The 144,179-nt window shown below is 49.5% G+C and overlaps 1 protein-coding gene across 1 annotated transcript; it reads left to right on the forward strand.

The window, feature by feature from the left end:
* The first annotated feature begins 28,103 nt into the window (after positions 1-28,103).
* LOC139262247 (intelectin-2-like) lies at positions 28,104-91,212 on the forward strand. The gene is made up of 8 exons (XM_070877391.1): positions 28,104-28,119; positions 50,422-50,528; positions 56,287-56,412; positions 61,314-61,561; positions 65,927-66,085; positions 72,477-72,597; positions 90,620-90,723; positions 91,054-91,212. The coding sequence occupies exons 2-8, from the start codon at positions 50,459-50,461 to the stop codon at positions 91,204-91,206; spliced, it is 981 nt and encodes a 326-aa protein (XP_070733492.1). The 5' UTR covers positions 28,104-28,119; positions 50,422-50,458; the 3' UTR covers positions 91,207-91,212.
* The last annotated feature ends 52,967 nt before the right edge of the window (positions 91,213-144,179 follow it).

Below are 144,179 nucleotides of genomic sequence, written 5' to 3' on the forward strand. Positions count from 1 at the left end.
AAAATCTCGGCTGACACTCCAGTGCAGTACTGAGGGAGAGCTGCGCTGTTGGAGGTGTCATCTTTTGGATGAGATGTTAAACCGAGGCCCTATCTGCTCTCTCAAGGCCAACATAAAGTATCCCATGACACTATTTCGAAGAAGAGCTGGGGAGTTATCCCCGGTGTTGTAGCCAATATTTATCCCTTAAAAAAAATATATTATCTGGTCGTTATATTGTTGTTTGTGGGAGCTTGCTGTGAGTAAATTGGCTGCAAGTTTTCCTGCATTGCAACAGTGTTTACACTTCGAAAGTACTTAATTGGCTGCAAAGTTCTTTAGGATATCCTGAGGACATGACAGGCACTATCTAAATGCAAATCTTTCTTTCTTTTACAAGTAGGCAGAGCATGTCCTTATACACTTTGTTTATTTTACTAATTCAATCCCACTTAAGGATTTTAAGCATTTGTGGCCAATCCAAGATGAACAATTCTGTTACATGGATGCTTTCTAAGTTGTCATACAACTGAACATGCATGTGTCGATAACTATAACTGCCAGTGTAAATTAGTTTGCTGATCGACAGGTCTCCAATTAGGTGCCACACTTCTCATTTTTGCAAGTGTCTGGGTCACAGCCTGGACAGTGCGGCTCTAATATCTGTTATATTTGCAGACTGTAGATATACTCTCTGTGTAGTCACTCTATAGTCGCATAAGATGGAGATTTGTTTAGCTGATGTTCTATCAATAATGTTTACAGTGTCTGTCACAGGTGGGACAGATAGTCGCTGAGGGAAAGGGTGGGTGGGACTGCTTTGCCGCACGCTCTTTCCGCTGCTTGCGCTTGGTTTCTGCATGCTCTCGGCGATGAGACTCGAGGTGCTCAGCGCTCTCCCGGGTGCACTTCCTCCACTGAGGGCGGTCTTTGGCCAGTGACTCCCAGGTGTCAGTGGGGATGTTGCTTTTTTTCAGGGAGACTTTGAGGGTGTCCTTGTAATGTTTCCGCTGCCCACCTGGGGCTCGTTTGCCGTGAAGGAGTTCCGAGTAGAGCGCTTGCTTTGGGAGTCTCATGTCTGGCATGCGAACTATGTGGCCTGCCCAGCGGAACTGATCAAGTGTGGTCAGTGCTTCGAAGCTGGGGATGTTGGCCTTATTATAACCAGTGAATGTAACTATTTAATCACTTCACTTGAGATCAACAGCGGCACTGAGATCCACGGCAGCCCCACACTGCAAAAACCTGATGACTAATCAGTAATACTCACTGAATCCAGGAATTCAGCAACAAAAGGAAAACCTGATGGCAGTGGGCATTTATCCGGAAGCAACTGCATATCTGCCAAAATGTCTCCCTGAGGATTCTCTTTATTCAGCAAGGAGCTGACACACAGGTAACAGCCAGATTTCTGACTAAAGCCCTTTGCAAAGTTTGCGGAGGACATGTCTGCAGTTGCAGTGATCAGTTGATATTCCTTCGGACAGATGTTCTGGTTCGAGGTCCATCCTACCCCGGCTAGAGGGTAGCAGCTTCGATCATTGGTGTCGGGTGCAGCCATCTGCAACAGGACACAAGATTAATCTTATCTGTCAACCAACGCTTTATCAACTCCGTCCTTGCGCTAAGATCTGAAGGACTTCCCTCGGACGATTCTTGGCTCTCGTATTGGACGGTACAGCCACCTAAGAACTCATGTTAAGCGTGGAAGGAAGTCTTCCTCGATTCCGAGGGTCTGCCTATGATGATAATGATTTAAGCCGGGACTTGAATCATGCAAGACCATCAGCAGGCCGCGGCCATTAGAGGGAGCAACATGCGGCGACATACCACTTCAGGGAGCAGCGCGTGCTGCTGCAGGAGGGCGACGGCTGACTGCAGTGCGGGCAGGTACAACAGGAGGGGCAAAGGAGCGGCAAGAGTTCGTAGAAGGATGTGAGGTTGGGGACAGCATCAAACAACAAATAAGGAATGTGTGCAATAAAGGTATAGCAGTAATCATTGGTAACTTCAATCTACATATTGATTGGGCTAACCAAACTGGTAGCAATGCGGTGGAGGAGGATTTCCTGGGGTGTATAGGGATGGATTTTGAGACCAATATGTCGAGGAACCAACCAGAGAGCTGGCCATCCTAGACTGGGTGATGTGTAATGAGAAAGGACTAATTCGCAATCTTGTTGTGCGAGGCCCCTTGGGGAAGAGTGACAATATGGTAGAATTCTTTATTAAGATGGAGAGTGACAAAGTGTAAGGGGTTTTCTCAGGGAATGTTGTTGTGCCTTGGGTGTCCCACTCATAGAAACATAGAAAATAGGTGCAGGAGTAGGCCATTCAGCCCTTCTAGCCTGCACCGCCATTCAATGAGTTCATGGCTGAACATGCAACTTCAGCACCCCCATCCTGCTTTCTCACCATACCCCTTGATTCCCCGAGTAGTAAGGACTTCATCTAACTCCCTTTTGAATATATTTAGTGAATTGGCCTCAACTACTTTCTGTGGTAGAGAATTCCACAGGTTCACCACTCTCTGGGTGAAGAAGTTTCTCCTCATCTCGGTCCTAAATGGCTTTCCCCTTATCCTTAGACTGTGACCCCTGGTTCTGGACTTCCCCAACATTGGGAACATTCTTCCTGCATCTAACCTGTCTAAGCCCGTCAGAATTTTAAACGTTTCTATGAGGTCCCCTCTCATTCTTCTGAACTCCAGTGAATACAAGCCCAGTTGATCCAGTCTTTCTTGATAGGTCAGTCCCGCCATCCCGGGAATCAGTCTGGTGAATCTTCGCTGCACTCCCTCAATAGCAAGAATGTCCTTCCTCAAGTTAGGAGACCAAAACTGTACACTATACTCCAGGTGTGGCCTCACCAAGGCCCTGTACAACTGTAGCAACACCTCCCTGCCCCTGTACTCAAATCCCCTCGCTATGAAGGCCAACATGCCATTTGCTTTCTTAACCGCCTGCTGTACCTGCATGCCAACCTTCAATGACTGATGTACCATGACACCCAGGTCTCGTTGCACCTCCCCTTTTCCTAATCTGTCACCATTCAGATAATAGTCTGTCTCTCTGTTTTTACCACCAAAGTGGATAACCTCACATTTATCCACATTATACTTCATCTGCCATGCATTTGCCCACTCACCTAACCTATCCAAGTCACTCTGCAGCCTCATAGCATCCTCCTCGCAGCTCATACTGCCACCCAACTTGGTGTCATCCGCAAATTTGGAGATACTACATTTAATCCCCTCGTCGAAATCATTAATGTACAATGTAAACAGCTGGGGCCCCAGCACAGAACCTTGTGGTACCCCACTAGTCACTGCCTGCCATTCTGAAAAGTACCCATTTACTCCTACTCTTTGCTTCCTGTCTGACAACCAGTTCTCAATCCACATCAGCACACTACCCCCAATCCCATGTGCTTTAACTTTGCACATTAATCTCTTGTGTGGGACCTTGTCGAAAGCCTTCTGAATGTTCAAATATACCACATCAACTGGTTCTCCTTTGTCCACTTTACTGGAAACATCCTCAAAAAATTCCAGAAGATTTGTCAAGCATGATTTCCCTTTCACAAATCCATGCTGACTTGGACCTATCATGTCACCTCTTTCCAAATGCGCTGCTATGACATCCTTAATAATTGATTCCATCATTTTACCCACTACTGAGGTCAGGCTGACCGGTCTATAATTCCCTGTTTTCTCTCTCGCTCCTTTTTTAAAAAGTGGGTTTACATTGGCTATCCTCCACTCCATAGGAACTGATCCAGAATCAATGGAATGTTGGAAAATGACTGTCAATGCATCCGCTATTTCCAAGGCCACCTCCTTAAGTACTCTGGGATGCAGTCCATCAGGCCCTGGGGATTTATCGGCCTTCAATCCCATCAATTTCCCCAACACAATTTCCCGACTAATAGAGATTTCCCTCAGTTCCTCCTCCTTATTAGACCCTCTGACCCCTTTTATATCCGGAAGGTTGTTTGTGTCCTCCTTAGTGAATACCGAACCAAAGTACTTGTTCAATTGGTCTGCCATTTCTTTGTTCCCCGTTATGACTTCCCCTGATTCTGACTGCAGGGGACCTACGTTTGTCTTTACTAACCTTTTTCTCTTTACATACATATAGAAACTTTTGCAATCCGCCTTAATGTTCCCTGCAAGCTTCTTCTCGTACTCCATTTTCCCTGACCTAATCAAACCCTTTGTCCTCCTCTGCTGAGTTCTAAATTTCTCCCAGTCCCCGGGTTCGCTGCTATTTCTGACCAATTTGTATGCCACTTCCTTGGCTTTAATACTATCCCTGATTTCCCTAGATAGCCACGGTTGAGCCACCTTCCCTTTTTTATTTTTACGCCAGACAGGGCTCTCTGGGCTTCTGCCCTCACAGCTTATGCCTGGCCTGTGAGGTACCCTGAATGCTGCAAGAGCACCCCTGGAGAGACTGTGTCCACAGCTTATGAAGGGGGTTTTGAGACTCGTGCATCCCCACAGCTTATGCCTAGCCTGTGAGGCACCTGTGAGTGTCAAACACTCCTAACCCCTTCTTCCCTAGCCTGTGACACACAGTTGACGTTTTTGAGGCGCTCCTAGCTTCCCTTACACTGTTCTGACATAAGACTCACGATCAGGAGATATAATACAATAGAACTGAGACAAGGTGATTCCAAGAGGAACTTTAGGCTTCCAATTTATTTGACAAGGTGTATCTCAACAAACAGCAATACACCAACAAAACAATCCCCCTAAAACCCACTAAGCGGACACAACGAAAATCTTTACACAAGTTTAGCAGTACAATGCCCAACCTCCTACCTTTCCTGGCCTAACTGAGTTGGGAGTTCCGGGGATCAGAGGTTATACTCACTACTGTGCCTTCTCGTGGTTTGTTTCTTCTATCTTCGGTGTCTTCGGACACTGGTTTACCTTCAGTGTTGAGAATCTTGCTGGTTGTGGTTGTTGGATGACGAGGGCAGGGAAATTCACCCCCCCTCCTACGTCAGAAACCCTTTTTTTATAGCCAGTTTATCCAGTTCGCCTCTCCTGCTGAAGTCGATTCTTCTCATTGGTGGACTTTGTGATTTTGAAAAATACAGCAGTTTTAGATTATTGCGGGTTTTTTCCACTGATGTTAACCTACTCAAGGTTTGAGTGGGTGTTGATTGCGTTGGCTTCCTGTAGCCATTGTATCGGCCCTTGGGTTGTTTTGGGTTCCCTGGTTTCGAAACGTCTGCATAATTATCCTTCAATTCAGTTTTCCTAACCTACTTAAGGTTTGAGTAGGTGTTAATTGGATTGGCCTCCTGTAGCCATTTCCTTCCATAGTGTAAACATGGGGAAGACAATAGTCCGATAATGGCTGTGAGTCAGTCCCAGTTTTCGAGCAAGTGCTCTCCCATTGGCTTGAAAGCCCCATGCTTCGGGCTGACTCTGTCTCACCATTGGTCCCCCCCCGGTGTCCTCCCCCATCCAATCACTGCTCTGCCAAGGTCAAACTGTTATCGGTTTCAATTCACAGCACAGACTGATCCCACAGCCCTTTTCCTTCTGGGTAAAATGAGGGGTTTTTCGTCCTCCCCTACATAATCCCCCATCTGACACAGTCAGACACCACTCGAGTGTGTCAAAGTTCAGGGTGGTGAGAAAACCCTAGGTCTTCCAAATTGCCCAACTTTCCCCAGTTTAACTCGAAACTGATCCCGTCGATATATATCGTAATTCCTTTTAACGCGGTACAAAACACAGAAATCCAACAGGTTACAATATATGACAGCAACATACATATATGTACTTAATGTTACAGCAGTAATTGTACATTGAGTCTCATTTCAGTCTCAACCATAAAACAAAGAAACCTGCCCTGCAAACTCCCCAGGAGACATGTATGAAAACGCAGTCATCCCTGGAAATAACAAAACCGCCTATGTGTCGCGGTCAAGCTTTGTTTACACACCTTGAGTGTTTAGCAACGGCTCTCCTGGCTGTGTAGTAGCCTGAGGAACTGCGTTCTTTTTCTTTTTCTCCTGAGCTTACAGCTTGTAACTAGCAGATAAGCTACAATCAGGAGTTGGCCAATTACTAAAGCATGCGATCCCACCCGGATCCATGCAGGTATGTCTGCCCCTATTCCCAAATCCCACCATGCTGGGTGTTTAATCTGGGCAATTTCCCTGCTAGAATTTCAGTTTTCTGCTCCATGGTGTATAAATGTTTTTGAGACAAATCCACTGCCTGGAGGAGGGCTGTAAGTTTCTCAGGTAGTGGGGCAATGGGATAGCCAAACTGGGCGACATATTGTTGTAGATGGCTGAGGCTGTTTTGTACCGTGAGGTGAATCGTGGAAGGTTCAGGGATGGATGTGATTCTGGTGTGTGCCACTTGAACCTCTGCCCTGGGTTTAAAGCAAAAGCTGCTGTACGGTATTGGACACCACCTTCCCGGTCCGTGTTCATACTGTTGGGCACTTGTGGTGACACAATATGTCCCACCGCTTACATATGCTACCTGTGGAGGCATGTGGTTAGGGGCCATTACCCCCATTGTGCAATTGATGGGCTCTGCCCCAGCAGTGCTGAACCCGCATTGTGGCCTTGCAAAAGAGTTCAAGTGCTGGGGGCACAGGATGACCTGTGCTCCCCTGCTCCGACAACCCGAGAGGTCTGTATCTATCACAGTATGCTCCCACATTGTGACATAAGGTGGGACCTCTTGGAATCGAACATGCACCCCTCCACGAATGACTCCCACATTCTCCACTCGGTACAGGGGTGCTAGTCGTGGGGACGCCCCCATCACGGGCATCCTGACCACTACACCCATGATGGTATGGTTTGACTTTCCACAGTCCACCGGTACTGGGTAGGCTTCCAACACCACATGAAGTTGGCAAGGACTCAAAACATTATCATAAGGGTGCAGTGCTGCTAAGTGCTGGTTGCTGATCCAGGAGGGGACCTGTCCCTGTCTCAGATCCTTGAGGTTACTTCGTCCCTCTCCCAGCAACCAGGACCCATAGAGCACGCACACCTCATTTTGGGCGGCTTGATCGGAGGCGTTTCTATCCTCCCAAATCAAGGCGTTTCCAGCCCTGGCCTGCACCTCCAATTGAGAGATAATCTCCTTTAAGTGAACTGTCATTGCCAGCTCTTCGTGGAGCACGGATCCCACTACGGTATTCTCGTCCCCCAGGGTTTTGCGCAGCTGATTCTTTAACCCATTTATCTGGAGGGCCAGCTGCATGTTATCCAAATTGTTTATGGCGGACGCCCCGGTGTTAAATGTCATTTAAAGTGCCACGCCTCTGCCTGCCCGGTTCGGCCCTATCCCACAGTTTATACAAGTCTGTCACTTTGACATCCCCGAAGTCCAGTTCATAGAACTTCCGGAACATCTCCGTCAGCAGAGCCTGGTATAACAGCTCGGTTTCCCGGGGACACCATGTAGGTAGGCGGACTTCTGTCAGATTTAGCACCACTGATGCCACTGCGTAGTGTACCCCCTGATAAAGTAGTTTCTCGGTAGGGACCAACACTAAACCATTCACCGGCCCCCTGGTTGTTGTCGGGCACTCGTGTGGGATGGTGGGCTTGGCCGTGGGTGGGGGTTTTCTTTCCCGAACTATAAGTTCGGTGGTGTTTACTGGTACCCAGGGATTGGGGGTCACACATGCCTCCCCGCTGCGATCCCATACCACCCCATCCCCGACATCCTGCCACCACCTATAAAAAGCAATGGAGACCCCCTCTGAACACACGCGAGTGGATCCCCACATACACAAATAAATTCCTTGGTCATACGCCCACCATTTCTCCCAGCACACCGTGACCCCGCCAGATGACCCACTGATGGTTCGGTAGTTATCATTATCCAGACGTTCCCAGTCCGAGTGTCGGTCTCCCACGTCCCTCTTGAGCTTTCTGAGCCACCACCACCGTCCCAGATGTATGTCCCCTTGGCAAGTTCGGCATAACTTCCTGCCTTCTGTCACTCTCACTCTGGAAGTGGCCACAGTGATCTCCGGGCAGGAGATGGAGGCCTCTCCGTAGGTAAAGTCCTTATGGTTGGAGTACTTGGTGGAGTTCGATCCCAACCACCCAGGCCATTTCCCCTAGTGGGAGTAGGTGACCCGGCCATCCGCCGCCGGAGTCCCTTCTCCTGTGGTCACTGTCGGCGCTCTGCCCCAGGAGCATCCGAAAACTAGGGAGTCCTCGGTGTCCCCTTGGTGCCCGGTGCAGGTCCTTAGCGATATCAGCATCACTAATGTCCAGTAGGGAGGTGTTGACATCTGAAAGGCAAGAAGAACATGGCCTTGCCTTGAGAGACCTCTCCAGGCTCAGCCCACTTAACATGTTCCAAACACAAAAAATGCTGTACCCAATCGTCACTGCCTTACCTAAACACATATGCACACAACACAAAGTAACAAAACAGGAAGGGAAAATATATACACCGCCACCCATCCCCGGGTGGCCAGGCTATATCCTGTCACTGTACAGGCGTCGTCGACCACTCGGCTGACCGTACCCTGGGAACCAGGATGCCCTCCGCTGAGGGGTTCGTATAGTCCCCCTTAATGAGTCTTGTGCTGCCCTCCAAGGCCCTCCCGAGCCCCGGATAATCGGTGGGAGACCCTTGCTAGCGCAACAGAGCACCCTCCCTGTTGTCTTTCGCCTTATCGGTCTGGGGCGGGAAGCTAAGTAAACAGGGGACCACAGCGCCCTGGGCTGTGGCACTCTGTGACTCCTCCTTACTGTCGGTGCAGAGTCCCACATTATGGGCTGCAATGCTATCTCGCCACCTCTTGGGCTAGCCCCAGCTGATCCACCATGGGAGGTTCAGCTTCCCCTTGAACCTTGCTAATGGTAGAGCCTTTCTCCCTATTTCTGTTAGTGGGCTGGGAACCTCTACTCAGTGGTGGGATAGCCTTACAGGAGCAGTGAACCAGCCCTGGCTGTAGAGCTTCGGGGCCCGCTGCCTCCTCCGGAGCCTCCAAATCCACCGGGGCCTGTTCTTCCCCCAGTGCCTGATTCCCTTCCCTCGCTCGTCCCCTCTGTTTTTTACCTCTTTTGGGGTCAAACAATTTACACTGATTAATGTGATACCACTTCACCCGGCGAGGCAATTGAACCGCATAGACCATAGGGCTAGCCTTGACGACTATGCTGTATGCTCCCATATACAGTGGTTCAAATACCCCGACCCGGGCGAAGCTTCTCACCATTATCTGGTCGCCCACCTCCCAATCATGGTGACTGCGGGGTTCCAGCAGCAGCCGATTGGCACGGTGCTGTTTACCCATGTTGTTGGCCGCCTGCCAGTGAATCTGTTGAAGCTGTTCAAACAGATTCCTGATGAAGCGGTCCCGGTTCACCTCTCAAAGCTGCCCTTCGGTGAGAACCGGCGCCAACACATGCACTGGGGTCCTCATGATCCGGCCCGTCATCAGCTCATGGGGTGAGTACCCTGTGCTCTTTGACTGACTGGCCCAGATTCCCATGAGGACCAACGGTAAGACCTCCACCCACTTGTTAGGTGAATCTCCTGTCTCCTTGCACAGCCTTTCCTTTAGGGTCCGGTTCAGGCGTTCTACGGAGCCTGAGGACTGAGGGTTGTAAGCGACATGCCATTTGGCTCTTATCCCCAGCACCTTTAGGGTAGCCTGCATCACCTGGCCGGTGAAGTGGCTTCCCCGGTCGGACCCCACGATTTGAGGTAGACCCCACCGAGAGAACACCTCCCTCACCAGGATTTTTGCAGTCCCCAACGCGATAGCTGTTCAGCAAGGGAAGGCTTCCACCCACTTCGAAAACACATCCACCAGGACGAGGCAGTATTTATAACCTCCCTGGGCGGCCGGTAGGGGTCCGATGTAGTCGGTCTGGATTGACTGCCATGGTCCCTCTACCCGCCTGACGTGTCCCATAGACACCTTTCTTTTCTGAGGGTCTGGGTTGTTTGCAGCGCAAACCAGACAGCCCACACAGAAGTTGCGGACGTCTTCCCGGAGGTCTGGCCACCACCCTGCCTTTTCTACCCGTTGCCAGGTAGATTCCGGCCCAGGGTGTCCCGCACCTGGACCCTCATGGGCCAGCTGAAGGAATTCCCTCCGGTGTTGTGGTGGCACGACCCATTTGTCCCCTTTAAACAACATGCCTTCCCGCACAGCAATATCTGCAGCACTGTATGGGCCCTCCGCCTTTTCCTCCTTTTTGGTAGCAGCCAAGGCAGCCTTCAGGATCGGATCCTGCATCTGGACTACTTTACGGTCCGGAGCCGGAGCCGCCCCTACGCTCCCTTGTGTCCCTGGCTTGCTTCTTGCTGCTGCTATCCTGCCTGTCTCGTATGGGTCCCATGGGCGACCTGTACGAGCACCTTCCCTTGCCAGCAGGTCTGCCTGCTGGTTACCTTCCCCCCGTGGCTCAGTTTTGGAGTGGGCCTTTACCTTATGGATATATACATCCCCGGTTTCTCCCACTGCAGCCACGATCTTTTCTAGCAGGGGTTTGGTCACAAGGGGCTTCCCATCCGCAGAGGTGTACCCCCGGCGTGACCAAATCGCCAGATACTCTGTACACGAATTGCAAGTGAACATGCTGTCCGAGCAAATCGTGTATGGGGTAGGGAATTCCTCGGGGTGTGTGACCACATACATCACAGCCGAGAGTTCCGCCTGCTGGGCGCTCAGGGTGCATGGGAGTTTAAGAGCCAAGGTAATTCCTGCCTTGGGATTCCAAACTCCGCAGCCCATGAGACTTGTACCCGCAGACACTGAACTGGAGCCATCAACGTAGATCTCGCGGCCTGTGGAGTGTATCCCTGCCCGAAATCCAAAGTTGATGTCCCATACCCCCTCCACAGAGCATCTATGCGGCTGCCCTGGATAGATTAAATTTGCTGCGAGCCTGGGCTCGCAGAGGCCCTTGACCTTTAAAGTCATTTGGGAGAGGAGGAGAGTCCAGCGAGTTATTCTAGCACTGCTCACTATCCCGTCCTTAATCCTCCCGTCCAATAGCATCTGCGTCGGGGTATGATGGGTGAGGAGTGTAATGGGGGATATTCCGGTAAAGATCTGAGCTCTCTTTACTGCCCAGTGGGTGGCAAGCAAGTGCCTCTCACAATTGGAGTATCCCTTTTCTACCTCCGTGAGGACCCTGGAGGAGTACACCACTGGTCTCAGCTGACCGTTTTGCTCCTGGAGCAACACTGCACTTAAGCTGTCGCCACTGGCTGCCACCTCCAGGAAGAATTCCCCCCCCATCAATTGCCCCTCGGACTGGTGTTACCTGCAGGTCTCTCTTAAGACGGACAAATGCTGCCTCACAGCCCTCGCCCCATTTTCACTCGACCCCCTTATGTAGGAGTCTGAGCAGAGGGGCGGCAGTGGTTGCATAGTCCTCGATGAAGTCCCTACAGTAGCCAGTGATTCCCAGGAAAGACCTTATCCCCGACACATCCCTAGGGACAGGGAGTTCCTGCACTGCCTTTCTTCTAGCCTCATCAATGGCCCTTTCTCCTGCCCTTATCGTCAGGCCCAGGAATATTACCTCTCCTAGACCTATCTGCGCTTTCTTGGGGTTAACTTTAAAACCCCCTTCCTTCAGTAAGACCAGCAGTTCGGCCAGCAGTGGACCGTTTTCCTCACTGCTGTCTGTGAACAACAACAGGTCGTCCACATACTGAACCAGCTGGTGTGGCTGGCTGAAGCCTTTTAAGCAGTTCGCCATGCATTGGTGAAAGATGCTGGGACTATTATGAAAGCCCTGTGGGAGGCAGCTCCATGTATACTGCTGTTTCCGGAAGGTGAAGGCAAACTTGTACTGGTCTTCCCTCCGTACAGGGATAGACCAGAACCCGTTGGATATGTCCAACACTGTGAACGTGGTTGCGGATGCAGGGATTTCCCCTATCAGATCCGCAACCGCCGCTACTGTGGGAGCACAAGCTGGGATGTTTTTATTGAGCACCCTATAATCCACCGTAGTCCTCCAAGAATTATCCAGTTTCCTAACCGGGAGTTGACATGGGTGGCTATGGGTCTCAAAACACCCTGCTCGACAAGCGAGCTTAAAGCTGTCTCCAAGTCTGCTTCTGCCTCTCGGGGAAAGCCATACTGCTTTTGCGGGCGGGACATGGGATCCCCATCTATTCTAACCTCCACTCCTGTGACTCTTCCACAATCGTGTTTATGGGTGGCAAATGCTGCAAGATTTGCTTGCACATAGGCCCCGGTACTCGGCCGGGGTGTTACCAACCAGAACCTCCTGGTCGTAACCCCCTTTTGGCTTCATTGTACACAGAGTCCCTTTTCCCTGTTTCTTATCAATAACCATGACTTCTCCCTCTGCTCCCGTGCCCACTGTGCCCCATAGACAATGATTCCTCAAGTCTATTAGGATCTGACGAGTGATGATGAAATCAGCCCCCAAGATGCCTTTTCCCACCTGCTCCCAGTTCATCAGGACGCACTGCCATTGTGTTTGGAGTGCTCCGAAATGAACTGCGAGCGGGACTGAGAAAAACCCAGCCTTCTCATTACCTGTGAACACAACTAGTTGATACGGCACCCCGTTTGATAGAGGTGAGGTTGCGGGGTCCTCCAAATGGACTATCGTGCTGGAAGCACCAGTATCCAAAAGGTAAGTACCCAATACACCCTCAACCTCCATCTTGACTCAGGGTCGTCCCCAGGGGTCGTATTCTAGTGGACACAGGTATGCAGGCTGGGTCTGGGCTAGTCACGGCCTCTGTACTGGCAGGGTTGCTGGTGCTTCCCTGCCTGTTGCCGTGGCTACCTTCCCAGTCCCCTCCAGCGCTGTCCTCACTGCAGCTACTATCTCGTCAAGAGATGGTGAGGAGCTCCCTCCACTTCCCCCACTCTGGGCGGCTCCTAAAGAACTTCTCCCCCCATATCTCTTTACTGTGCTCCTGCAATCACTTTTAAAATGCCCCGCTTTCCCGCACCCGTAGCACACTCCCTCCTTATCAATCGAGCGGCCACTTTCCTGGTGCCATTCCCTTTTGGGAATCGAGTTGGGTTTTACTTCATTTACCCGACCTTTGGAGGTTTTCTCCTCCTCCCCTCCTCCATTCCGTTGGACCAGTGCCAATTGCCTGACCACTGCTTCCTCGGTGATGTTGGGGTTCCGGGAATCGAACCACAGTTCTGCCCTGGCCTTGAGCAGGGGCAAGCAGTTTGCCACCAGCATCCTCAACCAGTGGCCAGTCTGTACCGCGGAAAGATTTGCCCGGTCGAGGAGCTCCCCACAGGCTGCGTGGTATACCACCCACAGCCTGTCCGCAAATGCCTGCGGGGTTTCCCCTGCGAGCTGCCTTGTCCTTTCGACCCGTTCGAAAGGACTGCCATCATCGAAGCCCATAGCCTCAAGGACGGCCCTCTGGACCTCAGTAAATGTACGCTGTCCCCTCCGGCATTCTGCCGGTAGGGCCTGGTACAATTTGCTGTCCAGAGAGAAGAGCAGCAGCTTGGCTGTCTCTTCCTCGTCGCATCCATTAATTTCCCCTGCCTGCATCACCTCCATGAAGTGGATAGATGGGTCCCCACTGCGAGTGAGTTTGGCCAAATGGGCCACCATGGCCCTGAGCAATTGAACTCCGTGGGGAATAATAAAGTCGCTCTCCAGCACTCCCTGACCTTGGCCACCTCCCTGTGGCGGACCGTACTTGCGCTGCCTGACCGGGTACATCCGCCCTTGTTCAGGATCTTTCTGCGCTGGTCCCTCCACCTCCGGCTGTCCCACCATACCCGGTGCAGCAGACAGTACCTGGTCGCCTGATCCAACCTTTAACTGACCCTCGGCTGGAGCCTCACATCCCTGCTGCCGAGCGGGACACATTGGTCCTGCCCCCAGCCCTGGGTATGCTACTACCTGCGTGCCCCGCTCCTCCTGGTATTCCACCGGACAAACCACCGGTGCCTCAGGAGGTGGTCGGGCGTCTCTTGCCTTTGGATTCTCCTCTACCCCCAATACTCTCCTTTGTCCCCTGTGGACCCTCCGGGTCCTATCAGGGTGACCATCCCCTTTGCCTGGGATAGAGCATGGGTGAGAGTTTTAATCCTCTCCTGGCAGGGACCGTGATCTGCAAACTCACTGCTACTGGCCACTTTATAGGCTGCCTGTACATCTTTTAATTTATTCTCTCGTTCCCAAATTTTCTGGGTGTACCGAGAGTTCTGTTCCCGGAGGGACCCCTCACTACCCTTGGCCTCAGTGACCTGACACTGAAGATAGTCCCGGCTATTTCGGAAGGTCTCCTCCAACTGCCGGTTCCTTTGCTGCTCCTCAGCTAATTTGGCCAGCAGGTTGTCCCCAACCGCAGCCCGGATAGCAGAGAGCTCCTCTGATTTCTGAAGACTCTGTTCCAAGTCCTTCACCCGCTGGTCGAGCTTTCGGACTTGGCGGGTGAGGCAGATAAGCCAGATGGCCTTTTCCACCCTGTGGTTGTGGTCCTTCCCTGCTGTCCACTGAGCAGCAGCATCTACTGGGCGCTCTGCCCGAGTGAGGGCTTGTACCCAAGGTTTGGTGAGGTTCACCTTGCCAAAAATGTATGAGGAAATTCTCTCCTCCATTTTAGTTTCCTCTCTTATCACCTCATCTGTTATATTAACATCTCCTGTTTGCTTATGTCCCTTCGTGGGCGCCATGTTCTGTAAGGGGTTTTCAGGGAGTGTTGTTGTGCCTTGGGTGTCTCTCTCTGGGCTTCTGCCCTCACAGCTTATGCCTGGCCTGTGAGGTACCCTGAGTGCTGCAAGAGCACCCCTGGAGAGACTGTGTCCACAGCTTATGAAGGGGGTTTTGAGACTCCCTTATGCCTAGCCTGTGAGGCACCTGTAAGTGTCAAGCACTCCTAACCCCTTCTTCCCTAGCCTGTGACACACAGTTGAGCGTTTTCGAGGTGCTCCTAGCTTCCCTTACACTGTTCTGACATAAGACTCACGATCAGGAGATGTAATACAATAGAAATGAGACAAGGTGATTCCAAGAGGAACTTTCGGCTTCCAATTTATTTGACAAGGTGTATCTCTACAAACAGCAATACAGCAACAAAACAATCCCCCTAAAACCCACTAAACAGACACAACGAAAATCTTTACACAAGTTTAGCAGTACAATGCCCAACCTCCCACCTTTCCTGGCCGAACTGAGTTGGGAGTTCCGGGGACCAGAGGTTATACTCACTACTGTGCCTTCTGCAGTCTGGTGGTTTGTTTCTTCTATCTTCGGTGTCTTCGGACACTGGTTTACCTTCAGTGTCGAGAATCTTGCTGGTTGTGGTTGTTGGATGACGAGGGCAGGGAAAATCACCCCCCCGCCCACGTCAGAAACCCTTTTTTTATAGCCAGATTATCCAGTCCGCCTCTCCTGCTGAAGTCGATTCTTCTCATTGGTGGACTTTGTGATTTTGAAAAATGCAGCAGTTTTAGATTATTGCGGGTTCTTTCCACTGATGTTAACCGACTCAAGGTTTGAGTGGGTGTTGATTGCATTGGCTTCCTGTAGCCATTGTAGAGGCCCTTGGGTTGTTTTGGGTTCTCTGATTTCGAAATGTCTGCATAATTATCCTTCAATTCAGTTTTCCTAACATAGAAACATAGAAACATAGAAAATAGATGCAGGAGCAGGCCATTCAGCCCTTCTAGCCTGCACCGCCATTCAATGAGTTCATGGCTGAACATGAAACTTCAGTACCCCCTTCCTGCTTTCTCGCCATAACCCTTGATCCCCCGAGTAGTAAGGACTTCATCTAACTCCCTTTTGAATATATTTAGTGAATTGGCCTCAACTACTCTCTGTGGTAGAGAATTCCACAGGTTCACCACTCTCTGGGTGAAGAAGTTTCTCCTCATCTCGGTCCTAAATGGCTTACCCCTTATCCTCAGACTGTGACCCCTGGTTCTGGACTTCCCCAACATTGGGAACATTCTTCCTGCATCTAACCTGCCTAAACCCGTCAGAATTTTAAACGTTTCCATGAGGTCCCCTCTCATTCTTCTGAACTACAGTGAATACAAGCCCAGTTGATCCAGTCTTTCTTGATAGGTCAGTCCCGCCATCCCGGGAATCAGTCTGGTGAATCTTCGCTGCACTCCCTCAATAGCAAGAATGTCCTTCCTCAAGTTAGGAGACCAAAACTGTACACAATACTCCAGGTGTGGCCTCACCAAGGCCCTGTACAACTGTAGCAACACCTCCCTGCCCCTGTATTCAAATCCCCTCGCTATGAAGGCCAACATTCCATTTGCTTTCTTAACCGCCTGCTGTACCTGCATGCTAACCTTCAATGACTGATGTACCATGACACCCAGGTCTCGTTGCACCTTCCCTTTTCCTAATCTGTCACCATTCAGATAATAGTCTGTCTCTCTGTTTTTACCACCAAAGTGGATAACCTCACATTTATCCACATTATACTTCATCTGCCATGCATTTGCCCACTCACCTAACCTATCCAAGTCAATCTGCAGCCTAATAGCATCCTCCTCGCAGCTCACACTGCCACCCAACTTAGTGTCATCCGCATATTTGGAGATACTGCATTTAATCCCCTCGTCTAAATCATTAATGTACAATGTAAACAGCTGGGGCCCCAGCACAGAACCTTGCGGCACCCCACTAGTCACTGCCTGCCATTCTGAAAAGTACCCGTTTACTCCTACTCTTTGCTTCCTGTCTGACAACCAGTTCTCAATCCACGTCAGCACACTACCCCCAATCCCATGTGCTTTAACTTTGCACATTAATCTCTTGTGTGGAACCTTGTCGAAAGCCTTCTGAACGTCCAAATATACCACATCAACTGGTTCTCCTTTGTCCACTTTACTGGAAACATCCTCAAAAAATTCCAGAAGATTTGTCAAGCATGATTTCCCTTTCACAAATCCATGCTGACTTGGACCTATCATGTCACCATTTTCCAGAAGCACTGCTATGATATCCTTAATAATTGATTCCATCATTTTACCCACTACTGAGGTCAGGCTGACCGATCTATAATTCCCTGTTTTCTCTCTCCCTCCTTTTTTTAAAAGTGGGGTTACATTGGCTACCCTCCACTCCATAGGAACTGATCCAGAGTCAATGGAATGTTGGAAAATGACTGTCAATGCATCCGCTATTTCCAAGGCCACCTCCTTAAGTACTCTGGGATGCAGTCCATCAGGCCCTGGGGATTTATCGGCCTTCAATTCCATCAATTTCCCCAACACAATTTCCCGACTAATAAAGATTTCCCTCAGTTCCCCCTCCTTACTAGACCCTCTGACCCCTTTTATATCCGAAAGGTTGTTTGTATCCTCCTTAGTGAATACCGAACCAAAGTACTTGTTCAATTGGTCTGCCATTTCTTTGTTCCCCATTATGACTTCCCCTGATTCTGACTGCAGGGGACCTACGTTTGTCTTTACTAACCTTTTTCTCTTTACATACCTATAGAAACTTTTGCAATCCGCCTTAATGTTCCCTGCAAGCTTCTTCTCGTACTCCATTTTCCCTGCCCTAATCAAACCCTTTGTCCTCCTCTGCTGAGTTCTAAATTTCTCCCAGTCCCCAGGTTCGCTGCTATTTCTGGCCAATTTGTATGCCACTTCCTTGGCTTTAATACTATCCCTGATTTCCCAAGATAGCCACGGTTGAGCCACCTTCCCTTTTTTATTTTTACGATAGACAGGAATGTACAATTTTTGTCATTCATCCATGCGGACTCTAAATGTCTACCATTGCCCATCCACAGTCAACCCCCTAAGTATCATTCACCAATCTATCCTAGCCAATTCACGCTTCATACCTTCAAAGTTACCCTTCTTTAAGTTCTGGACCATGGTCTCTGAATTTACTGTTTCATTCTCCATCCTAATGCAGAATTCCACCATATTATGGTCACTCTTCCCCAAGGGGCCTCGCACAATGAGATTGCTAATTAATCTTCTCTCATTACACAACACCCAGTCGAAGATGGCCTCCCCCCTAGTTTGTTCCTCAACATATTGGTCTAGAAAACCATCCCTTATGCACTCCAGGAAATCCTCCTCCACCGTATTGCTTCCAGTTTGGCTAGCCCAATCTATGTGCATATTAAAGTCACCCATTATAACTGCTACACCTTTATTGCATGCACCCCTAATTTCCTGTTTGATGCCCTCCCCAACATCCCTATTACTGTTTGGAGGTCTGTACACAATTCCTACTAACGTTTTTTGCCCTTTGGTGTTCTGCAGCTCTACCCATATAGATTCCACATCATCCAAGCTAATGTCTTTCCTAACTATTGCATTAATCTCCTCTTTAACCAGCAATGCTACCCCACCTCCTTTTCCTTTTATTCTATCCTTCCTGAATGTTGAATACCCCTGAATGTTGAGTTCCCAGCCCTGATCATCCTGGAGCCACGTCTCCGTAATCCCAATCACATCATATTTGTTAACATCTATTTGCACAATTAATTCATCCACCTTATTGTGGATACTCCTTGCATTAAGACACAAAGCCTTCAGGCTTGTTTTTTTAACACCCTTTGTCCTTTTAGAATTTTACTGTACAGTGGCCCTTTTTGTTCTTTGCCTTGGGTTTCTCTGCCCTCCACTTTTCCTCATCTCCTTTCTGTCTTTTGCTTTTGCCTCCTTTTTGTTTCCCTCTGTCTCCCTGCATTGGTTCCCATCCCCCTGCCATATTAGTTTAAATCCTCCCCAACAGCACTAGCAAACACTCCCCCTAGGACGTTGGTTCCGGTCCTGCCCAGGTGCAGACCGTCCGGTTTGTACTGGTCCCACCTCCCCCAGAACCGGTCCCAATGCCCCAGGAATTTGAATCCCTCCCTGCTGCACCACTGCTCAAGCCACGTATTCATCTGCGCTATCCTGCGATTCCTACTCTGACTATCACGTGGCACTGGTAACAATCCCGAGATTGCTACTTTTGAGGTCCTACTTTTTAATTTAGCTCCTAGCTCCTTAAATTCATTTCGTAGGACCTCATCCCTTTTTTTACCTATGTCGTTGGTACAAATGTGCACCACGACAACTGGCTGTTCTCCCTCCCATTTCAGAAGGTTTGAGTTGGTGTTAATTGGGTTGGCCTCCTGTAGCCATTTCCTTCCATAGTGTAAACATGGGGAAGACAATAGTCCGAGAATGGCTGTGAGCCAGTCGCACTGTTTTCGAGCAAGTGCTCTCCCATTGGCTTGAAAGCCCCATGCTTCGGGCTGACTCTGTCTCACCATTGGCCCTCCGGTGTCCTCCCCCGTCCAATCACTGCTCTGCCAAGGTCAAACTGTTATCGGTTTCAATTCACAGCACAGACTGATCCCACAGCCCTTTTCCTTCTGGGTAAAATGAGGGGGTTTTGGTCCTCCCCTACAAAAGTTAATTCAGAAACTAGGGTCCTGAACTTAAGGAAAGGTAACTTTGATGGTATGAGGTGCAAATTGGCTAGATTAGACTGGCAAATGATACTTAAAGGGTTGACGGTGGATAGGTAATGGCAAACCTTTAAAGATCATATGGACGAAATTCAACAATTATACATCCCTGTCTGGAGTAAAAATAAAACGGGGAAGGTGGCTCAACCGTGGCTAACAAGGGAAATTAAGGATAGTGTTAAATGCAAGGAAGAGGCATACAAATTTGCCAGAAAAAGTTGCAAACCGGAGGAATGGGATAAATTTAGAATACAGCAGAGGAGGACAAAGGGTTTAATTAAGAGGGGGGAAATAGAGTACGAGAGGAAGCTTGCCGGAAACTTAAAAAATGACTGCAAAAGCTTCTATAGGTAAGTGAAGAGAAAAAGATTAGTGAAGAGAAGCATTAGTCCCTTGCAGTCGGATTCGGGTGAATTTATAATGGGGAACAAAGAAATGGCAGGCCAATTGAACAAGTACTTTGGTTCTCTCTTCACAAAGGAAGTCACAAATAACATTCCTGATGTACTAGGGGTCTGAAGGACGAGTGAGAAGGAGGAACTGAAGGATATCCTTATTAGGCGGGAAATTGTGTTTGGGAAATTGACGGGGTTGAAGGCCGATAAATCCCCAGGGCCTGATCGTCTACATCCCAGAGTACTTAAGGAAGTGACCCGAGAAATAGTGGATGCATTGGTGATAATTTTCCAACAGTCTGTCGACTCTGGATCAGTTCCTAAGAACTGGAGGGTTGCTAATGTACCACCATTTTTTAAAAAAGGAGGGAGTGAAAAAACAGGTAATTATCGACCAGTTAGCCTGACATCGGTAGTGGGGAAAATGTTGGAATCGATCATAAAATATGAAATAGCAGCGCATTTGGAGAGCAGTGATAGGATTGGTCCAAGTCAGCATGGATTTATGAAAGGGAAATCATGCTTGACAAATCTTCTGGAATTTTTTGAAGATGTAACTAGTAGGTTGGACAAGGAAGAAGCAGTGGATGTGGTGTATTTGGACTTTCAAAAGGCTTTTAACAAGGTCCCACACAAGAGATTGGTGTGCAAAATCAAAGCACATGGTATTAAGAACATAAGAACATAAGAATTAGGAACAGGAGTAGGCCATCTAGCCCCTCGAGCCTGCTCCGCCATTAAATAAGTTCATGGTTGATCTGGCCGTGCACTCAGCTCCACTTGCCCGCCCTCTCCCCGTAATGTACTGACGTGGATAGAGAACTGGTTGGCAGACAGGAAGAGGAGAGTCGGGATTAACGGGTCCTTTTCAGAATGGCAGGCAGTGACTAGTGGGGTGCCGCAGGGCTCAGTGCTGGGACCCCAGCTCTTTACAATATATATTAATGATTTAGATGATGGAATTGAGTGTAATATCTCCCAAGTTTGCAGATGACACTAAGCTGGGTGGTGGTGTGATCTGTGAGGAGGACACTAAGAGGCTGCAGGTTGACTTGGACAGGTTAGGCGAGTGGGCAAATACATGGCAGATGCAGTATAATGTGGATAAATGTGAGGTTATCCACTTTGGGGAAAAAAACACGAAGGCAGAATATTATCTGGATGGCAGAAAATTAGGAAAAGGGGTGGTGCAGAGAGACCTGGGTGTCATGTTTCATCAGTCATTGAAAGTTGGCATACAGGTACAGCAGTCGGTGAAGAAGGCAAATGGTATGTTGGCCTTCATAGCTAGGGGATTTGAGTACAGGAGGAGGGAAGTCTTACTGCTGTTGTACAGGGCCTTGGTGAGGCCTCACCTGGAATATTGTGTTCAGTTTAGGTCTCCTAATCTGAGGAAGGACGTTCTGGCTATTGAGGGAGTGAAGCGAAGGTTCACCAGACTGATTCCAGGGATGGCTGGAATGACATATGAGAAGAGACTGGATCAACTGGGCCTTTATTCACTGGAGTTTAGAAGGATGAGAGGGGATCTCAGAGAAACATATAAGATTCTGACTGGACTAGACAGGCTAGATGCGGGAAGAATGTTCCCGATGTTGGGGAAGTCCAGAACCAGGGGACATAGTCTTAGGATAAGGGGCAGGCCATTTAGGACTGAGATGAGGAGAAACTTCTTCACTCAGAGAATTGTTAATCTGTGGAATTCCCTGCCGCAGAGAGTTGTTGATGCCAGTTCATTGGATATATTCAAGAGGGAGTTAGATATGGCCCTTACGGTTAAGGGGATCAAGGGGTATGGAGAGAAAGCAGGAAAGGGGTACTGAAGGAATGATCAGCCACGATCTTATCGAATGGCGGTGCAGGCTCGAAGGGCTGAATGGCCTACTCCTGCACCTATTTTCTATGTTTCTATGTGACTGGGGCCCAGAAGAGACAAGAGTTCGGGGCCAGAAGAGGCGAGGGCCCAGGGGCAGCACGAACCAGCCCACACTGCGATATGTGTGCACACTACGTCCATGCAGCAGAGCTGGTCTCCAGTCGTCTTTGTTAATCCTTATCACTGGACCAAGACCGAGCTCTGTCAAGCCCGTGTGGTGGCTGATGTGCAATGGCCACCACAGGTTAAAAAAATCCACGCACAGTCATCTTCCACCCTTCAAGATGTAGTTCAGGATCCGGAATATTAGGTCCTTCATTGAAACACCTGTGAACACATCCCTTTTTGGTGTGGAAGCAAGTCATCTTTGTTTTGAGGGACTGCCTCTGATGATGATGATGATGATGATGATGAAGGTTTACACTGTGTCTATACATGCTGGCACCACTAGAGGAGCAACTGGTAGAGACCAGGGTTTACTGTCCTGGTGGCAGGGGCTGTATAAAAGGGGAGCCACCATGCGGCTGCCTCACTCTGCAGTTACGAATAAAGGACCAAGGTCACTACAGTTTGAGTACAACACATTGCCTCGTGGAGTCATTCATTGGTACGTTACAGACATAATAACTGGCGACGAGAATACGGACTTTCACGCGATTATGGCTACCTTTGGTACACTAAAAGACTTCGCAGAGGGTGATGATTGGTATGCCTTCACAAAATGGCTCAAGCTATATTTCGTGGCAAACGATCCAGCAGGGGAGACGGACGCATCGGCGGAGAAGTGCAGGGCTATAGTACTGACCAGCTGTGGGCCCGAGGTCTACCACATCGTCAGGGACTTGCTGGCCCTTATGAAGGCCAAGGATAAGACATACGATGAGCTGATGAACTAATTCGCGACCAACTAAAACCAAAAGAGAGCATCCTCACGACCAGACACAGATACTGCATTCACCGCAGACCTGAGGGCCAGGAGATTGCAAAATATGCTGCCAACCTCAGGAGACTTGCGGCACCATGTGATTTTGGCTCACACCTCAACGAAGCATTGTGAGACATCTTCGTTATATTGGCCACGAGGGCCTATTTCACAAGCTATTATCTGCCGACACTACACTCAACCTGCAGAAGGCCATCAGCATCAGTCAGGCGTTCATGACCTTGACCTGCAGCACCAAGAAAATTATTCATCCTGTGGACTCAAACCCGGCAAGTACTGTGCACAGAATGGTGCATTTCACAGGCAAGACTGTAGAATGTGGCTCTGTCCAGGGCAGAGAGCACAGACCTCAGAGTCCGCCGAGGGGTGCTAATCGAGTAGCACCATGCTGGCGTTGCAGAGGAAACCAAAGGGCTTACCAGTGTCAGTTTGCTGAGTACATATGCAAAGCCTGTAACATGAAAGGCCACCTCCAGTGTATGTGTAAAAGAAATACGACTCACCATCTCGCAGAGGAGTCGGTAGATGACGTTGAATCCAGTGGGGAGTATGATGATTTGGCCAGAGAGGCAGCTCAGCCCCAAGAAGAAGTGGATGGAGTGTATACCTGCACCACCGATTATCCTCCAGTGAAGATGGAAGTCAGGATAAACGGCGTTCCAGTCTTCATGGAAGTGGACACGGGAGCATGCCATTCAGTGATGAGCCAGGATGCCTTTCGAGGCAATGGAACGAAAAATGATCCGAGCTGGTTCCAGTACAGGAAAAGTTGCGCACCTATACCAAGGAGCTGATCCCAGTCCTTGGCAGTGCGGATGTAAATTTAATCCATAATGGCGTGGTGCACAAGTTACCTCTGTGGATTGTTGCAGGTGATGGTCCAACACTACTCAGAAGAAGGTGGATGGGGAAGATCCAGTGGAAATGGGAAGACCTCTTCAATCCATCAATCGATGTCCCCCGTGCTCAGAGGCAGAGCAAAACCTCACCTTCGCTTGGGCCAGGCACCAGAGAACAGACCAGTGCAGTATCTGAGGCACAGACCGTCCATCACGACTGCGTGGCAATGATCCGACCGGAACGACCTAAAAGTACTTTCCTGGCTCCAGTGGCAGGATTGCTGGGGAGGGAGATCGAATTCACAGAAACTCTTCCAGCCTCTGTGGCAGAATCACGGGAGAGAAGGATCAAGGCAGTCGACCTCAAGAACAGAGGCAAGATGGTGACCCTGCTGCAGCGAGGTGCAGCGTGGCTGGAAAAAAAGAAGGCCACGGCCAGACCACGACGCTGAGGGACCAACACGTGTCTAACAAAGGATTTGATTGGGGTAAAACTAGCAAGGTTCATTTAAAGGAGACCTGCAACCAACTGAACTTAAAGAGACATTGTATGTATGGCAATCAATGTAACGAACTGATTAAGAATGTAAAGAACAAAATGTTGTTGCGAGATGTCGGGAATAGAGTGTCCCCAAAAGTAGCAATTGAGCAAATTCGGGAGGGTAAAGACGCTGATCCTGATGCCCTGCCCCAGGTGTCCCCTCAAGTTATAGGCCATTGACCTCAGGAGGTGAAGGCATTGATCCTGATGCCCTGCCCCAGGTCTATCTCACGCTGCAGACACTCAATGGCACTATTCGCCACGGACCTGGAAACGAAAACCGCGCCAATATGCGCAGTCGGCCGCCATTGCCCACCACTCTGGTGGAGACGACACAGCCCCCAGACCCAGTCATTACTTCAGCCGGGAGCGAAAGGTCAGAACTAATGAGTTCCCCAAACGGGACCTGGAACAGCCAGTTCCCAACACTGTTAGAGCAGGCAGAAGATTCTGCAGCCCTCAAAGGAGGACAGAGAGGCCACACACATCTGTGGCTCTGCCCACCACTAGGCAATGGCAAACGCCCTGAGTCCTGGCAAGGTGAGCGAACCAAGCCCACCCCACTAGCAGGGGAGCGCAGCGCCACCATCAGACGACTTGGACCCCGTCCGGTTGCCCTGGAACTAGCGTCCTCGCATACCTGTACTGCTACCTCGGTACTGACCATGACTGAACCATGAATGTACTCTACACAATCCTGGCGCATAACCATAAAACGTAACGAATTGTTAGTCACTGAAGCAAGGTGTCACGATACACACTGTAAAAATATATATTTTTTCTTCCTTTCTTGGTACTTGGGGCGGGTGGCGGGGGGGGAATGGATGTATGTAGCCATGGACATACACATGGATCACACCCAGAACCCACTGGAACCTCCACTGCATCATTGAACCATCCAAACTGGTAACCCCTACCCAACGTTGTGGCAATAGTACTTGGGGGTTAACAGGGAGAGAGCCAAGCCAAAGCACAACAAAGATGCAAGGGCTATTGGCACTTAAGTTTGGGGAGAGCTAAGCCAGAGTACATACTGCAAAGATTATTGGCACAAAGGACTTAGGGGAGAGAGATGTTATATATGCAGACTTTAGATATACTCTCTGTGTAGTCACTGTATAGTTGCACAAGATGGAGACTTGTTTTCCTGATGTATGTACTATGCTGGCATCACTAGAGGGTGCAACTGGTGGAGACCAGAGTTTCCTGCCCTGCTGGCAGGAGCTGGATAAAAGGGGAGCTACCATATGGCTGCCTCACTCTGCAGTTATGAATAAAGGACCAAAGTCACTACAGTTTGAGTACAACACATTGCCTCGTGGAGTCATTCATAGGTACATTACAGCCACAATAATATCAATTGTCTTTCAAGACTTCCTTTCTTGTTAGTCTTGCAAGATCAAGAGCATGTTAATTACTCCACTATTCTACAAGCTGGACATTTACAACTTCTACAAAGACCTCATCTGAAATAGTATGTGCTATTATTAGAAGCTGAAAATAATAAAATAATGTACACGCATTTGCCCTAGTTCCAGCTTTATCAAATTCTAATGTTAACCTTTTGCTTTTCAGAATGTCTATAGTGTGTTTTAGAATGACCAGTTTCTCTACAATTCACTTGCAGTAAGTTCCTGATGTCACCTTTGCCATCAAGAAGTGACCAGTCATTTCCGAAGCTGAAATATATCCATCATCCACTAATTGTTAAATTCCTAATACTCAGGAGAGAGCGCCCCGTGCTGCAGAGAGCGTTCCGTGCTGCGGAGAGCGCCCCATACTGGAGACAGTCCTTTACTAGAGTGTGAACTGTACCGTGAATGTTCACTTCGCTGTTCTCCTTTGTTTAGGTTTCTCTGGGTTTAATCTTCGCTCGGTGTTGGGTTCACTGATCTCTGTCAACAGTTACCTAAAACTCATCACTGTGCTTCTAACTCGCCATCCCTGAGGGTTATTCAGTCACTAAACTGCGTTTCAGTATTGATTGTTTGTTTTCAATTAATGGCATAAATTCACACAAACATTATTTTCCTTCACTGCCCTTTGTCAACCCTTCATCTCTTACAGCCTCGTTTGCCTATTCAGTTAATTCTAAAATTTTCCACTATTCCAAGAAAAGCAAGTTCAGCCAACATTCCACCCCCAACAAACACCACCGTTGCTTACCAGGTCAGAGACCACGTGACATGGATACGTCTCTCATTGTGTAGAAAGCTGGAAACTGAGCTACTGCACACGGTGCGCACTCACTCTCAGACAGACGGGAAAGGGGACAGAATAATAAAGGAAATTGAAGGTGTATGGTACATGGGATTAGGACAGCTACTCATGTGGAGGAGAAACACCAGTCCAGACTGTTTGGGCCAAATGGCCTGATTTCTTCTTGTAATTCCAGGTAGCTCATTTTTTGGGAAGTGGCCAAACACCCTCCCACTGAACGCCAGAATTGCATGAAATCTGTTGTCAACAGATGCAAATTCAATATCTCATTTCCAAGAAGGGCCAACAGACTAAACCAGAATCTTCAACTTCTCCCTCTCTGCTAACATTAAACTGATGTTTACTGATCTAAGCCCGCATTGCCCAAGTTGTTTGTTTCGAGCCTTCATTTTATGTTGAAAGGATTGCTGTTCTCCCCATGAATATCAAGTGAAGCTTCACAGGCTGAAAGTCAATGAAACGTCGAGTTTAAAAATACAATCCGGCCCTTCATATCTGAGGTAGTGCTCTTCGCCACAACAGTCACCTGGAGTTCTGAATTTTTGAGATTATGTTGGTGCAAAAGTCATAGTCAAACTAGGAAAGGGAAAATTTGGACTGAGATCAGGAGTGAGCGATCGACTCACCAGACGCTCTCCCAGAGTTGGGGAGGGAATTACTTGTGATCATTGAAGGAACAGTCGGGTGGGGGAGGGTGGAATTATCCGGCTGGATTTTAGGTTTTTCTGTTTTTGAGGCGATAATGTCGGCGGGGCGGGAAAGTTAGCGGCCGGGAATAGTTTGGGCCTCAGTATTTAAGTTTGGGAAGCTGGGCTCTATGTCTGGAGGCACCGTGCTAATGGAGGCATTGTACACCTCTCTTGGCACAAGGATGGGAAACTCCCGAGCTAAAGGGCCGGGACAGGAGCGCTCCGAGAGACGTCTGAGGGGTGGGGGGGAAACCGAAACAAAAACACAAAAACATCCCAAAACATTGCCCACTCCACCACAACACAAATCGCTAACAAACATTAAAAGAAAAAACACTCCACACTAACCTCAGGAGTCCATTACTCACCTCTTCGCCGACGGGATGGTTGGAGCGCCCTGATTTCCCAGGCGGTCATTGTGGGGCATGCTTCTGGGTGGACAGGTTGGGCAGGAGCTCAAACTCATGCCGGTGTCGCAACCAGGGCCATTGCTCACCGGCGCAGATCTTCTGGGCGGTGCTGCTCCGCGCCGCCGCAAAACCGGACCCGAGGATCGCTGCGGGGCGCTGGAGGCTGACTGCCCGACCAAAACATCTCACCGCCCGACCAAAACATCTCACCGCCCGACCAAAACATCTCACCGCCCGACCAAAACATCTCACCGCCACCATTGCCGCCGCTCTGCGGCAAAAAACAGAGTGGAGAAGGCCGGAAAATCCAGCACATTCATTTTTCTGTGCGGATGGATTAAGATGGGCCGAGTGGACTCCCTCCTCCTAATTATCTTGTGATCATTGTACAAATCGGTGATGTCAGAAAGTACTGGCAATGAAAGCTCTCTGAGTGTTTGGATGGACAGCAGTGTCAGCACCGCCTCCTTATTTACTTCAATGCAGTGGGCTGTCACTGAGCTCAGCAGAGTATAAATTGTAGCAGGTTGTGCCCAGGTTATTGCATCAGCTCAGGGCGAGACTCGTTTGGTGAAGTATCGCAGTGAGTACCAAGGTGGCTGATTGTGTGTTGGTAATTCACCTGAAACTGGGCAGTAGTTCTGATTTTAAATGGATTTATATCAGTACCAAATAAAATTAAATTTCTCAATGATTATTATTTTTTTCAGGCTGGACACAGGATAACAATCTTCGTTCTCTCCGTGCTTGTGTTGTGTATTTACCTGTCAGCATCTGCCCGTGGAGGTATGTAATAGTGCTGAATTACACAGGCTATAGTGTGCAAACATCATTCAAAATATATTTTACTCCAGTGATACTGTGCCCCACTCAGGGCAGGAAGAGTCCATGGGCTAGACTTTCCACTAAGATCGCTGTTGCCTCCAAAATGGGTGATATTTCCAGCCTTAGTGATTTTTTTATTTTTTAGGATCGCCCATTTTAAAAACCGTTAGTTTCGGCTCTTTATTTTGGGCGATAGCCTGAGCGATGTGAAATGGGCCTTACGATGTTTTCAGTCGTGCAAGGCTGGCATCCATAGCAACGGTCGTTCTGCGCATGCGTCTTTTTTTAAGCAAAGAATTTTTTCTTTGGGAGGTCACTCGTCATCTGCTTGCTCAGAAAACAAAGGGAGGGAGAGAGGGTGTTTGTTGTGGAGAGAGTGAAGAGGTTTTGTGAAGGAGGGAAGGATTGCTGATTTTTGAAGGATTGCTGATTTTTCTAGTGCTATAGCTGTGAAGGAGTTAGTTATGAAGTGGAAAGATTGTTGTAAATCATTAGAAAGATAAAAATTATGGAGATGTCGCACGAGGACTCGGGAGAGAGTCTGCAGGAGGTTGCAGGGAGAAGGAGGGCAAAACCCTTCTCTGACGAAGGAAATGACACATTGGTCAATGAAGTCAAGATGCGGTGGGGCCAATTAACCCAGGGTGGGCGTGGGACACCTCCGCCCTGGATGTACCAGAAAATATGGGGTGAGATCGCCGATGTAGTGTCGTCAGTGTTCCATGATCGGCGTGAATCTGACCAGTGCCTGGTTGCTTCCGCAAGAGTAAGTATTAAATACATTTTAAATTGTAATCATCCACTGATGTAAATCTGCCAGATTATAATGAAGCTGGGTGATCTTGCATAGCTTCCCTGGTAAGATTTTGACTGGGGTCAGAACCTGCACCCTTTAAGTCTAATTTGGGCACCGTTTCCTTTTGGGTTACGTTGATGGATGGGGCATGACTGAGCAATGATGGTCCGGTCACCTTTACCCAGACTGTGTCAGTCTCTCCAGCTACTGTCACTCACACAGTGACCCAGCCTGGACTGGGGAAGAGCTGCCCTGGCTTTAAGCTTCCTTAAAGAAGATAATAGTCACTATCGGTTGCCGTAAATCAACCCACCACAAGGTTCGATCAGTGATCAAACGATCTGCCTTGCGTCTGCTGTTTATACACAACAACCTGTTTTCAAATGAAGAATAAAAAATTACAAGAGTCCCCAATTAACTTGTTTAATGAGTATATTGTATTTTGTACAATATCTCTTTGTTTAGTCACTTTGTGGTCGCCAGGTGTAGTTTTTAACTACTTCGCAGCTTTTTGCCACTTTGCTAATTATAGCAATTCAACTATTCTCAGGGTTTATATTTAATTCAAACCGAGAGACTCTTGTTCAGATTATAACAAATGCTTTTAATACAGATATATTGAGTAAAAACAACAGAGATTTATCAAGTAAATTACATTCTGTTACAAAAAGTAATAATTTACAAATGATAGTCACAGCCTGTTCTCGACAGTGTCCTCTCGAGGGACCATGGTGCCGTCTCTTTATTCTGAAGATTCTTTCTTCCTGTTGTCTTGATTCGCACTGCCTTCCTGGTAGAAGAGCTGTTACTTTATACCCTTTTCTTCCCATTCAAATGCTGTGAAAATTCACAGCCTTACAATAGATCATATTGTGTCTACTGCTTTTGACCTTCTATGTTATCTCTATCTCCCCTCCCCTCCCTGTGGCAGGAATCACTTCTCTGAGAACAATTATACAGACCATGTCACATAGAATTCTGAGCCTGGCTTTACAAAATTATGATAAGAAATGGTACATGCTGCATACCTTTATCTTATTGATTATAATAATTTTGGCCTTGATCATTCTAGTTCGAAATGAAGCTGTATCAGCAGTTACAAAAATGGTTAACATAATAATGGCTCAATTTAACATGATGCTTTGCTTCTCAGCCTTTGGCCATTTTAAAACCATTTTATGTTATACGGCCATTTTCTATCATTTATAAGTGAGTTTTACATACAATCAATGCATATAAAGGAAGTTACAAACATACAGGTTATTCATTAATTAAAGACTTTTAGAAATATAGAAACATAGAAAATAGGTTCAGGAGTCGGCCATTCGGCCCTTTGAGCCTGCACCACCATTCAATATGATCATGGCTAACCATGCAACTTCAGTACCCTATTCCTGCTTTCTCTCCATACCCCTTGATCCCTTTAGCTGTAATGGCCACATCTAACTCCCATTTGAATACATCTAACAAACTGGCCTCAACAACTTCCTGTGGTAGAGAATTCCACAGGTTCACAATTCTCTGAGTGAAGAAGTTTCTCTTCATCTTGGTCCTAAATGGCCTACCCCTTATCCTTAGACTGTGACCCCTGGTTGTGGACAACCCCAACATCGGGAACATTCTTCCTGAATCTAACCTGTCCAATCCCGTCAGAATTTGATATGTTTCTATGAGATCCCCTCTCATTTTTCTAATTTCCAATGAATATAAGCCTAGTCGATCCAATCTTTCTTTACATGTCATCCCGGGAATCAGTCTGGTGAACCTTCGCTGATCTCCCTCAATAGCGAGAATGTTCTTCCTCAGATCAGGAGACCAAAACTGTCCACAATATTCAAGGTGTGTGAAGTTTAAAATATGCTTCTTAATTCTAACTTCTAACACCTGTCAATAGGCGATATCTTACAGTCCCTATCTTGAGGTGGAGGAACTTCCGACTCCTCACAACCTCCTTATACTGATAAGCCCTTTTAATCTGGACCATTTTATGTGTCGGATCAGCTCACTACCTTCAGTACCCACTCTGGTGACCATCTGTCTGAATTTTCTCTTAAAGTCTTGAATATCTAAAGTTTTCATTTTTACTCTTGTCGAATAGACTTTGTGCAGTTATAACATTAAATCTTGTTTGTGTCAGGCGTATTAGGTGATAAATAGTAGGTGTACACTATTAAACATATTAACACTGAGTTGAACTATTACCAATAAATGTGAAATTATTCTAATCCAGGGAGGAATATCTATATTAATCCCTATATCCCACCAATGTGTTGTAACTCCTATCCCTGGGATCTCTTTAGCTACGGCTTCATCTCTTTGTTCCAATCTATAGTAATGACGTTGGGAGTTGCTTATTTGATTCATTAAGGCAATTAAAGTTTCAGGCAATTTCGGGTGATCATATCCAAATAGAGTAATGTTATCCTCTAGGTTAATGTCTAAACTATCCTCCACCTGCAATACTTGTTGTTCAGGTGTGGCCACTACAAGAAGAGTTCTTCCCCCAAAAATGGTCGTTTTGTAGGCATCAGACAGTAGGCACCTGGACTAATCGAGCATTTAGAGAATCCATAACGATAATGATCTTCTAGGGTGGTAAAACAGTATTTTCCCTCCCATACGTAAGCAGTCCTAGTTCTCACATCTGATGGTCCTGTCACTTCCATAGTAAAATTAGCGTCCTCGACCAGGGCTAACATCCCCAGCATTGAAACACTGACCACACTTGATCAGCTCCGCTGGACAAGCCACATTGTCCACATGCCAGACATGGGACTCCCAAAGCAAGCGCTCTACTCGGAACTCCTTCATGGCAAACGAGCCAAAGGTGGACAGAGCAAACGTTACAAGGACACCCTCAAAGCCTCCCTGATAAAGTGCAACATCTCCACCGACACCTGTGATTACCTGGCCAAAGACTGCCCTAAGTGGAGGAAGTACATCACCGAGTGCATGCAGAAAACAAGCAGCAGAAAGAACGTGCGGCAAACCTGTCCCACCCTCCCTTACCCTCAACGCCTGTCCATCCCACCTGTGGCAGGGACTGTGGCTGTTGTATTGGACTGTACAGCCACCTAAGGACTCATTCTAAGAGGGGAAGCAAGTCTTCCTCGATTCCGAGGGACTGCCCATGATGATGATGATAATTTAGACCTTCCTGCTTCCAATCAAAACCACATGTCTTTTTTGAGTGCTCATAAAAATCATAAGGACAAATGAGGGTGTTGTGTATCTGTAAAGCATGCACCCCCATGTTCTGCCACCAGGGAACGCATCACCTGAAGTCCCAAGGAAGTCCAAAGGGATCCCAGAATCCCTTGGGAGGGCTGTATCTAAACTGGCCCCTAAGGCCTTACTCTGGAATGTCTTAATAAAGACTGAGGTCATTGTTACTTTAACCTCCCTGTGTGCAGTCTCATCTGTGTTATGAACAAAATAACTGGCGACAAGTATACGAATCCAACAAAAAGATGCAGCAAACTGTGGGCATCCTGGAGAAGTTCTTGGAGGGTGAGGACTAGGAAGCCTATGTCGAATGGCTAGACCAGTACTTTGTAGCCAATGAGCAGGACAGAGAAGGAAGTGCTGCAAAAAGGAGAGTGGTCCTCCTCATGCTCTGTGGGGCACCGACCTACAGCTTCATGAAGAATCTTCTGGCTCCGGTGAAACCCACAGATAAGTCGTATGACGAGCTGTATACGCTGGTTCGGGAGCATCTTAACCCAAGGGAGAGCGTGCTGATGGCGAGGTATCCGTTCTACACATGCCAGCAATCTGAAGGTCAGGAAGTGGCGAGCTACGTCGCCGAGCTAAGGCGACTTGCAGGACAATATGAATTTGATGGCTACCTGGAGCAAATGCTCGGAGAATTTTTTTGTACTGGGCATTGTCCACAAGACCATCCTACGAAAACTTTTGACTGTAGAGACACCGACCCTCAGTAAGGCCATTGCAATAGCACAGGCGTTTATGTCCAGCATTGATAACACAAAACAAATCTCTCAGCACACAAGTGCTGGCAATGTTCATAAATTAACTGGAACTGTGTTTGCGAGCAGGAATGTACAGGGCAGAACCCGCGAGTCTGCAACTGCCAGCAGGCCTCAGGTGACCCAGATGACTGAGTCCACAACAAAGGATGAATGCAATGCAATTCACACCTTGTTGGCGTTGTGGAGGCTTCCATTCAGCCTATTCATGCCGCTTCAAAGGGTATGTTTCCAAGAGCTGTGGAACAATGGGGCACCTCCAATGAGCTTGCAGATGAGCTGCAAGCTCTGCAAAACCTACTAACCACAACGTGGCAGAGGAAGATCGGTCCATGGTGGATCAAAGCAATTTCGAGCCTCAGAGAGTGGAGGCAGATGCTGAAGTACACGGGGTGCACACATTTTTGACAAAATGTCCACCTATAATGCGAAATGTAAAATTGAATGGCTTACCCACATCCATGGAACTGGACACTGGCGCTAACCAATCCATCATGAGTAAAAAGATGTTTGAGAGACTGTGGTGCAGCAAGGCGCTCAGAGCAGCCTTGAGTCCCATCCTCATGAAACTAAGAACGTACACCAAAGAGCTCATCACTGTCCTGGGCAGCGCCATGGTCAAGGTCACCTATGAGGGCACGGTGCACGAACTGCCACTTTGGATTGTCCCGGGCGATGGCCCCATACTGCTTGGAAGAAGCTGGCTGGGCAAAATCCGCTGGAACTGGGATGACATCCGAGCGCTATCACATGTCGATGAGGCCTCATGTACCCAGGTTCTTATCAAATTTCCTTCTCTTTTTGAGCCAGGCATTGGAAACTTTTCAGGAGCGAAGGTGCGGATCCACTTCGTCCCAGAGGCACGACCCATTCACCACAAGGTGCGAGCGGTACCTCACATGATGATGGAGAGAGTGGAAATCGATCTGAACAGGCTGCAACATGAGGGCATCATGTCCCCAGTGGAATTCAGTGAGTGGGCCAGCCCGATTGTTCCAGTACTCAAAAGTGATGTCACGGTCAGGATTTGCGGCGATTATAAGTAACTATTAATCGTTTCTCGCTGCAGGACCAATACCCACTACCGAAGGCAGACGACTTATTTGCGACGCTGGCAAGAGGCAAGACATTCACAAAGCTCGACCTGACTTCGGCCTACATGACACAGGAACTGGAGGAGTCTTCGAAGGGCGTCACCTGCATCAACATGCACAAGGGACTGTTCATCTACAACAGATGCCCATTTGGAATTTGGTCGGCTGCAGCGATCTTCCAGAGAAACATGGAGAGCCTACCGAAGTCAGTGCCACGCATGGTGGTTTTTCAGGACGACATATTGGTCATGGGTCGGGACACCGTCAAGCACCTACAAAACTTGGAGGAGGTCCTCGAGCGACTAGATCGCGTAGGGCTGCGGCTGAAGAGGTCGAAATGTGTCTTCATGGCAACAGAAGTGGGGTTTTTGGGGAGAAAGCTCGTGGCGGATGGCATTCGGCCCACTGATGCCGAGACAGAGGCTATCAGGAACGTGCCCAGGCCACAGAACGTCACGGAGCTGCGGTCGTTCCTGGGACTCCTCAACTAATTTGGTAACTTCCTACCGGGGTTAAGCATGCTCTTCGAGCCACTCCATGTGCTATTACGTAAAGGTGAGAACTGGGTATGGGGAAAAAACCAAGTAATTGCTTTTGAGAAAGCCAGAAACATTTTATGCTCCAACAAGCTCATTGTATTGTATAACCCGTGTAAAAGACTTGTGCTAGCATGTGATGCGTCGTCGTACAGAGTCGGATTTGCATTATAACAAGCTAACATTGCGGTGAAGTTGCAACCTTTCGCCAATGCCTCTAGGAGCTTGTCTAAGGCCGAGAGGGCCTACAGCATGATTGAGAAAGAAGCATTAGCGCGTATGTTCGGGGTAAAGAAAATGCATCGGTACCTGCTTGGCCTCAAATTTGAGCTGAAAACCGATAACAAGCCCCTCATATCCCTGTTCCTTGAAAGCAAGGGGATAAATACTAATGCCTCAGTCCGCATACAAAGGTGGGCACTCACGCTATCAGTGTATAACTATACCATCCGCCACAGACCAGGCACCGAGAACTGTGCGGATGCTCTCAGTCGGCTACCATTGCCCACCACGGGGGTGGAAATGGCGCAGTCTGCAAACTTGTTGATGGTGGCGCAGCCCGCAGACTTGTTGATGGTCATGGAAGTGTTTGAAAATGATAAATCACCTGTCACGGATCGCCAGATTAGGACTTGGACCAGCCAAGATCCTCTGCTGTCCCTAGTAAAAATCTGTGTACTGCATGGGAGCTGGGCCAGCATCTCCGTTGAAATGCAAGAGCTAATCAAGCCATTCCAGCGGCGAAAGGACGAGCTGTCCATTCAGGCAGACTGCCTGTTGTGGGGTAACCACGTAGTGCTACCCAAAAAGGGCAGGGAGACGTTCATCTCGGATCTCCACAGCACACACCCGGGTACAGTAATGATGAAAGTGATAGCCAGATCCCATGTGTGGTGGCCCGGTATCGACTCTGACTTCGAGTCCTGTGTACGGCAATACAGTGTGTGTGCTCAGTTGAGCAACATGCCCAGAGAGGCACCACTAAGTTTGTGGTCCTGGCCCTCCAGACCATGGTCGAGGATCTTTGTCGACTATGTGGGCCCGTTTCTTGGCAAAATGTTCCTGGTGGTGGTGGATGCTTTTTCAAAATTGATTGAGTGTGAAATAATGTCGGGAAGCACCGCCACCGCCCTCATTGAAAGCCTGAGGGCCATGTTTGCCACCCACGGCCTGCCTGACATACTGGTCAGTGACAACGGGCCATGTTTCACCAATGCCGAATTTAAAGAATTCATGACCCGCAATGGGATCAAACATGTCACCTCGGCCCCGTTTAAACCAGCCTCCAATGGGCAGGCAGTGCGGGCAGTACAAACCATCAAACAGAGTCTTAAACGAGTCACAGAAGGCTCACTCCAAACCCGCCTGTCCCGAGTACTGCTCAGCTACCACACGAGACCCCACTCACTCACAGGGGTGCCCCGACTGAGCTACTCATGAAAACAACACTTAAAACCAGACTCTTGCTTGTTCACCCCAACCTGCATGATCAGGTGGAGAGCAGGCGGCAGCATCAAAATGTAAACGATGTTCGTGCCACTGTGTCACGGGAAATTGATCTGAATGACCCTGTGTGTGTGCTAAACAGTGGATATGGTCCCAAGTGGATTGCGGGCACGGTGATAGCTAAAGAAGGGAATAGGGTGTTTGTAGTCAACCTAGACAATGGACAAATTTGCAGAAAGCACCTGGACCAAACGAGGCTGCGGTTCACAGACTGCCCTGAACAACCCACAGCAGACACCACCTTTTTCAAGCCCACAACACACACCCAAAGGATCAACGACAGCACTCTGGACCAGGAAATTTAACTCATCACGCCCAACAGCCCAGCAAGGCCAGGCTCACCTAGCAACCCTGCAGGGCCAAGAACACGCCAGCCCAGCGAGGGCACAGCCAACACACCAGAACAGATATTTGTACTGAGGCGGTCCACCAGGGAAAGAAAGGCTCCCGACCGCCTCAACTTGTAAATAGTTTTCACTTTGACTTTGGGGGGGAATGATGTTGTGTATCTGTAAAGCATGCACTCGCATGTTCTGCCACCAGGGAGCACATCCCCTGAAGTCCCAACGGATCCCAGCATCCCTTGGGAGCACTGTATATAGACCGGCCTCTAAAGCTTGTTCCTGACTCTGGAGTGTCTTAACAAAGACTGAGGTCACTGTTACTTTAACCTCCCTGTGTGCAGTCTCATCTGTGTTGGTAACACAATTGAGGGTGTCCTCATTTATACTACATCCTTCAAGGTCTGGTGCAATCCATGTTAATTCTTCTAACTGAATTAACCATTGTGGGGCCATTAGGAATCGGCTAACGGTGTTTGTTTATGTTCTCTATTCTAAAGAGGTGGTTGGGTCTAATTTGGTCCATTAAACTAGGAATTTGTACTATTAATCCTAATGATTTTTGGTTCCCTACATTGTGGCATTCGTGCTTGACTGGATATGCTTTAATCAAACTTCTAATTTTACACAGTTGCGCATCCCTGATCCTGATCTGAGTCATGAATTTTTTACACGATTCAAACCTAATGCTACGGAATTCCCCTTGATCATTATAACATCCTTCTACAGCATCCTCAAATTTCACCACCTGTACACCTATCCCACTTCCCTCAGGTTTTGGGTAGGTATATTTTCCCTAAACCTTAAAGGTACGCATGAGAGCTTCATTTTCCGGTGGGTAGGTTTAATATGTGCCCAATGCATGAATACTACCCTTCATGTTTTTTCCACCATCTAGGCCAACACAATTGGATGTATACTTTACTTTCTGATGCTATCGGGCCTTGTTTTGTTTTTTTTGTCTCCTCACAAACTCCCACTCTTTTTCAGAAATCTCCATAACTTTGGGCCTTCCCTATCTCTTAACGGACATGTCATACATTCTCAGATTCCTTTTATTTCCCACTGATCGACACCTTCCGTATAGCACCACAACCTGCCGTATATTCTGTTGCTACATTATTATCCATAGGGTTCATTATAAATCTTTGTTTTTTATGTCCACCAAGAACCTATGGTTCTGTTCCAAAAAAATGGAGTTGAGTACATTTATCGTCTGAGACTGCTCTGCAGTCCTGCTCTTCATTCATTGTCTTTCCCACATTTCCGAGTATCAATAGAAGTGAACAGAGCCACATCATTCACCTGCAAGAAAATCAAACATAATATCTTTTAATTCTTAACAGTTTACATCTGATTGATTTGGAACCATTTCAGTTTTGGTTCTCCCTTTGGGCCATATGGAACATTCAATAGGTACACAGCGGGGTTTAATTTACCAATTATTTGATGTGGACCCGTCCAGTTTATATCAAAAGAATGTTTCTTTGGGGCAAAATTCTGTACCATCACTTTGTCCCCGACATCATATTCGAATGGTCTTACCCTTTTGTTAAAGTTGTGTTTCATTTAGTTTTGTGACTTTCCAATGCTCTGGGCAACCAGTCTGTTTACTGTGTCCACGTGGTCTATCAATGTCTGCAACCATTACTGGCTACAAGGCTGTAATTTGAGTGGTGTGTTATTCCCCAGGGTTATGTGTTCTGGTATCGGCATTTGCCTCCCAGTCCTAGCCTCATATGGACTTACCTTTATCGTCACATGACGGGTAGAGTGTATTGCCATTAAACATAAAGGCATCATGTTAGCCCATTGAGCAGGGTGTTCTGTACATCATTTACCTAACATTGTTCTCAATGTCCAATTACCCCTTTCTACAATTCCTGATGATTGTGGATGATGTGCAATATGCAACTTGTGCCTTATTTGGAGCATGTCCTGCAGAATTGTAAAACCTGCTCCGGTAAAATGTGGACCCTGATCGCTATCGACCTGTATTGCTATTCCCCACCTACAGAACACCTCACTCAAAAGGATTCGCGTGGCCATATGTGCCTTATTATCCTTCGTTGGAAAGGCTTCGATCCTTTTTCTGAACTGATCAATTACTACCAGAGCGTGTTCATAATTACCCTGGGATTTGTTAAAAGGTCCAATAAAATCAATTTGTAGGTGTGTCCATGGACCTTCAGGAGGGGGTTGGGATCTGAGTAGAGCTCGATTAGAGCAGGCAGAAGGGTTTGTCTGTAAACATGGTAAGTATCTATTAACATATTCTGTGACATTATTTTCCAACCCAGACCACCAACAGACTTGATTTAATTTTTGTATTGTGGTCGGGGCGGAATAATGTCCTGCAGTAGGGTGGGAATGAAACAAACTTAACATATCTTTAAGTTGCGGAGGAACACATCCCACAAGGTAATCCAGTTTATTTTTAAACATAAGCAGGGAATCAGCCATCTGATGGTAACTTTGGAGCTCAGTGGAGTCTGCCCATGAGGTGGGTTGTGGTAGCGGACAGCCTTGGTTATGCCATTCCATGACTTGTGCATCGGGGTCGTACTCGGACTGGAGTTGATGCAAGTCGATGGCTTGTGTTTTAGTGGCAGCCGCTACTGCAGGTATCTGAGGAGTTTCAAAAACCCAGCCTGGTACGTCTAATCCGGTTATTGTGGATTCTTTCGCCAACTGATCAGCTGCATTATTGCCCTAGGTATGGGGTGAGGAATCTCTCTGGTGGGCACACACTTTACCGATGTGACAAGGGGCGAGTCGTTTCTGGAACACTTCCCAAAGTTTACGGAGGAGATCAGAATATAATATAATTTTACCATCTGACGAATAGTACAAAGTTTCTTGGTATAGGGGCAAGACCATAACTGCATTGCATACATCGCTGCTGTCTGACCAAATGTTTGTTGCTTCAGATGCTGTATAGTGGGCGGTGAGAATAACGGCTCTCAATTCTGCTTGCTGAGCCGAGTGGGTGTTCACTCTATGGTGCGGCCGGTGGGGGGGGCCGGTTATATATGTTTGTTGTAAAAATTTTCAGATTTGTGTTTAACTATTAAATATTTTTATTTAACTTTACAATTGTCCTGAAGCGTCTTCTAATAATGTAAGGCAAGAGTTTTGCAGCTGCGTAACTACCACGGGGCTTTTCCAGTCTTGTGGAGGGGGTGGGGTGGGGGCATGGGTTCATTGCCAGACTGATTGTCCTACCCGAGGTCCTCGTCATCCTCCTCCTCATCCTCCTCTTCCGCCTCCCCTCTCTCCTCTCCTGAGATGGACCGGCGGTCCCATCTGGCAATTGTTGTCCTCTCCTCATAGCTTGGTAATGCAACATGCAGCACACCGCAATAAACTCAGTGACCTGCTCGGGGTGGTATTGTAGGTTGCCTCCCGAGTGGCCCAGGCATCTGAAGTGCTGTTTAAACACTCCAATTGTCTTTTTGACGATACTGCGTGTGGCTATATGGCTTTTATTGTAACGCTTCACAGATTCCGTCTGGGGCTTAAGCAGCGGGGTCAGCTATCAAGGTCATATCCTTTATCCCCAGTGGCCCCGACCTGCGCGAGACCATCAGCGGCAGGTCAGGGCCATAAAAGGAGCAACAAGCGGCGGCCATGGGCAGTGTAGCAGCATACCCAAGGTACAGCGCGAGCTGGTGCAGGAGGGCGACGGCAGTGAAGAGGGATATCATCAAGGTCCAGGTCGCTGATTGGAACATGGGCAGGTACAGCAGGAGCGGCGAGGTCGGGGCGAAGGAATGACGAGAGATTGTAGATGGAAGGGATCGGGGCCCAGGAGAGGCATGATTTCAGGGCCAGAAGAGGCGAGGGCCCAGGGGCAGCACTGCGATATGTGTGCGCACTAGGTCCGTGCAGCAGAGCTGGTCTCCAGTCGCCTTGGTTAATCCTTGCCACTGGACCAAGACCTAGCTCTGTCAAGCCCATGTGGTGGCTGGTGTGCAACGGCCACCACACGTTAAAAAAAATCCACGCACAGGCATCTTCCACCTTTCAATATGTAGTTGAGGACTGGAATATTAGGTCCTTCATTGAAACACCTGTGAACTCATCCTTTTTTGGCATGGAAGCAAGTCATCCTCATTTCGAGGGACTGCCTATGATGATGATGATGATCCTTTATCCCCCAGCATCCAACCGTGACCTTGTGGCTGACTGTTAAATAGGTCAGAGACAGTGGTCTCAGGCAAGATGTGCACATCATGGATGCTGCCCAGAAAATTAGCATTCACTGCCATGATTATTTACTTGTGGTCGCCAACGAGCTGCACATTCAGGGAGCGGAATCCCTTTCGGTTCCGAAACACCTCTGCATCCTGTAAAGATGCTCGCAGGGCGATGTGCATACAGTCTATTGCTCCCTGCACCTTGGGGAAGTTTGCGATTTACGAGAAACCCAAAGCCCTCTCAGTCTGTGCCTCCCTGGTCATTGAGAAGTTTATAAAGTCCATCCTGCGTGCGTAAAGGGCTTCAGTCACCTGTCAAATGGAGCAATGTGTGGTGTGCTGAGATACCGCAAATGTCGCCAGCTGTGGCCTGAAAGGAGCCCGATGCAAAGAAGGAAAGTGCCGCAGTAACCTTAACCTCAACGGACAGTGTGGTCCTGATGGTGCTGGTAGGCTGCAAATCTCCATTAATTAGCTGTCATATCTCACTGATGATCTACTTTCTGAAGTGCAGCCTCCTAACGCACGTGTTATTGGACAAGTTCAGGTATGATCGCTTTCCCCTGTAAGTGCAGTGATGTAACATCTCCTCCTCCGCAGTCTGCCCTCTCTTTCATTGGGCACATAATGCTCTTCAATATACCTTCTCCCATCTCTAGTCTGTAACATGTGATTAGTGACCAATACTGGTTGAGAAATTACAGGCCCCATCACTATAAATCACTATAATAGCCTTTAATTTGTCCTCAACAGATACAAATGTGATTAGATGATTGGCAAGAGTCAAAAAGACCCTTAAAATCACTCATAAATTGATTCTCATCATCAGCACTTGAAGCAGCCTTTCAGTACAGATCCTCCAATTTTCAAAATGGTGTCTGTAGTGCCGAGTACTGCCGACTTAAGGTCAGGTGAGTGCAGCTCCTTTTCGGCCAGCGACCATTTCGGCCAAGTGTGGGCGAAATGCCGAAAGTTGCGGTCGGCGATCACCTGGGCGATAATCCGACGCAAGTTTCCTTTTCAGCGCTATTCTCGGCCTTGCACGCGGATGACGCCATATTTTTTTTAAACTTAGGCCGGGCGATGCAGCTCATTCATGTGTGCCGAAAGTTGGGCCAGCGATAAATGGGCGATAATCAGGCGCTCGTTTCCACTTTTTAGCAAAAATGGGTGATAGCCTGCATCTCAGTGCTTAAATGGGCACTAAATGTGTGCTAAATGTGCGATAAATGGACACTAAATGGGCACTAAATGGACAATGATGTGCCGAAAGTCTAGCCCATGGCATGTTCCTCCTCAGCCTGTGCTCAGTCAGCTGATCTCACATGATCTGGTAAAAGAACGAGAAAGAGAATCTTGCATTTGTATAGCACCTTTCACAACCTCAGGACATCCAAAGCGTTTTACAGCCAATGAAATACTTTATTGGTGTAGTCACTGTTGTAATGTAGGAAATGTGGCACAAGCAAGCTCCCACAAACATCATCATCATAGGCAGTCCCTCAAAATGCACATTGCTCCCTCTAATGGCCCCGGCCGGCTGCCAGAATCGGATCTCGGGGAAAACTGGTGCAGGGCGTGTGTTGGTATGGCTGTACATTCCCACAAACAGCAGTGTGATGATTGAAATACATGGAGCAGAAAAGAAGTCGATGAAATTGAGCTGTTACAATTGGGTTCAGTATCAATAAATGGGAGGATACTGAGAGGAGTGGAGGAACAGAGGGACCTTGGAGTGTATGTCCACAGATCTGTAAAGGTAGCAGGACAGTTTGATAAGATAGTTAAAAAGGCATAAGGAATGCTTTCCTTTATTAGCCGAAGCCTAGAATATAAGAGCAGGGAAGTTATGCTGGAACTGTCTGCAACACCTGTTAAGCCACAACTTGAGTAGTGCGTTCAGTTCTGGTCACCACATTACAGGAAAGATGTGATTGCACTAGAGAGGGTGCCGAGGACATTTACGAGGATGTTGCAATGACTGGAACACTTTAGACTTATCCTTTATAAAAACAGGTATTTATCCTGAAAAAAATGGTCTTGTTTTTCTCATTAAACAGATTCACGACTTATCTTTATAAAAGAGGTTTTTATCTTGTAAGATCGTGCCTTGACTCTGCACTTTACAGAGTTCGGACTTGTGAGACAGAACAATATAGACACAGGATATCTCGTTTCCCCTCATGGGGAAAATTAAAATTCAACAAAAGTGTAGAAGTAAATATCCAATAGCATCAATACACAACAGTTACTGTAGAGACCTACCCTGTAGGACTTACTTTATTTACATTTCATTTACTTTATCACTAAGCAATTTTAAGCAAAACTCACACGTAAGTAATACTACCGGTGATCAAACACCTAGTAATCAGTCCGTGGCTCTTTGGTTGGCAACTGGCCAAGTTGCCCTCTCTTCGACTGCAGCTGCTGATAAGAGACTTCGCACTGTAATTATACTTCGAAAATTGGCTATCGGCCTACTGCGTGCATGATCCAAACTATCCAGACTATCAAAACGGTTTATGTTCCAGTCTAATGTAACTTCTGTGAGCTCTTCTGGTTCTCTTATCAATCCCTGGGACAGTTACTGAGACTGGGATTGTTCTCTTACAGTCTTATCAATCCCTGGGACAGTTACTGAGACTGGGATTGTGCTCTCACAGTCTTATCAATCCCTGGGACAGTTAGTTCACTTGTCTGAATTTCTTAAAGTTCAAAAAAATGGTCTTTTCACCTGCAAGTTTATACTGGGTGATAAGAATCTCGTCAATTTGTAGGTTCATCCATCCAAATGCTGTAGTCTTGCATTATGAGGAAATATTGGATAGGCTAGGGTTGTTTTCTTTGGAGTAGAGGAGGCTGAAGGGAGATTTAATTGAGATGTATTAAAATTATGAGGGGTCTAGATAGAGGGGATATGAAGGAGCTATTTCTCTTAGCACAGGGGTCAATGACCACGAGGACATAAATTTAAAGTGGTTGGTAGAAGGATTAGAGAGAAGATGAGAAAAAAAATTCAACCAGAGAGTGGTTGGGTCTGGAACTCACTGAACGAAAGGGTGGTAGAGGCAGAAACCTTCATCACATTTAAAAAGTACTTGGATGTGCACTTGAAGTGCCATAACCTACAAGGCTACGAACCTCGTGCTGGAAAGTAGGATTAGGCCGGGTAGCTCTTTTTCGATCGACACGGAGACGATGGGCTGAATTGCCTCCTTCTGTGTCGTACTTTTGTGATTCTGTGATTCTATATAAATCAGGCTGCCGACTGGATATCACCTATTTAACACTGTCCACAAAGTCATAATCTACATCGATGTGTCTGCTGTACTAAGACAGGAATGTTGTACCATTTAATATACAATGCATTATTCTGCTGCTAAGATGAAGCTTTTTACTTTTAAAGGCACCGGTGATGGGGCTGCAGGGGTGAATTTCTGTGGGGGTGGGGTCCCCATTGTCTGCCATACCTTCGCCAGAAGATCCACGGAGATCCCAGCAAAATGTCTTCAATGGTGTTTACACCATTTCTGTGAGGATTCTGTAGCTCTTCAGCCCAAGTTACAGTGACCAATCAGGAGAACCCCTGTGGAATTCCATCACCTCAGTGTCTAACTGCTGTCGAGGGAGGTCAATCAGAGTCTCCTTGGCCTTTGGCGAGGGAAGGTTCTTATGAATTTCAAGTTCAATGTTCAAACCCCGGACAACATACCACGTGTGATTGTTAAGGTCAGTCTGACTCCCGTCACAAGAAGAGCCTTGAATTTCCTTCATACTTGCGCACAGAGATATGGGTAACCGGGGTTCAAATCAATTACTAAACTGTCACAGAATTTTGTGCATAAGTGAGTTACGAACATAAGTGCAATATGCCCAAATCACCTCAATCTTTTATCGCCGTCTATCAAACCCTCTGCCCAAAAGCATTTCAAACTATAAACCTGGCTCTGCCCCAGGTTACAGAGCTCCATTACAAGCTTCCTGCAGTTATGTTTGGTCAGAGGTTACAGAGCCCCATTACAAGCCTCCTGCAGTTACCTTTGGTCAATGGTTACAGAGCCCCGTGACAAGCTTCCTGCAGTTACCTTTGGTCAATGGTTACAGAGCCCCATTACAAGTTTCCTGCAGTTACGTTTGGTCAATGGTTACAGAGCTCCATTATAAGCTTCCTGCAGTTATGTTTGGTCAATGGTTACAGAGCCCCGTGACAAGCTTCCTGCAGTTACCTTTGGTCAATGGTTACAGAGCCCCATTACAAGTTTCCTGCAGTTACGTTTGGTTAATGGTTACAGAGCTCCATTATAAGCTTCCTGCAGTTATGTTTGGTCAATGGTTACAGAGCCCCATTACAAGCTTCCTGCAGTTACGTTTGGTCAATGGTTACAGAGCCCCATTACAAACTTTCTGCAGTTATGTTTGGTCAATGGTTACAGAGCCCCATTACAAGCTTCCTGCAGTTACGTTTGGTCAATGGTTACAGAGCCCCATTACAAGCTTCCTGCAGTTACGTTTGCCCAGGGACTCTCTTGAAATTACAACCAGGTTTCCAGGTAAGGCGGGTCATTTTTCTGTTTTACTGCAATTTTTGTGCATTTAAAAAAAAGTTATCCTCCGTGACATGTTCTGCATTTTCTGTTTCTTTGAAAGCATTTTGTGACGTAAGTCATGGAACTCACTGCCAGAAAGGGTGGTAGAGGCATAAACCTTCACCACTTTTCAAAGGTACTTGGATGTGCAGTTGGAAGTGCCGTAACCTACAGGGTTACAGACCAAGAGCTGGAAAGTGAGATTAGTCGGGAAATCTCTGTCGGCCGGCGTGGACACGATGGGCCCAAAATGACCTCCTTCCATGATGTAACTTTCTATGATTTTATGAATTCACCTTAAACATTCGAAAGCTTCCCCGATTGCAGACTATTAAGCATGCTGTGCCTGATGTGCATGAATGATGGTTAAATAACTAAAACTTTCATTTTCATACTGATAGAAGAACTATATGGTGTGAGTTGAGCCCTGGTTGTGTTCACTGATTTATGCCCATTTTACATTTGCACGTATTCTAATCAGACTCATAATAATTTTGAGTGTAATTTGACATTGGCAGAATGGGCACTGGAGTGGGCATATTTTCGGGTCTAACCTCTGGGTTACACCCATGGTGGAAACTCCAAGGTAAGATATTTTCTGTTGCTGGGGGAGTCATTCTGTAGATTGGAAGTGACTGGTTTTCTTCATCTTTTGTCAAACCCTTTGTTTTGAAGTGTGAGAGACTAGAATCTCTGGAGGAGCCAAGTGACTTAGGTGTCCATGTACACAAATCACTAAAAGCTAATGCATAGTTACGAGAAGCAATCAAAGAGGCTAATGGTATGTTAGCTTTCATCAAAGGGGAGGAAATTATACTTCAACTGCATAAAGCTTTCGTCAGACCCCATCTGGAGTTGTGTGTTCAGTTCTGGGCACTGCTTCCTAGGAAAGATATATTGCCCTTGGAGTGGGTGCATCGCAGTTCTACCAGGGGCTAAAAGGGTTAAACTGTGAGGACACGTTATATAAATTTGGGCAGTATCCCCTTAAATATAGGAAATGATGGGATGATCTGATCGAGGTGTTAAAGATGATTAAAGAATTTGATAGGGTATATAGAGAGAAACTATTTCCTCTGTTGGGGGAATCCAGAACAAGGGGGAATAACTTTACAATTAGTGATAGGCCAATCAGGAGTCAAATTAGGATGAAATATTCACACAAAAGCTAGTAGAAATCTGGAAATCTTCCCCCCAAAATGCTGTGGTGCTTGGGGAATTGGCCCTTTCAAGACTGAGTTAGATAGATTTTTGTTAGCGAGGGTTGTAAAGGGATATGGAGCACAGGCGGGAAAATAAAGTTGAGGTGCAACTCAGCCTTGATCCAAGTGAATGTCAGCATAGGCCCAAAGGACTGAACGGCCTTCTCCTGATCCTATGGGACTGAGAATCTGATGAGAGTTCAGCGGGAGGCTAGGAATGTGAGAGAGGAGAGCGTGAGGCTGGGAATGTGAACGAGGTCAGTGGGAGGCTGGGAATGTGAGAGAGGTCAGTGGGAGGCTGGGAATGTGAGGGAGGAGATGCGGGAGGCTAGGAATGTGAGGGAGGTCAGCGGGAGACTGGGAATGTGCGAAAGGCGAGCAAGAGGCTGGGAATGTGAGAGAGGAGAGCGGGAGGCTAGGAATGTGAGAGAGGAGAGCGGGAGGCTGGGAATGTAAGGGAGGAGAGCGGGAGGCTGGGAATGTGAGGGAGGAGAGCGGGAGGCTGAGAATGTGAGGGAGCTCGGCGGGATGCTGGGAATGTGAGGGAGGAGAGCGGGAGGCTGGGAATGTGAGAGAGGAGAGTGGGAGGCTGGGAATGTGAGGGAGCTCAGCGGGATGCTGGGAATGTGAGGGAGGAGAGCGGGAGGCTGGGAATGTGAGAGAGGAGAGTGGGAGGCTGGGAATGTAAGGGAGGAGAGCGGGAGGCTGGGAATGTGAGGGAGGAGAGCGGGAGGCTGAGAATGTGAGGGAGCTCGGCGGGATGCTGGGAATGTGATAGAGGACAGCGGGAGGCTGGGAATGTGAGAGAGGAGAGTGGGAGGCTGGGAATGTGAGAGAGGAGAGTGGGAGACTGGGAATGTGAGAGAGGAGAGCGGGTGGCTGGGAATGTGAGAGAGGTCAGGGGGAGGCTGGGAATGTGAGGGAGGTCGGCGGGAGGCTGGGAATTTAAGTGGCGCGGGAGATTTGGAGCCTGTGAGAGGGGAATGGGAACTAGAACTCTGCGAATCGGAAATGGAGGAGTGAATAGGAAACCAAGAAGTATGAAATTAGGGAATGAGGGGCTTTAGGGAGGGAGGAACTTAAAACATTCACTATCACTAAAGAAATAGTACTCGGTAAAATAATGGGACGAAAGGAGGACAAGTCCCCTGGACCTGATCGCTTGCATCCTAGGGTCGTAAAAGAAGTGGCTGCAAAGATTGTGGATGCTTTGGTTGTAATCGACCAAAATTCCCCCGATTCTGGGGAGGTCCCAGTGGATTGGAAAACTGCAAATGTCACTCCACTATTTAAAAAGGGAGGCAGACAGAAAGCAGGAAACTATAGACCAGTTAGCCTAACATCTGTCATTGGGAAAATGCTGGAGTCCATTATTAAGGAAGCAGTAGCAGGACATTTGGAAAAGCATAATTAATCAAGCAGTTAGCATGGTATAAAAAAAGAGAAATCATGCTTGATAAATTTGCTGGAGTTCTTTGAGGATATAACAAGCAGAGTGGATAAGGGGGAACCAGTGGATGTGGTGTAATTGGATTTCCAGAAGGCATTCGATAAGGTGCCACATGAAAGGTTACTGCACAAAATGAAAGTTCCCGGGGTTGGGGGTAATATATTAGCATGGATAGAGGATTGGCTAACTAACAGAAAACAGAGAGTCGGGATAAATGGGTCATTTTCCAGTTGGCAAACATTAACTAGTGGGGTGCCGCAGGGATCAGTGCTGGGGCCTCAACTATTTACAATCTATTTAATGACTTGGATGAAGGGACCGAGTGTAATGTAGCCAAGTTTGCTGATGCTACAAAGATGGGTGGGAAAGCAAATTGTGAGGTGGACACAAAAAATCTGCAAAGCGATTTAGACAGGCTAAGTGAATGGACAAAAAATTGGCAGATGGAGTACAATATGGGAAAATGTGAGGTTATCCACTTTGGCAGAAAAATTAGAAAAGCAAATGATTATTTTTATGGAGAAAAATTGCAAAGTGCTGCAGTACAGAAGGACCTGGTGGTCCTTGTGCATGAAACACAAAACGTTAGTATGCAGGTACAGCAAATAATCAGGAAGCCACATGGAATTTTGGCCTTTATTGCAAGGAGGATGGAGTATAAAAGCAGAGAAATCCTGCTACAACTATACACGGTATTGGTGAGGCCACACTGAGAGTACTGCATACAGTTATGGTCTCCGTATTTAAGGAAGGACATACTTGCATTGCAGGAAGTTCAGAGAAGGTTCACGACATTGATTCCAGAGCTGAGGGGGTTGACTGATGAGGAAAGGTTCAGTTGGTTGTGTCTCTTCTCATTGGAATTTAGAAGATTGAGAACTGATCTTATCGAAACATATAAGATAATAAGGGGGCTTGACAAGGTAGATGCAGAGAGGATATTTCCATCCATAGGGGAAACTAGAACTAGAGGGCATAGTCTCAGAACAAGGGGCTACCCATTTTAAACTGAGATGAGGAGGAACTTCTTCTCTCAGAGGGTTGTAAATATGTGGAATTCTCTATCCCAGAGAGCCGTGGAGACTGGGTCATTGAATATATTTCAAGGGGAGATAGAAAGATTTTTGAGCGAAAAGGGAATAAAAAGTTATGGGGAACGGGCAGGGAAGTTGAGTTGAATCCATGAATAGATCAGCCATGATCTTATTAAATGGCGGAGCAGGCTCGAGGGGCCAAATTGCCTATTCCTGCTCTTATTTCTTATGTTCTTATGTTCTAGATCAGGGACAAAGAAGTTGGAAACCGAACTGACAGAAACATAAGCGTGAAAAAGGGGAGTGTGAATCTGGAAGGCAGAGCATGGAGTGAGCAAAGGGAATTGCGGGAGAGGGAAGTGGGAGACTGAGGAAAGAGAGTGGGATACAGGAGGGTCTGAGACAAGGGAGAATTGACAGGGGAGCAGACCTGTGCCAGGAGCAGATGACTGGCTCCCAGATTAAACTGCAGTAACATCCGTCACAATGACATATAAGATGGGTGGACACATGGAAGATGCAATTCAATGCAACGATGTGTGAGGTGATACATCTTGGTAGGAAGAATGAGGAGAGACCATACACACTAAATGATACAATTTTAAAGGGGGTGCAAGAACAGAGAGAGCTGTGGGTCTTTGTGTACAAATCTTTGAAGATGCCAGGACAGGTTTACAAAGCAGTTAATAAAGTATATGGGATCCTGGGCTTTATAAATAGAGGCATCGAGTACAAAAGCCAGGAAGTGATGCTAAACCTATATAAAACCCGAGTGCAGCCCCAGCTGAAGTATTGTGCCAATTCTAGGCACCACACTTTAGGAAGGATGTGAAGGTTTTAGAGAGGGTGCAGAAGAGATTTACGAGAATGGTTCCAGGGTTAGTGGATTACAGTTACGTGGATAGACTGGAGAAGCTGGGTTTGTTCTCCTTGGAGCAGAGAAGACTAAGAGAAGATTTGATAGTGGTGTTTAAAATTATGAAGATTTAGATAAAGGGAAACTGTTTCCAATGGTTGGTGGGTCAATAATGAGAAGGCACAGATTTAAGATGATTGGCAAAAGAACCAGAGACGACATGAGGAAGTAGCTTTTTCCCGCAGCGAGTGGTTAGGTTTTGGAATACATTGCCTGATAGGATGGTGGATACAGATTCAATCGTAAACTTCAAAAGGGAATTGGATAAATGAAGGAGCAAAAATTGCAGGGATACGGGGACGGAGCGGGGGAACGACACTAACTGAATTGCTCTTCAAAAGAGCCGGCACAAACTCGATGGGCCGAATGGCCTCTTTCTGTGCTGCATTAATCTGTGATTCTCTGACTGCTTCTACTTTTAAATCTAAGCATGACTTAAATTTCCATTATTATCCATGACTAATTTTATACAACATGGTTTCTAAAATCTATGGGCAGGAACTGACTGGGTCCTCCCAATATGTAGAATTAATGAGTTCATTCAATATTCAAAATGTCAGCAGTTAATGTGCTCTTCATCAGACACTTTTATCTTGTCAACTTAACCTTCCCAGGATTTGACACTTGCCCCGGGAAAGCTGTTGTGAAGACATGAAGGCTGCCCTTTTTCTCCTCCTTGTCATTCTCAATATTGAGCAATCCTCCAGTCTTGGTTCTGGTGGTAAGTGACGATTCCATCATATTCTTGCACTTTGTTTACTTTATTGAATTCAAACTGGGGTAACTAAGATATTGGACAAACTGTGCAGATCAGGTTGGATTGTGGTGTGTACAGTTTGGTCCTTTCTCAGTCTGGCTGTCCCCTATTCCCCAGAGCTAGGAAGAGATGTACAGCCCAGGGATCCTGCTCCTCCTGCAATTCCTGTTGGATGTTCATCTAAATGACATTGGACAAAACGAGTTTGGCTCCCAAGAGATGAGCTGCATGACATTCGCTTGTCTGATTCACACTGGAAGAATCGCCAATTCAGCAATGTACCAGAGGCTGGTGGTGCCTCTGAGCTGCATCGTAACATAAATCTCTGCCTTCATTCTCACTTCTTTCTGTCCTTCTGCCCGTGTAGCTCTCTTACTGTCTGTCTGCATGTGTGGCTCTGTCAATCTAGTACTGAATCTTTCTCCCATCTCTTGCCTGCTCACTCTGTCTCTCTCTCTATTTCTCTGTTTCTAAATCTATCTTTCTGGCTCTGTCAGTCTCCTTCCCCCTCTTTCTATCTGTCATGTATGTAACCTTCATGCAACTTTAACCTTCAGAACAACACTGCACACTGTATGTACCTAAGAAATGCAAACCCTGACCACAGGGGGTGAACTTGTGGGAGACACACCTCACCTGGTCATCCAAGTATATAAAGGGATGTCTCACGCAGGGTCATCACTTCTTGGTCCTGTGAATAAAGGTTCAGGTCACAGAGTGACCTTGTCTGCAGAATGTGCCTCATGTGAAATTATAGTAGTGTGTAAGGACATTACATTTGGTGACGAGAAACGGGAATCAGCGACTCATGAGAATGGCCACCGGTAGCACAGAGGAACGGTACTGTGTTGGTGAGGACTGAGACAATTTTGTTGAGAGGCTCCAGCAGAGCTTTGTCACGAAGGACTGGCTGGGAGCTGCAGCGGCCGACAAGCGAAGGGCGCATCTACTGACCAGCTGTGGACCTAAGACACACGCGCTGATGAAAGACCTGCTCGCACCTGAGAATCCGGCGGACAAAACCTTTGAAGAGCTCAGCAAACTGATCGGTGAGCACCTCAAACCGGCGAGCAGTATACACATGGCCCAACACCAATTCTACACGCACCGACGTCGGGAAGGACAGAGCATTCCGAACTTCATTGCGGACCTTCGGCGCTTGGCCAGCCTCTGTAAGTTCACAGATGCCTGCAGGGGGGAGATGTTAAGGGATTTCTTTATTGAGGGAATTGGTCATGCCAGGATATTCAGAAAGCAAATTGAGACCAAGGACTTGACCTTGGAAGCGGCAGCATTGATGGCTCAGACCTTCATGGCGGAGGAAGTGGAAACCAAGATAATATACACGCGCAACTCTGCTTCCAATATGGCAATGGATCAGGGAGTTAACATTGTAAACTCAACTCAGAACCCCGCAGGCAGGCAAAGGCAATTCGACACCACCCAGGCAGCAACAGACTTTAGAGTGGGTCCTCAACTGAGACAGTGGCAGGTTGAACGGACATTTACACCATCACGGTGGAGAATGCGTCCTGGGATGGGGCCATTGACACCCAATAACAGAGTGCTCACGAGTAATCAAAGCGACAATCAGAGAGGAATGCCTGGTAACAGTCCTTTTGTTCACAACAATCTCAGCTCATGCTGGAGGTGCGGGGGCAGACATGCTGCAAAAACCTGAAGGTTTCAACAATTTATCTGTAGAAATTGTAACTTCAGTGGACATTTAGCCAGAATGTGCAGGAAGCCCACAACAAGACTAATTTATGAGGCAGATGAACCAGAACAGGGGTCTGCAAGGCAGGTTGATGCTAGGGACAAAGCAATGGACGCTGAAGTTCAGCGGGCTCATGTGGCAAACATCCACAGCTCATATACCAAAACGCCACCTATGATGATGAAAGTCCTATTAAATGGCATCGCGGTATGCATGGAGCTGGACACAGGGGCCAGCCAGTCACTTATGAGTGTCCAACAATTTGAGGAACTATGGCCACTCAGAGCTAGCAGACCCAAACTAGAACGCATTGACACACAACTAAGGATGTACACCAAAGAGATCATCCCAGTGCTCGGCAGTGCAATGTTGGTGGTCACACATAATGGATCAGAGAACCGGGTGGCACTTTGGATTGTCCCGGGAAATGGTCCCACACTTTTGGGGAGCAGCTGGCTAGCCGAGATGAACTGGAAATGGGGAGATGTGCACGCCATTTCATCTGTGGAGCGAAGTTCATGCTCACAGGTTCTACAGAAATTTGAGTCACTATTTCAACCTGGTGTTGGGACTTTCAAAGGTACCAAAGTAGTGATACGTATCACCCCGGATGCCAGACCAGTGCACCACAAAGCCAGAGCTGTGCCGCATGTGATGCGGGAGAAAATTGAGAGTGAGTTGGACAGGTTGCTAAGAGAGGGCATAATTTCGCCCGTTGAATTCAGCGACTGGGCAAGCCCCATTGTCCCTGTTCTAAAAACGGATGGCTCGGTCAGGATCTGTGGCGACTACAAGGCCACTCTCAACCGAGTGTCACTACAAGACCAATACCCGCTTCCGAGAGCAGAGGATCTCTTTGCCACGCTGGCAGGCGGCAAGCTATTCACCAAGTTGGACCTCACTTCAGCATACATGACCCAGGAACTGGCCGAAGAATCCAAGCTACTGACGACCATCACCACGCACAAGGGGCTGTTTGTCCACAACAGGTGTCGGTTTGGCATTTGATCAGTGGCCACTATCTTTCAAAGGAACATGGAAAGCCTGCTGAAATCCATGCGTGAAAAAATCGTATTTCAGGACGACATCCTTATCAAGGATCGAGACACCGAGGAACACCTCCACAAACTGGAAGAGGTGCTACGCTGACTGGACCGGGTAGGCCTGCAACTAAAGAAGTCCAAGTGTGTGTTTTTGGCCCCAGATGTCGAGTTTTTGGGCAGGAGGGTTGCCGCAGACAGGATCCGGCCCACCGAATCCAAAACGGAGGCGATTCGTCGTGTGCCCAGGCCCGGCAACACATCGGAGTTGCGTTCATTCCTGAGACTCTTGAACTATTTCGGGAACTTTCTGCCGAACTTAAGCACGTTGTTGGAGCCACTACACGTGCTCCTGCGTAAGGGTTGCGATTGGTTTTGGGGGGATTGTCAGGAACAGGCTTTCAATCGGGCGCGGAACCTACTTTGTTCCAATAAGCTGTTGACTCTGTACAACCCCTGAAAGAAATTGGTTTTGACATGTGATGCATCATCCTGTGGGGTTGGGTGCGTAATGGAGGGCCAACTCCAACCTGTGGCTTATGCCTCCAGGTCACTCTCCCAAGCAGAATGGGGATATGGGATGGTTGAAAAGGAAGCACTCGCATGTGTCTACGGGATGAAAAAGATGTACCAGTAACCTTTTGGCAGAAGGTTCGAGTTAGAAACGGACCACAAGCCATTAACATCCCTGTTGTCAGACAGCAAAACTCTCAATGCCAATGCGTCAGCTCGCATACAGCGATGGGCTCTAACGCTGGCTGCGTATGACTACACCATACGGCACCGGCCAGGCACCGAAAATTGCGCTGACGTGCTCAGCAAGCTTCCACTGGCCACCACTGAGGGGGCAGCGGAGCAAAGCGCTGAGATCGTCATGGCCGTTGAAGCCTTTGACAGCGCAAGCTCCTCCATCACAGCCCGCCAGATCAAAATCTGGACCAACAGAGATCCCCTCCTATCCTTAATTAAGAAATGTGCCCTAACTGGGGATTGGGCGCCCGCACACGGAGCATGCCCCGAGGAGGTCAGACCGTTTCACAGACGGATGGATGAGCTCTCCATCCAAGCTGACTGCTCACTATGGGGCAGCCGGGTAGTCATGCCCCAGAAGGGAAGGGAAGCATTCATCAAGGAACTCCACAGCGAGCATCCAGGCATCGAGCTAATGAAGGCCATTGCCCGGTCACATGTATGGTGGCTGGGAATTGACTCAGACCTGGAACACTGTGTTTGCAGGTGCACGACGTGTGCCGAGCTGGGCAATGCTCCCAGGGAGGCCCCACTCAGCCCGTGGCACTGGCCCACCAGGCCATGGTCACGTATTCATGCAAACTACGCGGGCCCGTTCATGGGAAAAATGTTCCTCATTGATGTTGATGCGTACTCGAAATGGATCTAGTGCATCATATTGAATTCGTGCATGACATCCACCACTGTGGAAAGTCTCTGTGCGGTCTTTGCGACCCACGGCTTGCCGGATATCCTGGTTAGCGACAACGGCCCGTGTTTCGCTAGCTATGAATTCCGGGAGTTCATATCGGGTAATGGCATCAAACATGTCAGGACGGCACCATTCAAGCCGGCTTCCAATGGCCAGGCAGAACGTGCGGTCCAAATCATAAAACAATGCATGCTCCGGATTCAAGGACCCTCCCTTCAATACCGCCTATCGCACCTCCTGCTGGCCTATAGGTCCCAACCGCATTCGCTCACGGGAGTCCTGCCCGCTGAACTACTCATGAAACATACACTTAAAACTCGGCTGTCCCTCATTCATCCTGTCCTGTCAGACATTGTTGAGGGCAAGCGCCAGTCCCAAAATGAGTGCCACTCAAAGGGGAGATGTATAGAAATCGATGACCCTGTATTTGTTCTTAATCACGCTTTGGGCCCAAGTGGCTTGAAGGTACTGTAATTGGCAAAGAGGGGAATAGGGTCATAGTAGTCAGACTTAACAATGAACAGATATGCCGCAAGCATCTGGACCAAGTAAAAAAATAAGGTTCAGCATGGGCGCTGAGGATGATCATGAGATGCTGCCCACACCACCCCGCCAGTGAACGAGCAACAAGAACATTCAGCAGCATGCACAGTCCCTGCGGCCAGCCCGGACAAGCCGGAATCACCACAGGTGACAGAGACGCATGCCAAGGCTCAACAACCAGAGCTCCATGGCACTCCACGAGAGAGCGTCGACTGCCTGAAAGACTTAATCTTTGACCCCATAAGATGTTGCGGGGGGGGGGTGGTGGTGAGAGGTGATGTCATGTATGTAAACTTCATGTAACTGTAACCTTCATAACGACACTGCATACTGTATACACCTAAGAAATGCACACCTTGACCACAGGGGGTGAACTTGTGGGAGACACTCCTCACCTGGTCATACAGGTATATAAAGGGAGGTCCCATGCAGTGTCATCACTTCTTGGTCCTGTGAATAAGGTTCAGGTCACAGAGTGACCTTGTCTGCAGAATGTGCCTCGTGTGAAATTATAGTAGTGTGTAAGTACATTTCAGTTTTCTCTTCTTTCTGTCACACTGTGTCTGTGTTTTTGTCTCGCTGCCTCTCTCTCTCATTTCCTCTCCCCTCTCTCTGTCTGTGATGTCTGTTTCTTTCTTTCTGCCTCCGTCGGCTTTTCTCTATTTTCCTTTCTCGTCTTATGTGTGTCTTCCTCTCCCTCTCTATCTTTCTCCCTGTACCTCATACCTCTTTTAATGGCTCCCTGATTGTCTGACTTTTTCTCTTTCACTCTGTGTTCATCCAAATATCTGTCCCTCTCAGTGTCTCTCTTTGTCCCTTTCTCTCTCTATCTCTGTGTTTGCCTCTGTCTCTTTCTCACTGTGTCTCTCTCGGTATCTCTCTTTGTTCCTCTCTCTCTTTCTCTGTGTCTCCTTCTGTCTCTTTCTCTCTGTGTCTCGCTGTATCCAATGGTACTAAATATATCTTTGTTTTGGTTTTCAGATGAAATTGAGTTCGTGAAGCAGAATGTTACAATTGTCAATAAAACTCTAAACTTCGAGGTAAATAGCTTCAATAATTTAACCAGGAGCTGCAGGGAACTCAAAGAGAAAAATCACATCACCCAAGGTTAATGTTTTCATTTTTCATTTTTCATACAGCCTCTATTTGATCCAAAAGACAATGGCCTCGAGATGAACTCCCTCTCTCCAACCCCACCCAACGACGGGCGGGAGAGGGTCAGGATGGGGCTTCAAGATTTAAACATGGGGAACTGGAGGTGTTCGTTGATGATTGCACAGTGTTCAGTTCCATTCACAACTGCTCAGAAAATGAAGCAGTCCGTGCCCACGTGCAACAAGACCTGGACGACATTCTGGCTTGGGCAGATAGGTGGCAAGTAAGATTTGCACCACACAAGTGTCAGGCAATGACAAACTCAATCAACGGGAGTCTGACCACCTGCCCTTGACATTCAACAGCATTACCATTGACCAATCCCCCACCATCAACACCCTGGGGGTCACCATTGACCAGAAACGTAACTGGACCAGCCACAGAAATACTGTGGCAACAAGAGCAGGTCAGAGACTGGGTATTCTGTGGCGAGTGTCTCACATCCTGACTCCCCAAAGCCTTTCCATCATCTACAAGGCACAAGTCAGGAGTGTGATGGAATACTCTCTACTTTCCTGGATGAATGCCACTCCAAACACTCAAGAAGCTCAACACCACTCACGACAAAGCAACCCACATGATTGGCACCCCATCCACCACCTTAAACATTTATTCCCTCCACCACTGGCACACTGTGTCCACAGTGTGTACCATCTATAAGATGCCCTGCAGCAACGCGCCAAGGAATTTTCGGCAGCACCTCCCAAACCCGCGACCTCTACCACCTAGAAGGACAATGGCAGCAGGTGCATGGGAACACCATCACCTGCAAATTCCCCTCCAAATACACGCCATCCTGACTTGGAAATATATCATGGAAGTGGCTCATCACCATCTTCACAAGGGCAATTAGGGATGGGCAATAAATGCTGGCTTTTCCAGCGACACCCACATCCCAGGAAAAAATTAAATTACAGATCGGGAGCAGAACATGCCACCCATGCGCCCAGAGCCTTTTTTACGGCGGTAGATATCAGGGTCTCCGAGTGTGCGACTATGGGGAAGCGAGACACTTAATGAACATATTTAAATCGAGCTCCCACAGTGCAAGTGGGCCAGGGGGATCAGGTTTGCATCACCTCCCTCAGCCCCTCAAGGAAGCCTTTGGTCTCCTCTTTTTCTCTCTCTCTCCCAACCATGGGTCTCTCCCCCTCCTAATCCTGGGCCTCTCCCTCTCCTGATCCTGGGCCTCTCCCTCTCCCCCTCCCGATCCTGGGCCACTCCCCCTCCTGATCCTGGGCCACTCCCCCTCCCGATCCTGGGCCACTCCCCCTCCCGATCCTGGGCCACTCCCCCTCCCGATCCTGGGCCACTCCCCCTCCCGATCCCGGTCCTCTCCCACTCCCGATCCCGGGCCTCTCCCCTTCCTGATCCTGGGTCTCTCCCCCTCCCGATACTGGGCCTCTCCCCCTCCCGATCCTGGGCCTCTCCCCCTCCAGATCCTGGGCCTCTCCCCCTCCCGATCCTGGGCCTCTCCCCCTCCCGATCCTGGGCCTCTCCCCTTCCTGATCCTGGGTCTCTCCCCCTCCTGATACTGGGTCTCTCCCCCTCCCGATCCTGGGCCTCTCCCCCTCCCGATTCTGGGCCTCTCTCCCTCCCGATCCTGGGCCTCTCCCCCTCCCGATCCTGGGTTTCTCTCCCTCCCGATCCTGGGCCTCTCCCCCTCTCGATTCTGGGCCTCTCCCCCTCCCGATACCGGGCCTCTCCCCATCCCGATCCTGGGCCTCTCCCCCTCCCGATCCCGGGCCTCTCTCCCTCCCGATCCCGGGCCTCTCCCCCTCCCGATCCCGGGCTTCACCCCAAGTTACAGCCGTGGGCCTCGCCGACTCCCTGGGACCATTCCCAAGGGCCCACGGCTGTGACTTCCTGCTGCTAGTCTTCCCCCTATCCATCAGCCGGGTGGGAAACGCAGCTAAATATGTAACTGAGGTCCTGTCAGTAAGGTCGTCAGGGCCTCTGCATCCTCGGCCTCACTCACACCCACCTCGCCTCCCTGTAACTATCTCACAATACAGCATTTGCTCAGTGTGGCACCGAAGTGTCCGTCCAGGTTATGTTTTGAACATAGTCGAAGTGGCATTGAATCAGAAATATTTCATGAATCATCTATTTAAACTTAGAATTACGTTTGGAAAACAGCAGCAAGAGAAGAAAATGGACAGAGAAAGGGGAGGAATTCGGGCTCATGACAAAGCTTACGGCATGTGGAGGCTGAGGACAAATAGCTGAATGGATAGCAAATTGGCTAAAAAATAGAAAGCAGAGAGTCGTCAATCAGATTGGAGGAAGGTAGAAAGCGGTGTCCCACAAGGATCAGTGCTGGGACCACTGTCATTGATAATAGAAATATCACCTACACTTTTTAAAATAAGAAACTCAGTGGGATAGAATAGTAAAAGGGATCTAGAGATACAGGTGAACAAATCATTAAAAGCAGCATCACATGTAAGCAAAGCAATTCAAATGCTAATAAAGCACTTGGATTTATTTCTCGGGGTATAGAATTCAGAAGTACTGGAGTTATGCTGAACTTGTATCAGACCTTGGTCAGGCCGCTGGAGCACTGTGCTCTGTTCTGGTCTCCAAACTAGAAATATGACTTAATAGCACTGGAGAAAGTTCAAAAAAGATTTATAAGAGGGTACCAGAACTGAGAGATTACAGCTACCGGGAATGATTGAACAAGTTGGGGATTTTATTTGAAAAGAGAAGACCGAGAGGTGACTCGATCGCGGTCTTTAACATTATGAATGGGTTGGTCAGGGTAGTTATGAAGTGAATGTTTCCACTTGCGGGAGAATCCAAAACAAGAGGCAGTTAATACAAGAGAGTTACGAATGAATCCGGTTGGGAAATAAGGAGAAATGTCCTTACTCTCGATTACCCCCAAAGCCCAAACTCTATCATGTTTTATTCATGAAGCCCACTAGTGAAAGCATTGTAGATGAGTGTAGACCAGAGTGGCTGTGAGGGTCTCACAGGGGCTGTCTCCAGCTTGGTGAAGGATAAAGTTAGTTGGGTTCCCCCTGTCTTTATCATGTGACCTTATTGGCTCTCTAAGGATGCCCCATGACAAAAAAGGAGAGAGGTTGTATTATGCTACTGAGGTCCCACGATTAAAAGCAGCTGATGTTTGGACTTCACTCTGGTGGTGGGAGACGCGAGTGCTGGAAGCGGGTGTCAGAAATCAGCACGGGCGCTGTGTGCAATGCTTCCGAGCCTTAATTTAAAGATGTGGTACACACCAGTGAGCTCCCCGCCAGTACTCCAAAGTCTGAAAAATACCCTGAGAATGGGAACTTCAGTGAAGAAGCACAGAGTTGCTGCCCATGGAACCACAGCCCAGGAGCAGAGCCTGACATTGGGAGAGGCAAATTTAGGAGAAAATAGGAAGGTGCAAAGAAAAATAAAGTAATGGGATAGAGTTTCCTGTTGCTGCGTTGGGATTTATTGGATCGGGTGGGTACAGTGCATAGAGGAAAATCAAGCAGGGGTGATCACCGACCGATATATAATTGTTCCCTACAGTACAATAGTGATTAAACTTACATTAGCTGTGGAGTGTTTCTCATCTATTTTGCCTCTTGGCGACATCATCCGGAAACACAGCATCAGTTTCCACATGTACACTGATAACACCCAGCTCTACCTCACTGCCACTTCTCTCGACCCCTCCACAATCTCTAAATTGTCAGACTGCTTTTCCAACATCCAGTTCTGGATGAGCAGAAATGTTCTCCAATTGAATGTTAGGAAGACTGAAGTCATTGTTTTCGGTCCCCGCCACAAACTCCGTTCCCGAGACACTGACTCCATGACTCTGCTCAACTCCTATCTGAGGCTGAACCAGACTGTTAGCAAACTTGTTGTCATATTTAACTCGGAAATTAGCTTGCAACCACATATCTTCAGCATAACTAAGACCGCCTCTTTCCACCTCCGTAACATCACCCATCTCCGCCCTTGCCTTAGCTCATCCGCTGCTGAAGCCCTCATCCATGCCTTGGTTACCTCTACACCAATGCACTCCTAGCTCAACTCCCACATTCTACCCTATGTAATCTAGAGGTGCTCCAAAACTCGGCTGCCCGCTCACCCATCAACCCTGTGCTCGCTGACCCACATTGTTTTCTGGTTAAGCAACGCTTCGGTTTCAAAATTCTCATTCTTATTTTCAAATCCCTCCATGGCCTTGCCCCTCCCTCTCTCTGTAATCTCTTCCAGCCCCACAACCCCCGAGATGTCTGCGCTCCTGTAATTCTGCCCTCCTGTGCATCCCTGCTTATAATCGCTCAACCATTGGTGGCCTTGCCTTCTGTTGCCTAGGCCCCAAGCTCTGGAACTCGCTGCCTAAACCTCTCTGCCTCTCTATCTCTTTTTCCTCCTTCAAGATGCTCCTTAAAACAAACCTCTTTGACCAAGCTTTTGGTCACCTGCGCTAATTTCCACTTATATGGCTCGGTTTCAAATGTTATCACATAATACTCCTGTGAAGCGATTGGGACGGTTCACTACCTGAAAGGCACTATATAAATACAAGTTGTTGTTGTTGTTGAGACACTCTCGAGTTTGAAAGGCGCTATATAAATACAAGTTCTTTATTATGAGTATCTTCTGACTGACCTTTTTATACATTCATTGAATATCGAATGATCTCCATTACCTGCATTCAATCCCCTCCACCTGATTGTCCTCAAGGTGATCCAATATACCCAGACACAATACAGGGAAATCGAGCCCAATGTATCCTTCCAGTTGTGGTAGTGGTTCCAAACCCTTCATGTACAGAGATACTGCTGTTCTCCAACTCTCTGATTCAATTGATTTACCTTGTATTATACTCTTTACCACAGATGGTATCCAGATGTTGAGAACCAAAGATGGCTCACTCTATCAGGCCTTCTGTGACATGACCACCAATGGCGGTGGTTGGACTCTTGTCGCAAGCGTCCACGAGAACAACATGTACGGGAAATGCACCTCTGGGGACCGCTGGTCCAGCCAACAAGGGAATGATGCTCGACGTCCGGCAGGAGACGGGTCATGGTCCAACTATGTGACATTTGGTTCAATAGATGGAGCGACAAGTGACGACTTGAAGGTGATGAACTTTTGTGACATGTCTTTGCTTAAAAGAATGCATGGTTTGTAGTGACTGGGGCTAATGGAGCACTGACCAGAGCTGAGGCAATTAAGACAAATGTGCAAAGAAGGAGAAGTCTAACTGGAGGAGTTGAGGGTGGCTTGTAATGAAAGAGAAAGGACATCTACTGAACTGCCCCGTTCAATTTGCAGCCGTGTGAGGGAAGATATTATGGTATCTTGCCTTTTGTTGCCTGGTTGATTGATGGTTAACAGATATTGTGCAGAGAAGTCCCTCCTATTTGACTCCATGAGATGACGATGTGATTGGTGAGTGCTGCCCTCAGCCCACTCTGCCTGCTAAATAATCAGAATGGGACTTCCTCATGTTCTAACACTGGACTTAGGAGTCTTCTGAAGAAGATCAAGGCTCGCAAATTATTAACAAATTGGCTTATAATCAAAAGAAGGTGGAAGACAAATTGAAGTCCTCCTGGGAGTTAGTAATAAGTAAAGTTTCACAAGAATCACTTGCTGTTCACACTATTAACAAGTTGAATGGGGAAGAGTTATTCTTGTACCAATATCTAATTTGATGATGACAGCTAGCTGTGTGAGCAAGTGCCAAATCCAAGTGAGATTGACAACTAAATGGGTGGGCTAAGGGAGGGCAGGGGGGTTTTAATGTTGACATTATTAGGACTAGAAATTCGGTAGGTTAGCACCACCCGTTAGTGCCTGGTTGGGGCGCTAACGGGACACGAAGGGGTTAGCGACCGGACGCGGCGAATGCAGCAATGCCCATGAACTTCAGTGCCGGTTTAGCGCTGGTGCTAACCCGTAGTGCCTGGGCCTCTAGTGCCTCACTGATCATGATGTCATAAAGTGCGCTACGCTCCGTTATCGCCCCGGATGTAAAATTAACTCTCGCCCCCTGCTGTAACGCCTCGTGTCGACAACCCTAGCAAGAGGAGGCATTGTGAACATGGCTGGCCAATTGGGGAGCGGTAATTTAAGGGAAAGGTTTCCAGTTAGCGCAAACTTTATTATTTTCACCAGTCTGGTGCCTGCGCAAAGTTTTTCATGTTTCACCAGTGCAAGATATCCAAGGCCTCCACTGTGTGAGTGTTTGGGGCTGTAATGGCAGTCGCGCAGGTCACCTTGCAAAACAGATCTTAAATTTCTTCAATGTCCCAGCTTCCACAGCTCTCCAAGGCAGCAAATTCCACAGATTTACAACCCTCCGAGAGAAGAAATTCCTTCTAATCTCTGTTTTAAATGGACGGCCCCTTAGTTTAAGATCATGCCCTCTAGTTCTAGTCTCCCCCATCAGTAGAAACATCCTTTCTGCATCAACCTTATCAAGCCCCTCATAATCTTATACTTTTCAATAAGATCATCTCTCATTCTTCTGAACTCCAATGAGTAGAGGCCCAACCTACTCAACCTTTCCTCATGTCAACCCCCTCATCCCCGGAATCAACCTAGTGAATCTTTTCTGAACTGCCTCCAAAGCAAGTATATCCTTTTGTAAATATGGAAACCAAAACTGCACGCAGTATTCCAGATGTGGCCTCACCAACACCTTGTATAGCTGCAGCAAGAATTCCCTGCTTTTATACTCCATCCCTTATACCATTGGCCTTCCTGATCACTTGTTGTTTCTGCATACTATCCTTTTGTGTTTCATGCACAAGTAACCCCAGGTCCCGCTGTACAGCGGCACTTTGCAATCTTTCTCCATTTAAATAATAAAACTTGCTCTGTGATTTTTTTTCTGCCAAAGTGCATGACCTCACACTTTCCAACATTATACTCCATCTGCCAAATTTTTGCCCACTCTCTTAGCCTGCCTATCAGATTTTTTGTGTCCTCCTCACACATTGTTTTTCCTCCCATCTTTGCCTCGTCAGCAAACTTGGCTACGTTACACTCCATCCCTTCTTCCAAGTCATTAATATAGATTGTAATTAGTTGGGGTCCCAGCATTATAGTTACTGGTTGCCAATCAGAGAATGAACCATTTATCATGACTTCCTGTTTTCGGTTAGTTCGGCAAACATAGAAACATAAAAATTAGGTGCAGGAGCAGGCCATTCGTCCCTTCGAGCCTGCACCACCATTCAATAAGATCATGGCTGATCATTCAACCTCAGTAGCCCTTTCCTGCTTTCCCTCCAAACCCCTTGATCCCTTTAGCCTTAAGGACCATTTTGAATATATCTAACGAACTGGACTCAATAACTTTCTGTGGTAGAGAATTCCACAGGTTAACCACTCTCTGAGTGAAGAAGTTTCTCCTCATCTCGTTCCTAAATGGTTTACCCTTTATTCTTAGACTGTGACCCCTGGTTCTGGATCTCCCTAACACTGGGAACATTCTTCCTGCCTCTAACCTGTCCAATCCCGTCAGAATTTTATATGTTTCTATGAGATCCCCTCTCATTCTTCTAAACTCCAGTGGATACAAGCCCAGTTGATCCACTCTCTCCTCATATGTCAGTCCTGCCATCTCTGGAAACAGTCTGGTGAACCTTCGCTGTACTCCCGCAATAGCAAGATTGTCCTTCCTCAGATTAGGAGACCAAAACTGAACACAATGTTCCAGTTGTCGCCTCACCAAGGCCCTGTACAACTGCAGTAAGACCTCCCTGCTCCTATATTCAAATGCTCTAGCTATGAAGGCCAAGATGCCATTTGCCTTCTTCACCGCCTGCTGTACCTGCATGCCAACCTTCAATGACTGATGTACCATGACACCCAGGTCTCGTTGCACCTCCCCTTTTCCTCATCTGTCACCATTCAGATAATAATCTGCCTTCCTGTTTTTGCCACCAAAGTGGATAACCTCACATGTATCCACATTATACTGCATCTGCCATGCATTTGCCCACTCACCTATCCTGTCCAAGTCACCCTGCAGCCTCTTTATCATCCTCCTCACAGCTCACACCGCCACCCAGCTTAGTGTCATCTGCAAACTTTGAGATATTACACTCAATTCCTTCATCTAAATCATTGATATATATTGTAAATTGCTGGGATCCCAGCACTGAACCCTGCAGCACCCCATCAGTCACTGCTTGCCATTCTGAAAAGGACTCGTTTATTCTGACTCTCTGCTTCCTGTCTGCCAACCAGTTCTCTATCCACATCAATACCTTATCCCCAATACCATGTGCTTTAATTTTGCACACAAACCTCTTTTGTGGGACCTTGTCAAAAGCCTTTTGAAAGTCCAAAAACACCACATCCACTGGTTCTCCCTTGTCCACTCTCCTAGTTACATCCTCAAAAAATTCTATTTATCCTCTATCCATGCTACTATATTCCCCCAAGCCCGTGAACTTTTATCTTGTGTAGTAACCTTTTATGTGGCACCTTGTCAAATGCCTTCTGGAAGTCCAAATACACCACATCCACTGGTTCCCCTTTATCCACCCTGTTTGTTACATCCTCAAAGAACTTCAGCAAATTTATCAAACATGACCTCCCCTTCATAAATCCATGCTGACTCTGCCTGACCGAATTTTGATTATCCAAATGTCCTCCCACTGCTTCTTTAATAATGGACTCCAACATTTTCCCAACCACAGATGTTAGGCTAACTGGTCTATAGTTCCCTGCTTTGTGTCTGCTCTCTTTTTAATTAGGGGCGTTACATTTGCAGTTTTCCAATCTGCTGGGACCTCCCCAGAATCCAGGGAATGTTGGTAACTTACAACCAATGCATCCACAATCCCTGCCGCTCCTTCTCTTAAGACTCAAGGATGTAAGCCATCAGGTCCAGAGGACTTATCTGCCTTTAGTCCCATTATCTTACTGAGTACCACCTCCCCCCACTATAGCCCCTTGACTATCCACTGTTGGAATATTGTTAGTATCCTCTACTGTAAAGACTGATACAAAATATTTGTTCAGAGTTTCTGCCATCTCCATGTTCCCCATTACTAGTTCCCCGGTCTCGTCCTCTAAAGGACCAACATTTACTTTAGCCACTCTTTTCCTTTTTATATACATATCTGTTTTTATATTTTATGCTAGTTTACTTTCATAGTCTATCTTCCCTTTCTTAATCATTTTTTTAGTCGTTCTTTGCTGGCTTTTAAAAGCTTCCCAGACTTCTTTCCTCCCAGTAGTTGTGGCCACTTTGTATGCCCTTGTTTTTAATTGTAAGGGACACTCTGTAGGACTCAGCATTCCACAGTGTATTGAGCCAGCATACAATGAGCAGCAATGCTACGGGCTCCAAAAACCATGTTATCAACTCCATACTGTGCAGCTGGATCTGATTCTTAGAGAGGTCACCCTCAGTAACATGTTTTTTGATGCTCCTGAACTCCGCTTGCTATCGTCCTGATTAACTATGTTTGCTTCCAAACAGAACCCGGGTTACTATGACATCATGGCCTCAGACATATCCGTGTGGCACGTACCCAACAACATGCCCAAAAGGAGCTGGAGACATGCAGCAATCCTCCGCTATCACACCCAGACCAAGTTCCTGCATCAGTACGGGGGGAACCTGTTCCAGCTTTACAAGGTGAGTGTTCCAGCATTGTCTAAACTGCAGTGCCACATTGGAAAAGATGTGGAGTTTCCGCTTTGGGTGCAATTAGGAATTTGCCCCGAAACGCACTCAAAATTGTGCTGGTTAGGTTACAGTTCAAGTCTCCGATAATATTCACCTGCACAATCACAAAATTAAAACATAGAAACATAGAAATTTACAGCGCAGAAAGAGGCCATTTCGGCCCATTGTGTCTACGCCGGCCGACAAAGAGCCACACAGCCCTTGATCAGCAGCCCCAAAGGTTACATATAAACCTCTGAACAATGACGGAAAGGCAACGAGCACCCAGCCCAACCAGTCCGCCTCACACAACTGCGACGCCCCTTATACTGAACCATTCTACACTCGACCTTAACCTGAGCCATGTGATCTCCTGGGAGAGGGAAAAACCAGATTAAAAACCCAGGCCAATTTACATAGAAACATAGAAAATAGATGCAAGAGCAGGCCATTCGGCCCTTTGAACCTGCACCACCATTCCATATGATCATGGCTGATCATGCAACTTCAGAACCCCACACCTGCCTTCTCTCCATACCCCCTGATCCCTTTAGCTATAAGGGCAACCCAACTCGCTTTGGAATATATCCAATGAACTGGACTGAACAACTTTCTGTGGTAGAGAATTCCATAGGTTCACAATTCTCTGGGTGAAAGAGTTTCTCCTCATCTCGGTCCTATATGGCTTACCACTTATCCTTAGACTGTGACCCCCGGCTCTGCACTTCCCCAACTGCCACTTCCCAACCCGGCATCCCAAGAGGAGCCCAGGGAGGACTCCTCTGCCAACAATCCTGGGGGTGGGATCGTGACAGAGGTAGGGCCACATGGTATAGCCGGGTCATTCACCATACCCCGTGCGGTCGACGGACTGGCCACTGGTGGCGACCAGCCGGAGGAGGACGGGGACTTGGTGGTCGGTGCGGGAGAGGATTTAGAGTCCATCGCCAGTGAGGCGATGGATCTCCTCGTGTCCGCCGCTGAGTCCCCCCTCATTCCTGCCAAGGAACTCCGGGATTTTTTGATGGAATGCCAGGGTCACCGCAATAGCGCCCTGCTGGCCCTGGACAAATGGTCCGAATCGGTGCTGCTCATCAGGTCCGTCCGCGCCGGCGTCAAAACCATGGGTACGGACAGGACCTTACCCAAAAAAGGTCATCTTGAGCTGCACCGGCTCAAAACGTTCCTCACTGGGTTGCTGAGGGAGTGGAGGTCAGCACACGACTAGGTTAGTAGAGGTTGCACTATGCTCTTGTCATGAAGATAACAATAGCCAGCCTCAGCATCAATGGCGGCAGAGAGGCATGCCGTTGATTTAACAATTTTTCGCTCCTATGGGAGGAGAAATATACAATGTGCTTCGTACAAGAAACCCACACCGTTCCGGGAGACGAGGCTACGTGGCTCCTGGAATGGCAAGGAGAGGTCCGCATGAACAACCTCACTGCCACTTGTTGTGGGGTGGCTATCTTGCTGGCCCCACATTTTCAGCCTGAGATCTTGGAGGTCGAGGCCGTTTGCTCCATGTCACGGTTCACCTGGGGGACGGCCGCTCCATTTAGTGAACATGTACGCCCCCCAGCCCGGCCCGCAGCAAGTGCGCTTCTTCGAAGAAATGTCCACTCTTCTGGGCTCCATCGACATCGGCGACTGCATTGTCCTCAGGGGAGATTTTAACTGCACCCTCGAGGCGAGGGACCGCTCCGGTGCCCCGCAGAGCATGACCGCGATGGAGAAATTGAGGGACCTGGTCGGGTCCTTCGACTTGGTGGACATCTGGCGAAATCTCCATCCCAACTCCAGCGCCTTCACTTGGGTGAGGCCTGGAAGAGGATGGTCCAGAATCGACCGCCTGCACATATCCCGGGCATATGTATGCTGCATTCCAGCGACTTCCATGCGGCCGGCGCTGTGCTCGGACCACCACGTGGTGTGGGCGGAGCTTGCTTCACTCCGCGCGTGGGTGGGGTCCACGTACTGGCATTTTAACAACCTGCTGCTGGAGGACGAGTGGCTCCAGGATTTGTTCCGTCGCTTCTGGGCCGACTGGAGAAGGAAGCACGGGGGCTTCACCACCTTGAGGTTATGGTGGGACATGGGTAAGGTCCACGTCCGTCTCTTCTGTCAAGAATACGCGAAGGGGTCAACCAAGAGGAGGGAGGCCAAGTTGGGGCGCCTGGAAAAGGGGGTGCTCGACCTGGAGTCCCGTCTCGGTCAAGTCGTCGAGGACCCGGCCCTGTGGACGGTGTACGAAGTGAAGAAGGCCGCGCTGAAGGACCTGCAACTTGTCAGGTCGCAAGGCACGTTCGTGAGGTTGTGGATCCAGTTCCTCCGGGACCTGGACCGCAGCTCCCCGTTCTTCGACTCGCTGGAAAAAAGACAGGAGGTCCGTAAGCAGCTCTTGACGCTGCTGGCCGACGATGGATCTCTGGTCTCGGATCTGGAGGGCATCAGTAACAGGGCCCATGACTATTACAGGACTCTGTTCTCTCCTGATCCGTCCAGTGAGGAGGCACGTAGAGTTTTGTGGGAGGACCTGTTGAAGGTTGGCCCGGAGGGCGCCGAAAATCTGGACGCTCTTCTAAGCCTGTCGGAGCTGACCAGTGCCCTCGACCAGCTCGCGAGGGGAAAGTCCCCGGGGCTGGACGGGGCGACCATGGAGTTCCACAGGGCATTCTGGGACGTCCTGGGGGGGCAACTACGTGCGGGTCCTGGGGGAAAGTCGGGCGACCAGGGAGATGCCCCTCTCTTGGCGCAAGGTAGTCATCGTCCTGCTACCCAAGAAGGGCGATCTCTGCCTACTTAAGAAATGGCGGCCGGTCTCCCTCCACAGCACGGATTATAAAATTTTTGCCAGGGCTATGTCTGCTCACCTTGGCGCCATGCTGGGCCACAGGATCCACCCCGACCAATCCTACATGGTCCCGGGCCGGACAATCCATGGCAACATCCATCTGGTCCGGGACCTGGTCCACCTTTCCCAGAGTCTATCGATCGCCTTCTTTTTCCTGAATCAGAAGAAGGCGTTTGACAGGGTGGATCTGCGCGCTTTCGGGTTCGGGACACATTTCGTCACCTGGTTCCGACTTTTGTACGCCACTGCGGAGTGTCTGATTAAGGTGAACGGGTCTTTGACGGCGCCCCTTTGCTTTGGGAGAGGGGCGCGCCAGGGATGCCCCACGTCCGGCCAGTTATATGCCATATGCGTGGAGCCTCTTGCAGAAGAGGTTAACGGGACTGTCTCTGCAAGGGCCGGCCTGATGGTCGTCCTCTCGGCTTACGCCGATGACGTACTCCTCATGGTCGAGGACCCCGTTGAACTGCGGAGGATGCGTGAGTGCCAGGAGATTTATTTGGCCGCACCCTCTGCCAGGATCAACTGGGAGAAATATTCCGGCCCCCTGGTAGGTTACTGGCGGGTGGACTCCCTGCCATAGGAGCTCAGGCCTTTTGCCTGGAGCACGACACATCTCCTCTATCTGGGAGTTTACCTTAGCCCTGATGATGAAGCCTGGCTGGCGAGCTGGAGGCTAAATTTTCCGTTCGCCTCGGGCGCTGGACAGGACTGCTCCGAGTGCTGTCCTACAGGGGTCAAGCGACAGTCATAAACCAGCTGGTGGCCGCTATGCTGTGCTACCAGTTGGTCACTTTTTCCCGTCCTCCTGAGTTTGTCACCAAGATGCAGAAAAAGCTGGTGGACTTCTGCTGGAACAACAGGAAGCACTGGGTCTCTGCTGCAGTTCTGAGTCTCTTACTTAGGGAGGGCGGTTAGGCGTTGGTGTGCGTGAGCATCCAGGCTGCAACTTTCCGTCTTCAGACCCTGCAGAGATACCTGTACGTCGAGCACCCTCCTCGAAGCTGTGCGCTGGCAACATATGTTTTCTGGCAGCAATACTGCCTTAATTATGACACGCATCTCCTATTTGTGAGCCTGGGGGGGCACCAGGACTGCCATGCGGGGGCTGCCTGTCTTTTACCAGGAACTCATCATGGTCTGGAACAGAGTTGCCACCAAATGCAGTTCTCCCCCGTCTGGAGTGGTGGCTGTCCTTCGGGAGCCGCTGCTCAGGAATCCGTACCTCCACGACCGCGGTTTTAGGTGGCAGGCGGACGAGAGGGCTGTGGCTGGCGAGGGGACCAGGGTCAGGGACCTGCTCGATGTAGGAGGAGCGGGCTGGATGTCGCCAGAGGAGATGGCACGGCGCCTATCCTGGGCCGACATCCGGTGCACGGCCAATGCCATCGAGTCACTAAAAACAGCACTGGGCCTTGACTCCGTTAGGTGTGTCGAGGATGCTCAAGCACATGGGGCAATTCCGTCCGAACTGACCCCCGTCTGGACGGAATTCCCCATCGGCACGAAAGTTCCCTCGCTGTCTCACAAATTGTGCCTCCTCCAGGAAATACCCTCCGTGCCTTTCAGTTTTGCACGGACAAGATTCCTGTACAGGCTGCTCTTGCACACTCTCCACTTTGCCATCCTCGTCTGTTGTCTGGACACGCAATGGCACACCATCTTGCCATCTGGAGGAGGCAGCGTCCCTATTAGAGTGCTCTTAGAAACATAGAAACATAGAAAATAGGTGCAGGAGTCGGCCATTCGGCCCTTCGAGCCTGCACCGCCATTCAATGAGTTCACGGCTGAACATGCAACTTCAGTACCCCATTCCTGCTTTCTCACCATACCCCTTGATCCCCCTTGTAGTAAGGACTTCATCTAACTCCTTTTTGAATATATTTAGTGAATTGGCCTCAACAACTTTCTGTGGTAGAGAATTCCACAGGTTCACCACTCTCTGGGTGAAGAAATTTCTCCTCATCTCGGTCCTAAATGGCTTACCCCTTATCCTTAGACTGTGAGCCCTGGTTTTGGACTTCCCCAACATCAGGAACATTCTTCCTGCATCGAACCTATCTAAACCCGTCAGAATTTTAAACGTTTCTATGAGGCAGTACTTGACACGGGAGTACTCCCTTTATTTATTGGGGATTTGGCTTGGAAGGTGTTGCACGGAACAGTCCCGTGCAATCGGATTTTAAGTCGGTTCACGGATTCCCAGGCCGCCTGCAATTTCTGCGGTCTAGAAGAGTCTGTGTTCCATGCATATGTTGAGTGTATGAGGTTGCAGCCCCTCTTCCATTACTTGAACGGGCTGCTCCTCAAATTCCGGTTGCACTTTAGTCCCATGCTCCTGTGCGGAGGGGAGCATGCAGGTGGGAAGGCCACCTCGTAGGACTGCCCCTGGGCATGGCCAAGGTGGCCATCAACCGGTCCAGGCAGCGGGCGGTTGAGGGGATCGTTCAGCCCGACTGCCTGCCTCTCTTCCGCGGTTACATCCAAGCCAGGGTATTGCTGGAGATGGAGCACGCGGTGTCCACCGGTACACTCATGGCCTTCCGCGAAAGGTGGGGGCCACAGGGACTGGAGTGCATCATCACCCCCGGCAACCAAATTTTAATTTGATTTAAGTCACTGTCCAAAGTTTAATTTGTTTAATGTGTCAGTTTTAATGCCCCCCTTTAATCAGGGGGCACGTGATTTACAGATCAATTTGATTCACAGATCACTTAAAATAGTTGTAGAGATGTTACATTGTGAGTGGCTTAGCCAGTCACGTGATGTCCACAAGACTCAATAAAACCCCAGTCAGTTCAGTCTAGGTCAGCCATGATGAGGCATGCAGTTGTGAGCCTAGTGGATGAATTGGTCAACTGCAATATGATTGTTAAACCTTGGTTATGAATTCTTAAGCCAAGAACCCATGAAGCAAATACATTACAGTAGGCAAACGTGGCAGGCACAGCAAGCACCCACAGACAATAATGGGATACATAATCAGTTACTCTGTTTCTGGAAGTGTTGACTGAGGGATAAATGTTGGCTGGGATGCTGGGAGAACTACCCTGCTTTTCTTTGAATAGAGCCATGGGATCCTCTACATCCTCCAGGACTGGAAAAAAAGGCTTTGGCTTAACATCTTATCCTAATGGTGTCCCTTCAACAATGCAATATGCCCTCAGTACTGCACTGAAGTAGCAGCCTGGATCATGTGGTCAAGTCCCTGCAGTAAAGCTTGAATCTACAATGTTCTGACTGAGAGATGAGAATATTACCACTGGGCCAGGCTGATAATCTGGAATTGTGTTGGCAGGTGTCCAATAGAGCAGGTGGTGACCTTTTCATGGAAGTGATGAGTTTGGAAAGTGTTGGGTCGGAAGATGTTGGAGGTTGTGGGAGAAAGGAACTGCAAAGTTAGGAGGAGGACTGGGAGAAGTGGGCGCAGGGAGAGGAGGGGGCATAGGGGGACGAGATGGCCAAGCGGATGGTCTTTCAATGTGTGGACAATATGTTCTATTTCAGCGTTACCCTATAGAATACAACAAAGGGAAATGCCCAGGTGATAACGGACCTTTCACTCCCATCACTTATGACTTCGGCGATGGTCAGAAGATACGCAATTTTTACGGATCTTCTGTTCGAAGTAAGTGCAATGTGCAGGGGTTTAAGTGAATTACACTATGTTAATATTCAAGGTTCAAGAGCATTGTCTTCTGAAACAAAAACATAGATTTCTGGTCGGTGGAATCAGTCCATTTGCCATGGAGAAGTCAGGCAAGGGCATGAAACTGCTCACTGATCTGCAGTAGGTATTGCAAAGCAGCTCTTGAATGGGCAGAGGCTGTATCTAAAAGAAAGAACTTGCATTTATATTGCATTTCTGTATCTTTAGAACATCCTAAAGTATTTCACAGCTGATAATTCAAAATATTGAAATATTGTTTTGTCGGCAAAAGCAGCAGCTAAGTTGAACACAGCAAAGTCCCACATACAGCAAGGAAGTTATGCTGAACCTTCATAAATCACTGGTCAGACCCCAACTGGAATAATGTGGCCAATTCTGGGCACTGCACTTTAGGAAGAATGTCAAGGCCTTAGAGAGGGTGCAGAGGAGGTTTATTAGAATGGTACCTGGGCTGAAACACTTCAGTTAAGTGGAGAGACGAGAGAAATTGGGGTTGTTCTCTGTAGAGCAGAGAAGGTTAAGGGGAGATTTGATAGCAGTGTTCAAACTCATGAAGGGTTATAAATAAGGAGAAACTGTTTCCAGTAGCAGAAGGGTTGGTAACCAGAGGGCACAGATTGAAGGTAATTGGCAAAAGAATTAGAGGCGATATGAAGACTTTATTTTTTACGCAGTGAGTGTGATGTTCTGGAATGCACTGCCTGAATGGTTGGAGGAAGCAGATTCAATAATAATCTTCAAAATGGAATTGGATAAATACTGGAAGGGGAAAATTTGCTGGCCAATGGGGAAACAGCAGCGGGGTGGGACTAATTGGAGAGCTCTTTCAAAGAGCCGGTGTAAGTGCGATGGGGCGATTGGCCTCCTGTATCATTCTATGATTCTAAACAATGTCTAAGGGATAAACCCTGGCCAGGACACCGAGGGGGAGAAATTGACTAACCCCCGAAAACGTGCCTGGGGATTTCAGTGTGTGATTAACCTGCGCCTGTTCAATGTGTTGCAGGCAGCATGGTAAGTTGGTGCCTGATACTCTTTTACGTGTTCTCTGTATGCAGCCAGTACTAACCCCACTGTTGATTGGCAGCACATATCAGCGGGGACCCTGATATCTCGAGTGGCCAGTGCTATTTAAAGGCAGCCTGAACCTCTTAAAGGGGATGTACATTGTGGCTGCAAAGAGAGAAACATAGAAAATAGTTGCAAGAGTAGGCCATTCAGCCCTTTGAGCATGCACCATCATTCAATAAGATCATGGCTGATTATTCACCTCAGTACCCATTTCCTGCTTTCTCTCCATAACCCTTGATCCCTATAGCTGTAAGGGCCATAACTCACTCCCTCTTGAATATACCCAATGAACTGGCATCAACAAGTTTCTGCGGTCGGGAATTCCACAGGTTAACAACTCTCTGGCTGAAGAAGTTTCTCCTCATCTCAGTCCTAAATGGCTTACCCCTTATGCTTAGACTATGTCCCCTGGTTCTGGACTTCCCCAACATCGGGAACATTCTTCCTGCATCTAACCTATCCAATCCTGTCAGAATTTTATATGTTTCCATGAGATCCCATCTCATCCTTCTAAACTCCAGTGAATACAGGCCCAGTTGATCCAGACTACCCTCATATGTCAGTCCTGCCATCCCTGGAATCAGTCTGGTGAACCTTTGCTGCACTCCCTCAATACTAAGAACGTCCTTCCTCAGATTAGGAGACCAAAACTGAACACAATATTCCAGGTGAGGCCTCAGTAAGGCCCTGTACAACTGCAGTAAGACCTCCCTGCTCCTATACTCAAATCCCCTAGCTATGAAGGCCAACATGCCATTTGCCTTCTTCACCGCCTGCTGAACCTGCATGCCAACTTTCAAAGAAGTAGTGAGATTTTTTTTAAAGGCAACATGGGCTGTGATACTTGAGCAATGGTTAAACATGTGAGAGCGAGCACAAAGGTTTTCAGAAAGTGCCCTGGAGGTCTTGGTAAATGTGGTGGAAAGAAGGAGATCTCCTTTTTCTGCAGTGGGCAGGAGGCCCTCCAGACATGTGCTCAGGAGGCAGTGGAAACAATTAGTGTCAGAGGTCAATGCCAGGAGTGTAGCTCCAAGAAGGGTCGGGGGGTCTCGTAAGGAGGAGGAACTGAGGGAAATCCTTATTAGCCGGGAAATTGTGTTGGGGAAATTGATGGGATTGAAGGTCGATAAATCCCCAGGGCCTGATGGACTGCATCCCAGAGTACTGAAGGAGGTGGCCTTGGAAATAGTGGATGCATTGACAGTCATTTTCCAACATTCCATTGACTCTGGATCAGTTCCTATAGAGTGGAGGGTAGCCAATGTAACCCCACTTTTTAAAAAAGGAGGGAGAGAGAAAACAGGGAATTATCGACCGGTCAGCCTGACATCGGTAATGGGTAAAATGATGGAATCAATTATTAAGGATGTCATAGCAGTGCATTTGGAAAGAGGTGACATGATAGGTCCAAGTCAGCATGGATTTGTGAAAGGGAAATCATGCTTGACAAATCTTCTGGAATTTTTTGAGGATGTTTCCAGTAGAGTGGACAAGGGAGAACCAGTTAATGTGGTATATTTGGACTTTCAGAAGGCGTTCGACAAGGTCCCACACAAGAGATTGATGTGCAAAGTTAGAGCACATGGGATTGGGGGTAGTGTACTGACATGGATTGAGAACTGGTTGTCAGACAGGAAGCAAAGATTAGGAGTAAATGGGTACTTTTCAGAATGGCAGGCAGTGACTAGTGGGGTACCGCAAGGTTCTGTGCTGGGGCCCCAGCTGTTTACACTGTACATTAATGATTTAGATGAGGGGATTAAATGTAGTATCTCCAAATTTGCGGATGACACTAAGTTGGGTGGCAGTGTGAGCTGCGATGAGGATGCTGTGAGGCTGCAGAGCGACTTGGATAGGTTAGGTGAGTGGGCAAATGCATGGCAGATGAAGTATAATGTGGATAAATGTGAGGTTATCCACTTTGGTGGTAAAAACAGAGAGACAGACTATTATCTGAATGGTGACAGATTCGGAAAAGGGGAGGTGCAAAGAGACCTGGGTGTCATGGTACATCAGCCATTGAAGGTTGGCATGCAGGTGCAGCAGGCGGTTAAGAAAGCAAATGGCATGTTGGCCTTCATAGCAAGGGGATTTGAGTACAGGGGCAGGGAGGTGTTGCTACAGTTGTACAGGGCATTGGTGAGGCCACACCTGGAGTATTGTGTACAGTTTTGGTCTCCTAACCTGAGGAAGGACATTCTTGCTATTGAGGGAGTGCAGCGAAGGCTCACCAGACTGATTCCCGGGGTGGCGGGACTGACCTATCAAGAAAGACTGGATCAACTGGGCTTGTATTCACTGGAGTTCAGAAGAATGAGAGGGGACCTCATAGAAACATTTAAAATTCTGACAGGGTTAGACAGGTTAGATGCAGGAAGAATGTTCCCAATGTTGGGGAAGTCCAGAACCAGAGGTCACAGTCTAAGGATAAGGGGTAAGCCATTTAGGACCGAGATGCGGAGGAACTTCTTCACCCAGAGAGTGGTGAACCTGTGGAATTCTCTACCACAGAAAGTTGTTGAGGCCAATTCACTAAATATATTCAAAAAGGAGTTAGATGAGGTCCTTACTACTAGGGGGATCAAGGGGTATGGCGAGAAAGCAGGAATGGGGTACTGAAGTTGAATGTTCAGCCATGAACTCATTGAATGGCGGTGCAGGCTAGAAGGGCCGAATGGCCTACTCCTGCACCTATTTTCTATGTTTCTATGTTTCTATGTTTCTATAATGCAGTGCAGGAAGGACTTTAACAATTTCATGCAAGTTATCAAGGTGAGTGAGTTCATCTTCAAATGGCATATCCTAACAACTGCACCACTAACCTCATTAACTGCTCAATTCACTCTACCCCTATCGCTCATCTCTCTATCAACGAGCACTCAACCGTAAAATCCAGATGCTTTACCTCATCCTCACACACTTAGCACTGTTGCAAGTCTCGCACCCACAACTGACTGCTCACACACACTGGCAGCTGGTCAACTATGTTTTAACCTCTATTGAAGAGACAGTGCTGACCATTATGGGAAGGGGCATCACTGAGGCCGTGACCACTGGCGGGACTGGAGGGATTGGCGATGAGGGTATCTACATACTCAATCCTCCTTCTCTCATTCAACTTCACCCTCATCCCACAATCTCTTCTGACTCACAAGCTGCAGAGAGTGTAAGCACACACTTCTTACTTTCTCCTCTCCCCTCACCAAACCCTTGGAGTTTTAGCAGTCAGTGGAGGAAGAAGAAAAAAACAGTGAAGATGAAGACACACCATTACTCGATCTTGTAGTTCCAGCCAACAGCTCAGAGACTGACACTGCGAGTATTTTAGAGGGTAGGTTTGAGGAGGGACTCTGCATATAATGAGACACCGAGCTTCAGTACACAGGAGCCAGGCAGAGGGAAAGGATAGCGCAGGTTACAGCTCACCAAAGGGCGAGGTCACACACTAGTTCTGCTGCAGAGGACTCAGATGAGGACATCGATGGGCCAGCTACAGAAAAAGGCTGATGGGTGTACAGAACCAGGCGCCTGCGCTCGATGTCAATGGAGCATGGAGGAGTCCAGCATTAACTTGGCACAGAGCTTTGCGCAGACTTTGCCAACACAGAGCAGGTGGTCATCTCTGTCAACACACCTGTGGAACCCTCCATGATGCAGTGTCTGCTGGCCGATGTCACAGCTTCCATTGCAGCACAAACAGCTTCAACTGAATGTCTGAACGCAGCAGGGGAAGCTCAAACTGCTGCCTTGCAAACTCAGTCTGCTGCTATCGTGGCTCTGGATACCCCTGTTCAAAGGGGCTTCCTGGGCAAAGCGAAGACATCTCGAACATTGGTCGTTACTGAAGTTGGGATAAGGTAATTGCTCATTAAAAACTCTCTGTGCATGCAGCTTCCTGCGGATAAACCTTCTCCCCCTTCTCCTCCCTCTTACAGCAGCTTGACCTGCTCTGTTTGGCCTCTCTTCATTCTCCCAGTCATGCTTAATTACAAGAGGAAGGCCTACCAGGCCACACATGTCTGGCAGCAACTTGTTCAGCACAAGCTTTTAAATGAACAAAAAAGTGCCAGCATTAACCAAACCACTCCTTGTAGACTTCTGAAACGTTCAGCAAGTGTAGGAAAGCTCCAAAAACACATAAATTGCACCAGCATTCAGAAGAAATAATCCAGCAACTAACCTGTAAGTAGTTCATGATTCCATTAAATAGCACTGGTGGGGGCCCTTCATGCCTTTTACTGTCATGTTCAGCAGTGTCAAGTTAAGACAAGGTCTAGGCTGGAACATGGTATTCATAAATTGCAGTGTTGGCATCAAATTAGCATTGCATAGTGATTGACATTATAATTTGCCTGCTCTGCAAGTTAGCGATGGACGTTAGGTGCACACGCGCATACCCTTTTACCAAGCTGCTGTCCAGTGCACTACCCATCTGAAAGTCGCATACCGACAAAACAATGGGTGTTACAGAGCCCAATTTCCCCCCCAGGATTCTAAACAGTGACCATGACAGTGTTGACTAAGGGATAAATCATGCCAATGGCCCCAGAACTCAACTGCACTTCTTCAAAAAGTGCCATAGGATGTTTTACATCCATCTGAGGAGGTACACCTTGATGATGAACAGTTCAAATGAAATCGGTGCCATTTCCTGCTCTCGCCCTGAACTAGAAAATGTCACTCACTTTGCATCCAATTTCCAATCTTCCCTCACCTTTTTATGGTCCATCTCCGACTCTTCCCTTCCCTTCCTCGACTTCTCTGAATCCATTTCTGGGGATAGGCTATCGACCAGTATCCACTATAGGCCCACTGACTCCCACAGCTACCTGGATTACACTTCCTCCCACCCCGCATCCTGTAAGGACTCCATTCCAATCTCCCAGTTTCTCCATCTCAGTCACATCTGCTCTGACGATGCCACCTTTCACACTAGTGCCTCTGACATGTCTTCCTTTTTCCTCAACCGAGGATTCCCCTCCACCATGGTTAACATGGCCCTCGACCGTGTTCGTTCTATTTCCCACACCTCTGCTCTCACCCTTTCCCCTCCCTCTCAGAACCACGACAGGGTTCCTCTTGTCATCAGAACATCAGAAATAGGAGCAGCAGTAGGCCTCCTGGCCCCTCGAGGCTGCTCCACCATTTAATAACACCATAGCTGATCTGATCATGGACTCAGCTCCACTTCCCTGCAGCTCCTCATAACCCTTTATTCCCTTATCACTTAAAAATCTGTCTATCTCTGCCTTAAATATATTCCATGACCCAGCATCCACAGCTCTCGGGGCAGAGAATTCCACAGATTTACAACCCTCTGAGAGAAGAAATTCCTCCTCAACAGTTTTAAATGGGTGGCCCTTTATTCTAAAATTATGCCCCCTAGTTCTAGTTTCCCCTATGAGTGGAACTATCCTCACTGCATCCACGTTGACGAGCCCCCTCATTATCTTATATGTTTTGATAATATCATCTCTCATTCTTCTGAACTCCAATGAGTAAAGGCCCAACCTACTCAACCTATCTTCGTAAGTCAACCCGTTCATCTCCAGAATCAACCTAGTGAACCTTCGCTGAACTGCCTCCAATGTAATGTCTTCAACTTTCACCCTATCAGCCCTCACGTTCAATGGATCATTTACTGTCATTTCCACCACCTTCAGCGTGATCCCACCACCAATCACATCTACCCCTCCCCTCCTCTCTCAGCATTCTGAAAGGGCCGCTCCCTCCGTGACACACTGGTCTATTTTGCAGTCACCCTCATCAGCCCCTCCCCTTCCCATGGCACCTTCCCGTACAAGCGCAGGAGATGCAACACCTTCCCACTATCCAGGGCCCCAAATACTCTCTCCAGTGATTTACTTGTACTTCTCTCAATTTAGTATACTGTATTCGCTGCTCACAATGTGGTCTCCTTTACTTTGGGGAGAACAAATGTAGATTGAGTGACTGCTTTGCGGAGCACCTCCCTTCAGCCCGTAAGCATGACCCTGAGCTTCCGGTCGCCTGTCACTTTAATTTCCCGCTCCACGCCCACTGCGACATCTCCGTCCTCGGCCTCCTACACTGATCCAGTGAAGCTCAACGTGAGCTCGAGGAACAGCATCTCATCTTTCATTTAGGCAATTTACAGCCTTCTCGACTCAACATCGAGTTCAACAAATTCAGAAAACCTGTGCCCATTTTAACTCCATTCCACGCCCTCCCCCACCCCCCCCCCCCCGTCCCGCACCCAATCTTAATGTTTTTTTCTCTTTCTCTCCAATGGCAGCTGGTTAATTATTCTGCCATTCACACATTATCTAGACTAATCTTTTTCTAACTTCTGCCAATACCAGTTGAATTCGGCTCATCGTTCCTTTTGTCTCTAATCTCTCCTGTGTTCCACCTTATGACAGACCTTCCCTGTTGTTCTTTCTTCTCCCGCCCCCTTTCAGTGCTCCTCAGGATCTGTTCTTTTCGAACATTCATCAGTTCTGACAAAGGGTCAATGACCTGAAACGTTAACTCTGTTTCTTTCTCCACAGATGCTGCCTGAACTGCTGAGTATTTTGCTTTGGTTTTTATGTCCCAGGTGGTCTTGACAAATGGAGCTTTGAACTCTCCTCTAGTTTATGTCTGTTCACTTCTATTAGATGCCATAGACTTCTGCAAGCCTACCTGGGCGGGTCCGGTGCGGGCGGTGTCCGTGGTGGGTCATGACCCCACTGCTGACTCCATCCCACTGTTGAAAATGAACTTACCTTAATAGGGCCTATTAAGCCACCCAATTCATTACCCGGCCCAATGAGATGGAGCGGGTCTGGTGATGTCATTCATGATGCGTTTTCAGCCAGAATCTTTAAAGTGACCCCGGCCACATTCCATTGGAACTGTAATCTAACATCGTGCTGTCAGTGCACGACAGCATTGGACTGCTGCAAACACCGACAATGACTGCACAGAGGCAGAGGGCTGACCCAGGTTCTCCTATGTCTCCTTCCATATACTTATGCAGAGCATGCAGGGAGCTCCTCTTCCCTTCCGATGGGTGGAAGACACCTCCCCAGGAGACAAGGCAGCCTGGTTGCATGTTAGATCTCTTAATTTCTAATGAAATACGAACTCCGATTGTAGTTTTAATTTCTTTATTTCAGCAGACAGCAGTAACAAGCTTCTGATTTAAGCCAGGTCTTTATCCTTCTGAGACCACATGGTCAAAATGTCTGTACTTGTACCTGGATCAATTTACAGAAAAGTACTCGCCTTCTTTGACCTTATTGGCTCAATTAATAGTCTTTTAACCTTTTAATTGGCTCGTTACCCAAGATCCTAAAATGTCAAGTTGATTGATGCCTTAATGCAACATGCTGAACTGCACGTAGCAGCTTTGACTTGGGGGTGCGTGAATTTTCAGTCTGTCTAAATGCAGCCTGTTTGAATTCTCGATCAATCCCCCCTTTGATTCTTTCACAAACTGAATCATAAAACATTAGGTATCACTGGTTAAACATTCTACCAAATAATTTCATACATGTTAATAGAGTTTCCTTCTAAAATTTGTTGATGTGTTTCGCCACATGTCCGGACTAGTAGCTTCCACACAAATTTACACCAATCCGAGTTCCATCGTGGCCACAATGGAAGTCTGGTTTTAGTAGATTAATTAACCTTATTCCAATTTAATCCAAATCAATATCTTAATTCAACCAATAAACAACCTTCCCTGAAGCATAACATACCCCTGTGCCATGTACAGACGGTCTGCTGGGACCTGCAAGGTGTCTCACCTGCGGGACAGCAGCTACAGCCGCCTGGTCGCAACAACATTTAATCAACATAAACAAACAATATAAAAGTAAAATAATTACAACTAGAATTAAACCTTCCACCAATGAAGTTCCTATTGAACCTAGACATTCAGTGGCTCCACTCCACAAAGTGAATGATGGGGGTTGCTTAAATTTTTCTACCTCCTGTTGGATATGCTCCGCTAAGTGGGTACTTTCTTCGGAGCTATCTGGGATATATGTGCAACACTCAGTTCTGAGTAGGGTGCAAGTACCTCCCTTTTCAGCCAGGATGTAATCAAGGGCCAGTCTATTCTGTTGGACTACTGTGCGGATTGCTACCATTTCTGCATTTATTTTAACTAGGGCTTCTGAGGTATCATTGGCTACCCGTTCCACAACGGATGCCATAATGGATTCCCTTGCCAGTCTGGCGGTCCCATACCTGGGGATCAGAATGGCAAAGAACCTCTCTGTTTCTGTGATAGCTCTCTTCGGACGGTGTAAATGTTCCGACAGTGACTTTATATGATACATATATGGCACAATATAGGCTAAATAGCAGGATCCCATCCAATTCTGGGGCAGCCAAGGATAGGCCTTGTGGCCACACACCCAATAGGTGCCATTATATGCAATGAATGTTAGCTGTTTCTTTGTCAGCAACACTACGGGGCCTGTCCAGGCTTTTCCATCTGTTTTATTCAGAATCCCCGTTACGTTAAAAATTCCCACATCGGCCCAGTTTGGACGGTTCCGTGGCTTGATTATATTATAATTCCGGGAGCAGTTATTATACCCCATATTTTGGCCTCCTTTGATGTTTCTAATCAGACAGACCGATTCCCCCGGTCTTCCTATTCCCGTTGTATTAGTGATAACAAAAAATGGGGGCCGTTTGGAATTATTGTAGCACGGTTGGTATCCCCCTTCAAAGGTAGTCAGATTGTAACCTGCTGACTTCCATTTACGTGCCCAGTTTTCCGTATCCTGAAACGCATTGCCTGTTTTGTTTTGATTAATTATCCACTCAGCCATTTCTGAGATATTCAAGGGAACTGGCCTCAAGGGAATCCCTCCCTTTGAGTGAATATGCGCACACACCCAACAACTAGAAATGTTACCTTGTTTGGCATAAATGTATGACATATATAAAAAGGTATTTACATGTAATTCCCTTGCTACCCTACTATTTCCCTTTGGTGCAAAAAGTCGGCCAGTAAGAAGTAGGCCTATGCCTAGAATACCTACAATCAATAATACAGTAAATTTATATATTTTCGCAAAAAGTAATTGTCCTTATTAGATTTCAGCTTCAATTACGGGTGCTCGTTTAACGTGTGAAGCATGGATCCAGGCTTTCTTTCCTTGGACTTTAACAGCTGCCTGGGTGGTCAATAACACTTGATAAGGTCCCTCCCACTTGGCACCCAAAGGTTCTTTATGCAACTTTTTCACATATACCCAGACTCCCGGGATGATGTCGTGTCCTCCTTCGGGTGGATTACCCCAAGCTGCCGATACCTGTTGGGAAACAGAACTAATAGCATTGGTTAAGTTCTGACAGTATGATAACAAAGTGTCACTCATTAAGTGAACATCAGCTTTCCTTAAATCAATAGTTCCTGGCAGCGAGATGGGTCTTCCTGTTATAATTTCAAATGGGCTTAGACCTGTAGTTCTGTTTGGGGTTGCCCTAATACTACATAGCACTATTGGTAGTGCCTGGGGCCATGGTGTTCCTTCTTGGTGATATTTGGCAAGCCGTTGTTTCAGAGTTCGATTCATTTGTTCTACTTGTCCTGATGATTGTGGATGATAAGGACACTGTAAATCCCACGTAATGTTCCGTAACCTACAGACTTCTTGGCAGACAGCACCTGTGAAGTGTGTTCCCTGATCTGAGTCAATGCTACTCGGAACTCCCCATCGGGGAATGTAATCCTTACACAAGACCTTTGCAGTGTGATTGGCTGTGGTTCTTTTAGTTGGGACAGCTTCTACCCATCGAGAGAATCTGTCGACCATGACAAGAATGTTAGTGTATCCTTGGCATGAAGGAAGAGATATATAATCAACCTGTAGATGCTGGAATGGTCCGACAGGGGCAGGGGACCTCAGTTGGGGCATTACCGTGATAGGTCCAGAATTATTTTTCTGGCAGACCACACAGCGGTCTGTTACCAGCTGGGCATGTTTTTTAAATCCCCGACCCCACCAGCTTTTCTGGAACCGTGCCATCATCTGTTGTGAGGCCAAGTGTCCCCACGAGTGGATCTGTTGGGCTAAAAAAGGCATAAGCGCTTGTGGCGCGACTGGCTTGTCGGTAACTCTTTGTCTCCAGACACCATCTTCACATAGCTTAATTCCTGCCTCAATCCATGTCCATTTTTCCTCCCGGGAGCACTCGCCTTGCATTGTTTGAAGGTCTCGTGTCAGAGTCCTGAGTGCTTTCAATCTGCACATCTGTGTTGGTTCTTCTGGGGGAACACCCTGTGAGGCGGCATCTTTAGCTGCCTGGTCGGCTAGGGTATTTCCCTGTGCTTCTGTGGTATTTTCCTTGGTATGGGCCTTGCACTTCAGGATGGACACTTCCTGAGGTAATTGTATGGCCTCTAGTAAGTCTCGGACTTCTTTTCCATTTCGGATAGGTGTACCAGCAGCAGTGAGGAATCTTCTTTTACGCCATAACAGACCAAAGTCGTGAGCGACTCCAAAAGCATAACGCGAATCTGTGTAGACATTAGCTGTCTGTTCTTCTGCTATTCGACATGCTTCTGACGCGGCCCGTAACTCGGCCTGTTGTGCTGACGTTCCTGAGGGTAAACATCCTTTTGCCACTACCTCATATAAGGTTGTAACTGCCCATCCTGCTTTTCTGGTACCATTGTCAACAAAAGAGGAACCATCTGCAAACAGGATGCGGTCTGGGTTGTGCAGAGGCTCCTCTGCTGCTAAGGCTGCTTCATCTGTTTCTTATAAAATCTCCACGCAGTCATGCTCTTCACATTCTCCCCCCTCTTGCTCCCTCGATTCTGACATTGGGAGCACAGTTGCGGGATTAACTGGGCTGGCCCGGACGATATGGAGATTAGCTTTCAAAACTGCTGTCCAGTGGGTCCATCTTGCTGCCGTCACCTGAGACATTCTATTCATAGACAGCAAAGCGTGTACGGTGTGGGGACACTTGACAATCAGCTTTTGGTCGAGGACTAGACCCGCAGTGGTTAGATGAGGGGATTAAATGTAGTATCTCCAAATTTGCGGATGACACTAAGTTGGGTGGCAGTGTGAGCTGCGAGGAGGATGCTGTGAGGCTGCAGAGCGACTTGGATAGGTTGGGTGAGTGGGCAAATGCATGGCAGATGAAGTATAATGTGGATAAATGTGAGGTTATCCACTTTGGTGGTAAAAACAGAGAGACAGACTATTATCTGAATGGTGACAGATTAGGAAAAGGGGAGGTGCAAAGAGACCTGGGTGTCATGGTACATCAGTCATTGAAGGTTGGCATGCAGGTGCAGCAGGCGGTTAAGAAAGCAAATGGCATGTTGGCCTTCATAGCAAGGGGATTTGAGTACAGGGGCAGGGAGGTGTTGCTACAGTTGTACAGGGCATTGGTGAGGCCACACCTGGAGTATTGTGTACAGTTTTGGTCTCCTAACCTGAGGAAGGACATTCTTGCTATTGAGGGAGTGCAGCGAAGGTTCACCAGACTGATTCCCGGGATGGCGGGACTGACCTATCAAGAAAGACTGGATCAACTGGGCTTGTATTCACTGGAGTTCAGAAGAATGAGAGGGGACCTCATAGAAACATATAAAATTCTGACAGGGTTAGACAGGTTAGATGCAGGAAGAATGTTCCCAATGTTGGGGAAGTCCAGAACCAGGGGTCACAGTCTAAGGATAAGGGGTAAGCCATTTAGGACCGAGATGCGGAGGAACTTCTTCACCCAGAGAGTGGTGAACCTGTGGAATTCTCTACCACAGAAAGTTGTTGAGGCCAATTCACTAAATATATTCAAAAAGGAGTTAGATGAGGTCCTTACTGCTAGGGGGATCAAGGGGTATGGCGAGAAAGCAGGAATGGGGTACTGAAGTTGAATGTTCAGCCATGAACTCATTGAATGGCGGTGCAGGCTAGAAGGGCCGAATGGCCTACTCCTGCACCTATTTTCTATGTTTCTATGTTTCTACTGCTCGACATGTAGCTTTCATGGCCCTTAGTCAACTTCCCCATCCAAGGGCTACCGCATCCAGTTTTGCCGAATAATAGCCAATAGGTCTTTGCCGATCCCCTTGTTCTTGTGTCAGTATAGCTGTCATATATCCTTCTTTCTCATGGACAAACAGGGTAAATGGCTTACCACTGTCGGGGATTCCCAGAGCCGGTGCTGAACACAAAGCCTTTTTCAAATTCAGGAAGGCCTCTTGCTGTTCTTTAGTGAGGGTGATGGCTTCTTTAGAGGCACATTTCCCCTTTAAAATATCATTCAGTGGCTGAGCAAGCTGTGTGAAGGAGTCAATCCAATTTCTGTTAAAGTTACACAATCCCAAAAAAGACCTTAATTCCTGAATAGTGGTGGGTTTTTCCACAGCCTGAATGGCTGCAGTTCTATCCTGGGTAAGTTCTCTCTTTCCTTGTGAAATCTTTTGTCCCAGGTATACAAACTCTTCTTGGGATATTTGTGCTTTGTCGATGCTGGCTTTATGTCCTTTCAGCTGAAGGTGATCCAGCAAAGCTCGTAAATCTTGTTCATGCAGTTCTTCTGTGTTTGAAGCTAGCAAGATATCGTCTACATATTGGATGACTGTGGATGACAGGGGAGGTAATTCTCGCAAATGGCTTTGTAAAGCCATGTGGAATACCGTAGGGCTGTTGTGGAAATCCTGCGGTCACCGGGTCCAAGTATACTGTTGTCCTTGGACAGTGAAAGCAAACCACTGTTGAACCTCCGGTGCCAGAGGCACTGACCAAAATCCGTTGGCCATATCTATAACCGAGAAATATTTATGTTCCGGTTTGAGGGCATTAAAAATGGTGGAGAGATCTGCGACCAAAGGAGCTTTTTGATCAATACACTGGTGAGCTTTCCTATAATCGACAGTCAAATGCCAAGTCTCATTAGATTTCTGTACCGGCCACACGGGGCTATTGGAGGACCTATGTGTTTTAATAAGCACCCCTTGTTTGTCCAATTGCTGAATAACCGGTAAGATTCCCGCGATGGTAGTTGGATTGATGGGATACTGTTTAGTGCATGGAGGCTTGGTCTCGGTAAATGACACAGGCTCCATCTGGAGTAGGCCACAATCGTTCTTATCTTTAGCCCATATCGGGTGTTCCTTCAATTCTTCATTCTTCAAAGTTCTAATTGACCATGTCACCCGACCATCCTCGAAATGCAACAATGAATCTATTTGGATTAGAATGTCCAAAAGGGGTTGATCTACTGAGCCTATCCAGGGCGTGTTAGTTCATGTGGACCCAGCCCTATAAGTACTGGTGTTGTCCTTTTAATTTCCATTTTATGGCCCCCAACTCCATAGGCTGTACGTGCCCTACCATCCAACGGCAAAAAGTCTCCATATTGTATGAGTAAGCATGTTAATTCTGCCCCTGTGTCGAAAAGACAGTCCACATCCTTATCGCCCACCCTCACAGTTATATATAGCCCATCTCCCCTCTGTTGTATTTGTGCGAGGAGGGGGGCCAGGGTGGGCTCTAATCGTTTTTTGCTATCCCAAGTAACTCCTTCTGTTGTTGTATTGTCAGTCGCTTAAATGCTTCTATGAGGTCGTTATCTTGTGACAAGCCTGGCTTGTTGGCTGAATTGTATCCCTGGCTGCGTCCTCTTCCCCAGCCATGACCTTTCTGTTTTGCCCTGGACGTCTTGGCCCAGTGACCTTCTTTCCCACAATAATGACATTTTCCGGGTAATTTTCCTAATAACTGTTTATCGGAATCCTGGGAGTTGCATCCCATAGCCTGTACAGCTCGGACTTTAGCTCCCATATCCCGGTCTAATTGGTTACATCGATCCACCAATGCTGCAAAGGTAGTTCCTCTACCTTCCCAGTCCGGTAACACTACCTTAAGCATTTTGGACAGTTCTGGCTTTAGACCTGCCACGAAAGCTGCTTTCAGGGGTCCAAAAACTTGTTCATCCATTTCCTCATCCGTATTATTCATACCCGAATGTTCTAGCCACGTGCATCTAAACCGCTCGTCATACTCCAGGACCTCCTCTGTTCCTTTCTGTTGGTAGGCTGCAATTTTTTCGCAGTCTGTCTTAGCTGGACTGAAGGCTTGCAGCCAGTGTTTAATCACCTCCCATCCTGCATCTAATTCTTGCTCATCCTGCCCCAAAGCTTCTTCTACCTTGTCGTGCAATTTTCTTCCCTGTGTTTTTGGCACCATTCTGGTCAAAATTTGCACTCCGTCCCAGGGATGAAGTTGATATATATGTCTTAAGCGGTCCAATTGGTCCCATGTTTTTACTCCCCCTTTCTTTGGATTGGGCAATTCCTTGGACCATTTATCAATTTTCTCTGGGTCTGCTGGATCATGAAATAAGTATTCTGCATACACCCTTTTCCTCGTTTTTTGGTTCCGCCCTCATCCGTAGTCTCTTCTGATTTGACTACAACTCGTCTTTTTTTAAACGGGGCAAAGCACACCCCTAATTCTTCATCTTCCAACCCTGTATCGTCGGAGGATTCAGAATCCGAATCTATTCCTCGGTCGTGTCTTCGGGTTTGCGCTTTTAATTTATCCAAACATGGGTATCCTGGGAATTGACCGATACATTTTCCTTTTCCTATTACTGTCTCTTGACCTAATGATTTTTTCCATTCTTTAATTTCACCTTTAAGATCTTTAACTTCCGCTTCCAGCTTTTCAAATTCAAGTTTTTTCTGTCACAGCTGTGCACAAACAGCTTGCAATTGGTCCTTTGTACTGGTCAGTTCTCGATCATGTTGGGAACGCAGTATAATTTCATTCCGGTTTCGGATCTTTCCCATAACCGCTAGGGACCATCTAGTTCGCTCCTTATTTTTCATACGGGTCGTTTTTCCCCAGACCTTTTTAATCTCTTCCAAGAACCATTGTCCTTTGGAGGTTCCGTACTTTTGTTCGATCTTAATATAGGTTTTAGTTGAATTGAATTGTTGCTCTACGTATTCTTTCAACTGTTCGAGAATTAAATCTAGCGAAACTTCAGGTGGTGCCTGCCCACCTTTAACAGTTGTAGCCAATTCTTTGCTCTTATCTCCTGCTGCCATAATACTGATTTCTTTACTGGGGTCTCGAGTCGTAGGCTTTCCAGCCGATCAATATGTCGGTGATTAATTAACTAACACAGCGCCGAAGTTTAGACGTCTATGGGACCTCAAGCCGGCTACCAACCGGAGGGTTCACAAACCGGAGGCTTTCGGAATCGCATAGAAGGAGAGGCGAATTTAGAATTTTGACCGAGGACTTTTATAGAGGAGTCCTTACCTCAGTATGTAGGTCCGATGTCCAAAATTATGTTTCTTTCCTCAGCGATCGTGTTCGTGACGCCAAAATTGTTAGATCTCTTAATTTCCAATGAAATACGAACTCCGATTGTAGTTTTAATTTCTATATTTTGGCAGACAGCAGTAACAAGCTTCTGGCTTTAAGCCAGGTCTTTGTCCTTGTGAGACCAATGGTCAAAATGTCTGTACTTCTACCTGGATCAATTTACAGAAAAGAACTCGCCTTCTTTGACCTTATTAGCTCAATTAATAGTCTTTTAACCTTTTAATTGGCTCGCTACCCAAGGTCCGAAAATGTCAAGTTGATTGATGACTTAATGCAACATGCTGAACTGCACGTAGCAGCCTTGACTTGGGGGTCTGTGAATTTTCATAGTCTGTCTAAATGCAGCCTATTTGAATTCTCTATCATTGCAGATTGCAGATGATGTCACAAGCAGTGATGTGGTCAGGAGGACCTGGGTGCAGTTCTGCAAACGTTTCAATTATTTCATTAAATCAGGAAACCTCTCATCACATCCCCATCACTCTGCCTTCCGAGTCCTGCTGCTGAACATCCTTACTCACACCATACCTTGCACCTCCATCCATCCATCCATCTCTCTCTATCTTCATTATCATATCCCCATCTCACAAGCCACCCCTCATACTTACCCCCACCCTAGTGCAATCATACCAACTAACAACACATAAAGGTAGCCACTTGTGTGCTTTACCCAATGTTTATGTAAAGTTTCTGTTAATGTGCCAAACGTAAAGGGGGCGAAATTGCCCCACGCCCCGTTTGGAGGTGGTAACCTTCCTGGACCGGAACATTGATCGCTCGGACTGGAATTTCCGCCCCCGACGCGGAATTCAGCCCCTTTTACCACTGAATGGAGGCAGAGTGCTATTGGAGGCGCTCATTGTCTATGGAGGGGCATTCCTGGGGCAGTAGGGCAACACTGAGTCCAGGGCCGTGCTCCCGCCGGCAACATCAGCGAAGGACCAAGGTGGGACAGTATAGACGGCATCCATGTTGATGGAGTAGATAGCAGGTGAAGTACAGATGAAAGAAGCATTCTGTCAATGGTGAGAAAGTTCTTTCAATGAGGTGACACTGGATGGAGACTTTGCTGGAAACACTTGCAGCCTGCAGAATCTGTGCTGGAAATGAACTAAACAACAGCTTCTGCTGAGGAAAGTGATCATCTGTCAGGTGCGATCTTTTACTGTACATTGCATGTGTCAAGTAATCAGCTGGAGAAATGGCCACGTAACTCCCACCTCAGGTTGACAGAAGTGGTTCCCGAGCTGCGTGAATCCCGTGGAAAGTGAAAAAAGGCTCAAAGTGCCTGTAAACTAAAATGGAGCTGTGTTTAACCTGACCTGTCCCTATAAGACCACTGCTCCCTGAGTGGAAAGGGATTAACAGGCACATGCTGGACTCAAATGCAACTGTTTGAAAGCCACAGTTATCAAGGTCAAAAAACAGCAGAGAATGATTGGATGTTGTCCCTTTTTTTCTACTTGTGATTCTTTGAAGTGTGAGTTCTGAAGCGTGGCAGGTGTGTGCTGGATGTCTAACCTGTTTATATATAAATAATTATGTGTTCTGATATGTGTTTACAGGAGAATTTGAACCTGGCTTTGTGCAATTCAGGGTGTTCAACACTGAAAAGGCAGCTCTCGCCATGTGTTCTGGAATGAAAAGCAACGGATGCAATCCAGAACATGTAAGTTCGGGTACTGCATTCGAGAGGGATGATAGAGGAGTGAATAGATGTAACTAGGGATGAGCCAATAGAAAATAGGAAAAGTCAGTGGACAGAGGGTGGGGCATCACAGCTGAGGCTGATCCACACACAGATGTCCCAGGCTAATTTTCACCTCTCTAACCTAACACTGCCCCAACTGAGATCAACTAACATTGGGGGAATTGAGCCTGGGGCTTTCTTGATCTGCACGGTTCAGGGTCTACCTCAATACTGCAGTGACTGGTGCCTTAGCTCACTGGACCATCTCTATACATGACAGTTAAAATATTTCACATTATTTATTTGTAGTTCTGTATCGGAGGCGGAGGATACTTTCCTGAGGAACGCCCGAGGCAGTGTGGAGATTTTGCAGCATTTGACTGGAATGGGTACGGCACGGGAATTTATGGCAGTGCATCAACAGCGATCACAGAAGCAGCTGTGCTGATCTTTTACCGTTAATACAATCCACATCTTCACGGATCTCTCTTCCTAGTACACTGAATGATTGAAGGCAACTGCACAGCATTTAGCATTTAAACATTAAAAAATTGGATTTGATGTGGTCCTCCGCTCTATTCTGCATTTAGGAATTAGCATAATCTCACAATTGATTGAAGGGGCCAATTGTACAATATTTAGTGCTTGGTGCGGGGGAGAAATCATTAATCACTGATCACGCCAGGGATTTCTGTCAATCATCTTGTACTTAATGCGGAAGTGACTCTTCACTAGATTTCTGATTGTCTCTCAATAAACTGGAATTGTAATTGCTGCCATGTTTCTGTCAGATTGTGTCAGCAGTTTACTGTACCATTCACATTCTAATGTTTAGTGACTCGGCACAAAAAGTCTTCTTAGGAATGCTGGAGATTTCAGGAGATGGACTTTGGTGACAGATACCTATCAAAGCTAAACTGCCTGTTACCCTAACCCTAACCCTAAATAAGGACAGACAGCAGAGATTGCTGCCCACATCTCAGTTTAGAAGGACACTTCCTTTCAATGTTGAAAAGCCTGAGTTTCTCCATCTTCCCTCAGGCTTCATGCCTCTGATCTTTAAGCTTTTCTCTGAACTGCCTCCAGAGTTTCAATGGCCCGGAATTTGTGCTCAGCAGCGAAGCAAAGGTGTTCACCGCTGGCCCTGAAGCACGCTTCACACAAGGATTTCACAATCTCTTTGTCAACAACTTTGGTTTCCTAACCTTCAATTCAAATCAACGGAAGTTAATGGGGATTCCCTTATGCAAACTGCTGTGATGTCAACAAACTGTCTAAGCAGCCATTCAAAATGAAGAATTCTCACAGCCAGCGGATAAGGTAGTGAGTAAGCTCTTAAAATTCTACATTTTTTTAAAAGTGTTAGAGAGAGCGAAACAAAGATTGGGTTCTCACATGGGGAAAAGGCAAACTTGAAATAACAATGCACAAACTTAAAAAATATATTTTATTAAATTTTCTGAAATATTTTAATTGTTATTAAAACAGACAAACTTCACTCTGCATAAAATTTAATGAGTTTTCCAGGCCCTTAACATTTGTTGAGCAGAAATAACACTGGCAAAACCCCAGTTACACCTAATCCCTTTAGCTCCAACATTTATTGGGGAATTTAACCGTGTAATTATTGCGGAAGAGCTGAACTTTTCATCAGTTTCCCTGATTTGGGTGATTACAGATTGCTGGCTTTGTGGGGGTAGGGGCCTGTTTCAGAGCTGTCAATGACAGACCGCAACTTCACGATTTGCACCTGTGCCTGCGTCAAATCACAAAGCTGCGGTGAGTTTCACATGTACACGCACATAGGGGCCCCGCATGTTCCGAGGTTAGGCATGCGAAGCTTCTGACAGATCATACGCATCCAGAAGAAAAGGGCCTCTGCGGGCGGAGACCTGGGCTATTTACGCACTTTCTGCCCAGCGAATGCCCTTGAAATTCTTACAACTGATAAAAGCAGACGAAAGGCGCAAGACCTGCTTTTACGTAAGAACATAAGAATTAGGAACAGGAGTAGGCCATCGAGCCCCTCGAGCCTGCTCCGCCATTCAACAAGATCATGGCTGATCTGGCCGTGGACTCAGCTCCACTTACCCGCCCACTCCCCATAACCCTTAATTCCCTTAATGGTTAAAAATCTATCTATCTGTGACTTGAATACATTCAATGAGCTAGCCTCAACTGCTTCCTTGGGCAGAGAATTCCACAGATTCACAATCCTCTGGGAGAAAAAATTCCTTCTCAACTCGGTTTTAAATTGGCTCCCCCGTATTTTGAGGCTGTGTCCCCTAGTTCTAGTCTCCCCGACCAGTGGAAACAACTTCTCTGCCTCTATCTTGTCTATCCCTTTCATTATTTTAAATGTTTCCATAAGATCACTCCTCATCCTTCTGAACTCCAACGAGTAAAGATCCAGTCTACTCAATCTATCATCATAAGGTAACCCCCTCATCTCCGGAATCAGCCTAGTGAATCATCTCTGTACCCCTTCCAAAGCTAGTATATCCTTCCTTAAGTAAGGTGACCAAAACTGCATGCAGTACTCCAGGTGCGGCCTCACCAATACCCTGTACAGTGGCAGCAGGACCTCCCTGCTTTTGTACTCCATCCCTCTCGCAATGAAGGCCAACATTCTATTCGCCTTCCTGATTACCTGCTGCACCTGCAAACTAACTTTTTGGGATTCATGCACAAGGACCCCCAGGACCCTCTGCACCGCAACATGTTGTAATTTCTCCCCATTCAAATAATATTCCCTTTTACTGTTTTTTTTCCCCAAGGTGGATGATCTCACATTTTCCGATATTGTATTCCATCTGCCAAACCTTAGCCCATTCGCATAACCTATCTAAATCTCTTTGCAGCCTCTCTGTGTCCTCTACACAACCCACTTTCCCACTAATCTTTATGTCATCTGCAAATTTTGTTACATTGCACTCTGTCCCCTCTTCCAGGTCATCTATGTATATTGTAAACAGTTGTGGTCCCAGCACCGATCCCTGTGGCACATCACTAATCACCAATTTCCAACCTGAAAAGGACCCATTTATCCTGACTCTCTGCTTTCTGTTATCCAGCCAATTCTCTATTCATGCTAATACATTTCCTCTGACTTCACGTACCTTTATCTTCTGCAGTAACCTTTTGTGTGGCACCTTAACGAATGCCTTTTGGAAATCTAAATGCACCACATCCATCGGTACACCTCTATCCACCACGCTCGTTATATCCTCAAAGAATTCCAGTAAATTAGTTAAACATGATTTCCCCTTCATGAATCCATGTTGCGTCTGTTTGATTGCACTATTCCTATCTAGATGTCCTGCTATTTCTTCCTTAATGATAGCTTCAAGCATTTTCCCCACTACAGATGTTAACCTAACCGGCCTATAGTTACCTGCCTTTTGTCTGCCCCCTTTTTTAAACAGAGGCGTTACATTAGCTGCTTTCCAATCCGCTGGTACCTCCCCAGATTCCAGAGAATTTTGGTAGATTATAACGATTGCATCTGCTATAACTTCTGCCATCTCTTTTAATATCCTGGGATGCATTTCATCAGGACCAGGGGACTTGTCTACCTTGAGTCCCATTAGCCTGTCCAGCACTAGCCCCCTAGTGATAGTGATTGTCTCAAGGTCCTCCCTTCCCACATTCTCGTGACCAGCAATTTTTGGCATGGTTTTTGTGTCTTCCACTGTGAAGACGGAAGCAAAATAATTGTTTAAGGTCTCAGCCATTTCCACATTTCACATTATTAAATTCCCCCTTCTCATCTTCTAAGGGACCAACATTTACTTTAGTCACTCATTTCCGGTTTATAAATTGGTAAAAGCTTTTACTATCTTTTTTTATGTTTTTCGCAAGTTTACTTTCGTAATCTATCTTTCCTTTCTTTATTGCTTTCTTAGCCATTCTTTGCTGTCGTTTAAAATTTTCCCAATCTTCTAGTTTCCCACTAACCTTGGCCACCTTATATGCATTGGTTTTTAATTTGATACTCTCCTTTATTTCCTTGGTTATCCACGGCTGGTTATCCCTTCTCTTACCGCCCTTCTTTTTCACTGGAATATATTTTTGTTGAGCACTATGAAAGAGCTCCTTCAAAGTCCTCCACTATTCCTCAATTGTGCCACCGTTTAGTCTGTGTTCTCAGTCTGCTTTTGTCAGCGTAAAACTTTTAAAGCATAGAAAAATACATTTTACTCAATAATTTGAACATTTTAAATTTTATTAAATAAGGTAAGTTTATTTTTAGACACTTCAAATTATTTATATTTTTCAGAAAATTAAATGAATGTTTTAAATAATTAATTAAATTCCATTTTGATTAATTTTAAAAGTGATTTAAAAAAAATCTATTTTAAGTGCTTGTGTGTTTTTGGGGTATTCTCATTCATACATAGGGTGAGTTCTGTACATACGGAACTCACTACAAGTATGAATGGGGATCCCCCTAACTTTGATTGGTTGGGCTGGCCCACGTGATCCCAGGGATATGTACAAAGCGGTTAAGTCCATGGAATATGTGGGCCTCTACACAGGCCTTTGTATCGAGGCCCAGAACCAGAAGTCTCCAAACCTCCGGGACTACCGGATAAAGTCGTAGAAATTTTTCAGGTCGGGGGCATCTGCCCGTGGGAAGCCTCCAAACGTTATTTCTGGGCCTTTAATTTTTATATCGATTAGGAAGAGCAGAGTAGCTCATGCCAGAAAGGTAGTGAATTTCTTCAGTGTATTAAAGATAGTTTTCTGGAGCAATATGTTCCAGAACCAAAAGAGGGCAGGCCACACTAGATTTAGTAATGAGTGAAGAGCCAGACTTAATAGAAAGAAAGAAATACTTGAATTTAAAAAGTGCCTTTTACGACCACCTGAAAGCGCTTTACAGCCAGTGAAGTAGTTTTGGAATGTAGTCGCTATTGTAATGTGGCAATTACGGCAGCCAATTTTCGCACAGCAAGCTCCCACAAACAGCAATGTGATAATGACCAGATAATCTGTTTTTGTTCTGTTGATTGAGGGATAAATGTTGGCCAGGGCACTGGGGTTACTTTCCCATTCTTCTTCTAAATAGTGCCATGAGATCTTTTACATCCATGAGAGAGCTGATGGGGCCTCGTTTTAAAGTCTCATCCCAAAGACGGCACCTCCGACAGTGAGCACTCCCTCAGCACTGCACTGGAGTGTCAGCCTAGATTTATGTGCTCCATGTTCCTAGGGTGGGACTATGAACCCACAACCTTCTGACTCAGAGGCAACTGTGCTACCCACTGAGCCACAGCTGACACTTAACAGTCTCACAGTAAGGGAACATTTATCTACCAGTGATCATAATATGACCAAATTCAATGGGCCCGAGTTTGGTGAAAGCCAAGTTCCACCCAATTACCTCCCAAAGGACCGCTGAGATCCTGACGGTACTTTGGGCGGAAGTTTCATGAAAAAATGTGGGAAAGTCCACCCGGCGGCAAGAATGGGCCGTGCACGCCGATTCTGGGCGGCAGCGGGCAGTCACTCCCATTCTGGGCGGCAAATGCGATCCTCGGCAAAGTACCGCCAAGGATAGAGTCAGGCCCAGGGAGGGGGGGAACTGATAAAATAAAACATTTTCAAAACAGTAATAAAAACCATCATCAATCTTTCAGGGGACCCCATCTACCTTAGTCCCTGCAAAAGAAATAAAGAAAAGAAATGGACTAACCTTTTTTTGCAGATCTTCAGGTAAGACCTGCCTGCAGGCGGCGGCCTTTTCCCCTGCTGGAGCAGAGGACCACCCGGACCAAACTGGGGATGCAGCAGGTGGACAGGAGGACTCTTGAGTGTTGCACGCCAGTGCACACCAGCGGACACTCCCCAGCAATCTTCTCTCCCCGCCGGCGTGAGGACCTCACCAAACTCGCTCGGAGGGGAGAGCGCCCAGAAACCAGGGAGACTGGCGAGAAACCTCGGTGCAGCCGATGGTACGTCCACCAAACTCGGGCCCAATGTTAGGTTTGAAAAGCAGAAACATAACACATAGATTTTGGTAAGGCTAACGTTAACACGATAAGGCAGAGACTGAAGTCAGCAAACTGGTCAAAACCGTTATCAGGTAAAAGAACAGATGAACAGAAGGAGATGTACAAAAATAATTTAGCTTCAAGCCCCGATGCAGCAAGAAATCTACTTACCAAATAAAACAACCATGGTCAACATAAGAGGTGACCATAAAACAAAAGGAAGGCATACAAAAGTGCAAAGAATAGTGTAGATCTGGGGGGATCGGGAGAGATATAAAGAACAGCAAAGGAAGATAAACAAAGATAGCAAGAGCTGTAAAAAGGAAATACAGAAAGAAACTTGCGATATTAAGATTAACACAAAGGGGCTGAAATCACACCTTTCATTAATGCCTCTGGCCGTCGGAAAACATCGGCCACGGGGAATGGCCGCCAAGTTTGTGCAGAATGGCCGATGTTTGTGCAATTGCCCTCGTGTTCTTCCGGCGGTGAGCATATCCGACCCGTTTTCCACCCCCCCGCACCCCACCCACTCCCACCCCACAGCAGCCGAAGCCGCTTTAAGTGCGTCATCAGAGAGCACACCGCCGAGGACCCACTCCGGGAACAAAACTCACCTGAAGAAGTCTTGTGACCGCTTGACGGGGCCTACGTTAGGTTTTTGTGTCAGTAATCAGTGCTTGGTGAAGACCGCCAGCTGTGTTTAAAGGTGCCCCGCCCTCACCTCTTTTTCTGGTACATTGATGACTGTATCATAAAGATAAGGCAATCTCTGACCATTTCGTTATATCGCTCTCGACCCACATCCCCCTTTCCCAATCCAAACCTTCTTTCTTCTGCATCCACTCATGGAAAAAAATTCTCTTCAAACTCTCTTACAACTGCACCTATCAACTCCAAACTGACCAACGTTTGGCCCTCCTTTCACAATGACATTTCTGCAGCCACCGATCTGCTCAACCACACCCTCACCATCACATTCAATGCCCTAATCCCAATTAAAACCATTACTCTCGACCACCCTGGCCGTTCCCCCTGGTCCAGCCCTCAACTTCGCTTCCTCAAGTCCAAGGGGTGCAGACTTGAACGGATGTGGTGGACAACTGGTTTAGCCATTTACCGCCAGATCTGGCTCAAACACACAAAACCATTATTGGGTCCTACACTTGTCCACAAAAACTGCTCACTATTCTCGGATCATTCTGGAATGCAAAGGCACCCCGGCTACTATTCTCTACTGCTAACTGTCTCCTTAAACCCCTCTCCCCTGTCTCCACCACACTCACCTCCAACAACAAGTGTGAGGACCTCATGGACTTCTTTGTATCAATGATTGAGACCATCCGATCAGCTGCCTCTGTGAGTTCCCATCCTTCCCCTAGCCTACCGGGGCCCAACTTCATCTGAGGCTCCCACCTGCCCTAAACTCACATCTTCCTCTAGTTTCTCGCTTTAAACTCCTCTCTTGACTCCTCCAAATTCATCTTGTCCATGAGACCCACTTCCTGCTCCCTTGACCCGATTCCCACTAAACTGCTGACCACCCAACTTCCTTTTTTGGCTCCCATGTTAGCCGACATTGTTAACGGTTCTCTCTCCTCAGGTCTTGTTCCCCTCCCTCAAATCTGCTGCCATCACCCCTCTCCTCAAAAAAACAACCCTTGACCCTACTGTGCTTGCTAGTTATCGCCCCATCTCCAACCTTCCTTTCCTGTCAAGTACTTGAACGTGTTGTTGCCTCCAAAATCCGTGACCATCTTTCCCTGAATTCAATGTTTGAATCCCTTCAGTCTGGTTTGTGCCCCTGCCACAGTACTGAAACAGCTCTCATCAAAGTCATAAATGACATTCTTTGTAACTGTGACAAAGGTAACCTATCCCTCCTCGTTCTCCTCTGCAGCCTTTGACAGAATTGACCACTTCATCCTCCTCCAACACCTCTCCACCATTGCCCAGCTAGGTGGGACTGCACTCGCCTGGTTCCATTCTTATCTATCTAATCGTGGCCAGAAAATTTCCACCAATGGTTTCTCTTCCCACTCCTGCATCGTTACCTCTGGTGTCCCCCAAGGATCTATCCCTGGTCACCTCCTATTTCTTATCTCTCTGCTGCCCCTTAACGATATAATCCAAAAAGGAGTCAATTTCCACATGTAGGCTGACAACACCCAGCTCCACAACCACCTCTCCCTCTCCATCATTTCTCTCAATCTCTCCTTGGTCAGTAAATTGTCAGACTGCATGTCCGGCATCCAGTACTGGATGAGCAGAAATCTTCTCGAATTAAATATTGGGAAGACCGAAGCCATTGTCTTTGGTCCCCTCTATAAACTGCCTCCCCTAATCACTGACTCCATCCCTCTCCATAGCATCTATCTGAGGCTGAGCCAGACTGTTCGCAACCTCGGCGTCATATTTGACCCTGAAATGAGTTTCCAGCCACATATCGGCGGCATAACTAAAAACGCCTTTTATCACCTCCGTTACATTTCCCGCCTCCGCCCCTGCCTCAGCTCTTCTGCTGCTGAAACCCTCATTCATGCTTTTGTTACCTCGAGACTTGACGACTCCAACTCACTCCTGGCTGACCTCACACACTCTACACAAAATAAACTTGAGGTCACCCAAACCTCGGCAGCCCGTGTCCTAACTCGCAACAAGTCACGACCACCCATCACACCTGTGCTTGATGACCTACATTGGCTTCCAGTTAAACAACGCCACGCTTTCAAAATTCCCATCCTTGTTTACAAATTGCTCCGTGGCCTTGCCTCTCCCTATCTCTGTAATCTATTTCAGCCTCACAGCACCACAAGATGTCTGCGCACCTCAAATTCTGCCCTCTTGAGCATCCTTCATTATAACTGCTCAACCATCGGTGGTCGTGCCTTCAGCTTTTTGGGCCCTAAGCTATGGAACTCTCTCCCTAAACCTCTCCATCTCTCAACCATTCTTTCCTCCTTTAAGATTCTCCTTAAAACCTACTTCTTGAACCAAGCTTTAACCAATGGTAATGCCCTCTTACGTGGCTCGGTGTCAAATTTATCTGTTTTGTCTTACAACACTGCTGTGAAGCATCTTGGGAAATTTTACTGCGTTAAAGGCACTATATAAATAAAAGTTGTTGTAGTATCAGTGCTGTTTCCTGCTCTCACCCTGAACTAGAAAATGTCACTCACTTTGCATCCAATTTGTAATCTTCCCTCACCTTCACATGGTCCATCTCCGACTCTTCCCTTCCCTTCCTCGACTTCTCTGTCTCCATTTCTGGGGATAGGCTATCGACCAGTATCCACTATAGGCCCACTGACTCCCACAGATACCCGGACTACACTTCCTCCGACCCCGCATCCTGTAAGGACTCCATTCCAATCTCCCAGTTTTTGCATCTCAGTCGCATCTGCTCTGACGATGCCACCTTCCACACTAGTGCCTCTGACATGTCTTCCTTTTTCCTCAACCGAGGATTCCCCTCCACCGTGGTTATCATCCTCAACTGTGTCCGTTCTATTTCCTGTACCTCTGCTCTCACCCATTCCCCTCCCTCTCAGAATCAGGGTAGGGTTCCCCTTGTCCTCACCTTTCACCCCACCAGTCTTCACATTCAATGGATCATCCTCTGCCATTTCCACCACTTCCAGCGTGATCACACCTCCCCTCTCAACATTTCAAAGGGACTGCTCACTCCACAACACACTGGTCCATTCCGCAGTCACCCCCAGCACTCCAGCCCCTTCCCACTACACCTTCCCGTACAAGCGCAGGAGATGCAACACCTGCCTTTTTACTTCCTCCCTTACCACAATCCAGGGCCCCAAATACTCCTTCCAGGTGAAACAATGACTTACTTGTACTTCTTTCAATTTAGTATCCTGTATTCGCTGCTCACGATGTGGTCTCCACTCTATATTACATAGAAACATAGAAAATAGGTGCAGGAGTAGGCCATTCTGCCCTTCGAGCCTGCATCACAATTTAATAAGATATGGATGGTCATTCACCTCATTACCCCTTTCCTGCTTTCTCTCCATACCCCTTGATCCCTTTAGCCGTAAGGGCCATGTCTAACTCCCTCTTGAATATATCTAACGAACTTGCATCAACAACTTTCTGTGGTAGGGAATTCCACAGGTTAACAACTCTCTGAGTGAAGAAGTTGCTCCTCTCTCAGTCCTAAATGGCTTACCCCTTATCCTTAGACTATGTCCAGTGGTTCTGGACTTCCCCAATATTGGGATCATTCTTCCTGCATCTAACCTGTCCAGTCCTGTCAGAATTTTAGATGTTTCTATGAGATCCCCGCTCATCCTTCTAAACTCCAGTGAATACAGGCCCAGTCGACCCAGTCTCCTCATATGTCAGTCCTGCCATCCCAGGAATCAGTCTGGCGAACCTTAGCTACACTCTCTCAATAGCAAGAATGCCCTTCCTCAGATAAGGAGACCAAAACTGAACACAATATTCCAGGCGAGACCTCATCAAGGCCCGATACAACTGCAGTAAGACATCCCTGCTCCTATACTCAAATCCCCTAGCTATGAAGGCCAACATACCATTTGCCTTCTTCACTGCCTGCTGTACCTGCATGCCAACTTTCAATGACTGATGTACCATGACACCCAGGTCTCATTGCACCTCCTCTTTTCTTAATCTGCTGCTATTCAGATAATATTTTGCCTTCGTGTTTTTGCCACCAAAGTGGATAACCTCACATTTATTCACATTATACTGCATCTGCCATGCATTTGCCCACCTGCCTAACTGTCCAAATTACCCTGCAACCTCTGAGCATCCTCCTCACAGCTCACACCGCCACCAAGTTTAGTGTCATCTACAAACTTGGAGATATTACACTCAATTCCCTCATCCAGATCATTAATGTATATTGTAAATAGCTGGGGTCCCAGCACTGAGCCCTGCGGCACCCCACTCGTCACTGCTTGCCATTCTGAAAAGGACCCGTTTATCCCGACTCTCTGCTTCCTGTCTGCCAACCAGTTCTCTATCCACGTCAGTACATTTCCCCCAATAACATGTGCTTTAATTTTGCTTACCAATCTCTTGTGTGGGACCTCGTCAAAAGCCTTTTGGAAGTCCAAAACACCACATCCACCAGTTCTCCCTTGTCCACTCTACCAGTTACATCCTCAAAAAAATCTAGAAGATTTGTCAAGCCGGATTTCCCTTTCATAAATCCATGCTGACTTGGACCGATCCCGTAACTGCTTTCCAAATGTGCTGCTATTTCATCTTTAAAAATTGATTCCAACATTTTCCCCACTACTAATGTCTGGCTAACCGGTCTATAATTACCCGCCTTCTCTCTCCCTCCCTTCTTAAAAAGTGGTGTTACATTAGCTACCCTCCAGTCCAGAGGAACCGATCCAGAGTCGATAGAAAATGATCACCAATGCATCCACTATTTCTAGAGCTACTTCGTTAAGTACTCTGGGATACAGAATATCAGGCCCTGGGGATTTATCGGCCTTCAATCCCATCAATTTCCCGAACACAATTTCCCACCTAATAAGGATTTCCTTCAGTTCCTCCTTCTCACTAGACCCTCGGTCCCTTGGTATTTCCGAAAGGTTATTTGTGTCTTCCTTCGTGAAGACAGAACCAAAGTATTTATTCAATTGGTCTGCCATTTCTTTGTTCCCCATTATAAATTCACCTGCATCTGACTGCAAGTAGATTAGGTGACTGCTTTGCGGAGCACCTCCGTTCAGTCCGTAAACGTGACCCTGAGCTTCCGGTCACCTGTCACTTTAATTCCCCACTCCACTCCCACATTTCCATTATTGGCCTCCTACACTGTTCCAATTAAACTGAGCGCAATCTCAAGGAACAGCACGTCACCTTTCGTTTAGGCACTTTAAAGCTTTCTGGACTCAACATCGAGTTCAACAATTTCAGATCATAACCTTCCCCCGCCCCGCAGACCTTATGTAATTTTTTTCTCTCTATCTCCAATGGCAGCTGGCCATTTATCCACCATTCACACCCTATCCAGATTAACCTTTTTCTAACTTCTGCCGTTATAATTTCAAGTCGGTCCATCATCCCTTTTGTCTTTCTCATCTCTCCTGCCTTCCACCCTATCACAGACCTTTCCTTTTGTTCTTTCTTCCCCTCCCCCTTTCAATGCTCCTTAAGAATGTGTTCTTTTTGAACATTCGCCAGTTCTGACGAAGGGTCATTGACCTGAAACATTAACTCTGTTTTTCTCTCCACAGATGCTGCCTGACCCGCTGAGATTTCCAGCATTTTCTGTTTTTATTTTAGATTCCAGCATCCGTGATATTTTGTTTTGGTATTAGTGTTTAAAGGTGTGTTGGGTTTAGGAACATTTTTGAAGGCAAACTTTTCTCGGACATGCTAAAGCATTGCGAGCAGCCTTGCTGACAGCACGCTTGATTGACAGTGTTCCAGGCTGTTCAAACTCCACAACAGGAGCCGTGATTGAGGAGGCTGGGCTTGGGCAGGAGATGGAAATGGGGGCAGTGCTGGCAGGCCAATGCCTCCTGCACATTGTGCATGCCAGCGAGGCACACAGGAGAGGGTGGCACCGGGACCAACGGCTGGAGAGGCTGCGGGCGAGGGTTGCAGCAATCATGGCTGACCAGCATGCAGAGGGCCAGGGAGATGGTGAGAGGTCAACCCAGAGAGCTGCAACAGGAAGGGCCTCAGCAAAGGCGTGCCGTCAGGAGCAGGGTGAGGTACACGGACTCCTCGCACCAGATACTGGGCCAGCAGGCCAGGAGGCAGCCTGCAGAGGAGGCAGATGTTGGCCAGCAGCAGCCTGCAGAGGCTGAGGACCAACCAGACCAGGAGAGAGAAGCCAATGACACAGCTGAGAGAGGAAGGGGCCTGCACAGACGAGGTGACCGAAGGCACTATTAGCAAAGGGTCTACAGGCAGCAGTTCTCGTACAGGGATCTAACTGATGACCAGTGTCTCTGTAGGCTGCCATTATGTAAGGATGTTGTTACGGAACTCTGCAATCTCCTGCAGGCAGACTTGCAGCTACAAACAAGGTTAAGGACAGCCCCGACTGTCGCATCGAAGGTGACCATCGCCCTCAACTTATATGCCACTGGATTGTTCCAAGCTGCAACAGCTGATATACCCAACATCTCGCAGTTTGCCGCAGATACACCCATACGTGAGGTCACAGATGCTCTCTAAGAGGAGGAGTGACTACATCTCCTTCCCAATGAGCAGGGAGAAGCAGTTGGAGCGGCACCCTGGATTCCTGCGCATTGTTAGCGTCCCCAGGGTGCGGGGGCCATTGGCTGCACCCATGTCACACTGAGGGCTCCACAAAACACTCCCGAGATGTTCTGAAACTGCAAGACATACCATTTCCTCAATGTTCAGCTGGTGTGCGACCACAGCCACAAAATCATGGCAGTTGATGCCCGGTATCCTGGCAGCAGCCATGATTTGATCATACTGTGGCAGACCGGTGTGCCAGGGGTCTTTACTGGGCCGAATCAAGATTGCGGCTGGCTCCTTGGAGACAATGGCTACCCACTGTGCACTTGGCCGATAACTCCCCTTCACAACGCCAGGATTGCTACGCAGCACACGTACAATGGCAGTAATTTGGCCACCAGGGTCATCATCGAACACACCATCGGCATCCTGAAACAGGTTCCATTGCCTGGACCACTCAGGAGATGTGCTGCTGTACTCGCCTGAGCAGGTCTCCACATTCATGGTCGTGTGCTGTATGTTTCACAACCTGGCAATCATGAGGACACAACCTTTGGAGGACGAGGCAGCAGTGCCACCTGAGGAGGAGGAGGGCCAGGAGCAGGAGGCGCAGGAGCCCGAAGCACATGAGGAGCAGCAGGAGGAGGCACAGGAGGAGGATCAGGATGTGGTTGGCCAGCATGCAGGAGGCGGTGTCGCCATGGTGACCCTGCAAGGGAAGCACAAAGCCGTCTCATTACTGTGCGTTTCTGATGAGCTAATGCGCACTTGGGCCTTCATCTGTGCAGCTCCATGGGCAAACTTATGAGCCCTCTCACGCAGCATTACCACAGTTAAATGAGAGACCGATACAGAGTTTTCAAACCAAAATAAAGATTTATTACATGCCAAACAATGGATCCACAAAACAATGACATTATCAATTATCACCCTTGTGCACCTCCTTATAACCCCCCCTTACACATACCTATTCATACACCACGCTGCAGTGTCTCTCCGGTGGCTGCTTCATGGCTCTGGGAAGACTGCTCTGTGTCAGGAGAGGAAGCTACAGATGTCCTTCTAGGATGCTCTCGACCAGCTCTGCCCCTGGAAGGGCCAGCTGCAGACTGAGCAGCATCCTCCTCGCTGTGTTCAGTCGAGTCCATGCTTGATGGCAATAGCGGAGTGACAGGTCTGGGGTCAGGACTGCTGTGATCCTGAGAGAGCACATCATCCTCCTGATCCGAGGAACCTGTGCCACTCCCCGGGGGCAGCACCTCACCATCGCCACCAATCTGAGGGAGCACAGGTCGGTGGCGTGGCACGACACCAGAAGGTCCCCCGTGGACTATGGAGGACCCAGCCGTGATGGCAACAGTCAGCTCTCGTGTGGCATCCAGCTGAGACTGCTTTAGAGCAGACACAGTCTCAACACCACCAGAGAGGACAGCAGTAAGATGCTCCATGGCCTGTTGCCAGAGTGCATAAGAGCATTCTGAGCTTCCAGGGCCAAGGGCATATTCTCCAAAGCAACACTTGGACGTTGGTTCCCTTGCGCCTGTGCTGTAATGGCAGCTGCCACATCGGCAATGAGTCGCAGCATCATAGGTGGATCGGCACAGTCACTTTGGGAGTCCACCATTGTCTGCACATCAATGATGGACTCCGTGGTGTGCACAGAGCTGTCCTCCACGCTCGTGATCTCTTGCGACAGACTCTCGGGCGCCCTTGCTATTGCTGACAAGAGCTCGGATTGCATGGCCTCCATCCTGTTTCATAAGCCCCAACATTGATGGGCTCATCTGAGTCCTGGTCAGCAGAACTCGCATGCGAAATCGCCCCCCGGGAGAGACAGCACCCGAGGTCCATCACCATGATGCAGCCGGCTAAGCCCCGGTGCATCACCCAGTGCAGAGCCCTCTGCGAAATCTAACTGACCTGACTGCATACTCCCAGTATCTGAGCTGGTGCGTGTGAGTGTAGGAAGCAGTGATTCAGTGCTGGCAGCAGTGTTCCCCTCTTCCTCGGCCTCATCGGACATACCGGCATGATCTGACATGGCCTCAAGGGTGTCCTCCTGACTCTGGCTGCCAGTCGCCTCAAGCGTGTCCGTTTCACTGTGGCTCACACTCGGGGTCTCATCTGCAATCATAAATGGGACAAGGGGTGGCGTCGGGCCAAGGTGATGCATTGCACCATGCAGCAAGCAACTTGCACACACGCGTAACCAATTGGCAGGTAGGCGATTACACTTTCAGTGAGAGATAGCATTGGACGAAGGCCTTCACTTACCCATGCTGCCCCCAGCGGGATCGGCCCCACCAGCAGCCACAGGGAAGCCAACATGCGTGCCCACCAGCCGCTGAACCCTCTCCTCCAGATCCATCAGCTGTTGTGTTCCGGTCTTGTCCCCACCAGTCCTCACTTGCAGGGAACGGTTGTACAACCCCTTGGCCTGCAAAACAGAGAATGGTTGCTGAGTAGCTGTGTCATGAGGTCTTGGCAATTAGTGCAAGTGTGGGTCCATTACATGCAGCTGTCAGTCTCACATGAAAGGGGAGCCTCCATTGTGAGTGTGCACACATATATATGCCTCAGCAAACAAATGGTGCTTCAGTGACTATATAGTGTTGGTGAGAAAGAAGAGAAGATGAAGGAGAGTCTTGCAGATGGAAGGTGAGGAGTTGGGGGTACATGTACTCACTTTCATCACTTGAATGAGGTCGATGAACCTTTTCTGGCATTGGGTGGTGGTGCGCTGATGAATGGAGGTCCCGGTACCTCCTCAGCGATTTCTCTCCAGCCATTGAGTGGTGGACGGGCCTGTATCAGAGTGCAGAATGTGCCTCCTTCTCCCCCACAGCTTCCAGCAGAGTTTTGAGCTCCACATCACTAAAGCTGCTGGCCTTCCTCAAAGGTGTCTCATCAACCATGTCCTCTCAAGCAACAGAGACTAAACCCGGTGCTCAGGGCCGAGCTGCAAAATCTGCCCTTGAAGGCCAGGGAGCAGCTGCCTCGTTGTGAGCAATTGATCAGCAGCTGAATTTCACAGTCCAAAGGCCACTCCGCACACACACCACGGCAAATGGATCATTTCCACCTGCAATACCGCCCTGTCCTTTTTACAACCGAAAACGCTGCATTTCGCTCTAACCACCGCCGCGGTAATGAACGGCAAAAAGGTGTGCTCCGTTTCGGGCAGCGGGCAATTTCGGCCCCCGACAGTTTAAAGCATAATCAGATACTACATGTGGTTAAGATAGGTATCATAAACATACAACCGTGACAGATGAGAACGGTCTAGGACCCTGGAGCGAAACGACCGGACGGACTGACAGACTGACGGACGCACGGCGAGGCAGAGTGGTGGTCTCGGATTGGTGGATCCCTGCAGCCTGTGGCAGCAGTCACCTCTGTTGTGTTGTGTCGAGCTGCAGGAGGTGTTAGGCTGTTAGCCAGCATACGTCAACCTCACAGGCAAGGACTTAACCAAGGTGTTAGGCTATTTAGCCAGCACACGTCCACCTCGGAGAAGCCTCTGACCCTAACTGCCTGCTTTCCCCTCTCGGTCACCCATTTTTATACTTTATTTCGATGGGCTTGTTGATACCTGGTGTCAATCATCTTTTGCCCATCCTATAGTCCAATTACAGGGGAAAGTGCACTTATGAGGTCATTTTCTTCCTTTTCCCTGTCCGAATGTCTTGTTGCCCTATTAAGGGACAGCTTGTTTATCTTTAAGACTCCTTGCTGAATCCTTTATCACCATAGCTAGATTGAAGGCCTGTTTTTCTGCCTTGTCTTGCTGTGACCCGAGCTCTCTGTGTCTGCTGAGCTGGCACAAGTATTTCTTTTAAAACATCATTATTTATTTTATAATTTACAATTTCTTTGGGTTTAAAGATTTCTTAGTGTGTCCTGTCCTGGTGAGTGTCTCACACTGTCAAGTGTCCTCTCAAAGAGTATTTTCAGTTTGCTCATCTCACTTGTTTCAGGTACTCTGGGTTTAATCTCCTCACTGTGTTGTGTTCACTGGTCTCAGTCGGCAGTTTCCCTAAACTCCTCACTGTATTTCTACCATTCCTTCCCCTGTGCTTGGCCCAGGATTAGTCAGTACAGATTGGTTTAGCAGAATGGCCTGTTTCTGTGTTGAAATTCCAGATAGCAGCTTTTTTGGCCAGAGCTCAAACACGCTCTCAATGTCGGCCTGGATTGTGTTCAATCTGTTGTCAACAGTTGGACGGTAAATATCTAATTTCGAAGAATAGCCAACAATCCAACCCATGTACTTCTCCTTGTCACTCTCTGTCACCAGTCAACCAATGGATGATGATCAAAGCCCGAGGCCCGTACTGGAGAGTGTCCCACACTGGGGAGGGTCTTGCACTGGAGAGTGTCCCACGCTGGGTGAGAGCATGTCCTGTACTAGAAGGTAAACAGAAAATGCAGCAAATCTCAGCTAGTCAGAGAGCTTCTGTGGAGCGAAAAACAGGGTTAATGTTTCAGGTCGATGACCCTTCATCAGAACTGAGGAATGTTTGAAATGAACGGATTCTTAAGGAGTGCTGAAAGGGGGAGTGGAGTAAAGAACAAAATAGAAGGTCTGTGATAGGTGGAGGACAGGAGAGTTTATAAAGATAAAAGCAATTAAGGGCCGACTTGATATGGTATTGGTAGAAGTTTGAACAAGGTTAGTCTAAATAGGGTGTGAGTGGCAGAATAATTACCAGATAAGTTCGTGGGGGTGGGGGGAAGGGAGCCAAATATGGGCAGAGATTTTGTTCTGAAATTGTTAAACTTGACGTTGAGTCCAGAAACTGTAAAATGCCTAAACGAAAGAGGAGGTGTTGTTCCTCGAGCTTGCATTGAGCTTCATTGGAACAGTGTAGGAGGTCGAGGACGGAGATAGTGGAGTGGAGTGGATAATTAAAGTGACAGGTGACCGGAAGCTCGGGGTCACTCTTATGGAAATGTATGGAGGTGTTCCACAAAGTGCTCACCCAATCTGCATTTGGTCTCCCCAATGTAGAGGAGAGCACAGTCTCAACTGTTCTTGCTAGGAATCTGTTCCAGATATCCAAAATGCAGTAACATTAATTATTGATCCAGGGAAAAATGTGCAGGTCGATGGGGAAAGTACGGGGGAGTTGGACTAATTGCCAGCTCTTTCTGAGTGTCAGAACAGGCAAGATGGTCCAATTGGCTTCCGTCTGTGCTAAATGATTCTGTGATTAGTGGGCTTTGGGTAGAGTAGAACCACTATCAAAGTGTAAGTCATCTTTCAGTTGTAAGTGGAATGAGTTGATTATCAAAGTGTCTCATGACTTAAAACCTTAAGGGCCTGAAATTGGTCGATATACCGCCACACACCGCCTGCGGACTGCCGGCGTACCTCCCAAAAGGGCAATTTTGGTCAGAAGACATCTATGACCGCTGACATACCGCTCGATGGAATATCCCTCAGTGACATACCATAGTGCGGTATGCACACCGTCCGCCATACAGGACCACCCGCAGACCGCCCACGAAGTGTGATTTTCATCACATACCGCTGACATACCACCGGAACTGCATACCGTCCTGGAAAAGGTGGTTTTACGTGATGGTAAGTGGCCAGGAATGGGCGGACTGCACGGAGCCACCATTTGGGAAATCGGGAACAGTCAGCTAAAGCAGTAGCTTTGTATCCCTGAGGTGAAAAGTGATTTTAGAGTGTGATTTTGATTGGAAAAGGTATATTTCCTATTGCTGAGTAAATTATTAAGATAGAAAGGCATTTTATTAATATTTTTTTGATCGAAAAATAATGTGGAGATTTAAAAAGAATGGGGCCTGTGTTATCTCAGCCTGTATTGATGACAACCTGTCTAACGGAGGAACCAGATGTGAGGAAGTTTATTGAGCAGAGTTTTCAGGCTCATGGAAGAAGTCGCAGAATGATGATAAGGAGGAGGAGGCCTTACCCACAAAGGATCTTCAGGGAGAAGTGTTCATACTTGGGCCTGACCGATCGACAGTGTGTCCAAAGGCTGGGCTTCCAAAAAGAGGTTATCACTGAGATTTGCCAGCTCATTAAGGCAGACCTGCAGCCTGGTAGCACCAATATTACTGCACTCTCTGTCGAGATGAAGGTGACTGTGGCACTTTCCTTTTATGCATGTGGGTCTTTTCAATCATCAGCTGGGGACATATGCACTATTTCTCAGTACGCTCCTTATCGGTGCATTCGACAGGTAACCAAACCACTGTATGTACGCCCCATGGAATTTATAAACTTCCCAATGACGAGGGAGGCTCTGAGTGACAGGGCTTTGGGATTTGCACGCATTGCCGGCTTCCCCAAGGTGCAGGGTGCTAGTGACTGTACCCATATTGCGAGCACCATTACAGGAGGCAGAGGTGTACTGAAACCATAAGGGATTTCACTCCCTCAACGTGCAGCTGGTATGTGACCATACACAGCGGATAATGGCAGTGAATGTCAACTTTCCAGGGAGCATCCATGATGCGCACGGCTTGGTCCGGCAGATTCAGAGGACCCATGGGGGAATCCCATGAATATACGCTCCGGGGTGATGGAGGAGGTTCCAGCTGTCCCACATGGAGCTGGTGCATCCTTCTCCGTCTCCAACACCAGCTCCACCTCCACTGGCTGCTGGATCAGCGGCTCTTCCTGTTCTTCTTCCTCTTCCTCATCAGGAGAAGGCTGGGTGGTGCCAGAGGTGGAGGCAGTGGGTCTGTCATCAGTGTCACTGTGGTCTGAATGATCCAAGTCTGGAAGTACAAAACAACATTTAAAAAAGCTTGGCAGCAGGGAAGGGGTGAGGGTTACATTAGTACATGGTACATGACTTATCGCAGCCTTACTTAAATGTCCACTGCTGCAGTACTGCATTACATATCGCAGACAGAATACATATATGCATTGCGTTACATGTCCCCAACAGTCCAGTCCATTACATGAGACCGACATTACAGTGCAATAAACTTACATTACATTATATCAGGTCAACATTACAGTTACAGTTAGATTACGTGACATGATAGGACGGAAACACAGACCGGGGATTGTATTCAACTTACCATCCTGTGTGAGTGGGTCAGCTCCAATGCCGGTGGTGGCACGGTTGCTATCCCCAAACAGGAACAGGGAACGGATCTCGATATGTGTAAGCGGCTCCTGGGTTTTGGGGCTGTCCCCTGTGCAACACTGATCGGCCACTATTGCAGATGTCTTCCTCTGCAGAAAGGAAAGTAAATCAAAATATAAATCTTCAATCCATTTAACATGGCACAGACACACACACACACACACTAAAAAAGCACTGCGTTGATCTTCTTGTCATTGCCTGAAATCGTGACTACATCGCCGTAACCTTAAGATAAATAATCATCCGTGTGACACTGAACCTACGTTTACGTGGTACATGGCACATGGGGAGGGAGGGGGGGCATAAATAAAATCATTACTTACTCTTACAACCCTCACCAGGTCATTCCACCCCTTACAGCACCTTTCCCCGGTGCGTATCATCGTACTTATCGAGGACACAGCCTCCCGGATCACATCCCAAATTCGGTTGTACTCCTTTGGGAGGGGCTTTCCACGACCACCCTTGAGGTCGGAGTACCTCTCTGTGATGTGCTTCAGAAGGGCAGGTAACTCCTTCATCGAAGACAGACACCCTCAACCTCCCATCCTTCTCTATATTCCTGTGTTTGGATGTTTTTAACATTGGCATAATTTTTTTCTGGATATTAATTTTCCCTTCTTAAATATCTGTTCTTGTGTTGAAACTGAATAATTATTAGTCGCAACCAATTTTTCCCACTGTGCTATCTATTTTCAAGCTCACTGGCCTTCGACTATCTTGCTGCTCCTTCTCACTCTCCCTCTCACTCTCTCCTCCTCAACTCTCTGCGCTTGCGAACAGAGAGTCGATCCTGATCGACTACGAAGATACATACCGCCTGATGCAGACCGCTGACATGCCGCCGACATATCACTGAAAAACTTTCACCAATTTGCATTCTTCGGTCTCGACGGTATGAAACGACATACCGCCGAGATACCACCAAGAAATGGGCGGACCATTGGTATCGACCAATGTCAGCCCCTAACTATTTTATTGACCTATAAGATTGACATAGCTTATAATTAACTGTATTGTGATGACATGGTATGATTGTGCATTCTATATAAGGTGAAAGACCTGAAATTCTTCATTTTAAGACACCTCTGATTGCCTGTGTTACAAATTTCAATGTCTGTTTCCGATACTCTGTCACAAGTAATCATGTCTGCCCCACTGAATACTTTTATATTTCATGGAGATAGTAACATAATTGAGAATGGTGGGGAGGGATAGGGTCCATCACATTCTACCACTGAAAGAAGCTGTGGGATTTGATTTATAATACTACGTATGATAATGGTTACAACATTTTAGCAGCTTTACCTCTCATGAATTTTCATGTCAGCCAGGCATAGAGTATGAATTGTTCCTTTACATCTTGTCATGAATCGTCTTATAAAAACTGCAATTTTAATTTTTGCTATTTCCATTTGGATTTGTGGCTCACAATGTTTAAGAACACATATATTTTTATTTTCAGCTATGCCAACTATATCGCACCTCTCCCACTCCTGGATATTATTTTGTGGACAGTGATTTATTCCCATTTAGGTAAGGCAGAATGTGTTAACACAAATGGCTTCTGGTCAGTTATTTAAGCAAACTACCTGCAATATAATATGTTCATAACCCTGGAAAGCTAAACCAGGCAACCAGCCATCTATTCTTGTGTCTGTATTTTTGTGATTGTAATATGGTAGTGAGCTTGTAATGTTTTCAGTTAGGTCGTGTTTGGTTCTGCTATACTTTCAATAGTAGCAGTGAACAATGTGAAGATAACACACATGCAATCACTGGCACACACATTTCAAAACACATGTCTGGATTTGTGTACAATGCATATATATGACTAAGCCGCTGACAGAAAGTTTTAGTGAGGAGCAAGTTATGATGTTTCTTTTTTGGTGAAGGAGCCTGGAGCCCGAAACAATTTTTGTAAACTGAGAATTTGGAAAATCTATAAACATAAGAACATAAGAAATAGGAGGAGTCGGCCACTTGGCCCCTCGAGATTGCTTCGCCATTTAATAAGATCATGGCTGATCTGATCATGGACTCAACTCCACTTCACTGCCCTGGGGAAGTCCAGAACCAGGAGTCACAGTCTAAGGATAAAGGGTAAGCCATTTAGGACCGAGACGAGGAGAAGCTTCTTCACCCAGAGAGTGGTGAACCTGTGGAATTCTCTACCACAGAAAGTTGTTGAGGCCAATTCACTAAATATATTCAAAAAGGAGTTAGATGTAGTCCTTCATAGGGGGATCAAGGGGTCTGGCGAGAAAGCAGAAATGGGGTACTGAAGTTGCAAGTTCAGCCATGAACTCATTGAATGGCGGTGCAGGCTCGAAGGGCCAAATGGCCTACTCCTGCACCTATTTTCTATGTTCCTATGTTTCTATTCCATTTGCCTTCCTGATAACTTGCTATACATGCATACTAACTTTTTGTGTTTCATGCACAAGGAACCCCAGATCCCTCTGTACTGCAGCACATCGCATTTTTTCTCCATTTAAATTATAATTTGCTTTTCTATTTTTTCTGCCAAAGTGAATAACCTCACATTTTCCCACATTATACACACATAGAAACATAGAAAATAGGTGCAGGAGTAGGCCATTCAGCCCTTCTAGCCTGCACCGCCATTCAATGAGTTCATGGCTGAACATGCAACTTCAGTACCCCGTTCCTGCTTTCTCACCATACCCCTTGATCCCCCGAGTAGTAAGGACTTCATCTAACTCCCTTTTGAATATATTTAGTGAATTGGCCTCAACTACTTTCTGTGGTCAAGAATTCCACAGGTTCACCACTCTCTGGGTGAAGAAGTTTCTCCTCATCTCGGTCCTAAATGGCTTACCCCTTATCCTTAGACTGTGACCCCTGGTTCTGGACTTCCCCAACATTGGGAACATTCTTCCTGCATCTAACCTGTCTAAATCCGTCAGAATTTTAAACGTTTCTATGAGGTCCCCTCTCATTCTTCTGAACTCCAGTGAATACAAGCCCAGTTGATCCAGTCTTTCTTCATAGGTCAGTCCCACCATCCCGGGAATCAGTCTGGTGAATCTTTGCTGCACTCCCTCAATAGCAAGAATGTCCTTCCTCAAGTTAGGAGACCAAAACTGTACACAATACTCCAGGTGTGGCCTCACCAAGGCCCTGTACAACTGTAGCAACACCTCCCTGCCCCTGTACTCAAATTCCCTCGCTATGAAGGCCAACATGCCATTTGCTTTCTTAACCGCCTGCTGTACCTGCATGCCAACCTTCAATGACTGATGGACCATGACACCCAGGTCTCGTTGCACCTCCCCTTTTCCTAATCTGTCACCATTCAGATAATAGTCAGTCCCTCTGTTTTTACCACCAAAGTGGATAACCTCCCATTTATCCACATTATACTTCATCTGCCATGCATTTGCCCACTCACCTAACCTATCCAAGTCACTCTGCAGCTTCATAGCATCCTCCTCGTAGCTCACACTGCCACCCAACTTAGTGTCATCCGCAAATTTGGAGATACTACATTTAATCCCCTCGTCTAAATCATTAATGTACAATGTAAACAGCTGGGGCCCCAGCACAGAACCTTGCGGTACCCCACTAGTCACTGCCTGCCATTCTGAAAAGTACCCATTTACTCCTACTCTTTGCTTCCTGTCTGACAACCAGTTCTCAATCCACGTCAGCACACTACCCCCAATCCCATGTGCTTTAACTTTGCACATTAATCTCTTGTGTGGGACCTTGTCGAAAGCCTTCTGAAAGTCCAAATATACCACATCAACTGGTTCTCCCTTGTCCACTTTACTGGAAACATCCTCCAAAAATTCCAGAAGGTTTGTCAAGCATGATTTCCCTTTCACAAATCCATGCTGACTTGGACCTATCATGTCACCATTTTCCAAATGCACTGCTATGACATCCTTAAAAATTGATTCCATCATTTTACCCACTACTGAGGTCAGGCTGACCGGTCTATAATTCCCTGTTTTCTCTCTCCCTCCTTTTTTAAACTCCATCTGCCAAATTTTTGCCCACTCACTAAGCTTGTTTATATCCTTTTGCAAAATTTGTGTGTCCTCCTCACAACTTGCTTTCCCATCCTCTTTGAATCATCAGCAAATTTGGCTACATTACACTCGCTCCCTTCACCCAGTCATTAATGTAGATTGTAAATAGTTGAGGCCCCAGCACTGATCCCTGCGACACCGCACTAGTTACTGTTTGCCAACCAAAAAATGACCCATTTATCCCAACTCTCTGTTTTCTGTTAGTTAGCCAATCCTCTATCCATGCTAATATGTTACCCCCAACCCCGGGAACTTTTATCTTGTGCAGTAACCTTTTATGTGGCACCTTATCGAATGCCTTTTGGAAATCCAAATACACCACGTCCACTGATTCCTCCTTATCCACCCTGCTCGCTACATCCTCAAAGAACTCCAGCAAATTTGTCAAACATGATTTCCCTTTCATAAAACGATATTGACTCTGCTTGATTGACTCATGTTTTTCCAAATGTCCTGCTAGTGCTTTCTTAATAATGGACTCCAGCATTTTCCCAACATCAAATATTAGACTAACTGGTCTGTAGTTTCCTGCTTTCTGTCTACCTCCTTTTTTAAATAGGGACGTTACATTTGCAGTTTTCCAATCCACTGGGACTTCCACAGAATATAGGGAATTTTTCTAGATTACAACCAATGTATCCACTTTCTCCGCAGCCACTTCTTTTAAGACCCTAAGATGCAAGCTGTCAGGTCCAGGGGACTTGTCCGCCTTTAGTCCCATTATTTTACCGAGTACTACTTCTTTAGTGATAGTGATTGGATTAAGTTCCTCCGTCCGTATAGCCCCTTGATTATCCACTATTGGGATGTTTCTAGTGTCTTCTATCGTGAATACAAAATATTTGTTCAAAGTCTCTGCCATTTCCCTGTTCTCCATTATTAATTGCCCAGTTTCATCCTCCTCGGGACCAACATTTACTTTAGCCACTCTGTTTCTTTTTATGTACCTGTAGAAACTCTTACTATCTGTTTTTAGATTTCATAATCTATCTTCGCTCTTGTCATTATTTTATATGTCGTTCTTTGCTGGCTTCTAAAAGAGTCCCAATTCTCTGGCCTCCCACTAGTGTTGGCCACTTTGTATGCCCTTGTTTTCAATTTGATACCATCCCTTATTTCCTTAGTTAGCTATGGTCACTCATTCCTTTAGGACCCTTTATTAAGAGATCATTTATTAATCCTGCCTCATTACACAGTACCAGATCTAAGATAGTCCACTCCCTGGTTGGTGCCACAACGTACTGTTCAAGGAAACTATCCCGGATACACTCTGTGAACTCTTACTCAAGACTAAACTGGCCAATTTGCTTTGTTCAATCAATATGAAGGTTAAAATCTCCCATGATTATTGCCATTCCTTTTTACAAGCCTCCATTATATCTTGATTTATACTCCGTCCAACAGTGTAGCTACTTTAAAGGGCCTATAGATTACGCCCACCAGCGACTTTATCACCTTATTATTCCTTATCTCCACCCAAACTGATTCAATATCTTGATCTTCTGAGCCAATATTGTTTCTCACAAATGCACTGATTTCATCCTGTATTAACAGAGCTACCCCACCTCCTTTCCCTTTCTGTCTGTCCACCGAATTGTCAAATACCGCTGAATATTTCGTTCCCAGCCTTGGTGAACTTGCAACCACGTCTCTGTGCTGGCTGTCAGATCATACACATTAGTCTCTACTTGTGCCGACAACTCATCTATTTTGTTACGAATGCTGCGTGGATTCAGATAAAGAGCTTTTAAATTTGTTTTTTAACCATTTTTTCCTGCTCTGACCCCACTTTCTGATTCACCTTTATGTTTGTACATTCTGTCCCTTCCTGTCACGCTCTGGTTTTCACTTCCCCCAGTGCCACCCTGCTCAACTACCTTCTCCTTAATCTTTGACTTTTTAACTTTTCACTCACCTGAATCCTCCCCCACACTAATTAGTTTAAAGCCCTCTCTATTGCCCGAGTTATTTTATTCACCATGAATGTTATATAAGGTCTATTACACGTATGAATCGTAAGCTTTTAATTCTCCTTGAAAAAATAGTAATTTGGATTTTGTATTCTTTCTTGCTCTTGCTTTTTCTCTTTTAGAATGATATACTGCAGACTATTATGTTAATCATAACCTTATAGTTTTTAACAAATACATTTTACTTTCAAATAATGGGCAAATCTTTCAACTGTGGCGGGGCATAAAACTGGTGGGAGTCAATCGCCGGCTGATATACACCATCCAAGTTTTCTTTCCATTGAAGGCAATATAATTAAAAATTGTGTGGCGTATGTAACAAGGACCCAGTCCACTAACGTCCATTTTATGCCCTGATACAGTTGAAAGTTTCGCTGAATGTTTCTCACGTGTCCTCCCACAACCCCTCATTCAGTCAATATTTCCCTCTGAGTTCCTCCCTTTACTCCTCCTCTACTATGCTGGAATACATAGGTTTCACAGGGTGTATCATTCCCCAATACCACAGGTCAAAGGTTATTCTTCAGTGATGAGCATGGAGTTTGGGTGTTAATGGGTCATTCAATGTAGGGGGCACCAAAGTCGAGCCAGATCCTGCCTTCGGCCAACACTAAACCTGTCTAAGCTAAAGTCCACATATATACGTTCAACAGGGTCACTGGCTATCAATCAGGAGGTGAAACCCTTGCTAGTTCTCCTGTCCCCGCATCCAGGGATAAGGCGTTCTGGAATTTAAGACATTCCTGGTCCCCGTACCTCTGTATATTATTATGCTGCGCCTTCAGGTATTCAGCGACTGGGAAATCTGAGAGCATGCTTTTGAAAGGGAAAAAAGGAAGTTCAATTCTTGTCAGCTGATGTGGAGAATGGTTAAGGCAGCAGAAGGCCTTATGTGGGTGGTGGGGAAAAGGGAGGAGGGAATGCACAGGAGTTGGAGGACCAAAGGGTGCAGGAGGGGACGCAGGGCTGAAGGAGATTGCAGAGGTAGGATGGGGTAAGGCCATGGAGGCATTTGGAGACGAGATCAAGGATATTAAATTCAATTTGGTGGACAGAGAGCCAGTGTCTGAGAGCATGGATTCAAACACGGGGTTTTGTGAGAGCTTGGCAGGGAGCTGAGAGGCGATGATACATTTGAGAACTTTAAAGAGGAATAGGATGTTAAAATGGTTGGAAAACACAGATCAGTTGAGAGCATTCTTTTGAGGCAGGGTAATGATGGTAGTTTTGTACGGGAGAGAAATGGTGCCTGAACAAAGGGAGCATGGGGCCAAGAGGCATAGTTGAGTAGATAGGAGTTGAGTGGCAGGGAATTAAAGGAATATGGGTGGATTTCTTTAAGAGATGAGCTTGGAGAGGGTCGGGGGGGAGATAGGAGAAAAACTGCAGAATGACAGGTGATCAGAGGTAGGGTGGGTGGAGGATCAGGTGGGGAAGTTTGAGCTCAGGTTGGGAGAAGAGGAACAGGAAGCAGCAAAGTGAAAGAAATCCAGCAGCTCTTCACATTTGGTATTGGAGGTGGAGGTAGAAGGGCTGTGTTAAGGGGTTTGAGAAAAGAAGCTTTTTCCTTCAATCTGCAATCTCCTTCAGCCCTATGTCTCCTCCCGCACCCTTCGGTCCTCCAACTCTTGTCTTTGCCCTCCAGGGTAATCGTTAGGGTATTAGGGGGATTTGGCTGTGAAGTGGACACAGTAGTGCAGAGGGGAAAGACTGGCAGCACCTCTGCTCTGTGCTCCATCTGTAGCCATCCTTTGTCATCTTGTATTTTACTCCCTCCGTTTCCTCTCCCAGATGCCCTCTGGCTCCTATCTCTGTAATGCAGTAAAATGTTACATTGTCACTGAGTGTAAGTACAAATTTACTACTTTCCTGAACTCATTGCCCAAGCTACACTTTCACTCACTCGCGATACCTCAGACAAAAGTTAAAAGCCCGCCAGACCCGAGTCCTGCTCTTCCCAATCCCTGATCTTGGTCTCTGGCTGCATACCAACCCTCCAGTGACACCCGTCCCAGCCCCGATGTTTGTCAGCTCTGTCTCTTGTTCTTTGTTTTCACTCCTACCACTGTCAGTCTCCCACCGTGGGCTCCTGCTGCCCGCTGACTGTGCTGTGTAAACAGCTGTCCCAGCCTCCGCTGCTCCCTTACCTCAAATCTTTCACAGCAATTTTCAGCTGCACATTCTTCACATCTTTCTCGCTGCCCAATTTCGGGGCAGTCCTTTGGCTTGGGATTCTAGATTAACCTGCTCTGCAGATCATACCCCGCCTGGAAAGGTAGCTCCCGTATTGAATCTTGGATGCTGACATTGTGTTTTTATCTGTTTGCATTTTAAATTACATTTAAAACATGTTGTAAATGAGTTGGTTCCCTCTGAATTTATCATAGGACTCTTGATAGGTTTAACTTCTCCTTGACGACAATCATCTTGTATATGTTGTTAGGGTAACTGGAAGTGAGAAGTATCAGACACCACATTGTTCAGTGAAATTAGCCTAGATTTTCTGCTGCTGGCCATCTGGTGCAGTGGTGTAAACTGGGCAGTAGCTAGCAGAAAATGGGTAATAGTTCCATCCTGTTAGAGCTCCGTCCCATTGTGCTGCAGTATTAGTACTTGGGGTGTGGTGCTGATCAGCAGTGTACAAAGTGCCCTTTTCCAGCAGGTGGGAGCTTAATTTAAGTATTCATTTCGAGCTCGGGATATCCCAAATCTCTCTTCTTGACATTTAGTGGTGCAGGATTTGGGGGCGGGGAGGTGGGGTAATTGCACAGCGTCCCGTTTGGGGCGGTAACAGCCGTGCAGCGGGATGTCCTTCGTCATGCATGGAATTCCTGCTCCGCGAATTAAATTCAGGTCACCGCCACCGAGAGCAAGTGGAGCGCAAAATAACATGTTCCACTTGCTCTGTGGGGCGTCAGCGGGGTGGAAGGAATCAATTTTCGGCCCAGTAATGGCCGGCTACACGGTACGTGTCTGCTGAAGCTGTCGCTATCATCGCCCGGCGCATCCGTCGCAGGCAAAACCCAATTTAGGGGCCTGGGCGCTAACAGGACGATACACCTGATGATGATGTCACAATCTCCGGGGCTGGAGATCAGGGCGCACTGCCGTAGCACCGCCGCTACCGCTAAACTCCCGCCGAATTTAGCGGGTGTCGTTAGCAACGCCGTGCCCGGTCGCAAACTCATTTGCGTCCCATTAACGCAAACGGGAGTTACAAAGTTGCCCAATTTGTCCCCTTTAAGCTATTAAAACAGCAGTGAGAAACTTCCCTGGTTTGACTTCTGTTTGATTAAGTATTTTTTCTTTCCTAACCTCCCAAGTTTTACTCTTTACACTTTTTCTGCTCTTTGCAGAACTGTTTTAAGTTTGTTTTATAGCTTCTAGAAACCATAAAATACACTTCTATATTTGTCAGCCGTGGCTCAGTGGGTAACACTCTCGCCTCTGAGTCAGTCGGTTGTGCGTTCAAGTCACACTCCAGAGACTTGAGCACAAAAATCTAGGCTGACACTCCAGTGCAGTACTGTTGGAGGTGTCGTCTTTTGGATGAGTTGATAAACCGAGGCCCTGTCTGCTCTCTCAGGTCGACGTAAAGGATCCATGACACTATTTCGAAGAAGAGCTGGGGAGTTATCCCCGGTGTTGTAGCCAATATTTATCCCTTAAAAAATATATATTATCTGGTCGTTATATTGCTGCTTGTGGGAGCTTGCTGTGAGTAAATTGACTGCAAGTTTTCCTGCATTACAACAGTGTTTACAGTTCGAAAGTACTTATATGGCTGCAAAGTTCTTTGGGATATCCTGAGGTCATGACAGGCACTATCTAAATGCAAATCTTTCTTTCTTTTACACGTAGGCAGAGCATGTCCTTATACACTTTGTTTATTTTTACTAATTCAATCCCACTTAAGGATTTTAAGCATTTGTGGCCAATCCAAGATGAACAATTCTGTTACATGGATGCTTTCTAAATTGTCATACAACTGAACATGCATGTGTCGATAACTATAACTGCCAGTGTAAATTAGTTTGCTGATCGACAGGTCTCCAATTAGGTGCCACACTTCTCATTTTTGCAAGTGTCTGGGTCACAGCCTGGACAGTGCGGCTCTGATATCTGTTATATTTGCAGACTGTAGATATACTCTCTGTGTAGTCACTCTATAGTCGCATAAGATGGAGATTTGTTTAGCTGATGTTCTATCAATAATGTTTACAGTGTCTGTCACAGGTGGGTCAGATAGTCACTGAGGGAAAGGGTGGGTGGGACTGCTTTGCTGCACGCTCTTTCCGCTGCCTGCGCTTGCTTTCTGCATGCTCTCGGCGATGAGACTCGAGGTGCTCAGCGCTCTCCCGGGTGCACTTCCTCCACTGAGGGCGGTCTTTGGCCAGTGACTCCCAGGTGTCAGTGGGGATGTTGCTTTTTTTCAGGGAGACTTTGAGGGTGTCCTTGTAATGTTTCCGCTGCCCACCTGGGGCTCGTTTGCCGTGAAGGAGTTCCGAGTAGAGCGCTTGCTTTGGGAGTCTCGTGTCTGGCATGCGAACAATGTGGCCTGCCCAGCAGAACTGATCAAGTGTGGTCAGTGCTTCGAAGCTGGGGATGTTGGCCTTATTATAACCAGTGAATATAACTATTTAATCACTTCACTTGAGATCAACAGCGGCACTGAGATCCACGACAGCCCCACACTGCAAAAACCTGATGACTAATCAGTAATACTCACTGAATCCAGGAATTCAGCAACAAAAGCAAAACCTGATGGCAGTGGGCATTTATCCGGAAGCAACTGCATTTGTCTCAATGTCTCCCTGAGGATTCTCTTTATTCAGCAAGGAGCTGACACACAGGTAACAGCCAGATTTCTGGCTAAAGCCCTTTGCAAAGTTTGCAGAGGACGTGTCTGCAGTTGCAGTGATCAGTTGATATTCCTTCGGACAGATGTTCTGGTTCGAGGTCCATCCTACCCCGGTTAGAGGGTAGCAGCTTCGATCATTGGTGTCGGGTGCAGCCATCTGCAACAGGACACAAGATTAATCTTATCTGTCAACCAACTCTTGCGCTAAGATCGGCTCTCGTATTGGACGGTACAGCCACCTAAGAACTCATGTTAAGCGTGGAAGGAAGTCTTCCTCGATTCCGAGGGACTGCCTATGATGATAATGATTCAAGCTGGGACCTGAATCATGCAAGACCATCAGCAGGCCGCGGCCATTAGAGGGAGCAGCATGCGGCGACATACCACTTCAGGGAGCAGCGCGTGCTGCTGCAGGAGGGCGACGGCTGACTGCAGTGCGGGCAGGTACAGCAGGAGGGGCAAAGGAGCGGCAAGAGTTCGTAGAAGGATGTGACCAGGGCCCAAGAGAGATGAGAGTTCAGGGCCAGAAGAGGCGAGGGCCCAGGGGCAGCACGAACCAGCCCACACTGCGATATGTGTGCACACTACGTCCATGCAGCAGAGCTGGTCTCTAGTCGTCTTTGTTAATCCTTATCACTGGACCAAGACCGAGCTCTGTCAAGCCCGTGTGGTGGCTGATGTGCAATGGCCACCACAGGTTAAAAAAATCCATGCACAGTCATCTTCCACCCTTCAAGATGTCGTTCAGGATCCGGAATATTTGGTCCTTCATTGAAACACCTGTGAACACATCCCTTTTCGGTGTGGAAGCAAGTCATCCTCGTTGCAAGGGACTGCCTCTGATGATGATGATGGTGATGATGGTGATGATAAACACTGTGTCTATACATGCTGGCACCACTAGAGGAGCAACTGGTAGAGACCAGGGTTTACTGTCCTCGTGGCAGGGGCTGTATAAAAGGGGAGCCACCATGCGGCTGCCTCACTCTGCAGTTACGAATAAAGGACCAAGGTCACTACAGTTTGAGTACAACACATTGCCTCGTGGAGTCATTCATTGGTACATTACAGACATAATAACTGGCGACGAGAATACGGACTTTCACTCGATTATGGCTACCTTTGGTACACTAAAAGACTTCGCAGAGGGTGATGATTGGTATGCCTTCACAAAATGGCTCAAGCTATATTTCGTGGCAAACGATCCAGCAGGGGAGACGGACGCATCGGCGGAGAAGCGCAGGGCTATAGTACTGACCAGCTGTGGGCCCGAGGTCTACCACATCGTCAGGGACTTGCTGGCCCTTATGAAGGCCAAGGATAAGACATACGATGAGTCGATGAACTAATTCCAACTAAAACCAAAAGAGAGCATCCTCACGGCCAGGCACAGATTCTACACTCACCACAGACCTGAGGGCCAGGAGATTGCAAAATATATGCCAACCTCAGGAGACTTGCGGCACCGTGTGAGTTTGGCTCACACCTCAACGAAGCATTGCGTGTCATCTTCGTTATAGGAATTGGCCACGAGGGCCTACTTCACACGCTATTATCTGCCGACACCACAGTCAACCTGCAGAAGGCCATCAGCATCAGTCAGGCGTTCATGACCTTGACCTGCAGCACCAAGCAAATTATTCATCCTGTGGACCCAAACCCGGCAAGTACTATGCACAGAATGGTGCCTTTCACAGAACATAAGAACATAACAACATAAGAATTAGGAACAGGAGTAGGCCATCTAGCCCCTCGAGCCTGCTCCGCCATTCAACAAGATCATGGCTGATCTGACCGTGGACTCAGCTCCACTTACCCGCCTGCTCCCCGTAACCCTTTATTCCATTATTGGTTAAAAATCTATCTATCTGTGATTTGAATGCATTCAATGAGCTAGCCTCAACTGCTTCCTTGGGCAGAGAATTCCACAGATTCACAACCCTCTGGGAGAAGAAATTCCTTCTCAACTCGGTTTTAAATTGGCTCCCCCGTATTTTGAGGCTGTGCCCCCTCGTTCTAGTCTCCCCGACCAGTGGAAACAACCTCTCTGCCTCTATCTTGTCTATCCCTTTCATTATTTTAAATGTTTCTATAAGATCACCCCTCATCCTTCTGAACTCCAACGAATAAAGACCCAGTCCACTCAATCTATCATCATAAGGTAACCCCCTCATCTCCGGAATCAGCCTAGTGAATCGTCTCTGTACCCCCTCCAAAGCTAGTATATCCTTCCTTAAGTAAAGTGACCAAAACTGCACGCAGTACTCCAGGTGCGGCCTCACCAATACCCTGTACAGTTGCAGCAGGACCTCCCTGCTTTTGTACTCCATCCCTCTCGCAATGAAGGCCAACATTCCATTCGCCTTCCAGATTGCCTGCTTCACCTGCAAACTATCCTTCTGTCATTCAAGCACAAGGACCAATTGTGCAGCAGTGGAGGCGTGTCCTGCTCAGTTGGAGCTGTGAGCAGTGAGAGCAGCAGCTATCAACTTGAGCTCCTGCCTGGAGAGCCCTGAGACCAGCCCAGGAACAGAAGGAAGGAAGGGGCTTCACCACAACTTCTATCCAGAGGGAGAGGAGGAGAACAGAAAACTTTGCAACAACTTCATCATTTCTGCAAGGAGTTGGAGAGAGGGGGAAAGACCAACAACAAACCAGTGTGGAAGGAGGGAGACTCTACATTCTACAGGTGGGTGTGGGTGCATTTCCCCAAACAGACTTTGTTGTATCGGTGGGGGGAGGAAAGAAGACCACTGAGGGCCGGAACATCGCGGGGGGTGTGTGTGTGTGTGTGTGTGTGGTAGTGTGCGTGGGGGCCGTGCTTACAACTAGGCCCCCCCCCACAATTGGAACCCCCCCCACCCCCCCCACATTTGCCTAGCCTGGGATAGCTGGAGCTACCAGGCTGAAGATTTTCATTAATCACCCAATTAGGGATCGTTAGGAGTGCCTGGTGGCTCCAGCTACCCCAGGTGAAGACATCTTCTCCCCCCACCTGAAGACCACCCCAAGGACTTTTGTGTTTTGCCATCTGGGGAGTGCACCCACCCACAGCTGCGAGGGGAGACCTGCCCTCGCAGCCCCCCCCTTCCCACCCCCCCTCTCTCTTTCTCTGTTACTCTGTTTCTCCCCTCTCTCTCTGAGAGCCTCTTTCTTCCAAATTTAATTTAAAAAAAAACATTTAAGACAACTGAGCAGAGGGAGCAAGGCCCCTCCCCAATTGCCAACTAGGGGAGAGGTACCTCATTAAGGGCTCCTCTGCTCAGTCAATCTACAAGAGGCCTAATAAAGACCATTAAGGCCTGTGACTTTGGGGTGGGTGTAGCCCTTAAAGGGACCCCGTGATGGCGACCCCATCCACGCCGGTGGCAGGGCCAGCAAGGTCGTATGCGCAGGCGGTGTCCACATCCACGGCACCTCCTGCGCCGGCCGCTGCCCTCCCACCTTTCAGACTTATAACCAGGAAACACGGGGTCAAGAGCTACACTCACCCCACAATGAGCATTGAGGAGTGCGTGCGGGCGATGGCTGGGGTAGTCGGCCCCTCGGCCATTGTCGCAGCCTCCAAGATGTCTGGGAAGGCCGTGTTCTTCCTGGGGTCGGAGCGGGCGGTGTCCCTGGCCCTTGAAAAGGGGCTCACGGTGGGCGGGACGTTCCTGCCGGTGGACCCTCTCGAGGCCACCGCGCAGAGGGTCATCATTTCAAACGTCCCGCCCTTTGTTCCCGCTGAGCTCCTCCTCCCTCACCTACACCAACTGGGGGAGGTAAGGTCAGGGATCAACCCCATACCGCTCGGCCTCAGGGAGAACAGCCTGCGCCACGTGTTCTCCTTCCGCCGCCAGCTCTTTGTCCGGCTGGCGCGGGAGGACACGACGGAGGGTAATTTTAATGTGGTGCACGAGGGGACTGCCTACCGCGTCTTCTGGACGTCGGACGGCGTGCGGTGCCATGCCTGCAGGGAGGTGGGGCACGTTCGCAAGAACTGCCCCGCCTCCAAGGCCACCAAACCACCGGAGGCGGCCAAGGCTGGCGCCGCCGCCACCCCTCCCCCTAGTTGCGTCCGCGTGCCGGGAGCCATGGGTGCGCGGGCATCGTCGGAGGCCTTTGTTTTCAGGGCCTCCGGCGGGGGGGAGGGAGAGCGTCCGACCGGAAAGAAGGCGCGGAAGAAGACAAAACATCAAGAGGCGGGTCCCCTCAGTGCGCCGGATAATTTGACCACCGCGCTCAGCCCAACCCCGTCACCGGCGAGCGCGGGGTGCCCCGAGCCCGTGCCCGAGCCCTTGAACAACACCACAGAGGGGCCCGGGCGCGGGCAAGAAAAGGAAAAGGGGGGGGCGGAGCGGGAGGCCTCGGCAGACATGGAGGTCTCCCTGACTCCGCGCGCCCCCAGGAACAAAAAGAGGCACCGTCCCAATGACGCGGAGGGGGAACAACATCCCTCCGCGGAGGAGTCGGTGCCCGCCGCGTGTCCCGCGTCCCCCACCAGCGCTCCCAAATTGCGCTGCAGGCGCGAAGAGTCTGTCCCCGGGGAGGGTGAGGTAGTCGAGGCTGCCCAGCCGCTGCCTCCTGGGGATGGAGTGGAAGATCTGCCTGTCGTGGGGGGCGTGGGGACCGCGGAGGAATGCGTAGCCGCCGGGCCGGGCGTCCCGGGGACTGAGGCGGGCGAGGCCGAAAAGGCCGAACCTGAGCCCGCCCAGCCAATACCCAACTTCCCCCGGGAGACGCTCGACCCGGCAGAAACACAATTTACTGTTTTTAATGAAACTGTAGATGCTGGGCCGGGGGGTGGCAGCGGGGAGGGGGAGGAACACCCACCCTCGCCCCTTACTTTGGAGCTGGAGCACTTGGAGGGCCTGGGGATTTCCTATGGCCGGGTCTCTCCTTGTTCTCCGGTTCCTGGGGCGGAGGGGGAACCCCTTCCGCTGTCATTTCCCGACCCAGCACCATTTTTAAAAGAGCCCAGTGGGGACTCCTCTGCCGACGATCCTGGGGGTGGGATCGGGGCAGTGCCAGGGCCGGTTGGAGCGGCCGGTTCATTTGCCGTACCTTGTGCGGTCGATGGGCCGGCTGCTGGCGGCCACCTCCCGGAGGAGGACGGGGACTCGGTGGGGGACGCGGGTGAAGACCTAGAGACCACCGCCAGGGAGGCGGTGGATCTGCTCGCGGCCGCCGCTGAGGCCCTCCTCGTTCCTGCAAAGGAACTCCGGGACTTTTTGGCCCAGAGCCGGGGTCGCCGCGACCAAGCCCGACTGGCCCTGGAAAAATGGTCCGAGCCGGAGCTGATCAAGGGGTCCGTCCGCGCCGCCGTTAAAACCTTGGCCGCGGGCGGGCCCTTGACAAAGGAGCAGCACCTTGAGCTGCGCGAGCTCGAGGGACTCCTCGCTGGGCTGCGGAGGGAGCGGAGTTCAACAAAAGACTCCGCTCCCTCCCCCACAATAGGTTAAGGTAGAGGTTGCACTATGCTTTTGTCATGAAGATAACCATAGCCAGCCTCAACATCAACGGCGGCAGAGGGGCACGCCGTAGATTTGACAATTTTTCGCTCCTGCGGGAGGGGAAATATGCGGTGTGCTTCCTGCAAGAAACCCACACCGTTCCGGGAGACGAAGCCACGTGGCTCCTGGAATGGCAAGGAGAGGTCCGCATGAGCCACCTCACCGCCATTTCTAGTGGGGTGGCCATCTTGCTGGGCCCGCATTTTCAGCCGGAGATCTTGGGGGTCGAGGAGCCCGTGCCAGGCCGCTTGCTGCACGTAACGGTTCGCCTGGGGGACGTGCCGCTCCATCTCGTGAACGTGTACGCCCCTCATCCCGGCCCGCAGCAAACGCGCTTCTTTGAAGAGGTGTCCGCTCTTCTTGGCTCCGTCGACGTCGGCGACTGCATTGTCCTCGGGGGGGATTTTAACTGCACCCTCGAGGCGAGGGACCGCTCCGGTGCCCCGCAGTGCATGACGGCGATGGAGAAGTTGAGGGACCTGGTCGGGTCCTTCGACTTGGTGGACGTCTGGCGAAATCTCCACCCCGACTCCAGCGCCTTTACTTGGGTGAGGCCTGGAGTTGGATGGTCTAGAGTCGACCGCCTTTACGTGTCTCGGGCGTACGTTTCCTGCGTCCCGGCGGCCTCCATGCGGCCGGTGCCGTGTTCGGACCACCACCTGGTGTGGGCGGAGCTCGCTTCGCTCCGCGCGAGGACGGGGTCCGCGTACTGGCACTTTAACAACCGGCTGCTGGAGGACGTGCGGTTCCAGGACTCGTTCCGTCGATTCTGGTCCGACTGGAGAAGGAAGCAGGGGGGCTTCCCCTCCTTGAGGCTATGGTGGGACGTGGGCAAGGCTCACGTCCGCGTCTTCTGTCAAGAGTACGCGAGGGGGTCGACCAAGAGGCGGGCGGCCAGAGTCGGGCGCCTAGAAAAAGAGGTGCTCGACCTGGAAGCCCGTCTCGGTCAAGTCGTCCAGGACCCGGCCCTGCGGACGGTGTACGAAGCGAAGAAGGCCGCGCTGAAGGACCTGCAGCTCGTCGGGTCCCGAGGCGCGTTCGTGAGGTCGCGGATCCGGTTCCTGCGGGATCTGGACCGCGGCTCCCCCTTCTTCTACTCGCTGGAAAAAAGGCAGAGTGTCCGTAAGCAGCTCTTGACGCTGCTGGCCGACGACGGCTCTCTCGTCTCGGATCCGGAGGGCGTCAACAACAGGGTCCGTGAATATTACGGGGCTCTGTTCTCTCCGGATCCGTCCAGCGAGGAAGCGCGTAGAGTTTTGTGGGAGGACCTGCCGAAGGTCGGCCCGGAGGGCGCCGAAAATCTGGAAGCCCCGCTAAGCCTGGCGGAGCTGACCGGTGCCCTCGCCCGGCTCTCGAGGGGAAAATCCCCGGGGCTGGACGGGCTGACCGTGGAGTTCCACAGGGCGTTCTGGGACGTCCTGGGGAGCGACTACGCGCGGGTCCTGGGGGAAAGTCTGGCGACCGGGGAGATGCCCCTCTCTTGGCGCAGGGCAGTCATCGTCCTGCTGCCTAAGAAGGGTGATCTCCGCCTCCTTAAGAACTGGCGCCCGGTCTCCCTCCTCAGCACGGACTACAAAATCTTCGCCAGGGCGATGTCTGCTCGCCTTGGTGCCGTGCTGGACCACATGATCCACCCCGACCAGTCATACACGGTCCCGGGCCGGACAATCCACGACAACATCCATCTGGTCCGGGACCTCATCCATTGTTCCCAGGAGGCTGGTCTGTCGGTCGCCTTCCTATCCCTCGACCAAGAGAAGGCGTTCGACAGGGTGGATCACGACTATCTGCTCGGAACTCTGCGCGCTTTCGGGTTCGGGACGCATTTCGTCGCCCGGATCCGACTTTTGTACGCCGCCGCGGAGTGTCTGATTAAGGTTAACGGGTCCTTGACGGCGCCCCTTCGCTTTAGGAGAGGGGTGCGCCAGGGATGCCCCATGTCCGGCCAGTTATACGCCGTTTGCGTGGAGCCTTTCCTGCGCCTCTTGCGGACGAGGTTGACGGGACTGGCTCTGCAAGGGCCGGGCGTGGAGGTCGTCCTCTCGGCTTACGCCGATGACGTGCTCCTCGCGGTAGAGGATCCCGCTGACCTGCGGAGGATGCGTGAGTGCCAGGAGATTTACTCGGCCGCGTCCTCCGCCAGGATCAACTGGGAGAAATGTTCCGGACTCCTGGTGGGTCAGTGGCGGGTGGACTCCCTGCCGGAGGAGCTCAGGCCTTTTGCCTGGAGCACGACCCATCTCCTCTATCTGGGAGTCTACCTTAGCCCCGACGAGGGAGCCTGGCCGGCGAACTGGCAGGAGCTGGAGGCCAAGGTCGCCGCTCGCCTAGGGCGCTGGACAGGACTGCTCCGAGTGCTGTCCTACAGGGGTCGAGCGCTAGTCATAAACCAGCTGGTGGCCGCAATGCTGTGGTACCGGCTGGTCACTTTGACCCCTCCCCCTGCGTTTGTCGCCAAGATACAGAAGAAGCTGGTGGACTTCTTCTGGAACAACAGGAAGCACTGGGTCTCTGCCGCGGTCTTGAGTCTCCCGCTTGAGGAGGGCGGTCAGTCGTTGGTGTGCGTCAGCGCCCAGCTCGCGACTTTCCGTCTTCAGACCCTGCAGAGATACCTTTACGTCGAGCCCCCTCCTAGGTGGTGTGCTCTGGCGAGGTATTTCTTCCGCCAGCAGCTCGACCTCAATTATGACACGCAGCTCCTGTTTGTGAACTTGGGGGGTGCCAGGACCGCCCTCCGGGAGCTGCCTGTCTTTTACAGGGAACTCATCAGGGTCTGGAACAAAGTCTCCACCAAGCGCAGCTCTCCGCCGGCTGGAGTGGCGGCCGTCCTGCAGGAACCGCTGCTCGGGAATCCGTACCTCCACGGCCGAGGCTTCATGTGGCGGTCGGAAGAGAGGGCTGTGGCTGGTGAGGTGACCAGGGTCAGGGACCTGCTCGATGGCGGAGGAGCGGGCTGGATGGCGCCAGTCACGCTGGCGCGGCGCCTAAATTCTGCCAACGTCCGCCGCGCGGCCGATGCCATCGAGTCGCTAAAAACAGCTCTGGGCCCTGACTCCGTTAGGTGTATCGAGGAGGCTCAAGCACGTGGGGAGATCCCGTCCGAACTGACCCCCGTCCGGACGGAATTCCTCATCGGCGCCAAACCCCGGAACCTCCCTCGGGGGCCGGCGCCTCACAACTTGAGCCGCCTCGGGGAAATCCCCTCCGTGCCTTTCAGTTCCGCGCGGAGGGGTTTCCTGTACGGGCTGCTCCTGCACACCCTCAACTTTGCCATCCTCGCCGGCCGTCCGGACACGCCATGGCGTACCATCTTGCCGTCCGGAGGAGGCGGGGGTCCCCGATGGAGGGCACTCTACGCAGGGGTCCTCCCACTATTCATCGGGGACTTGGCCTGGAGGGTGGTGCACGGAGCAGTGCCGTGCAACAAATTTTTAAGCCGGTTCACGGACTCCCAGGCCGCCTGCAATTTCTGCGGTCTGGAGGAGTCCGTGTTCCATGTTTTTATGGAATGCACGAGGTTGCAGCCCCTGTTTTATTATTTGAAGGGGCTGCTCCTGAAATTCTGGCTGCACTTCAGTCCCACTCTCCTGATCTTTGGGCACCCTGTGCGGAGCGGAGCGGGTAGGTCCGAAGGCCTCCTCGTAGGACTGCTCCTGGGCACGGCCAAGGGTGCCATCAGCCGGTCCAGGCAGCGGGCGGTCGAGGGGGTCGTTCAACCTGACTGCCTGCCTCTCTTCCGCTCTTACATCCGGTCCAGGGTGTCCTTGGAGATGGAGCACGCGGTGTCCACCGGTACGCTCGCGGCCTTCCGCGAGAGGTGGGCACCGGAGGGACTGGAGTGCATCATCACGCCCGGCAACCAAATTTTAATTTGATTTTACGTTTTTTAAGTTTAATTTGTTTTAATTGCCGGTGATTTTAGTGTCCCCCTTCCCTTTTATAGGGGGCACTAGGGAAAATTGTGATTTTAGTGCCCAAAAAAAAACCAAAAAAAAAGAAAAACACAAAAAAAAAACAAAAAAATATAGGGGGGAAAAAAAGGGCCTTGTAAATGTCTGGAGTGTCACCCAGGTTGGGTGGCACCGTTATTGTTTTATGTTTTCACAGGTTGACTCTAAAAGAGTTTCAAGCACAAGGACCAATTGTGCAGCAGTGGAGGCGTGTCCTGCTCAGTTGGAGCTGTGAGCAGTGAGAGCAGCAGCTATCAACTTGTGCTCCTGCCTGGAGAGCCCTGAGACCAGCCCGGGAGGAGAAGGAAGGAAGGGGCTTCACCTTCAGCTTTGTCCAGAGGGAGAGGAGGAGAACGGAGGACTTTTGAACATCTTTGTCGTTTCTGCGGGGAGTTGGAGAGAGGGGGAAAAGACAAGCAACATCCAGTGTGGAAGGAGGGAGACTCAACATTCTGCAGGTGGGTGTGGGTGCATTTCCCCAGACAGACTTTGTTGTGTCGGTGGGGGGAGGAGAGGGGACCACTGGGGGCCGGAACGTCGCGGGGGGTGTGTGTGTGTGGTGGTGTGCGTGGGGGCCGTGCTTGCAACTAGGGCCCCCCCCCACGGTTGGAACCCCCCCCACCCCCCACATTTGCCTAGCCTGGGATAGCTGGAGCTACCAGGCTGAAGATTGTTATTAATCACCCAATTAAAGATCGTTAGGAGTGCCTGGTGGCTCCAGCTACCCCAGGTGAAGACATCTTCTCCCCCCACCTGAAGACCACCTCAAAGACTTTTGTGTTTTGCCATCTGGGGAGTGCACCCACCCACAGCTGCGAGGAGAGACCTGCCCTCGCAGCCCCCCCCCCTTCCCACCCCCCTCTCTCTTTTCTCTGCTACTCTGTTTCTCCCCTCTCTCTCTGAGAACCCTTTCCTTCCAAATTTAAAAAAAAAACCAATTAAGACAACTGAGCAGAGGGAGCAAGGCCTCTCCCCAATTGTCAACGAGGGGAGAGGTGCCTCGTTAAGGGCTCCTCTGCTCAGTGAACATAAGAGGCCATTAAAGACCATTAAGGCCTGTGACTTTGGGGTGGGTGTAGCCCTTAAAGGGACCCCGTGATGGCGACCCCATCCACGCCGGTGGCAGGGCCAGCAAGGACGTATGCGCAGGTGGCAACCGCTTCCACAGCACCTCCTGCGCCACCCGCTGCCCTGCCACCATTTAGATTAATTACTAGAAAACACGGGGTCAAGAGCTACACTCACCCCACAATGAGCATTGAGGAGTGCGTGCGGGCGATGGCTGGGGTAGTCGGCCCCTCGGCCATTGTCGCAGCCTCCAAGATGTCTGGGAAGGCTGTTTTCTTCCTGGGGTCGGAGCGGGCGGTGTCCCTGGCCCTCGAAAAGGGGCTCACGGTGGGCGGGACGTTCCTGCCGGTGGATCCTCTCGAGGCCACCGCGCAGAGGGTCATCGTGTCGAACGTCCCGCCCTTTGTTCCCGCTGAGCTCCTCCTCCCTCACCTACAACAACTGGGGGAGGTAAGGTCAGGGATCAACCCCATACCGCTCGGCCTCAGGGAGAACAGCCTGCGCCACGTGTTCTCCTTCCGCCGCCAGCTCTTTGTCCGGCTGGCGCGGGAGGACGTGACAGAAGGGCACTTTAATGTGGTGCACGAGGGGACTGCCTACCGCGTCTTCTGGACGTCGGACGGCGTGCGGTGCCATGCCTGCAGGGAGGTGGGGCACGTTCGCAAAAACTGCCCCGCCTCCAAGGCCGCCAAACCACCGAAGGCGGCCAAGGCTGGCGCCGCCGCCACCCCTCCCCCTAGTTGCGTCCGCGTGCCGGGAGCCATGGGTGCGCGGGCATCGTCGGAGGCCTTTGTTTTCAGGGCCTCCGGCGGGGGGGAGGGAGAGCGTCCGACCGGAAAGAAGGCGCGGAAGAAGACAAAACATCAAGAGGCGGGTCCCCTCGGTGCGCCGGATAATTTGACCACCGCGCTCAGCCCAACCCCGTCACCGGCGAGCGCGGGGTGCCCCGAGCCCGTGCCCGAGCCCTTGAACAACACCACAGAGGGGCCCGGGCGCGGGCAAGAAAAGGAAAAGGGGGGGGCGGAGCGGGAGGCCTCGGCAGACATGGAGGTCTCCCTGACTCCGCGCGCCCCCAGGAACAAAAAGAGGCACCGCCCCAATGACGCGGAGGGGGAACAATATCCCTCCGCGGAGGAGTCGGTGCCCGCCGCGTGTCCCGCGTCCCCCACCAGCGCCCCCAAATTGCGCTGCAGGCGCGAGGAGTCTTTCCCCGGGGAGGGTGAGACAGTTGAGGCTGCCCAGCCTCTGCCTCCCGGGGATGGAGTGGAAGATCTGCCTGTCGTGGGGGGCGTGGGGACCGCGGAGGAATGCGTAGCCGCCGGGCCGGGCGTCCCGGGGACTGAGGCGGGCGAGGCCGAAAAGGCCGAACCTGAGCCCGCCCAGCTATTACCCAACTTCCCCCGGGAGTTGCTCGACCCGGCAGAAACAAAATATATTGATTTTAATCAAACTGTAGATGCTGGGCCGGGGGGTGGCAGCGGGGAGGGGGAGGAACACCCACCCTCGCCCCTTACTTTGGAGCTGGAGCACTTGGAGGGCCTGGGGATTTCCTATGGCCGGGTCTCTCCTTGTTCTCCGGTTCCTGGGGCGGAGGGGGAACCCCTTCCGCTGTCATTTCCCGACCCAGCACCATTTTTAAAAGAGCCCAGTGGGGACTCCTCTGCCGACGATCCTGGGGGTGGGATCGGGGCAGAGCCAGGGCCGGTTGGAGCGGCCGGTTCATTTGCCGTACCTTGTGCGGTCGATGGGCCGGCTGCTGGCGGCCACCTCCCGGAGGAGGACGGGGACTCGGTGGGGGACGCGGGTGAAGACCTAGAGACCACCGCCAGGGAGGCGGTGGATCTGCTCGCGGCCGCCGCTGAGGCCCTCCTCGTTCCTGCAAAGGAACTCCGGGACTTTTTGGCCCAGAGCCGGGGTCGCCGCGACCAAGCCCGACTGGCCCTGGAAAAATGGTCCGAGCCGGAGCTGATCAAAGGGTCCGTCCGCGCCGCCGTTAAAACCTTGGCCGCGGGCGGGCCCTTGACAAAGGAGCAGCACCTTGAGCTGCGCGAGCTCGAGGGACTCCTCGCTGGGCTGCGGAGGGAGCGGAGTTCAACAAAAGACTCCGCTCCCTCCCCCACAATAGGTTAAGGTAGAGGTTGCACTATGCTTTTGCCATGAAGATAACCATAGCCAGCCTCAACATCAACGGCGGCAGAGGGGCACGCCGTAGATTTGACAATTTTTCGCTCCTGCGGGAGGGGAAATATGCGGTGTGCTTCCTGCAAGAAACCCACACCGTTCCGGGAGACGAAGCCACGTGGCTCCTGGAATGGCAAGGAGAGGTCCGCATGAGCCACCTCACCGCCATTTCTAGTGGGGTGGCCATCTTGCTGGGCCCGCATTTTCAGCCGGAGATCTTGGGGGTCGAGGAGCCCGTGCCAGGCCGCTTGCTGCACGTAACGGTTCGCCTGGGGGACGTGCCGCTCCATCTCGTGAACGTGTACACCCCTCATCCCGGCCCGCAGCAAACGCGCTTCTTTGAAGAGGTGTCCGCTCTTCTTGGCTCCGTCGACGTCGGCGACTGCATTGTCCTCGGGGGGGATTTTAACTGCACCCTCGAGGCGAGGGACCGCTCCGGTGCCCCGCAGTGCATGACGGCGATGGAGAAGTTGAGGGACCTGGTCGGGTCCTTCGACTTGGTGGACGTCTGGCGAAATCTCCACCCCGACTCCAGCGCCTTTACTTGGGTGAGGCCTGGAGTTGGATGGTCTAGAGTCGACCGCCTTTACGTGTCTCGGGCGTACGTTTCCTGCGTCCCGGCGGCCTCCATGCGGCCGGTGCCGTGTTCGGACCACCACCTGGTGTGGGCGGAGCTCGCTTCGCTCCGCGCGAGGACGGGGTCCGCGTACTGGCACTTTAACAACCGGCTGCTGGAGGACGTGCGGTTCCAGGACTCGTTCCGTCGATTCTGGTCCGACTGGAGAAGGAAGCAGGGGGGCTTCCCCTCCTTGAGGCTATGGTGGGACGTGGGCAAGGCTCACGTCCGCGTCTTCTGTCAAGAGTACGCGAGGGGGTCGACCAAGAGGCGGGCGGCCAGAGTCGGGCGCCTAGAAAAAGAGGTGCTCGACCTGGAAGCCCGTCTCGGTCAAGTCGTCCAGGACCCGGCCCTGCGGACGGTGTACGAAGCGAAGAAGGCCGCGCTGAAGGACCTGCAGCTCGTCGGGTCCCGAGGCGCGTTCGTGAGGTCGCGGATCCGGTTCCTGCGGGATCTGGACCGCGGCTCCCCCTTCTTCTACTCGCTGGAAAAAAGGCAGAGTGTCCGTAAGCAGCTCTTGACGCTGCTGGCCGACGACGGCTCTCTCGTCTCGGATCCGGAGGGCATCAACAACAGGGTCCGTGAATATTACGGGGCTCTGTTCTCTCCGGATCCGTCCAGCGAGGAAGCGCGTAGAGTTTTTGTGGGAGGACCTGCCGAAGGTCAGCCCGGAGGGCGCCGAAAATCTGGAAGCTCCGCTAAGCCTGGCGGAGCTGACCGGTGCCCTCGCCCGGCTCTCGAGGGGAAAATCCCCGGGGCTGGACGGGCTGACCGTGGAGTTCCACAGGGCGTTCTGGGACGTCCTGGGGAGCGACTACGCGCGGGTCCTGGGGGAAAGTCTGGCGACCGGGGAGATGCCCCTCTCTTGGCGCAGGGCAGTCATCGTCCTGCTGCCTAAGAAGGGCGATCTCCGCCTCCTTAAGAACTGGCGCCCGGTCTCCCTCCTCAGCACGGACTACAAAATCTTCGCCAGGGCGATGTCTGCTCGCCTTGGTGCCGTGCTGGACCACATGATTCACCCCGACCAGTCATACACGGTCCCGGGCCGGACGATCCACGACAACATCCATCTGGTCCGGGACCTCATCCATTGCTCCCAGGAGGCTGGTCTGTCGGTCGCCTTCCTATCCCTCGACCAAGAGAAGGCGTTCGACAGGGTGGATCACGACTATCTGCTCGGAACTCTGCGCGCTTTCGGGTTCGGGACGCATTTCGTCGCCCGGATCCGACTTTTGTACGCCGCCGCGGAGTGTCTGATTAAGGTTAACGGGTCCTTGACGGCGCCCCTTCGCTTTAGGAGAGGGGTGCGCCAGGGATGCCCCATGTCCGGCCAGTTATACGCCGTTTGCGTGGAGCCTTTCCTGCGCCTCTTGCGGACGAGGTTGACGGGACTGGCTCTGCAAGGGCCGGGCGTGGAGGTCGTCCTCTCGGCTTACGCCGATGACGTGCTCCTCGCGGTAGAGGATCCCGCTGACCTGCGGAGGATGCGTGAGTGCCAGGAGATTTACTCGGCCGCGTCCTCCGCCAGGATCAACTGGGAGAAATGTTCCGGACTCCTGGTGGGTCAGTGGCGGGTGGACTCCCTGCCGGAGGAGCTCAGGCCTTTTGCCTGGAGCACGACCCATCTCCTCTATCTGGGAGTCTACCTTAGCCCCGACGAGGAAGCCTGGCCGGCGAACTGGCAGGAGCTGGAGGCCAAGGTCGCCGCTCGCCTAGGGCGCTGGACAGGACTGCTCCGAGTGCTGTCCTACAGGGGTCGAGCGCTAGTCATAAACCAGCTGGTGGCCGCAATGCTGTGGTACCGGCTGGTCACTTTGACCCCTCCCCCTGCGTTTGTCGCCAAGATACAGAAGAAGCTGGTGGACTTCTTCTGGAACAACAGGAAGCACTGGGTCTCTGTCGCGGTCTTGAGTCTCCCGCTTGAGGAGGGCGGTCAGTCGTTGGTGTGCGTCAGCGCCCAGCTCGCGACTTTCCGTCTTCAGACCCTGCAGAGATACCTTTACGTCGAGCCCCCTCCTAGGTGGTGTGCTCTGGCGAGGTATTTCTTCCGCCAGCAGCTCGACCTCAATTATGACACGCAGCTCCTGTTTGTGAACTTGGGGGGTGCCAGGACCGCCCTCCGGGAGCTGCCTGTCTTTTACAGGGAACTCATCAGGGTCTGGAACAAAGTCTCCACCAAGCGCAGCTCTCCGCCGGCTGGAGTGGCGGCCGTCCTGCAGGAACCGCTGCTCGGGAATCCGTACCTCCACGGCCGAGGCTTCATGTGGCGGTCGGAAGAGAGGGCTGTGGCTGGTGAGGTGACCAGGGTCAGGGACCTGCTCGATGGCGGAGGAGCGGGCTGGATGGCGCCAGTCACGCTGGCGCGGCGCCTAAATTCTGCCAACGTCCGCCGCGCGGCCGATGCCATCGAGTCGCTAAAAACAGCTCTGGGCCCTGACTCCGTTAGGTGTATCGAGGAGGCTCAAGCACGTGGGGAGATCCCGTCCGAACTGACCCCCGTCCGGACGGAATTCCTCATCGGCGCCAAACCCCGGAACCTCCCTCGGGGGCCGGCGCCTCACAACTTGAGCCGCCTCGGGGAAATCCCCTCCGTGCCTTTCAGTTCCGCGCGGAGGGGTTTCCTGTACGGGCTGCTCCTGCACACCCTCAACTTTGCCATCCTCGCCGGCCGTCCGGACACGCCATGGCGTACCATCTTGCCGTCCGGAGGAGGCGGGGGTCCCCGATGGAGGGCACTCTACGCAGGGGTCCTCCCACTATTCATCGGGGACTTGGCCTGGAGGGTGGTGCACGGAGCAGTGCCGTGCAACAAATTTTTAAGCCGGTTCACGGACTCCCAGGCCGCCTGCAATTTCTGCGGTCTGGAGGAGTCCGTGTTCCATGTTTTTATTGAATGCACAAGGTTGCAGCCCCTGTTCCACTATTTGAAGGGGCTGCTCCTGAAATTCTGGCTGCACTTCAGTCCCACTCTCCTGATCTTTGGGCACCCTGTGCGGAGGGGAGCGGGTAGGTCCGAGGGCCTCCTCGTAGGACTGCTCCTGGGCACGGCCAAGGGTGCCATCAGCCGGTCCAGGCAGCGGGCGGTCGAGGGGGTCGTTCAACCTGACTGCCTGCCTCTCTTCCGCTCTTACATCCGATCCAGGGTGTCCTTGGAGATGGAGCACGCGGTGTCCACCGGTACGCTCGCGGCCTTCCGCGAGAGGTGGGCACCGGAGGGACTGGAGTGCATCATCACGCCCGGCAACCAAATTTTAATTTGATTTTACGTTTTAAAGTTTAATTTGTTTTAATTGCCGGTGCTTTTAGTGTCCCCCTCTCCTTTTATAGGGGGCACTGGAAAAAGGAAAAATTTGATTTTAGTGCCCCAAAAAAAAAAACACAAAAAAATAAATAAAAAAGGGGCCTTGTAAATGTCTTGTGTGTGTCATCCAGGTCGGGTGGCACGGATACATGTTTTATGTTTTTGCAGGTGAACTCCAAAAAGAGTTTCAAGCACAAGGACCAATTGTGCAGCAGTAGAGGCGTGTCCTGCACAGTTGGAGCTGTGAGCAGTGAGGGAAGCAGCAAGCAACTTGAGCTCCTGCCTGGAGAGCCCTGAGACCAGCCCAGGAAGAGAAGGAAGGAAGGGGCTTCAACACCAACTTCTATCCAGAGGGAGAGGAGGAGGAAGCAGAAAACTTTAAACAACTTTACCATTCTGCAAGGAGTTGGAGAGAGGGGGAAAAACCACAACAACCATCCAGTGTGGAAGGAGGGAGACTCAACTACTCTACAGGTGGGTGTGGGTGCATTTCCCCAAACAGACTTTGTTGTATCGGTGGGGGGAGGAAAGAAGACCACTGAGGGCCGGAACATCGCGGGGGGTGTGTGTGTGTGTGGTAGTGTGTGCGGGGGCCTTGCTTACAACTGGGCCACCCCCCACAATTGGAACCCCCCCCACCCCCCCCCACATTTGCCTAGCCTGGGATAGCTGGAGCTACCAGGCTGAAGATTGTTGTTTTTTTTTTTTTTTTTTCAATCACCCAATTAAAGATCGTTAGGAGTGCCTGGTGGCTCCAGCTACCCCAGGTGAAGACATCTTCTCCCCGCACCTGAAGACCACCCCAAAGACTTTTGTGTTTTGCCATCTGGGGAGTGCACCCACCCACAGCTGCGAGGGGAGACCTGCCCTCGCAGTCCCCCCCTTCCCACCCCCCCTCTCTCTTTCTCTGTTATTCTGTTTCTCCCCTCTCTCTCTGAGAACCCTTTCCTTCCAAATTTAAAAAAAACAATTAAGACAACTGAGCAGAGGGAGCAAGGCCTCTCCCCAATTGTCAACGAGGGGAGAGGTGCCTCGTTAAGGGCTCCTCTGCTCAGTTAAATACACGAGGCCATTAAAGACCATTAAGGCCTGTGACTTTGGGGTGGGTGTAGCCCTTAAAGGGACCCCGTGATGGCGACCCCATCCACGCCGGTGGCAGGGCCAGCAAGGACGTATGCGCAGGTGGCAACCGCTTCCACAGCACCTCCTGCGCCACCCGCTGCCCTGCCACCATTTACACTTATAACAAAAAAACACGGGGTCAAGAGCTACACTCACCCCACAATGAGCATCGAGGAGTGCGTGCGGGCGATGGCTGGGGTAGTCGGCCCCTCGGCCATTGTCGCAGCCTCCAAGATGTCTGGGAAGGCTGTTTTCTTCCTGGGGTCGGAGCGGGCGGTGTCCCTGGCCCTCGAAAAGGGGCTCACGGTGGGCGGGACGTTCCTGCCGGTGGATCCTCTCGAGGCCACCGCGCAGAGGGTCATCGTGTCGAACGTCCCGCCCTTTGTTCCCGCTGGGCTCCTCCTCCCTCACCTACAACAACTGGGGGAGGTAAGGTCAGGGATCAACCCCATACCGCTCGGCCTCAGGGAGAACAGCCTGCGCCACGTGTTCTCCTTCCGCCGCCAGCTCTTTGTCCGGCTGGCGCGGGAGGACGTGACAGAAGGGCACTTTAATGTGGTGCACGAGGGGACTGCCTACCGCGTCTTCTGGACGTCGGACGGCGTGCGGTGCCATGCCTGCAGGGAGGTGGGGCATGTTCGCAAGAACTGCCCCGCCTCCAAGGCCGCCAAACCACCGAAGGCGGCCAAGGCTGGCGCTGCCGCCACCCCTCCCCCTAGTTGCGTCCGCGTGCCGGGAGCCATAGGTGCGCGGGCATCGTCGGAGGCCTTTGTTTTCAGGGCCTCCGGCGGGGGGGAGGGAGAGCGTCCGAGCGGAAAGAAGGCGCGGAAGAAGGAGAAACATCTAGAGGCGGGTCCCCTCGGTGCGCCGGAAAGTCTGACCACCGCGCTCAGCCCAACCCAGTCACCGGCGAGCGCGGGGTGCCCCGAGCCCGTGCCCGGGCCCTTGAATACCACCACAGAGGGGCCCAGGCGCGGGCAAGAAAAGGAAAAGGGGGGGGCGGAGCGGGAGGCCTCGGCAGACATGGAGGTCTCCCTGACTCCGCGCGCCCCCAGGAACAAAAAGAGGCACCGCCCCAATGAGGCGGAGGGGGAACAACATCCCTCCGCGGAGGAGGCGGTGCCCGCCGCGTGTCCCGCGTCCCCCACCAGCGCCCCCAAATTGCGCTGCAGGCGCGAGGAGTCTTTCCCCGGGGAGGGTGAGACAGTTGAGGCTGCCCAGCCTCTGCCTCCCGGGGATGGAGTGGAAGATCTGCCTGTCGTGGGGGGCGTGGGGACCGCGGAGGAATGCGTAGCCGCCGGGCCGGGCGTCCCGGGGACTGAGGCGGGCGAGGCCGAAAAGGCCGAACCTGAGCCCGCCCAGCTATTATCCAACTTCCCCCGGGAGTCGCTCGACCCGGCAGAAAAACAATTAAATAATTATGACACTGTAGATGCTGGGCCGGGGGGTGGCAGCGGGGAGGGGGAGGAACACCCACCCTCGCCCCTTACTTTGGAGCTGGAGCACTTGGAGGGCCTGGGGATTTCCTATGGCCGGGTCTCTCCTTGTTCTCCGGTTCCTGGGGCGGAGGGGGAACCCCTTCCGCTGTCATTTCCCGACCCAGCACCATTTTTAAAAGAGCCCAGTGGGGACTCCTCTGCCGACGATCCTGGGGGTGGGATCGGGGCAGTGCCAGGGCCGGTTGGAGCGGCCGGTTCATTTGCCGTACCTTGTGCGGTCGATGGGCCGGCTGCTGGCGGCCACCTCCCGGAGGAGGACGGGGACTCGGTGGGGGACGCGGGTGAAGACCTAGAGACCACCGCCAGGGAGGCGGTGGATCTGCTCGCGGCCGCCGCTGAGGCCCTCCTCGTTCCTGCAAAGGAACTCCGGGACTTTTTGGCCCAGAGCCGGGGTCGCCGCGACCAAGCCCGACTGGCCCTGGAAAAATGGTCCGAGCCGGAGCTGATCAAGGGGTCCGTCCGCGCCGCCGTTAAAACCTTGGCCGCGGGCGGGCCCTTGACAAAGGAGCAGCACCTTGAGCTGCGCGAGCTCGAGGGACTCCTCGCTGGGCTGCGGAGGGAGCGGAGTTCAACAAAAGACTCCGCTCCCTCCCCCACAATAGGTTAAGGTAGAGGTTGCACTATGCTTTTGCCATGAAGATAACCATAGCCAGCCTCAACATCAACGGCGGCAGAGGGGCACGCCGTAGATTTGACAATTTTTCGCTCCTGCGGGAGGGGAAATATGCGGTGTGCTTCCTGCAAGAAACCCACACCGTTCCGGGAGACGAAGCCACGTGGCTCCTGGAATGGCAAGGAGAGGTCCGCATGAGCCACCTCACCGCCATTTCTAGTGGGGTGGCCATCTTGCTGGGCCCGCATTTTCAGCCGGAGATCTTGGGGGTCGAGGAGCCCGTGCCAGGCCGCTTGCTGCACGTAACGGTTCGCCTGGGGGACGTGCCGCTCCATCTCGTGAACGTGTACGCCCCTCATCCCGGCCCGCAGCAAACGCGCTTCTTTGAAGAGGTGTCCGCTCTTCTTGGCTCCGTCGACGTCGGCGACTGCATTGTCCTCGGGGGGGATTTTAACTGCACCCTCGAGGCGAGGGACCGCTCCGGTGCCCCGCAGTGCATGACGGCGATGGAGAAGTTGAGGGACCTGGTCGGGTCCTTCGACTTGGTGGACGTCTGGCGAAATCTCCACCCCGACTCCAGCGCCTTTACTTGGGTGAGGCCTGGAGTTGGATGGTCTAGAGTCGACCGCCTTTACGTGTCTCGGGCGTACGTTTCCTGCGTCCCGGCGGCCTCCATGCGGCCGGTGCCGTGTTCGGACCACCACCTGGTGTGGGCGGAGCTCGCTTCGCTCCGCGCGAGGACGGGGGCCGCGTACTGGCACTTTAACAACCGGCTGCTGGAGGACGTGCGGTTCCAGGACTCGTTCCGTCGATTCTGGTCCGACTGGAGAAGGAAGCAGGGGGGCTTCCCCTCCTTGAGGCTATGGTGGGACGTGGGCAAGGCTCACGTCCGCGTCTTCTGTCAAGAGTACGCGAGGGGGTCGACCAAGAGGCGGGCGGCCAGAGTCGGGCGCCTAGAAAAAGAGGTGCTCGACCTGGAAGCCCGTCTCGGTCAAGTCGTCCAGGACCCGGCCCTGCGGACGGTGTACGAAGCGAAGAAGGCCGCGCTGAAGGACCTGCAGCTCGTCGGGTCCCGAGGCGCGTTCGTGAGGTCGCGGATCCGGTTCCTGCGGGATCTGGACCGCGGCTCCCCCTTCTTCTACTCGCTGGAAAAAAGGCAGAGTGTCCGTAAGCAGCTCTTGACGCTGCTGGCCGACGACGGCTCTCTCGTCTCGGATCCGGAGGGCGTCAACAACAGGGTCCGTGAATATTACGGGGCTCTGTTCTCTCCGGATCCGTCCAGCGAGGAAGCGCGTAGAGTTTTGTGGGAGGACCTGCCGAAGGTCAGCCCGGAGGGCGCCGAAAATCTGGAAGCTCCGCTAAGCCTGGCGGAGCTGACCGGTGCCCTCGCCCGGCTCTCGAGGGGAAAATCCCCGGGGCTGGACGGGCTGACCGTGGAGTTCCACAGGGCGTTCTGGGACGTCCTGGGGGGCGACTACGCGCGGGTCCTGGGGGAAAGTCTGGCGACCGGGGAGATGCCCCTCTCTTGGCGCAGGGCAGTCATCGTCCTGCTGCCTAAGAAGGGCGATCTCCGCCTCCTTAAGAACTGGCGCCCGGTCTCCCTCCTCAGCACGGACTACAAAATCTTCGCCAGGGCGATGTCTCCTCGCCTTGGTGCCGTGCTGGACCACATGATCCACCCCGACCAGTCATACACGGTCCCGGGCCGGACAATCCACGACAACATCCATCTGGTCCGGGACCTCATCCATTGCTCCCAGGAGGCTGGTCTGTCGGTCGCCTTCCTATCCCTCGACCAAGAGAAGGCGTTCGACAGGGTGGATCACGACTATCTGCTCGGAACTCTGCGCGCTTTCGGGTTCGGGACGCATTTCGTCGCCCGGATCCGACTTTTGTACGCCGCCGCGGAGTGTCTGATTAAGGTTAACGGGTCCTTGACGGCGCCCCTTCGCTTTAGGAGAGGGGTGCGCCAGGGATGCCCCATGTCCGGCCAGTTATACGCCGTTTGCGTGGAGCCTTTCCTGCGCCTCTTGCGGACGAGGTTGACGGGACTGGCTCTGCAAGGGCCGGGCGTGGAGGTCGTCCTCTCGGCTTACGCCGATGACGTGCTCCTCGCGGTAGAGGATCCCGCTGACCTGCGGAGGATGCGTGAGTGCCAGGAGATTTACTCGGCCGCGTCCTCCGCCAGGATCAACTGGGAGAAATGTTCCGGACTCCTGGTGGGTCAGTGGCGGGTGGACTCCCTGCCGGAGGAGCTCAGGCCTTTTGCCTGGAGCACGACCCATCTCCTCTATCTGGGAGTCTACCTTAGCCCCGACGAGGGAGCCTGGCCGGCGAACTGGCAGGAGCTGGAG

The sequence above is a fragment of the Pristiophorus japonicus genome, chromosome 4 (assembly GCF_044704955.1).
Source record: "Pristiophorus japonicus isolate sPriJap1 chromosome 4, sPriJap1.hap1, whole genome shotgun sequence".
Lineage (NCBI taxonomy): Eukaryota > Metazoa > Chordata > Chondrichthyes > Pristiophoridae > Pristiophorus > Pristiophorus japonicus.

Bases quoted from the DNA above. Each gene is read 5' to 3' on its own strand.
- LOC139262247 (XM_070877391.1), top strand. From the start codon at position 50,459: ATGAAGGCTGCCCTTTTTCTCCTCCTTGTCATTCTCAATATTGAGCAA. The intron at 61,562-65,926 runs GTGATGAACTTT...GCTTCCAAACAG, and splicing joins CGACAAGTGACGACTTGAAG to AACCCGGGTTACTATGACAT. The intron at 72,598-90,619 runs GTAAGTGCAATG...ATGTGTTTACAG, and splicing joins TTACGGATCTTCTGTTCGAA to GAGAATTTGAACCTGGCTTT.